The sequence below is a fragment of the Parasteatoda tepidariorum genome, chromosome 9 (genome assembly GCF_982258835.1).
Source record: "Parasteatoda tepidariorum strain Cologne lab strain chromosome 9, Ptep-v5.0, whole genome shotgun sequence".
Classification (NCBI taxonomy): Eukaryota; Metazoa; Arthropoda; class Arachnida; order Araneae; family Theridiidae; genus Parasteatoda; species Parasteatoda tepidariorum.
In genome coordinates, this window is record NC_141763.1 from 97,165,596 (window position 1) to 97,307,488 (window position 141,893).

At 30.8% G+C, this 141,893-nt stretch overlaps 2 protein-coding genes and 1 long non-coding RNA gene across 8 annotated transcripts in view; 1 reads left to right on the top strand and 2 right to left on the bottom strand.

Annotated features, from left to right (window-relative positions):
- Nucleotides 1-4,302, top strand: part of LOC107456085 (uncharacterized) — a 61,581-nt gene extending 57,279 nt beyond the window's left edge. For all 5 annotated transcript variants that reach the window (XM_087152467.1, XM_087152465.1, XM_087152464.1 and 2 more), the window contains one exon: nt 1-4,302. This exon is cut by the window's left edge and continues 193 nt beyond it. In XM_087152467.1, the coding sequence (XP_087008593.1) occupies nt 1-4,247 (4,247 nt within the window). In that variant the 3' untranslated portion in view covers nt 4,248-4,302.
- Nucleotides 4,303-55,869: 51,567 nt separating this feature from the next.
- LOC107456087 (uncharacterized) lies at nt 55,870-76,917 on the bottom strand. Of its 2 annotated transcripts, none has more exons than XM_071187174.2 (3): nt 75,758-76,917; nt 62,064-62,177; nt 55,870-56,101 (listed from the first exon to the last, which is right to left on the bottom strand). In XM_071187174.2, the coding sequence occupies exons 1-3, from the start codon at nt 76,245-76,247 to the stop codon at nt 56,082-56,084; spliced, it is 624 nt and encodes a 207-aa protein (XP_071043275.2). In that variant the 5' UTR covers nt 76,248-76,917; the 3' UTR covers nt 55,870-56,081. The 2 variants fall into 2 exon arrangements, 1 of the variants encoding a protein (XP_071043275.2); XR_015429453.1 differs by having other exon boundaries at nt 56,043-60,437; nt 61,809-62,177; nt 75,758-76,635.
- LOC147804547 (uncharacterized) lies at nt 76,788-121,436 on the bottom strand. Its single transcript, XR_015429454.1, has 2 exons — nt 121,049-121,436; nt 76,788-76,922 (listed from the first exon to the last, which is right to left on the bottom strand). It is a non-coding gene; the product is annotated as an uncharacterized LOC147804547 (long non-coding RNA).
- Nucleotides 121,437-141,893: the final 20,457 nt, after the last annotated feature.

Sequence of the window (141,893 nt, forward strand, 5' to 3'; positions counted from 1 at the left end):
AAGTACACATTCCACGTTCTTCTGTGCCATTTAAAAGACAATCCAATGCTTTAATAGCTTCTTTTGGACTGTTGGATCCTCAAAAACCATCAGATGACCCACCTGTAAAAATAAAAGTTGAACCTCTTAATGATGTGTCAAACGAAACTTCTTCAGAGGTTGTGGAAGATGATGACATTGAAACTATAGGTGCCTTTGTACCTGTAAAGAAATTCAAGACGTTAAATTTTGAACCAGTAGACACAGCTGAAGATATTATTATTGTTGGTGAATGCATCGTTGAAAAGGAGGAGGAGGATTTATTGCATGTTTTCAACAATATTACTGAGAGTGTGGAAGATGTTATCGTAGATAACCCCGGTGATGGTGTTCAAAAAGAAGAATTGTGCGATACTGCTCCATCATCACCTGTGTCAGCAGATGTAGAAGCTCCTTATCAAATAAGTCCTGAAGAGCTAGAACTTATGAAGCTTTCACTGGCCGAACCTAGTATGTCACCTCATAATGATGAAATAATTTCCGAGGACACTTTTAATTCATTTGAGGGAAATTTTGTTGGTTTTAATAATTTAAAGACTCTTGATTTTGATAAGATTCAGTTAGTTGACATTTACAACTGTTCTCAAATTTTAACCACTGTACAGAACGTGCTGGAAAATTTTAAAAATAAAGTTTCAGAAGATGGTAGTTTTGAAGACTCCATCACAACATCTATACGACAGTATAACTCTCCGTGCAAAAGTATACTGAACTTAAATCCTGTGGTACACAGTCAGGAGTTGAATAATTCAGTTATTCCACCTCCTTCTTTTGCCCCAATAAAGGACATATCACCTCCACTTAAAATAATGCCTTGTGTTTCAAGTGCACCATCTGTTTTTAATAATCGTCAATACGCTCGAGATGTCTTCCTAAAAGACTTAAATGATAGTCCTCGTTCCTCACCTCCTTCAATTGAATCAAACATTGTACCAGAGTGTCCAACGCAACCTCATACTATAATTGAAAATGACATTGATAAGCTCCTAAATAGCCTGAAACCTACAATGGAATTTCTACAGTCAAAAAACTTTGACAATGGTTCGATAAAATCAAAAATTCAATCTTTACCAAGCAAAAATGACTTAGATGCAAGAAATAAAACTATTCAGCTTGAAGGAACATCAAATACTTTCAATCAAAAAAATAACCTTTCAGTTACAGAACAACTTCAAACATTTCCTTTCACTCTTACAACCGCAGCTATTTTTCCCCCATTACTAGGCACAACCATTCACCCCCCTTTACCAGACCCAGTCAATCTTCCTCCTTTACCAGACCCAGTCAATCTTCCTCCTTTACCAACCACAACTCCACCAATACCAGATGCAATCAGTCCCTTAACTGCTAACATCAACAAGAATCAAATTAATATGGATATAGAGCCTCAAACCTCAGTTAGTTGTGGCGAAAAGAATTATTCTTTACTACGACAACCTCAAACTTCTGTATTTGCCAATGAGAATCCAAATTTGCCCAAGAGAGTATCAACAACAAATTATGAAGCACAGTCTCTAAATGAAAATACGTTGAGGAAACGAAGTTATCCTGATTTTGATAATTGTGAATCTTCATTGTCTCCCTCAAGTCAGATTGATGCCACTAATAATTCGTTTCCGTCTGATCCCAGAAAAAATCGTAAAAATAGTGCCGAAATACCCGACAAAAGCTGCGTTGAAATACCCCATAAAGTGCCAAGGCATGGTGCTTCTTCTTCTGGAAAGCCTTCGCAATTAACAACTGAGAGAATAAGAAATCCAGGATACTTATTTAAAGATGCAATAGCAGGAATTAAAACCAATCAAATTCAGATAAACAGGCAGCATGCCACACATAATAGAACAGATGTTGGGAGACATTCCGAGGAGATAAGAAAGAAAAAAATAGATTTCAAAGATTACTTAAATAGAAAGTCATCTAATAGTGATAAAGAGTCGAGATTGAAAGCGCAACTAGCTGTTCCAAATAATAGTTCACTGGGAGAGTTAAATAAGCGTTCTGTGATGGACCCAATACCTCATACAATGAATGATACAATTATTGGTAGACCTATAGAAGTTGTTACTAGAAGGTTTAGTTCGGAAAATGATCCTAGAAGCTCTAGTTCTGTTCAAAACAACCTCATGTTAAGAAACTCAAATACTAGTCTTTCAAACATACCATCTAATGTGAAAATTTCTGCGAATCCAAATTCTTTTTATGGTAATCCTATACCAGTACTTAGTGAGAAGCGTAGCTCAGAATATTTATCTGATTCAAGAAGCAACTTAATTGGTAGTTCCAGTCCTTACGAATGTATGCCTTCACCGTCATATAATGACATAGGCTCAAACAATCCCTCTACATCAAGCCGTCCTCATCAAAAAACTCCATTAAATCGTTTCCCTCTTAATGACCCAAATCAACCCATTCCAATGCAAAGTGATATATGTAGGTTCGATCCCAATTATAATGCTTTTAATAATATTTCTATACAAACTATACCGTCTCTTGGAAAAAATGTGCGAGAAAATGCAAGGATTCCCTTTCTTCCGACACCCCTTCTTCCGACACCTCTTCTTCCGGCACCCCTTCTTCCGACACCTCTTCTTCCGGCGCCCCTTCTTCCGACACCCTTTTTACTGAGTCGGGCTATAATATCACCTCAAATTGCAGCAGCTGCGTCGCCTATTTACTCCAGTAACAGTCCAACACTCGTGCATTACCCATCCCGATCTTCCCCAGCCGTGCAATCGCCTGCACCAGTCGACTTGGTGTCGAATCCCGCTTCTCGTGACGCTAATACAACTGGCAGTTATCGATTAAATCAAAGGAATTTTGCTTGTTTGGTACCAGAATCTGTGAAGGAAGATATTGGCAAGACCTACGTTCAAAGTCAATTTGTTTATTTGATTATGATCTCGTGGTCTTATGATTGGTTATCAGAATTTGAAAGGCAACTTAAGCCAGAACTTAATCTACCACCCATACTGCCCAAATCAGTTGAACTCTCTCAAGTACGCAATACGTACAGTGATGAGCGCGAGTATTATAACACTTATTTTAAACTTCTGTTGTTCGAATCTTGGTTTAAACTTTATGAAGCGTGGAAAAATAATCAAAGATGTGTATTCCAGGGAAAGATTAGCGATTATGAACAAAAAAACGAATTTAACAAGTATCTCATTGAATGTTTTGTGCCATCTACACACATTGAAACCTTGCCGAAGGAAAGCTGCATAGTTCTCGTGACTTTCAAGTCCCTGGGAAACTCTGCTATAAAGATGTTGGGCTACGTCACGAAATCGATGAACCGTCAATTCGCAGCAACCCATGACGGCGAACATGAAGCTTATAAAGCACTAGGCGTTACAGAAAATACAGGTATCTACAAATTCAAAATAACCATCTACACCGCGTTCAAAGTAGACGATATAAACGACAGAGAACTGATTTCGTTCCAGCATTTGTTAAATGTCAGGAAGATCCTTCAGCAGAATGATGCTTTAATGAATTTGTCCAAGTCAACTTTGAGTGACGCTGTACTCTCTCCTATTACTTCACCAAACAAGTTTAGCGCTTCCATTCCTAAAGAAGGCATGGATTATGTTAGTGTCATGGACCAGGTGTGTAAACGCGTCACTGATCAAGTTCCGTTGCTAGCAATGGTCCATGCGGAGTTTTCACTGACCTGGGAGAGGATGACAGCCGTGTCTTATCTGATTAAAAAACTCCAGGAGAAGCAGCCGGATGCCAAAGTAATTATTTGCTCCAAGTCTGAAAACTCATTGTCAGACATCGCTATGTGTCTTAAACAGCATAACCCAGTGTATATTAACACGGACAGAATCTCTGATTTAAGAAAGTATTCCTTGGCGAAATTAACGGATAAAAACAAGTCAATATTTAGGAATACAGAGACTGATGAGGCGAAAGTTGAAAGAATGGCTAGGAATCACGTACTCGCCACAAGTGATGTGATTTTAGTACTGTTGTTGGGACTTGAAAATGATGACTGTTCCGTTATGAAGTTGGTTAAAGAGTTTAATATTGCTTGCTGCATCCTAGATGAAGCCCATATGTGTAATGAACCCGAATCCATCATTCCACTTACTTACGGAATCAAAAAATATGTCTTGTTGGGGAACAAAAATTTACTCTGCAATGTTTCACCCTATACTATTACCTATGATTACAACCGGTCACTGTTAAACAGAGCTTCATTATAAATTTTCTTTCATTTGTTCATTGTATTTGTTTGTGAATTAAAGAATCATTCGCTTAGCTGTGAGTTTTTATTGTATCTCGTAGGTATATTTGGCAGATAAAGTGTGTGTCGCATTTAAGAATTTATATTGAAGAGTTTTTTAGTTGAAAGAAAAGCGATTTAATTTTTTTTTTTTTTTTAGTTCAACATATCAAACGATATTAATAACATTATGTAAAATTATGAATATTTTTCCAGGTATTTGGATTTTTTCAAAGTATTTGCAAGAAAAGATTTAGAGCATTATAAGAAGTCAAAGAATAACATAAAAATTGAGAAAAAAATTCTGCTTCACTTAAAAAATAATAATAATAAAAATGCTTCTCTATTTTAAACTTTGTGAATTTATTTCAACTTTACACCTATGATAAGGTTTTAATACTTCTGATAGTATTATCGCATTTAAAGAAGACCGGACTATTTCAATTAAAAGAGACCACATGGTCTTATTATAGAAATAATTATTTATCGAAACGTTTAAAATTAATCTTTTCAAGCCACTATTTTGCCTGAGTAAATGTATGTTATGAACAAAACTGACCTAAAACAAGCTACTGAAATTATGGAAATATATATAATTTTTTTCTCTTTAAAACTTAAGACTTAGCTAGAAATATGCAACATAAATAAAGGCGGAAAGAAACTAGAATGTCGCCAATATATCGCCTACTACAATTTAGCTCTAAAATGAAGAGAGAAAAAATTATTCTATTATATCTATAAATTCTAAATAATCATTACTTTAATTAAATTGTGTTCTTATTCGTTTATATTTACCTCAAGATAGATTAAATTTGAATTTTAAAATGGATTAATATCATGTTTTAGGGAAAAGAGGAAAATTGGAAAGTTTATTTATACAATAAATAAAACAGTTGCACTTACAAAAAGTGATAAATTAACTTACCTGGGAAATATATAAGGTCGTCATTTTGCAAAGTTTTCTGTGCCACCAAATGCGACACAATTAATTACCGTATTTTAAAATATTTGTCTTCGAAATTCCAACATCGATTTTCTTCCGTTGAAATAACAAGGAGTAACGGAATTTGAAAATACTCTCTCATTATTCACACTACAGTCACGTGGTTTCATTATGAAGGCAAAAATTATCTTCATGTGCGTGCTCTATTACAATTAAACTCTATGGTTAATACCTAACTTCACCCGTAATGAGGGGAAAAAATTTTTATTTTGTTATTTATCTATTCCACTTTATTATAAGTGATGATATTTCTTAGAGTAAATAGGGACTGTTAATTTTTAAAAGAAATTGAGGAGGGGAAGCATAATGGACCCCACTTTGTTATGTGAAAGGTCATTTAGTATATGTTTACATAATATTAATGCAAATTTATATTAAATTTTTCTAGTTACCTTATTTTTTAAAATGCACAGGTAATTCAGTATATTCATTTTTACATGACAAAATTTGAAATAAGTCGGTTGAATAGTTTTTGAAAAATCACAATTTATTTAATTTAAATTTACATGTTATAATTATTTTTGTTATGGAATTAATTAAACAATTCCTTATTTCTAATTTTGTTAAGTAAAAATACATAGTTTATGCGTGGTGTAAAATATTAAATAAATGAAACCAAGAAACTGAAACGGTAAGATATAAGATTATTCGCTTCAAAAATTTATAAAAAGGAAAAAAACAGTTGACAAGTTTCACGTGCTGAAAAACAGGCTCTCCTTTTCAAAACTTGCTAGATGTAAAGGAGAAGAAACCAAAGTCATTTGAAATATAAAATTAAAGTTGCCAACAAAAAATTGAAAAATAATGTTAAGAAATAAAATTAGAAATCCACAGAAGCCGAGAGAGGAAAGAGAGAAAGTATTTTTCTCTTACGGCTTCTATAGGTATCTATTATTGTACTGTTATTGCTATCGTAACTGTTTATATCTACTGTTATTAATCTAAATAACTGCAAAGTTTTATGAATAAAATTATTTTTAGGTAAAGGAAATTAACAGCGAAAGGAATCTTTTGATACCTGCAATTTGCAGCAATGGTAAACCTATGTAATGTGTGCCAACTAGTGAAGGGTAAGTAATTAAGAAGTTATTTAAGTTTGAATAAAAAAAAGTTAAGTTCTGAATCACACATATATTTATGCGTCTGACATTGCTATCTAGACAAGTGAGGTATATACTCAATATATTTTTTGAGCTATTCGATAAGAACATTTCAGTTCACTTAACAGTATAAAGTAGATAACTTTTAAACTGTTAAGTGACTGAAATGTTTCTATCGATTGCTTAAAAAATTCATTGGAAACAGCTCGCTTGTCTCGATAGTAATTTCGGACTTATAAATATGTATGAATTTGAACTCTTTTTTATTTAAAATTTAACAAACTTATTAACAATTAAATATATCAATTTGGGTGTCATTTATTCGATTCAGAGTAAAAAAGTACATCAGAAACATTACATCACATGCCTAGATAGAAAAAACCTAGATGTCATAATTTTATCCCTTCTCCTCAATAAATTCAAGATACGGACTAAAGTAAAGTGAGCCAATGCCTTCCTCTGAAGATTTCTCCATGACGACTTCCGATTTATCCTTGATCTTCAATTCTTTTCATTAATTGCGAGAAAATCAGATTCCACTGAGTCAGCCCATCTCAACCGTGGCCTTCCCCGCTTTCTTTTTCCAGTGGGTCTGAAAAGCAGTATCTTTTTTATTGTGTTGTCAGCACTCATTCGAATCACGTGGGTGATCCAATTCATTCTATTCATTTTTATGTATTTAATAATATCAGGTTGTTTATAAATCTTGTACAGTTCAAAGTTAAATCTCCTTCTCCAGTTATTGCTTTCATTTACATCACCAAGTATACTCCGCAATTTCTTTCTCTCAAATATTGCGATATAATTTTCCTCCAGTTTTGTCATTGTCCAAACTTCAGAAGGAATCAATAACCATAAACCTGTAAATTATTGTTACACTTCAGGCTTTTTTTTCCAGCAAATTTCATACTTGTCTAGTTTTGGCGATGGCAATTAAGGTCACTGAAAGTTTCTGGCCTCTTTAAGGTCAAGCCCGATGTACACCAATCAAACTGATGTACAAATTTTTCTAACAAGACTTAAAAAAAAAAAAAAAAAAAAAAAAAATCAATACCTCTGGGGGTACTGATCCAAGAGTTTCTTGTCTTCTGGATTGGTTCAAAATTACAAGTCTACGGAGTTGAACGTTAGTAGGCGTAAACCCATGAAATTGGGTCGGCTGTTCAACGACGGTTATAAAATAAAATAAAATAACAAGACTTAAAGGCCGGGATAGCCTGGTCGGTAGGGCGCTGGGCCCATATCCAAGAGGCCGAAGACTCCCCGTGTAGTAAATGGTGACTGTCACATTTACACTTAATGTAATGTGACAATTTAATTATCTAATTTATCTAGCCTTTAATTTTTCTTTAAACGTTTTCCTTTTTCCAATTTAGCAATTTTTTATTTTTAACTTTCTTGTTGACCTTTCTCACGGTCGTTGCGGTCATCGCACTTCCTGTGGGGAAAGTCAACCAACCCCTCTACTCACGCCATTCTTTTTCTTCCTTTAATTTCAGGGGGGCTAACTAGCCAATCTCTTTCTTTTAAATTTCAAACTCTCCGCCTCTTTAATTTTAATTGGTCGTAATTTTTCTGGTTCTATACCAGTTAAGGAATTTTTAAGTCACTTTATGGGATTCACTTTTTCTCGAGCCTTCGGGCCGGTTAGTTTTTCTCCGCGATGCGGACTTCGGTCCGTATCGAGGGATTTCTTTTTACATTTTTTTTTCTTAACCTTTATTTTAACTTAAATCCATAACTGTAATCAATTTCTGTAAAAATTAAAATCAACATGTTATACCTTTAATTTTCTTTAACATTAAAAGCCCTCTCAAATTTAAGTTTTCTTTTCATATTTATTTTAACGATTTAAATTACTCGTTCTTTCATATTTTACTTTTATGTATGACGCCTTCATTGTTTTAATTCTCTTATCACCCATTTCTAATAACCGCCATTCATGTGTAGTTAATGTAACGATCGATATTTGTTACTAAATAAAAATAATTTGTTAATAATTGAATGTGGTGCTGAAGTGCTTATTTCCCCGTCTTCCTTTGATGTCTGTTTGTTCAATATGTCCTCATGTATGGTGAGTACCCTTTTATTATTGTTTTGGGCATTGTATTCTTGATAATATTGGAAACATCAATTTACTCCATTTATCTTAAATACTTATATCTGGATATAGCATGACCTTGTTTCTTTATCTTTTTATCTTTAATTATTTTTAGTTTCACCCTTATTCTAAATTCGGTGATACCAATTTATCCAATTTGTTCAAACCTCACACTTTGTGACCTTTTGAACCTATTGGGTTATTGTTATCCCACATTAGCATTGTACTACCACTTTCCTTAACGATCACATTCCCCCCTTAATTTATTTTAATTACTACTTTTCGGCCTATAACTTTTTTTTTTATCATGACTATATCCAATTACTAGTACATATACCAAATATTTCAATCTATTAATAACAATTACACAAACAACGTTACTTTATTACGCACCAATAATAATAATAAATTAAACTCTTACAAATGGTGCCGTATATTTTTTGTTGTGAGGTCCTAGGTTTTATTATGGTATAATGAATTAAATGAAACAATACATTTGTTCTTATTTGAATTTTTCTCTATGTGTTTTGCTATTTGATTTGGTAGTGATAAAATTGATATATATATTTATAAGAATGTCATAAAATATTCTCAAATTGTTTATTGAACTATATCTAACTGTGTATCTAACTATTTAAATAGGCATATTAATATAATTTTACAATGGTGAATTATTTTGTATTTATGTTTAACCTTAAAAAAAAAATAAATAAATAAATAAATATTTGGGATAGTGAATTTCCTGAATCGTGTCTGGTAATACAGATGCTTCAAAAATTTATTTGGGATTACTTTATTAATATAGTTGGGATAAAATATGTCCTGATTGCTCTGGGTAATACCTGAGCTCAACGATTTTTCGGGAATAATTTTTTTTAAGATGTTCTTCCTGATATTTAACGTTGGTTAATACGATAGTATAAATGAAGTACATTGCGTCACTGCAAAAGCCCAGGTTCAAACCCTGGTCCACTGTTAATTAAGGTTTTATTCATTAAGGAATTTTCTTCTTACTTTTTACTTTTCTTTTGCTGGTAAATTAAGCCAGAATTTTTTTTTGATTTCTCCCTGGTCAAAATAGAACCAGAAGTTAATTTTTATTTTTATTTTCCTGATCAAAAATGAATCAGAAGGTTATTCCTGGTCAAAGAAACCAGATGATAAATTATGATTTCCTGGTTTAAAAAAAAAAAAAAACAGATGATATATATATATATAAAAGAAAAATAATGATTCAAGTGAATTATTAAATAAATTAAATTGTGTTGATACTCTTTGGGAAAAATCATCCGCGTAACCTGTTGAATAATTTAAATATATTTACTAAAGTAAATGACTTTTATAATTTACCTTTATTATATTAAAATAATAATAATTAAGTACCTTTTGAGATAAAACTATTTTTTTTGCTTTGTTTTAGAACATTATTTCATTTGTTAAGTGTTTTTTTTAAAAAAAAAAATTTTTTTTTAATTATATGAATATTTTCTTTCGTAAAACAATTTTGTTTGTTACCATCATTTTTTTTAAAATTGTTGTTATAATAGTACGTTATTTATAAAATCTTTTATAATTAACGATGCTTTAATTATTTAATGACTATTTGTATAAACGAATAAATATACTAAAGGTCACATGTTGAACTATAAAAAAAAAAAATGTTATACAAGATTCTTTGTATACATTTTCCTACTCAATTAATATACAAATTGTGTAAACTAAATATTTAAATGCATCATCATATAAAAATAAGAATAATCTCAAAATTAATAAATTAATGTCACTACCAATCATTTTTTTTTAACTGTGTCTATCATGAATTTTGGCGAATTCTTTGTAAATGTGATTGATATGAATAATATTTAATGTACTTGGCCATACACTCTGTCTTTACATGTAATTTTTAATATACTTTCAAATCAATTTATCTTTAATTTTATGTTGTACAGAATTTAAAGTACTTGACATTTTATATTTTTTTGTTTGTTTGATCATAATCAATATTTTTATATTTTGCATAAATTGCAATAATTTAATGAATGTTTTTTTATGATTTATCATTTTGTTGCAATTCCTGATCATGAAACAAAGGTTTTCTTATTAAGCATATTTGTGTGAAAATGGACAATTTCCTATTTTATTCCTCATCATTCCATGCTCTGAGAATTTCAAGAAGAAGAATCTCCCCTCTAATGAATAACTTTTGAACCCTCATTTTCAACTACCGTTTTTGTCTCATGGATGTATGTTCTAGGACGTGGTCTCTTATCTAAGGTCATGGGGTGAAGGAGAAAGCGCTGTCCAGTTGAAATCGCACACAGCATGAATTTTACTACTTACTTTCTCTGGAGTGCTTAGACAGATTTTTATGGTCTCTTCCACGACAGGATGTTGTAAAACCCCTGGTCGATTCCTGTTTCATCAATTTCGTTAATTGGGGAAAACACCTGCAGAAATGTCCAAGGTTGAAGGGAGAGTCCTGTGGAGAAAAGGATCAAATGACCAGATAAGATTGTCCTTCTGTGGGGCAACCTCAAGGACTACCATCAGAACCCTGCTTGTTGACTTCAATAAAACTGTGTCAAGAAAATCCCCCCCCCCACTTCCTCAAAAAAGTGAAAGATATTTCTCTCATCTTCCATTTTCAAGCTGAGTCATTTTTTTTGGAAAAAATAGACTTATCAATCACACAATAAACTTTGACTCTTTAATGTACAATACTTGTTACTCTCAACTTGCAATTTAACTAATTGCGATAAATTTTTTATCAGTAAATGAGATGGTTCTTAGATAAGATGTTCTTTATATTATTATTTGTTAAACCTTACATTCATGAATATGAGAATAATTCTTAACTTATTTTACTCATTTTAAGCACTTAGTTTTGTGTCAGCAATTTGAAAGTCACATTGCTTATTTATGAACAATTTTTTTTTTCTTCAATCCTTTTATCACAATGTCTAATTAATTTTTATTTTTATTAGAGTGTATGGTTAACTTAATTCTGTTTAGCCTATTTTTGGTTCACATATTTTATGATCAATGAATTCAATGTATGATCATCTCAAACATAGTGCGTTCTAAACGACGTTTCCAATCAAAATTTCATAATTATGTTGATATTACATAATTGTTCATTTATTGCAAAATGCAATCGAATTTTACTTTTGATTCCAATTTAATGTTATTATTCCTTTTATGTCATATTAATTGACAATGATTAATATTTGTATTTACATACTTTTTGTTTTATTTGGCCTTATTCGTTTTTTTCTTCCTCGCTTTAGTTGCGTCACAATATGTTTGAGATCCATGTATTAAAAATTTTTTTTAAACTTTTACTGATGTTTCCAATTTGTTGCCCTTAACAATATTTGCTCACCATATAATCATTTGTTATTAGTGTTGATTTAAATTGTTTATTTTTTTGTGCTTATACGAACTATTACTGCTGTTTCTGTGTTTTTCTTTCCAGTGTTCATGAAAGAGTTATGTGAACATGAGATTATCTGCCTGTAACAATTGTTGTTAGCTATGTACAGAAATTCAGAGCTGTGTACAGAAATGGGTGACTCCTTTTCCAATTTTATATCTTTTTCTACTTTTACCATTTAATGCCAAGTTTTGAATTTTATTTTATGGTCTTATATTTAAGACAAGTTTAAAAAAAAAAAAAATTTTTTTTCTTTTTCGTTACTTTGTTTTTTAAGCAATTTTTGTCTTCACACTCTTCGGAAAACTTTTTTTGTTAGAGGAAAATTCTTATATTTTTATTTTTACTTGATTTTCGTTTGAATTAAAATTTTCTTACGACTTCGAAAATTTTATAAAAATTTCCGGTCTGTCCGGGTATTGTCACATTTACACTTAATGTAATGTGACAATTTAATTATCTAATTTATCTAGCCTTTAATTTTTCTTTAAACGTTTTCCTTTTTCCAATTTAGCAATTTTTTATTTTTAACTTTCTTGTTGACCTTTCTCACGGTCGTTGCGGTCATCGCACTTCCTGTGGGGAAAGTCAACCAACCCCTCTACTCACGCCTTTCTTTTTCTTCCTTTAATTTTAGGGGGGCTAACTAGCCAATCTCTTTCTTTTAAATTTCAAACTCTCCGCCTCTTTAATTTTAATTGGTCGTAATTTTTCTGGTTCTATACCAGTTAAGGAATTTTTAAGTCACTTTATGGGATTCGCTTTTTCTCGAGCCTTCGGGCCGGTTAGTTTTTCTCCGCGATGCGGACTTCGGTCCGTATCGAGGGATTTCTTTTTACATTTTTTTTTTCTTAACCTTTATTTTAACTTAAATCCATAACTGTAATCAATTTCTGTAAAAATTAAAATCAACATGTTATACCTTTAATTTTCTTTAACATTAAAAGCCCTCTCAAATTTAAGTTTTCTTTTCATATTTATTTTAACGATTTAAATTACTCGTTCTTTTATATTTTACTTTTATGTATGACGCCTTCATTGTTTTAATTCTCTTATCACCCATTTCTAATAATCGCCATTCATGTGTAGTTAATGTAACGATCGATATTTGTTACTAAATAAAAATAATTTGTTAATAATTGAATGTGGTGCTGAAGTGCTTATTTCCCCGTCTTCCTTTGATGTCTGTTTGTTCAATATGTCCTCATGTATGGTGAGTACCCTTTTATTATTGTTTTGGGCATTGTATTCTTGATAATATTGGAAACATCAATTTACTCCATTTATCTTAAATACTTATATCTGGATATAGCATGACCTTGTTTCTTTATCTTTTTATCTTTCTTTAATTATTTTTAGTTTCACCCTTATTCTAAATTCGGTGATACCAATTTATCCAATTTGTTCAAACCTCACACTTTGTGACCTTTTGAACCTATTGGGTTATTGTTATCCCACATTAGCATTGTACTACCACTTTCCTTAACGATCACATTCCCCCCTTAATTTATTTTAATTACCTTTTATACTTTTCGGCCTATAACTTTTTTTTATCATGACTATATCCAATTACTAGTACATATACCAAATATTTCAATCTATTAATTACAATTACACAAACAACGTTACTTTATTACGCACCAATAATAATAATAAATTAAACTCTTACAGTGACTGATGCACGTTAAATCTGTCGAGTCTCAAAGTCCTCCATGTTCCCACAACAAATCAATACCTCTGGGGGTATTGATCCAGGAGTTTCCTTGTCTTCTGGATTGGTTCAAAATTTCAAGGCTACGGAGTTGAACGTAAGTAGTCGTAAACCCATGAAATTGGGTCGGCTGTTCAACGACGGTTATAAAATAAAATAACAAGACTTAAAAATGCGTTTCAAATTTTTATTTATTGAAGTGAAACTTCTAATGCGACTTCCAACAAGGTTGCGTTAAACCATGGGTTGCCAAACTCTTTTGATCATCGACCCCTATATAGTTTTTCAAAATCTCCATCGACCCCCATCTGTTAATAAACTGTTCTGTCATAAAACTCTATTAGATACTGTGTTTGTACATTTATTTAATGATTTTAAACATTTATTAAAGTAATAGTACATTGTGTAACAGTAGTTTTATGAAAAATATATTAATGTTGAAATTTAAATACCTTAATATTCATTAAATAATAAGTAATTATAAATAAGTAGAAATAATAAGTAAAATAACTACAGATTTATTGCTTCTTAATCAATGAGATGGGTGTGCTTGGTGTTTTTTGCAAGGTTCGCTATATTGGGTTCAAAATTGGTCAATTTTATGGCATATATGCATATGACTTATAAACCAGAAGTACAGAGTTTGTGCCACTGCGCGCTAGTACGTAATTACTTGTTTCACCCGAATAAATATACGTTTATTAATTTATGTTCTATAAAGAAACTGATATTAAGTCAGTTATAAAAAAATTCACAAATTTTACATACTTAATTAGGTATGTGTGATTTGCGTAATTATAACTGTTTTTTCATAGACCCCAATTAACCCTTCCGATTCGGATAGACCCCCATTCGACCCCCTGGCTCAGATCGACCCCCGCCTTTGTTAAATAGACCACTGGGGGTCTATATAGACCACTTTGGCGACCTCTGCGTTAAACGTTTAACGCTACCATGGCAACGAGCGGATTGTGATCCTTGCAGGAGATTTTAATGTGAATTTCTCGTTACCTGAAGCTGAAACATTATTAACCTTCCTTAAAGACAAATTTGGATTGGAAATGATAAATGGTAGGAATGATCCAACAACCAAAGGGGGAACTACCATTGATGCAGTTCTTGTAAGAAATATTGAAAAAATAGAACTCAAACATTTCGTATCTTACTTTAGTTATCATAATCCCAATGTGAATGTTATAGATTTGGATATTTCTCCACTCGAAAATGATAATTAAAATATGCGATCAATTGTGAATTGCAAGCAATGTTAATAAAGTTTGTCTTAAAGAAACAATATGATTTCACTAAAAATCAATTTCTACCCCTTCCTATTTTCATTTCCACATTACGAAGTTTCACTTCTTCCGCGCGGAGGGACTCCACGCACTATTTTTTTTATTGTGACTTTTGATAGTTATTTTGTACCACTTGATTGTACATAAAACACTTGACGATACAGTAAAATACATAAAATTCATATGCTTGACAGTAGTTATTTTCATAGGCGTTGTCATGATGCAAAAGATTAAAGTCTTAATGCCATCAATTGTACGTGTTCAAGAAATGCAAACTAAAATAAAATCAGAAATAAAAAATGGTAATATTATACATTTCGGTTTTTTTTTTTTTTTTCAGCATATGTCGTACTGTTACATACTGGTAACCGGTTTGATAGGTGCGTTTATAGTCAACAAGAAAGAAGACAACGTAATATTCAAAATATTTTTCTCAACTTTAAATTTCAAGGAAATATTTCCTTGACGAAATACTTCGCAGAAACAGCCTTAATAATTTTCATTATAATGAACTTCGTGTTTCTTACGTTTGTTCCATTTTTGTTTCTCGCCATTTGTCATCAGGCTGTGTTCGAGAACTACAATTCGATTCGTTCTTTTTCTTGTTCAATAAGTATTCCAAATCAGGGCTCGAAAAACCGCCCGTCCGCCCGTCCTCGGCGGTAAAAAATTCTCCGCTGACGACAAATTTCTCGAATCAAGCGTCCGCGCGGACGGCCATTTTCCCGTTAATGTTCGTGATACATTTTCAATTTTTGTTATCTTACAAGAGTCTAGCGCCTCACTTCTAAAATGACCCTCTAATCTCGAAATACAGCAACATTGGCTTGATTGTGGAACTGGCAAACGTCGTATTTGATTCATTTAAAAAACGCAGTATAATCGAATAAATTGACATGATAATTGACAGATAACTTAACCTTTGTTATTTAAATTATTTCATCAAAGAAATAAATTATTTCATAATAGAAATACTAGGTTTTACTATTAGTAACTTAGTATTTCTTTTATTACTGTATAATGTAATCCTAGTATTTGTAATCCTAGTAACTACTAATTCATTGTGCAATTTATATAAATGTTTGTAATAAATAAGGGAAAATTATATTTTTATTTATTTAGAAGCGACGGGTTAGTTTCAAAGGAGGACGGGTACATTGTTGGATAAGCCGTCCTCGGGGACGGGTAAAATTTCTGAGTTTTTTCGGGCCCTGTTCCAAATGGAATAAGCATGCTGTGCAAGAAATTGCTTGAAATCATAACGTCTCTGTCAAACGTATCGGATGTCATAAAAAGAAATTAGATTCCGTTGTGCCTTCGTGTCTAATGTTGACGCACTTCGAGATCACAAGAAAAGTTTCCACTATCCTATACTCGCAAATTTGTGACCCAGGACTATCAGAATGCGTTCATTCATGTATAGGAGAATCGATGCTCTCATTCATGTACAGATAGCAGCACCATAAAACTGCTGCACTATTTCCAATGTCCAGTTAAATTGCTTTTCATGGTTTTGAAACAATGCTAGGTGTAAATAATTTTTAAGAAACCTGATAGTTTTGTATTCATTATTTTTTAACCCTGTATGAGCTGTAAACGGTTTCAAAGCAATAAAGATAAAAATGCTTTTTACCATAAACTTTACGGTTAATCAGAGGAGAAGATTTCTGTCCGTTATTTTACCAATATTTTAGAATGAAAATTCGAACAGTGTATTAAATGGATATGTAATTCACGCGATATTATTAGAGTTATGAGGTAAATCCTGGGAATTAATAGCCATCCATTGTATATATTATAACTTAAAAAACAGTTAAATGTTAATATTGAAAAAACTAATGATAAAGCATCAAATTGTAACATATAAAGTTTTTAAAAATAACATACATAAAAGAAAATTCAAATATTAATCAAGAGGGAAAAAAAGTTTTAAAAAATCACTTTAACATCGCATATAGTTTTTTTACACATTGTTGTCATACTGGTTAGAATTAAATTTTGATGGGAGATTAATTTTTGATCCAAAACTATAAAAACACTTTTGTTGTATTATGAAAAAAAAAATATTTAAAAAAAGTGGTGATCGCCTTGCTACGATCGCTGTTTACCCATTGGTCAAATGATTTTTCTCTCTGGATTGACTCCGTTAAACATTTCAAACCATGGGTTGCAAAAACTGTCTCAATTAATGTTTGTCATCGGATTAGTTTTCATATCCTGCCTATATACGTGTTTCAAGACGTCACAAAATATTTTTCCTTCATGCAGCATTCATATTTATATTTAAATAGCCATCAAGCCAGTAATTATACGTTAATAATAAAAAGAATATAAAAATACTTTAAACTATCTATCTATCTATATTATATAAAACGCTAATACGTACGTATGTATGTATCAATAAAACCGATGATATTTCTTTTCTCGCGCTGGCAACAGTTTTCATTTTTAATTGATAGACTTCGGCGCACAAGAGCACGTAGTGAGCATCATATGTCTATCTATCTCCGATTGTCACCGAGAAAAAAACGGTTGGTTGGTTATGAGTACTGAAATATTTCCTTTTCATTGGCAGAAATGAGAAGTGTTATGCTATTGCTATTTTATTTTGAATTGAGCGCTTTATTATTCCACGTTTTGTTATATTATCTTTACATCCGGCGTTCAGTGACAGACTACTATTTCATATTGTTTTACAACACATGGCTTTAGCCCTCTGGTGGGAAAGACTTTAAAACAAAACTTACAACAGTTACTTTTCTCAACAACTGAAATTTAGAATAGTGTGATTAAGAAAAATAGGTGAACTGTTTGCAATTTCAAATTAATATTGAAATGCACAGGTTTAGAATTTTCTATAGTGAAAAGTTTTCGGAACTTCAGTGTTCAAAAAAGTAAAAGCTAGACGTTAAGAACGTACCCAATGAGCGAGCAAAGCGAGCATCGGATTGCGAAGCATTCCGAAATGAACTGCAGTTCCGGGGGTTGGCGAGCACCAGCGAGCAGGGGGCGAAGCCTCCTAGTTATTATATAAATGCATTAAAAATGCCTACCAGTAAAAGAAAAACAGCAGCGGTCGCCACAGCAACGCATGCAATGACGAAACACCATTTACTCTCGAACACAGTTGAAAAGTGTGTGGACGCCATCACATCCAAACCAGCACCCATTTTGCTAATAAATAATCTATTTTGTGTTTGCAGTGAAACAGAAATCGATTTTAAATATACAAAATCCATAATCTCGATTGTTATCTTACAATTTTGAAATTGCTTACCTGGGGATTTAAATTTATGTGAAAAGTCTCAACTTTTTTGAAACTATCGAGATGCACATGCAACGATTGCTAGTTCTCTAAATCTTACATCTTTTTAAAGTATATTTAAAAAGGAAAAAATTATAAAATTCAATTTTTCAAAATGAATTAATTCTGAAAAATACCTATCATTTGTTCCCTGGCGAAAGATAACTCGGGCCGTCATTGGGCCAATATTCACGAATTTTGGCTTAATCAGGATTCAAAGAGCAGTTATTTTTCCGATATTAGCCCTATATAGAATTGTCTGATTCATCCGATATTTTGTATCTATTACTCAGCCAACATAGGTCATTCTAGGAACAATATTTAAAAAATCTAAACCTTCTAGTAGCTTGTAAATTTGAACCCAATCCAAAAGACAAGGGAACTCCTTGATCAGTACCCCCAGAAGTATTAATTTGTTTTGGGAACTTGGAGGACTTTCTGACCTGACATATTCAATGTGCACCAGTCACCATTTAAAACACTGGTATGTTGCAATAGATAGTTTTGCTAGTGTAAAAAGTTCTAGGAAAAAATTGGGTAGTTAATTTTATCGTCAAATAACTGAAATTAAGAAAGAAACGAACAATGAACTTGTTTTTTTTTAAACATGGTCGGGTAAAATAAAAACTTTAAAATTTAACTGCAAAGATGTAGCACGGGTTTCAATTATAGCAGTTGCTGCCAACTCCAAATTTAAATAACCGAAGAGTAACTTTTAACAGTAATATTTCCTTTTAACTTTTTGTCAAATGTGTTGTTGTTGTTGTTAATTTACGTCGAACTAGAGCTGTACAATGGGCTATTGGCGACGGTCTGGGAAACATCCCGGAGGATGATCCGAAGACATGCCATCACATTTTTGATCCTCTGCGGAGGGGATGGCTACCCCACTTCGGTAGCCCGACGACCTGCGCGCGAAGTCGAGCACTTTACGGTAGCACAGTTTAACGAGGACCAATACCGCACACCCTCGGTCCCTACGCAGACTGATCCAAGTGGTCACCCACCCGCACACTGACCGTAGCCAGTGATGCTTGACTTCGGTGAACTGCTGGGAACCGTGTCTTAACGATCAGTCCACTGCGGGACTTGTCAAATTTGTAAGATGTCCCCTCTGTTTCATTCCATGTCCTCTGTGTTACGATGCATTTCTTGGACTTAAAATAATGTATTTGCAATTTTAAAAGTCTTACAATAATTTATTTTACCTTGAAATGTGATAATTTTTAAAAAAAATTACAGAAAATAACAGAATTTAGCATAAATCACAGTGCATGTCAAAAATGTGGAATTTTATTTATCCCCTCTGTTACAAGTACTTTTAATTAACTTGCAATTTAATTATGGGGTTCATGCCAATTAATTGAACGTTGCACCCTAAAGTAGCATACTCTAGTAGAACTTTTATTTAAAAAAATATTTAATATATTTTATGGAATAAAATACTTGTCTGATTTCCCCTCTGTTAAGCTTGGAATTCAACAGTACTATTTGGAGTCTCCACTTAAGAAAAAAAGAGCTTCTTTGTATCTAAAAAAGTTTAAAATAATTGTCAATATTTCTAACGTTTTAATACCTTTTGCTGTTTCTGTTCCTATATTGCAAAATATTTTTGATGTTCTGTCATCGAAATGTCGTAGAGATTCATCTTGTTTATTATCTTTCCATAAAATTCTAAATTACATGATCTTAAGCAACGAATTATTTAAATAACTACTTTTTTAAAATTCGATTTCTCAAGAACTATTCGAACGATTTCACACAAATGTTCTATTTTGCCATGTAAAATTACATTCTTTAAAATGATGTAAAAAATTGTGTTAAAGTGTTTTAAGGGAATTAAAGGATTTTTCCGACTATTATTAAATAAGATAATAACAAATAATAAATTTTTATAAAAGTTATTTTTCGCACGGACTTACATAAGGATAAACAAATTTTATAATTGTGTGTAAACATTTTTTAATTAGCTTAAATGTTTCCGACATATGGAGAAATACGCAAAAAATAAAATTAATATTAAAGGATCTGAACTTTGGACCACCCTCCTACCAAATTATGGGAACCATAGCTCGTAGATTGCCCCCCTATTCTTCGGGGATCAGAAATTCGAATTCATCAAAACAAATATATGTTTATTCAGAAAAGTAAATTTTTGTGTCCGATTTAGTAACTTAAAATATTGCCTGCACTAATTAGTTAGCGTATTTGAGTTCCCCCTCTTAAACCATTGAGTCCTAGAACGAGAAGAACCGATCATGAAATCAAAAGTTATTCAGGGAGGTATGCTTTTTTTATTTTGCGCACTGGACTACTTTAATGGGATTTTTTATCTGCCGTGTGTTTTTCGTTGTTAAAATAAGAATTAGAATAATAATTACATATTTCTGCAGTATCTGTAACAATATTAGTATCACTTAAAATTACAATCACTTAAGTTTAATGCTTGTACTACTACTTATAACTAATATCAAAATCTTTTTTTAATGAAAATTTCACTCTATATACATTTATCATAGTTTTCGTAATGATACTGCATGTGCTTAAATTTAGAAAATTTATATTTCTGTACTGATATGTACTTATTTGTACTGTGCTGTAAGTAACTAATTTTGTAATTATATGGCTAAAAAAGTTATAACTTTATAAAAAAATAATCGTGTTCAAAAAATAGATAGCTTTTTTAATGAATTATACTTGTTGTCTCTTGTTTTGGCAAAGTTCTTTCATTTTTGCATTTTTATCAAAATGCAATTTTCGTTTTTTTTAGATACGTAAAACGAAAAAAAATGTAATTCTTTTTCTCACATTGACTGACTCCTAATTTTAATTATAGTTTTTCATTACTATAAAGCAGGCTTTAAACAAGACTCATTAAAAAATAATAGAAATTTAACAATTTACAACCAGTTATTTTTCTATGTTTTTATATTCTTAACGTTTCTTGAGTGTTGACATGCATTTTTAACTATAGAGATATTTTAAGCAGGTACATCTTAATTCTTTCAGTCCAAGACTTATATTAGTATTTAATAAAAAAATTTAAATCTATCAATAATTATTTTTAATATCATATTTTCCTAAAAAAGTTTTTTTTTATCATTCAAAATTTCAAACAAATTTTTTTTTTATTATTTGACTATTTTTTATTCTTAATCAATAATAGAATGTTGAGAAATGATAGTTTAATGGAAGTCTCAAAAATTTTCTATCGAAGGTATATAGTCCCCTAAAGTACTAATTCCCCCTTTACTTGAATCAATGATGGTTTGTCGAATTTTTACGATCCTCGAAAGGAATAAGTACCGTCATGTGGGGCTACTTTGTGCAGCGATATGAATTCAGTTTAATAATCATGTTTTTAGTGAAATATTGATATAAAATTGTTAAAAAAGTTCATTGTTGACATTTTTAATAACGAAAAGATCAAGATATGTAAAGATATTCGTTTGAAAATAACTTTCAGCGTTAAAAAACCATTTTTTATAAAGAATTTTTTCTTAAAAAGAATGTTTATTTCAAAACATTTGAGTTTAAACAAAAGAAAACCATATACATTATTGAACATTGAAATGGATGAAATTTCAAATTATTACATATTCATTAACATTTATAATATTGATAAATTTGAACATAACATGCTTGAATGAACATGACAGAACTTGCTCTTCAGTTTCTGTCAAAATCACCTGATGTCCTATAAAATATATTTTTATGTGTTAAATCGTTTGATTAATTAATTAGAAAAATCTTTGTAGAAGAAAAATAATAGTTTGCCAGCACGTTTCACGTGTTTCTTGTGAATTTCATTAGCGATAGTATTTCTGTGGATTTTGTACTTCCCAGAAGCTTCTGCAGTGGACATATCACCAGCAACTGCTTGCAAACAGTGTTGCAGCTTTTCTAAAGTGTAATCACGGTAGTTTCTAGTTCCAGGTATTTTTTTTATAACGTCTGACCATTTTTCTGTCGAAAAAAAAAACGAATGAAACTTTGCACAAAGTAGCCCCACAGTGCATTTTTTTTTTCATTTTCTGTTTATTTGTTATTAATTTTCAAATTTTTTTAACGCTAACATGATATAATTGTTTATTAATATACAAATAAAATATTTTGCACTTACGATAATTGTTTTATCAACGTCTTTGCATTTCACAGCTAAAGTTTCCACGCACACTTTTCGACGTTCTCGGAAAGTTGTTGACATTGGATAAACAAAACACACTCTGAGATTGTTTTAAAATTCGAAAAAATTTTTGAAGCAATAGAGGAGACTTCTATTTTCAAATTCCACACATTTTTAACGTGAACAAAACATAATACTGAATAGCAGCACTTGAAAAGTGCCAAATTCGAATTTGCTCAAAGTAGCCCCCGCTGCACAAAGTAGCCTCACATGATGGTATGTACAATTTGGTACCATTTTACATAATTGCTGTAATCAAGTACAACATAACTTTTTATACTAGATGTACCTGGCATTTCAAGTATGTAAAATACTTACTCGAAATAGATAAGTATGTATTTTACAAATTGTTGCAACTAAATCCTTTTTTCACTCATTTTTCATATATAGGACTGAAACTGTACCAAAAACAACTTCCAACAAAAACTTCAATTGTAATTTAACTGATGTCTTCATTTATTTCTGACAAATTATGAAAATTGTGATAAATGAATGCGAAATTTTATGTTATCGCCCGCCTTTATTAAGGCCTTAAAAAATTATTTGAGGTAACATTCTCCTCGTTTGTAGATTACTTCTCTATATAAATAAATGTTATGTAAATTTCCAAATAAAATATAAGGTTAAATAACTTCTGATACTTCTGTTAACTTACTAGCAGGTTAAAAGAAATTGAACTTGGTTGAACTATGTAGTCAAAAAAATTAAAAACGTGTATTAAGTTCAAATTATGTACAGATATAGACAAACTAGAGTTTCAGTTTTCTAAATTAAAATATCCCTCAGTGTCTAATCATAACTTTCCTCAGTGTTCCTGTTTCGAAAACTTAAACTATAGTATGTCCAATTCTTTGCTCTGTTTGCACTTAATACGCATTTTAGCTTTAGTTTACGTAATGCAAAGTATACAGACACACTATCCTCGTTTTGGATGGGGGAAAACTCATTATACAACCTATATAAGTATATTTAATTTAATCATGAATAAATATTAGAAAAGACTTTATTAATACAATTTTAAAGGCTTACATATTTAAAATACAAATTGAATGCAGATTTTAAAATACAATTGTATTATTAAATCGATACTTCCGTTGTAAATTACCCAAAAAGAAGCGAACACCAAAAATGTTTTTTTTAAAGGAACAAGAACACATATATTAAAAAAAATTTCAAAGCTTAACATTTAAAAGGTTTTCAAAGTTTTAGTTTTAAAAATATTAAAAATTTAGAGCAATTAATTTAAGTCGTGAAACTTCTTCTGCAGTTTATATTGACTTATATGTCCGGTAACTCTCGTTCGAATTTAAGCTTCATTATCGTTTTGAGCTTTCACCTATTTTCCTGTCTTTTTTAGGGCACGGTCATTTGTTTTAGACATAAATCCGAAAACGTCTTAATTCCAAAGACGGTGGGTCACAAGTAATCCATGACCAAGTTATAAGTCTTGGTGTAAATCACCGATACTTTTTAGGTTAGTCACCGATCAGGTTAATTTTCACACTAAAAGATGTATCGGTAATTAGATTAATTTAGAGATTTTACACGCGTGGAAGTTTCTCAAACTGGTTTGCTTTTAAATGTGATTTATTTGTGTTCCTTTCCTCAATTTGATCATTCCTTATTTTAGAATTTTTGTTTTGATAATATGTTGATAGAATCCTTTAGGATACTATTTGTGCTCCCACGTCCGCTGCCCTCGTTAGCCGGATTAACCGTTGCCCGGGCGATACCACGTGGAGGTGAGGGTCAGCAAAGATGTTGTTTTGTGGGAGCTTTACGAGTGTCTTCCAGCGAAATAGTTTCCAAAAATCTATTCCGCTGGGAATTGAATATCGCATAAATTAATATTATTACACTCGATGGACATCGCCCTGTTTTTTTTTTTTTTTTTTTTTTTTTTTTTAAATGGCAAAATTTGTTTTTGATTACAAAGTCATTTTCAATGTCAAAATCATTTTTAATATCAGTTATTTTTTAAAGGCACTTTTAATATCAAAAACATTTTTAATGTCAGTCATTTTTCAAAGTCACTTTGATGTCAGCCATTTTTTTTTTACAAAATCACACCATTGAAATATACATCTTTGAAGGAGCTATGCGAGCAATTCGATTGGAAAGCTTCGGCTCTTCCTCATCACCAAGATCACTGGCTTTGGCGACATCAATCTTTTTCTCTCCATCCATACTCACACAATACATTTTGGAATGTGATATGCGAGCACTTCCAATTCTATAGAAAAGCCTTGGCTCCTCCTCGTCACCAAAATCACTGCCAAGGTTTTTTTCTTCATCCATATTCACACAGTACATTTTCGAATGAGCTATGCGTGCACTTCCAATTCTAAAACATAACTTATCAGATTCTTCCTCTCCGCCAAAATCACTATTTTTGGCACCATCAAATATTTTTTGTTCATCCACATCAAAAGAACACAACTCCGAAGGAGCTATAGGTGCACTTCCGATTCTACAACAAATCTCTGGCTCCTCCTCTCCGCCAATACTATTTTTCATTACTCCTTTTTTAGGAACACCAAATTTCCTGTTATTAAACGAAAATTCAGTTATTATTATTTTAAAATAAATTATTCTTACAATAACAATTTATTGCTGCAGAAACAATAACAGCAATAGATATTTCAATGGTTTAAGATATCTATATTGGTTTTTAATATTTAGGACATGTTTTTAATAAAAAATAATCTTATTTCAATTAGTTATAACACAGAACTGACATATATATTTAAAAAATCAAATTAATATATCAACATGTAAATGAAAAATACATCAAAATAATTTTCTTACAAAAATAAAGAAGTTTAAACTGGTTTCAATAATTTTTTGCAGAGCTATGATGATAATTAATGGCGATGGGAAATCCTTAATTTAATGCTCTAAATTTCATCTAGTGTTATGCAGATTTATACTTAAAATAATATATATCATTTTTTGTTTTATTTTGTAGTTGATTGTATTGAATGAAGAAAATATATGTTACTTACAGTTTTTTACGAATGTATCTGAAAAATCTCGAGAAAAATCTCGCCATAATCAATATAAATTGAATCGCAAAAGAGCAGTTGAATAAAAATCGCCCAACTCACTCAATAGCTTTTTACAAAGTGAATTATTTTCATTGTTACGCATCTTATATTTCTTTCCTGCATTGTTTAGTTTCTTTAAAATTTTTATTCATTGTTAAGTGTATGACACAACAAACAAAATTTTAATTGTTTAGAGCAAACTACTCTGTTACTCTTTTTTTTTTTACAAAAAAATACAATATGTTCATTATATTCCTTAAATAAAATAAGTTTAAGAAAATGCATAGCGATTTTTTTTTTAAATTATATTACTATTCATTATTAGTATTATATTACAGTAGTACCCTTAGAACAATTGTCATAGATAAAAGTAAAACAAATTATTTTTTGGTTGCAGATTTCGTTCAAAATCAGTATTAAATTTTCAAAAACCTGCATTTGGCACAAACTTTTTAAAAAGTCTTCTTTTTTTTAAATATTTTTTAAAAATAATCTTGCATAATGATTGTGTTGATCGCCTGCTGGAAACTTGTGCATTCAAAAGCATATTATAAAACGGGAAAACAGTTTTTGTGGTAACTTGCGTGCAATACCGAGGAAAAAATTTAAAAAATAACGAAGAAGCAGGTATAACATTCTGCTGCAATTCTTACAACATTTTGAACGTTTATACAGTGCAACAAGTATATTATGCTGATTTTTAAAAATGTTCACGACAAAGCTTTAACAATCATATAGTAGAATTTGATGAATGTCCGAAATATTGTTATATCCGATTTGATATTAATTTATTCGTTGATATTATTGGATTTAATCGATATTTTAATATATGCTGAGGATAGATTAGGAGAAACATCAGCTTTCGGAGAACTGGTTCTATGCAAATTGAGCAGTGGCACTAGACCTAAAAAAAAAACATTTATGTAGGGCAGTGGCACTTAACCAGACCTAGTATATATTTCGGGCATTTACCAAAGCGACTAGGTGATTGTCGACATTCACCGGTGGAAGTCAACAACCACCTATTTCAATCATTCGCAGTAACTTTTCATTCACTATTACTTTTTTTTTCCCTTGAACATCAAATATTTTCCGCAGAAACTTAGAGGACTTTGTTTTTAAAATAAACAACGATTGTAACTTATGTGAGAACATTTTTTAATATGCTAATTGTAAAAAAAATAATGATGACCTGAATTTGAAAAAATAGTCATTTGTAATTAAAGAAACAAATTAACCTAAAGAATACAAATTGTATGACTTAATAATATGATATAAATGTGAAGTAATTTGAATCGTTGAAGAGGCTTAATAATTAAAACACAATAAACACTTCACAAAATTGCAAGCATTTCATAACTTCCACATTTTTAAAAAAAAATTAAATATTCGTTATCGAGAAGGGAGTAAAAATTGATTTAAATGAGCAAATTTGGTAAAAAAAAAAAAATGTTTTAGAATAACAAACTGACTCATGTAAATATGAATAAATATTTCTAAATAATTCTTCATGTTTAATATAAGACCATTTTTTTATTCAAAACCATTTTGAGCATAATGTGTAAATTAATTTCTACCGCAAAGTTCAGTTCCTGAAAGTAGTGAGGTAGTCACTACATTTCGAAAGTAGTTGGTAGTCACTACATTTTAAAAAAAAAGTAGTTGTATTTGCAGTTAACTACATTTGAAACAAAGTACTTGAAGTTATAGTAAACTACAAAAATAATGTAGTTTCCCGACCACTGCGCAGAAATATCCTAAACTTTGCAAAATGCGGCATTTCCCTTTTTAATCCCATTCCCAAGCTCATGCATGGCTTAATTTAATTTTAATAATTAATTAATGAATAATAATGAATTAAGTTATTAATAATGAATTAATATGACTTCAATAAGTTAATTCCATTTTAACAAAATAGAGAAATACAGGGGTTGAATAAAATGATGGAAACGCTTCGTTGCTAACACATTTTTTGATATTTCTCAAAAAAATGCGTAGAGAATCAGTGCATAAATTCAGAAATGTTTGTATCGAGCGATTTCTTATACATATAAATGAAGTTTAAACTTTTTGACCGTTAATAAATTACAAACGAAAGAAAATGTTTTTTAACATCCCATGCCAAAAAATGTAGTAATTAATTTGTAACTTAAACTATTATTTTGGTAATTATATGCAATAATTGCACAAAATTTCGTAAACCTAGCTTAAATATTTATGGAAATATGGACAATTTTTATACAAAAAGATTTTTTTTTTTTTTAGTCTCAAGTTTTTTTTTTTTTTTTTTTTTTTTTTTTTTTTTTTTTTTTTGCTATAACTTTGAAAATGTTCAATGAAATTTAACAAAACTTTTGGAGAAATTTATTGCTTCAAAATTTAAAAAAAAAAAAAAAAAAAAAAAAATTTTGAAAACTGCGCAAGAAAGGAGTAATTATAGGAGGAGGAGTGGAAAGAACTTAAAAACTTTTTTTTTATTAATTTTGTAGTGAATCGTATTTGGCAACTGATAAAAAATATCCGATTTGAATATCTCAAAAATTTAAAAAGTTTCAAGCGATTTTCTAAAAGTAGTTTTCTCTCCTTTAAAATGATGCTCAAAATTTAAAGGGTTTTTTTTCACAAATCGCCACAATTAGTTTTAAAATGCATATTTATTACTACATTTTTTGCCATAGGGTGTTCAAAAACATTTTTTTTTTTTCGTTTGTAATTTATTGAAGGTTCCTCAACCTCAAAACCCTTTAAACTTCAATGAGAAATCTCACGATCTAAACACTTCTAAATTTACAAACGGATTCCTTAAGAAATTTTTAGAAATATCAAGAAATGTGTAAGTAGGGAAGTGTTTCCATCATTTTGTCCAACCCCTGTAAATTGAAAATGGCGCTCATAAACGCGTGAAGAGTGGAATTGGGTACTTGCATTGGGTACTCCCATACGCACACATGTGATCTATGACGTCAGCGCAAGCTAATCTTTATCAGCAAAATGGCGCATTAAAGTTAAGCTAATTTTATCTACTTAAGTTAGAGTGTTAATTAACGATAAGTTAATTAAATACGGAACCGTATCGCACATCGAATGAGTTGAAATATAATTCTTTCTCGTCTGCTTCTTTTACTTAACTTAGAATTATGATTTGTTTATGTATTTTATTGCAACTGTGATATATTTTTGTTTTGTTCACCTGGCAACTTCGATGTATAATTAGTTTGTTTATGTTCCGCATGGCTTCGCCCCTAGTTAAGCCTCTGTGTAAATAAATAGTGAAAGAATGGAAATCTTTGAAAAAGAATCTTTGCGAAAGAATTTAGAATGCTCTACTTATGAAAATTGATGTTTGAAGGGCTTGGTTTACTCGAAATAGAATGGAAATAGATGATAACATAAACAAATGCCACGTTTCAACAACCCACACGTTTCAACAGTCACGTTTTAACAGGATCGAGATAACGCAACATCACTTGCAAGTGTCCCATTAACAATTTTTGAATTGCACATTGCTAATTTGGTCATGCTTTATCAAACACATCTTTCTCATTGATTTATGCAAAAATTGGATTTTGTCAAATTAAAATTAATCATTTAAGAAACTGGTAATTTTTTTTAATCATTTTTTGTAGAGGAGAGAGATAATAAAATTCTAAAATTTTTGGTAGTTGATGATCAAAAAAAAAAGTAAATAAATAAATAAATAAATTGGAGGCCCCTGGTTAAACCCTGATTTTAGACTCATCTTTGGATAACAGGCTATACCATCCATATTTTAATAACTTACTTTTTTCTGGTAAATGTTTAAAATCTCCTAGGCAACTTGGGGAGAACTTCTTTTATTTCCCCCTTATATTTTTTCGACAGACTTAGTTTACAACATCTTTTTATTTCGCTTCATTAAAAAGTAATAAAGTTTTTGTTGCCATGTGACTTTTGTACAAAAACAAAACTCTACAACCCACCAGCAACATTTTAATTTCCAATTTATGATAATTTCTTTAAATAATAAACATTTATTTAAAGAAATATACAAGTTTCTTGCTTGTACATTTTTTACAGCTAAAAAATTTATCGCTCATAAAAAGAAAAATTTCATTTCGTCAAAAGTAACAAAAGTTTCAGAGAGGGGACTTTTTTTAAAATTTAAGCATACTTTTAACTTTTTTACGAATTTTTAAATATCATTCCATTTTGAAGACTGAAAACTATCCTAGTGCAAAAAAAAAGAAAAGAAAAAAAAAAAAAACAATGAAAGAAGTTAATACTAACATTTTCATCGTATTCTGTGTTTGGTCTTAAATATTTTTTTTTAAATATTTATTTTCTGGCAAAATAGAATTGCTTAAAAAATAAATAATTAGAAGTGCCGAAATTTGATACTCTGAATTACACTGAAATTTAATGCGTTGTAAATTTTAGTTCCAAAGCGTGTATTTTTTTTATTAATTTCGAGTTTTCATTAAAAGCTGCCAAGAAAAATAAGATATTGTTGTCATATGTTGATGTTAAAACATGTGTCCGAGGGTAAAGAAATTATTTTAAGTGATATTTTCTTTCGTTCATTTTGTTAGAGTCTCAGTTGTATCATTTTGAAAATAACATTTTTCGAAAACCGCTTTCTTGAATAAGCTAAAAATAAGTAGGTAAAAAAACACAAAGCTGGAGACAAATTATAACTCAAGAGATAAAGAATAGTTTTTTATAGTTTGAAAATGTTCTATGCTAAATTAAAAAATTCATATGAAAATTAACATTCCTCAATTTCTAATTCATTGTATAACTGACCGCTAGATGGCAGCATCAAAACTCCTTGTCGTAGAAGTCATCATTTAATCAAATCCAGAAAGGTGTGGAATGAAGGAATATGAAGATGGAATATGTTCTTTGAATATGTTATTAATCATCGCGATTAAGAGAAAAAAAAAACTAATGATTCATATTTACTCAACTAGGCAACAGGGCTGTAGCCTAGGGAGCATGGGTTTGGGTCTCTTATTAATATTTTTTTAAACAGTATTTTCAATATATAATGTACATACTTCTGCATTTTTTTTTCGTCAAATATTTTTGTTTGAAGTATAATTAATTACTTTAATGAACAAAAATCTTTCAATTTCTATGCTTGTACTATATTTACATAAATAATATAATTATAACTGATGTTTTTTTTTTTTAATTTTTTTATTTATTTATTTATTTATTTATTTTTTTATAATATTATTGATACTGGGAACAAGATTCATAATTTAGATTTTTTTTTCAAATAGAGATTTTTTAAGTCTCTGAAATTTATTCAATTTAAAAGCAGAATACACAGACACATCTTATTACCTATCTGCTTAAATATCGTTAAAAAAGAAAACGCTCTCCTGAGGCTGGTCAATCTGAAAATGTGGCTTATCATTTTTTGCGCAATCCCTCCGAAGATTAAAATGATTAACTCAACGAATTGTTTTGTCATTCAGCTTCTATTATACCATTTTACAATCACAGGAAGTAGCTTATTGCAAACGATACATTTTGACAACTTCTCCATTTAACGTAACTATTATGCATCATTAAGAAGTGCTCAAATTGCAGGGTGCAGCGTTTTAGAATTGTGCTTCTGAACTGGTAACTCTATTTATTTATATATATGTATTGAAAAAAAAAAGTTTTAAATGTTTGTATTTCCAGCTGACCACCATACGAATTGCGATAGGAAATTACGTAACAAATAGACAAGAAATAAATTTTTATCGTCTGCATTTCGTTATTGTTTTCCATATTGTGATTAAAAGTGAAGATTTCTTGCATTGTGCGTCGTTAGAGGGGGGGGGGCGGCCATTGTTATATGTCCTCCTCAATAATTAGAAATTTCTAAAAGTCCCCCTCGATATTTCAGACAAATAAAGAAAATTTTTATGAATCATCATCGATTTAAATTCACCAAAGTTAAAAACACGAAAAAGATTAAAAATTATCATTTTTCTTTCGTATGAAATTTTGAAAATGGTTATGGCTGAGTGCTCCAATTTCATTTCCCTCAAAAACTGAACCCCAGGTTCTGATTCTAAACCATAAATAGATGAGTTCTGATGGAAAATTAAAACGCGTGCAAATATACATTAGAAGTTAGTGATCACAATAAAGGAGGAGGGGGGGGATTTTAATATTTTTCACGAAGGTAAACTCGCATTCACATTTGTATGCGTACGAGAAAAAAAATTTTATATTTCTCAGTTTTTTAAAAAGTTTTGTTTTCAAAATTTGCTTTCTCAGGAACTATTCGACCGATTTCTCTCGGATTTTGTATTTTGCCTTGTAAAATCACATTCTTTAAAAATAACATTCTTTTAATTGTAGACCTTACTATCCAAAAAATTTTCCACTTTTTTAAATGAAAATAAATAAATAAATATTTATTATAAGTTATTTTTTGCATGGAATTATTTTTGGATAAACGCACGAGTTTTAAAATTCTGAACAAGACTTTCTAATAGTTACTACACAATATTTTTCGATAAATTATCAACACAGACTTTCTTTTCTAAATTCGAATTCCGCCGGCCGAAGATTGCTTGTGTTGTCAATGGTAACTGGTGCGCGTTAAATCTATCGTGTCACAAAATCCTATAAAAAATCAATACCTCTGGGGGTACTGCATGGGAGATTGATCGTTCTCTGGTTCAGGTCAAAATTAAGATCTGTTGATGAGTAAATGGATGCATGCATGGGACCGTCCTTTAAAACGGGCCATGACGTGTGTGTGTGCCTCAAATCGCGTTCTTGGCCATATATAGCGCCACTGGAAAACAGGAAACTCACCCTCTGCCTTAAATTTGCTTGGTCTCACCAAGCAGGCTTGCTGGTGTTCATCAAGTGACATTAGAAACAGCAACAACAGAATTTATCATAGAACAAAATTAAATGGAAGAGAAAAAAAACATAGATAAAATAAAAATATAACATACACATAAAATTGTTGAGTGCTTGCTTGGCTTGAAATTTTATTAATCCAAAATGGCTTTAATGTATTAAGTAATGTAAACTCTGCAATGTACAAGGTGCAAAATAAAAAACGGACCACAGTGAATAAATTTTGATCTTATCTTCACGTATTAGGACTCAATCCTTATGGCTCGAGGGGGTGACATCAAATATGCTAATTAGTGCAGACGACATTTTAAGTTACGAAATCATACACAAAAGCGTACTTTCTCGGAATAAACATACTTTTTTTTTTTGCGGATTCAGATTTCTGGCACCCAACATATAGGGAGTAACTGCAATCTGGGAAACAGGGTCCTTATAGTTTAGTCAGAAGAATGATCTAAAGTTTGCACCCCTTAATGTTAATTTTATTTTTTGCGTATTTCCTCATATATCCATAGCTTTATAAACGAATTGAAAAAATTTTGCACACAATTATGAAACCCGTTAATCCAAAGATAATTCCTAACAAAATGTAACTTTTCGTAAATATTTATTATTTTTTATTATTTTATTTAATAACAGACGAATAATTTGAACTATGAGGTATGCAATTTTTACATCGTTTTAAAACAAATGATTTTAAATGGCAAAATACAAAATTTGAGTGAAAATCAGTTGAATAGTTCTTGAAAAAGTGAATTTTAAGTATTTGACTAATTTGAATTTTAATTTCTCCGGAACTATTCGACCGATTTTACTCAAATTTTGCATTTCGCCGCGTAAAATTAATTTTTTTTTAAATGGTGTAAAAAGTTTTATACCTTAGAATTCAAAATTTTTTTACTATTATTAAATGAAATAATCAAAAATAATAAATATTTACTAAAAGTTATTTTTTGCGTGGAATTGTGTTTGGATAAATGAATTTTATAATTGTGTGTAAAAATATTTTAATTCGATTTAAAAGTCTTAGAGATATAGCGAAATATTCAAAAAGTAAAATTAGTCGAAAAATTTTGGAGCTCCTTTGGGGTCTAATTTTTGGAGCTCTCTCGATTGGGACAATCTTTTCCAAATTGCGGCTACCACCTATACTTTGAGGGTCAGAAATCAATCCGAATCTCACAACGAAAAAAAAAAAACAAAAACAAAAAAAAACAAGTATGTTTATTTAGAGAAAGTACGTTTTTGTGTTAAATTTGGTAGCTTGAAATATCATCTGCACTTATTAATTTGCATATTTGAGGTCGCCCTCCTTCAAATCATTGAGATTAGATTCAAAAGTTATTCTGGTTAGTCCGGTTTTTTTTTTTTTTTTTCGCGCACTGTACAACTGTGCATATAATGATTTGTACTAACCGTGCTGCACAAAAATGTGTTTAGAGAGAAAAAAAAAAGAAAATAACCGAGAATATCTTTTATTCTTAGGGTTGGATTTTTACTTACTAAGTGCCAATCTAAATGGCTTAAAAAGTTGACGTCAAATATGCTAATTAATCAGTGCTAACTTCTAATTAAATTATGGAATCAGGCACAAAAACGGCCAATCTCTGAATAAATATATCATTTTCTCCCCGTGAAATCTGGTTCTTTGACCTACAAAATATGAGAGATCGTTACCATCTGGAAATATTGTTAAGTTCAACCTCGTAGTTGAAAGCCTTTATTGATGTTCGGTATTAACAAGCCTACGGGGTGCTGCGTAAAAGTGCTGAATTTATTAAATACTTGTAATGGTACTAAAATGATAGTCTGTCTATGCTAACTACATTAATTTGTGCTCTTTCATTGTTCTACTTTATTCAACTATTTTTTAATGATCATTTCGCGAGAAAACACTGACATCTCTCACTAGACCTGCTATTTAAATTTTCAGTTAGTGGCCTGAAGACTTTAACAACTTAGTAACCACTTTTTCCTCAAACCTAATGAGTCGGTGACCGATGCTCTTTTCATTTAATAGACACTTTTCGCAAACTTTTTTTGCTTGGGTTAAATTATGTAGTTTTTATTTTTAAAAAAAAGTGCATATTAGAAAAATTACACAGCTATAAAAATTTAATTCAACAATAAAAATAATGTATGACAATATTTAGTTGAGCATGCTGACTTTAAAGAGCTTTATTTAAAAATATTTGGGCAGGCAAAATACATTATGTATATGTTAATGTTACTGTGAATGGCCGAAATGAGTGGTGAATGTGGACAATCACATAGTCGCTTTGGTAAACGTCCGAAATATGTTCTAGGTCTAGTTAAGTGCCACTGCCCGGCATGCATTTGCCCGGTATGTCCTACATCAGTGCCACTGCCCAGTATGCATTTAACCGGTACTCCGAACACTGATGTTTCTCCTAATCTATCCTCAGCAGATATCGAATAATTATAATAATATCAATGAATAAATTAATATCAAATCGGATGCAACAAATATTTCGGACATTCACCAAAGCGACTATGTGATTGTTGACATTCACCGGTGAAAGTCGACATTCTCGAGATGTATGACATTTTAATAAAAATTCTGTTTTCCAGAATCTTTCTGGATTGTGGAACTTTCATGATTAAAAAAATTTTCAAAAAAAAAGAAGGAAAAAGTAATGGGTCGTTTTTTTAAGTTGCCCCCTTTTTTTGTTTAATCGCCAAGTGGCGAGTTGATATTTTCAGGTCTATCTCTAATGCATTTCTGAGTTTTTATGAGAAGGAAAAAAATGATTTCCCGTTTCAAAACGGTCCAGACAAATTAACCAAAACTTTACTGATGAGTGGGGGTAGATGAGTTTCGTCTCGGTGTTATCTTCATTGATTGCTCTGGTTTCAGTTGAGTTAGCGAAGCGTGTCTGGATGTTCAGAAGAGAGTTGTTAAAGAACGGATATGAAGCGGTGGGGGCGGTTATTCTCTGGTAATTCCCAGGTGCGAACAAAATAAATGTTCGATTTCCTTCCCTTTGGATTGCAACATGGAACAAATCGAAACATTTTCGCGTCATTGCCTATGCATGGGAACTAAAGCGATTGCAACACCCGCATCCCAGGATGTTGGTTTCCATTTTGATTGACGCATCTCAATTTCGAGTGTCTCGCTGTATCGATTAATCGCTCACATGAATTATGATACATTATGACAGCGGTTCTCAATTTTTTTCGGCAATGGCATCCTAAATGATGAACCTTCTTACGGCGGAACCCCAACTTCATAGATAAAATAAATACAGACAATTGCGAACTGATTCAGCAATAAAAGGCTTCACTTTATAAAAACACTTAATGAGAGGAAAAATGAACAATTTTAACTCAGTTTTTGCTCCTGACTATTAATTTTAGTCACGGAGCTGTATCTAGTCTGGTTATAAATTTGTTTTTGGTGTAATGTATGTTTGTAGCCAAAAATGAATAAAATAAGCAGAAATAAGTTTATATGTTTTTGATGAAAACTAAAACGAATTGCTATAATTGTTCGAAATTGTTAGTAGGGATGCATGTTTTTTTATTAATAAATTTGGTAATTTTATTTTAATTTAAAAAGCTCGTTGGGAAGTAAAAATAAAAGTTTTATAAATGCACGATATTTTCATAATTTGTGTATCAAAAATTAGAATGAATTACGGTTCAATTTAAAAAAAAATATTTTAAAAAGAACTTGTTTGGAAGTGCAAATTTCATTGATCTAAAATAGCTTTAATGTATTATGTAAGTACTGTAATCTACACCGTGTACTTGTTAGCCTTATAATTTTTTGTACTAACTGTTCTTTACAAAACATGAGTACAGATAGCAAAAATAAAAATGTAAAGATCACAGTGAGTATCTTTTATTTTAATGATCTGATTTTTACGTTCTAAGTGCCAATCTTACTGGCTTAAAAAGTTGACCACAAATATGCTTATTAATTAGTGCTAACTTCTAATTAAATTACGGAATCGGTCTCAAAAATGGACTATCTCTGAATAAATATATCCTCCCCCCCCCCTGGAAATATCTGGTTCTTGACCAACAAAATATGAGGGATAGTTACCATTTGGAAAGTATTGTAATGTACAACATAGTACTTGGGAGTCTTATAGGTGTTCTGTACTAACTATCAAGCCGACGGGGTGCTACGTAAAAGTGCTTTAATGTATTATGCAAATTATAAAATAGCTTTAACATAATATGTAAACACTGCAATGTAAAACCATGTACTTGTAAGCCTTATAATATGTTGCACTAACCGTTCTGCACAAAACATGTCTACAATAAGCAAAATAAAAATAAAAACCACCCTGAATATTTTTTCTATTAATTGCGCTACTGATGTAGATAAATGAAGTGCTCTAACCCATGATCCTTCATTTATGTTCAAAAATTTACCAATGATTGATTTTGTAAATCAAAAAAATGTCTACAGTTCTAATTTTTTAATTCACGTAATTAATTCCATAGACATGATTGAACTTTTCATTGCTACCTTTGACTAAGCTATATTGGGCAACACTAAGAAGTTTTGCTACTAAGTCAGTGGCCAATAGTAGCATTTTTAACAGTAGCTATTTTTAAAAACAAGAGGTCACTTTCTAAGCAATTGAAAATTTTAAACGATTAAAAGAGCTATTGATATAATATTATGTGATATTGCTTTTGAAACATTTCACAAAATTTAATAAACACTGCAAGGTTTAATCCTCTTTTTTTAAAAAAAAAAAAAAGAACTAGATGAAATAAAAAAATACTTGAGTTAAGGAGATTTTTAGAACAATATAAAATATCCACAATAAATAAATATTTATTAACCCTTTGACGTTGAATTTTTATTATACATGTTTTTCATACTTTTTCTCATTATTTTGGTTAAATAATTATATAAAATTTGGTCAAGATAAGTGAAAAATATTATATTTTAATAATTTATGGTAATAAAATACAGGATGAAAAGCCGGACACACAAACACGGCTTACTTCCTAACAATAACTCATCAAATTTGCACCTATTTAGATGTAAGAGAAACAATTATTCATCATTGAAATTTCTTTAATTTACAATGTAAATTATAGATAGATTTTTAAATACGAATGCAAAAAAAATTTCAAACTACTTTTTTTATTTTTTATATTATAGGGTGGCGACTGGACGATAGTTTTTTAATCGCCATTTGTTATATTGTATTTGTTAATTTGTCTCCCACTCCCCTCTTCATTAGTATAAAATGTTCAATTTTGTATTGTTTATTGTTCAATTATATGTTTGTTATATGTTTAATTATTGTTATGTTTAATTATTGTATGTATTGTTGCATGTTTCATTTTTTATTTATAACTTTTTATTGAAATAGAATTTAATGAAGATTTTTAAGTGATATGAGAGCATGCTATGGGTTAACAGTAACATATACTTTCGCCATTTTTAATCAAAACGTGAGAGGATGCCATAACGCCGAAGAAAATCTTCCTCCAAAATTCTCTTTCTTCTTCAAATTCTCTTCTATGCAAATGAAAATAAATGATAAGATGATATCTTAGGATTAAGCAAAGTAGATGTTCTAATCTAATAATTTGTTTGCATTTTGATATTTTACTTACTATATACTTACTTACTTATTATTATACTTACTTATTATTATACTTACTTATATTTTACTTACTTATACTTTACTTACTTATTATAATACTGAAACTTCATGATTTACTCTAGGTTTGCCAGAACTTACTTTTTCTTTCTTTTAAATTTTAAATTAGTAATGAAGGTGTTACACATTGTAACAATAATTTTTGAGGCACTAAATAGACTTTGAATGCTTCACACTCTTTATTGATAAGAACTATTCACACTCCAAGGTTTATTCTACTTTGAATTCTTCACACTCTTCATTGATGAGAACTTTTCACACTCCACGGAACTTTTCACACTCGACGGTTTATTCTAATAATATTTTTTTTGACAAGTCTCCAAATTTCCTATGACTATGGTTCAGGATTCTAGGAGCAGATAGAGCCAAATTCCAACTCGAGGGCAGAGACACCTACATCCAGATTTTGGGAAGGAAGTATTGGAATGGTGGCAACAATAATGAAGCGTCCCTTTGGAAGTAATTTGATACCTCAGTCTATGTTATGAGTTGGTGAGGAGCGGAGGCTTCGGCCTGCCGTTGTTCTCTCCAAGAACGGAGAGCAGCGTCTGATTCTCAATAATGAAATTGTGATAATTTTTCAGGATCCATGTTGATCTGTAAAGTTTGTAGTGGAATACAATGATCAAAATTAATTTTTGATTTCTACATGAGTGTTAGAAAAATTTGAAATATGCATTTTTTTATTTTAAGTGTGATCTCATTGATGTGATGGAATAAATCTGTGTAAGTAATTTTTCGTCGTTTTCTTAGGTTTATGTTTCTTTTTTTATTTCAGCTTAATCTACTTATATCTAAATTTTTTTATTTATTTTCCAGAGACTCCTTTTAGCTTTATACTACCACTAAATTGTTAAGTTATCCACCACGTGTGGCAGTAAATTTAATCAGTTAATGGCTAGGTTAATTAGGATGATTGTATCCAATATTTTATCTAATTCTATTATACGGCTAATTTGATTAAGTTTTATTGAATGATTTTCTTTTCGTTCATTAATGATTTTCTATCTCATCACCATAAACTTTAATTCTTTTTTTACACACACAGCAGCACTAATATCTTATATACCACCATTTAATATATGGTGCCGTCGCGTGGTTTCGAATCTGGTGTTAAGAATAAATAATTTTTTTAGGAGAATCTCTGGAAACTTTGGCTTTTAAATTAATTTATGGCTGAAATATTATTAAATTTTAAATACTTAGTGCCTTGTGCACAAAAAATATGATCAAATAATTGATTTATTTTAAACATTTATCTCGCTCTCTCTCACAAATAAAGATTTTTGTTGTTGACATTTAAACAATAAGTAATAATGTATCAAATTGGATTTTAATATTGATATATATGTTGTCACAAGAAATATACTTTTGATTTATATGTGAATCGCTATTTCATAATATACTTTTGAATATGAAGTATTGGAATATAAATATTACTTTTGAACATTAAAATTTTATATGTAATTCAATATATAATTTGGTGATATATTTAGAACAATATAATTGAAAATAGGTTTTTTTTTTTAAATTTTAAATGATATGGTTGATATTTTAATTGAGTTGGAATGATTGTTAATTAGCATTTTAATTCAGATCATGATATATTTTTTGAATATATTAATTATTTCTATGTGTATGATATTAAATTTAAATAAGTACATAGAGAATTTATTTGGTAATTGTGGTAAATACATTGATTGATTTCAGTGTTTATGATGTTTTAATAGGGCAAGATTTCAGTGATGATACTAATTTCTATAGTATTTCAATAAGATTATTGATTTTATTAATATAAAAATATATTTGACAACATTTTTTGATAATATTTTTTAAACTACATTTTATATATTATTTTGATATGGAGTATTGTATGTATTGTATGAATATTGTTTTTGGGGTTTGAATGCTATTTATTGATTGTTAATATACATTTTAGTGATAATTTAAGGTAGATATTAATTAGGTAAATTTTTCTATGAATTAATATTACACTATGGCTAAATCTGCATATTCCTTAGCGAATTCGCTGCAAACTTTTAAGGGTAGCAAAGAGGAAAATTTAAATTTTTTTCTGAATAATTTAGAGCAAATCGCTCAGTTAGAAAAATGGGACAACAAAAAAAAAAAGTCTGATATTAAAGTTAAATCTTGCAGGAGAAGCATTGAGAGTAGTTAGTGAGGCCAAAACAAATGTTGACATGGAATACGAATGCATAGTTAAATTATTAAAAGATAAATTTTCCAGGAAATTAAGTTACGCAGAATTACAGAGTAAGTTTAACTCATTGATTCAAAAACCAAATCAAAGCATAAGAAATTTAATTGAAGAGGTAGAAAAGGCTACTGATGAGTATCTAGAAATCAATGGAGATAGTAATGAGCAAACTTTAAGTCTAGCTAGGAAAATGAAATCACAAAAGCTGCTTGACAGCATGCGTCCGGATATTAGAATCGAGGTTATGAAAAGGGGAGCATCAAATTTCAACGAAATAGGCAAAATTGCTATAGATATTGAAAATGCGATTTCAATGAATGAAGCCCATCTGAATAATGTAACAAAATCATCAGAAATTGAAATCTTATTAAGAAGCCAGATAGAAAGCAACAAAAAAATTGAGGAATTGACTCAAAAAATTAATGATTTAACTAAAACTAAATCGGTCAACAACATCTCACAATCGAACAAATTGAATCAACCAAAGATAACTTGTCATATATGTAGTAGAAATCATATCACAACAGAATGTTGGTATTATCCTAAAAACTACAATGTAAACAACAAATTTAAGCCTTATGAAAGAAGCCGCAGCTCTTTCAGAAGAGGATTCAATAGAAATTTTAGAAAGAGGGGTAACAACAGTACGGACAGAAGACAAAATAATTTAAATTAGTTAATGGTTCTTGTGACAAGTGGAAAAATACAAAGCTTACAAGAACCAGTAGAAATTCAAATGATCAAAAATTAACTGGTAACTTAAGGTTAAAAAAGAGAAATATTGGCAAAAAAGATAGATTTCCGAATGATAAGAACAAAATATATAAAACTAAAATTTATGTCAATAGTAATTTTAAAGATAAAAATTTTAATTCAGATTATGATAAGGTTAAGGAATATAATTCAAAAATTTCTAATAACAATAAGAATAGTAATTGGGTAACTGAAGAGGATATAACAAAAAAAAATAGTAAAATAAAAGATACAAATGAAGGAGTAGAAAAAGTAAATAAACATGTAATGACCTGTAATAACAGTAACGATTCAGAATCTCTACCTATTATTTTGTTAAGATTTGGTAACTTAACCATTCCGGCTTTACTAGATACTGGTGCAAATCTTAGTTTAATTGATCCTATCACTCTTAATGAAATTAAAGAAAACACTAAAATAAGTTATTTATCTAGATCTGTAAGAATTCATACTATAGACAACAATACTGTTCCTTATATGTCTGCAATTTCTTCTAAATTCAAAATTGACACTAAATGGTTTCAAGGGATATTTTTTGTAACTAAGAATTCTTGGGCTTATAAATATAAAATAATTTTAGGGTATGATTTCATTCAACAGAATAAAATTGTTTTAGATATACCCAACAAAAAACTTATAGTGAACCATGATTCTTTTGATTTTCTCGAGGATACTCCTCGTATTGTAAATAATGTTTTAAGTGATGTAAAGATTGTAAATAATTTTGCTTTTGCAAAAAAAAAGATTGTGTTAGAACCCCATTCTCAAATATTAATTCAATTAGGTATATCTGAGGATATAAAAGATAGTAAACAAATGCTTTTTTCTCCAAACAAAAACAAACTAAATTATAATATCTATGAATCTGTTAATAAATTTAAGGATAAAAAATTCTGTACTTTAATCGAAAATAACACAGATAATAAGATTGTGATTAATAAGGGTACAAAATTAGGAAATGTTATTAGTATTAAAGATGATGATATAATTAAACCTAAAGAAAATACTAATTACCAAATTAACAATTTAAATCTAAATGAAATTCATCAACTGAGAAAAAAAGAGCTTAATGCCTCTGATTTTGATTTGAGTCATTTAAATAAGGTAGATGCGAATAAGATACTTCAAGTTTTGTTAAACAATTATCAAGTTTTCTCTCAATCTTATACAACTTTAGGATCTACGGATGCAGTAGTACCTGAATTTAATTTATTGCATAACTTTTCTATCCAAACCAAACCATATCCGATTCCTAATATTGCAAAAAATTTTGCCAAAAAAGAGATTAAAGATCTATTAAATGCAGGTATAATTGAACCATCTTCTTCCAATTATTGTTTTCCTGTAATTTTTGTCAAAAAAAAGCCTTATGTTGATGATCCTGAATTGCAAAAATTCAGAATGGTTATAGATTATAGGTTACTTAACTCAGTTACTGAGACTTTCAAAATTTGTCTTCCAAAAATTAATGATATCTTGCATAACATTTCTGGAAAGTCATATTATAGTGTTTTAGATCTCAAAAGTGCATTTTTCCAAATAAAATTAAAAGAAAAGGACAAATCCAAATTAGCATTTTGTTGTGAGATAGGAAATTTCCAACCTACTCGTCTTCCTTTTGGTTCTCGCAACAGTACTTCTTTTTTCCATAACTTAATTTCTAAATGTTTAGATGACATTAAAGGTCCTAACGTGCAGTATTTTCTTGATGACATTGTTGTTGCTGCAGATTCCATTGAGGAAATGTCACAATTACTTGTTAAGGTTTTTGATAGATTAAAGAAATTTAATTTAACTCTAGATCCAGCTAAGATACAAATCTGTAAATCTAACATTAAATACTTAGGTTTTGATGTAAATTCTAATGGTTTCTCACCCGCTTCTGATAATATAGACAAAATTTTAAAATTTCCTGTTCCAAAAGATGTTAAACAAATTCAAACTTTTTTAGGTATGATTGGTTATTTTAGACATTTAATCTACAACTTTGCAGAGATCATCAAACCCATTGTAAACTTAACAAAAAAAAATTTTATTTTTAATTGGAATAAAGATTGTCAGGATGCTTTTGAAAATATATCTGAACAACTACTACTTAAACCAACTTTAAAGAATATAAATGAGGAACAAAAATTTTATTTGGTAACTGATGCTTCTAGCAGTGCTCTTTGTGGAATATTAATGCAAAAGAATAAGGACAATTTTGACCCTATAGAATTTTATTCTAGGCAGTTAACCCATTCTGAATCTAAATACCCATCTATCCGTAGGGAACTTTTAGCAATTGTAGATTCAATTAAACATTTCCATCAACATCTTTATGGAAAAAATTTTGTTATTTTTACGGATGCTAAGGCTTTAACTTTTCACATCAACTTACAAAAACAACCTGAGATAGTAGGCAGATGGTTAATGTATATGCAGGAATTTAATTATACAATTCAACATATTCCTGGTTTTAAGAATCCAGCCGATTACCTATCTAGAGTAACTAATGATAATGCTGTTGTAAATAATGCAAATATTTTTGAAGTTAATGATAAGCTTAAAATAGAGAATATAAAAAATTCTCAACAAAATTGTACACAAACTAAGGAAATCTTTAAAAAACTAAATGATAATGATAAACTAATTTCTAAAAAATTTTTTGTCAATAATGATGGTATTTTGATGATGAAGGTGAGACCACCTAAACATCCATATAAGACTTTAAATAGAATTTTTATACCCATCTCATTAAGAGGTGAAATTTTAAAGGCAGCACATGCTGCACATTTTGGCATTTTTAAGACCTATAATTTGTTAAAAAGAAATTATGCATGGTATGGGATGTTGGCAGACACCCAAAATTTTGTTGAATCTTGTGATGCATGTTCGGCAAATAAGCCAAAATCTAAAGTAACTGAGACTAAATTCATTGAAAAAGGTGATTTAAGTGTAGGACAAATTTTATCTATAGATATTGTTGGGAAACTACCCAGATCAATTGATAATAAATTTTTTATTTTAACTATTATTGACAATTATTCAAGGTATTTAGAGGCGATACCTTTAACTAACATTAAATCTTCAACAATTATAAATAATTTAAATGAACATTTTTCAAAATTTGGTTTGCCTCAATCCATTATTTCTGACAATGGTACCAACTTTACCTCTGAGGAGTTTCAAGATTTTATTAAGGCTTTAAACATTGAACATCGTAAAACTTCATTTTACTATCCTTTATCTAATGGTTTAATTGAGAGATCTCACAGAATTCTAAAAGAATCTATAGCTTCAATGTGTAACAATAGTTGGGAATGGACTAAAAAGCTTTTATTTTTCAAATTACACTATAATTCTTCTATCAACGTGGTAACAGGTTATACTCCTGCTGAACTATTTTTTGGTCGTAATTTAAATCTCCCTTTAAATACAAGTGTTAATACCAACAGTGAAGAAAACCCATCTGACTATATCAAAAAATTAAGACAACAAATTGCAGAGACTAGAGAAATAGTAAGTCGAAATGAAAACAAATATTTTGAAATGCATAGAAAATATATAAAAGGTAGACCAACTCCTAATTATGATTGTAAAGATCTTGTTTACTTAAAGATAAATACTGATGTAAATTCTCTAAATCCCAAATATGAAGGTCCATTTGAAATAACAAAAAAATTTAGGAATAATAATTACCTAATACACATTAAAGATAAGCAAAGAGACCTATACAAAAAATTTCATGTTAGTAAACTTTTTAAGAAAAGAATTTTAAGAAAGGAATTAGAGAATGAGATGGTCAAGGAACATGATTTGAGTATAGAATACTAATGAGTAAGATTATACTAAATCTAATTAAAGATTTGAATTGTTGTGTTTGAAAATAATGATAATGAGTTTAATTTTCTGGTGAAAATACAAATGGTTTAAGTTGATGAATATTATTTTGTTTTTACATTTCTATTTTTTGAATTGCATTTTTCCAAATTTAGGCCAAAATTTGATTCAATGTGTTATGGCTGGTCCAGATTTCATTGAATAGGAAAAATCCTGTTCAAAATTAGCAAATTATTTGTATTACCATATATATATTTTTTTGACCATTTATTTAAAATTTTTACTTTTGATGTTGAACTCATCATGTTGTCAGACAAATACATGAATTCGATTTAGAAATCACATAATGTGAGAAGAGGAGAATATATATAAATTAAGCTAAATCACATTGGTAAATAAAAGTTATAAGAAAAAATAAAGTAACATAAGAATAAAATGATTTGAAAGAGAATTGAGAAAATAAAATTTGTTTTTTTTTGTAAAATTTAGTACCAGAGTAGGATTATAAAAAAGATGTAGCTACATAGATGTTAAAAAAAAATATGCAAACTCTGGTTATAAACATATGTAGTATATATTTATGTATTCAAACTTATCATTTATACTAAAGACAGTAGTGTTAAGGTATGTAAGTTTGAATTGTATATAGTATGATAATTTCTTACTCTACGCTTGTAGAGAATCTGTTTGTGTTTTGAGAGAGAGAGTGAGATACATTAATTTCCCAAAGGAAACGACAATAATGGTTGTGATTTATGTATTATATATTCAGGAATTTTTGATATGTGTTTATTTGTGATATTTTTTTTTTCTTTTACTTGTTCCTCAGAGGTCACATCACAAAAAAAAAATTTTGGTACATATAAAATTTTTTTTTATTCATTTTTTTTTCCTTTTAAGGAAGGATAATGTTACACATTGTAACAATAATTTTTGAGGCACTAAATAGACTTTGAATGCTTCACACTCTTTATTGATAAGAACTATTCACACTCCAAGGTTTATTCTACTTTGAATTCTTCACACTCTTCATTGATGAGAACTTTTCACACTCCACGGAACTTTTCACACTCGACGGTTTATTCTAATAATATTTTTTTTGACAAGTCTCCAAATTTCCTATGACTATGGTTCAGGATTCTAGGAGCAGATAGAGCCAAATTCCAACTCGAGGGCAGAGACACCTACATCCAGATTTTGGGAAGGAAGTATTGGAATGGTGGCAACAATAATGAAGCGTCCCTTTGGAAGTAATTTGATACCTCAGTCTATGTTATGAGTTGGTGAGGAGCGGAGGCTTCGGCCTGCCGTTGTTCTCTCCAAGAACGGAGAGCAGCGTCTGATTCTCAATAATGAAATTGTGATAATTTTTCAGGATCCATGTTGATCTGTAAAGTTTGTAGTGGAATACAATGATCAAAATTAATTTTTGATTTCTACATGAGTGTTAGAAAAATTTGAAATATGCATTTTTTTATTTTAAGTGTGATCTCATTGATGTGATGGAATAAATCTGTGTAAGTAATTTTTCGTCGTTTTCTTAGGTTTATGTTTCTTTTTTTATTTCAGCTTAATCTACTTATATCTAAATTTTTTTATTTATTTTCCAGAGACTCCTTTTAGCTTTATACTACCACTAAATTGTTAAGTTATCCACCACGTGTGGCAGTAAATTTAATCAGTTAATGGCTAGGTTAATTAGGATGATTGTATCCAATATTTTATCTAATTCTATTATACGGCTAATTTGATTAAGTTTTATTGAATGATTTTCTTTTCGTTCATTAATGATTTTCTATCTCATCACCATAAACTTTAATTCTTTTTTTACACACACAGCAGCACTAATATCTTATATACCACCATTTAATAGAAGGATAAACAGAATTTGAGACGAAAACTTTCTTCCGCGGTATGGCGTCCTATATATTATATATATTATATAATATATAGGCGCGGTATATATTAGAAGCATGTTTTCCATTCCTTAAAATTTTTTATATAAACTAAAAACAAGTGTTTCAATCATTGAAACAGACCTCTACAAATCAACAAGCTACACATCTCCACTAACAAGGCTACACTCACTAAATACAATATTAAAATTTAGAGCAGGGGTAGTCAAGATTTTGAAAACCCCCATACGCCGCTCCATATAATTATCTTATATTGCGCATTTTTCTATAAACAACATTTTTTACCAGTGCCCTCTGTCGGTAAAAATAGGGTCCACTAATGATCTAGAGAATGAACCGAAATAAAATTTATAAAAATTAAAAGACAAAGTGGCTTCCAGTAATAGTAACTGAAGTGAGGTCAACGTGTCATTATCCAAGTTGCTACAATTTGGTAACCCACCATTTCAACCCAAATTAGGTACTTTGAGTCGCGGTGACTCAGAGGATGTAGCTCTCGCCTCCCAACGAGAGGATCCAAGTTCGAATCCCAGCAGGAGCAGACGGATCATTGGTTAGAATTCCCTTGCCACGAGCTAGGTTTTCCTCTCCATGTAACGCAAATGCGGATTAGTTGCATCAGAAACTCCTTTACGTAAGCTAGTTTGTCCCAATGCTTGATCCATGAGTTCTCAAGTCTTCTGGGTTGGATTCAAAATCATAAGGCTACGGAGTTGAACATTGATAGTCATAAATTCAATAAATAGGTCACTTGTTACTGTATATACATATTGTGGTATTGTATATACATATATCAAAATTACTGTTTAGTCGCCATAAGAGATGTTATGCGAGCGTTATCATGTTAGCCTACCTAAAGCCAGCGCTGTCTATGCTTATTTTGAAAATGGCGTTGAATATGGAGAAAAGCCATAATTTTATGAAAATCAAAATCGTTTGTTTTCCTCCAAGAATTAGTTTGTACCGTGATTCACCGTTTGAAACTTATAACTTAAACTTGGTCTCACATCAACTTATGACTTAAACTTGGTCACTCAATCTGATCTCACATTTTTATACTTAAATTTTTAAATGCGAAACAAAATTTACCATGAAGGGTTTATCTAGCTTTCTCTAAAGATGCAAATTATTTAAATCACGTTATTCTCAGAATGAAATAAAAAATAGTCCGAATGTTTCACTTGGAACAAAGGTGATATTTAAAGCTTTCAAGCTGCAATCATTCACTTTTTTTTTTTTATTAAAAAACAAAACATCAATCACCGTTCTTTAGTGGAAACGGTCACACCGTTCTGATCCATTAACCATTGAAATGCAGACTACAGGATACAACGGGGCTCTCTTCAACAAAAGCCTTACAAAAACCGACAAATTAAAAATACATCCTCTTATCTTTAAAAGTCTGCATGAAGGTCACCTGTACCGACAAACCACGGTCCATGGTTGATGCCTCGAAATCGTGAATCCGTGGTATGCATTACAACGCGCTCTGGTGTGGCCATCTTTAAAGCAGTCATGCGATCACCTGCCGCATCATTTAGAACCGTTTCACTTTTTGCACCTTTGATTCCTTTGTGGAATGGAAAGTTTCAAGGTGATCATTCGATCTTTATGGTTTCGGCATTAAAAAAAATAGTCTATCGATATAGTCAATAGTCTAAAAATATCGGTGGACACGGCTATGTCTTGTGACAACGTTACTCATGCATGCGTCATAATGTTGTAAGTCATAAATACATTTTGATATCGTGAAATATTTTATTTACGTCAAAAAAATATTGTCATATATTCTATTACAAAAAATAATAATATAATAAAATGAAGTGTTTTTGAGGTTGGCTGGTGTAAAAGAATATACCCGTGATAGAAAATGAGATTATGTTTTGCACCAAAAATAACCTCCTCAATAATCATCAGTTTCAACCTCATTTACACCTCGTTTATAGCTCAACAATACTTTTTGTTGAAATTAGGTGAAATTATTCACACCTCAAAAATATTTAGTTGCTTGAAGTGAGGAAAAAATAGCGCACGGGCCAGGAAACTCCGGTTGGTAGGACGTGCGATCATGTGTTCGAATCCCGCCGGCAGAAAAATCCCCGTGTATTAAATGATGACTGATGCGCGTTAAATCTGTCGGGGTAACTAAGTCCTCCAAGTTCCCGCAATAAATCAAACTTCTGGACATAGTGATTTGGAGATCGATCGCACTCTGGTGCAGGTCAAAATTACGATCTGTGGATAAATCAGTGGAGTATGAATGGGTTCTCCCTATAAAACGGGCTATGACGTGTGTGTGACTAAAGACGTATTCTCGGTCATAGAGGCTCCACTCTAAAACAAGAAACGCACCCTCTGCCTTAAAACTTCGCTTGGGTTCCCATATTAGATTTGTTAATTGGCATGAGTAATAACAAAAACAAACTCTCTAAACTGGTTGCTTTAGGGTAGACTTCTATCAACCTCACGTGTGAATAAAATATCTCCGTACACATTGATTATAGATCTTGGAAGGTTGTTTTCGAGGACAATTTCATATAAACCTCAAATGTACCTCATCATTTCATAACAATTTTTCTTAACATTTTGTAAGGGTAGTTTACCAGTTAAAGTCGTTAGTTTGTACACACGCTTCCCTTTTATTATTATAATTATCATTATTATTATTATTATTATTTTTTTTTTTTTGTTCTTGTTGCTCCACTAAGTTGTCCAAAACCGAACCACATGCCTGACGGCCATACGATGACAAAGGAGTTAATTATAATGTATCAATATAAGAGGTGAGTTTACGAATTCGAAAAACATTAATTTACTTTTTTTGCTTACTTTTCCTCCCCCCTCCCCCATTGTAATGAAAATGAGGACCAATTTCACTCAAAAAATACTCAACGAAAGTTAATTCGCCCCAATACTTAATCCAGGAATTTCCTAGATCACCCGAGTTATCATCTTAATTGCAAAATGTTATTTACAGCAAAAGCCCGCTCATCCACTGTGTGGATTAACTGTTAATATCTGATCAAAAAACAAAACAATTGTTTTCCTTCTAGTAAAAATTGATAACTGAAATTGAATTCGAAAAATTTCATCCAATAATTCTTCATTCGCAGTGGCGGCCAATAGTAGCGCTACAAACACCTCGAAATGGGGAATAATGAGATTAAATTCAAAAGGGAAAAAAATTAAAAATAAGCACAATTATTGCGTGTATTATGTATACACAATGTATGTTATTACGCTAAAAGTTTAGGCATAAAATTATTGTACCTCGGCTTTCAAAAGTTACACTTTTCAAAGTCTTTTAAAAATCCCTATATCCTATATATACCTCCATTAATCCTATTAGGAATATATCCCTTAAATAATATCACGGCTAAATATAAAAAAACGAAAAATAAAGTTTCGATTTTATCAGTCATTTATTAACTCATTAATTGCAGTGATGACTAAATTTTGAAATTAAAATATTATATATTTTTTTCATTATTTATTTTTTTAGTATTAATAAATTTAAATGCAGAAATTTGGAATTTCTTTTTTCATTTTTAAATTTAATACTGTATATATATTCCTGGTCATATAATCACAACTAAATATTAAAAAAGTTTCAATTTTATCAGTCATTTATTTATTAAATAATAGCAGTGACTAAATTTTTTTTTTAAACTAAAATATTATATATCACTTTTATCATTTATTTTTTTAGCATTGATAAATTTAAACACAGAAATTTCGAGTTTCGTTTTTAAATTTAATACCATATACATATCCCTAGAAAGATAATCACGGCTAAATATTAAACAAAGAAAAGTGAAGTTTTGATTTTATCAGTCATCTATTAACTAAATAATAGAAATGACTAAATTTTGAAATTAAAATATTATAAATTATTTTCATTATTTATTTTTTTACTATAGATAGTTTTAATGACAAAAATTTGAAATTTTGTTTTTAAATTTAATACATTATTATGCAGCTATTTGTTTCTTCAATTAAAATAATTAAAACGGGCTATCAATTTCACTTTGTTCTAGAATCGTCTATTACGTTGTAATGTAATGTTAATATCTTTATATGAAAAACAGAGTAACTAAATTTTTTACCATCATATATTATTTAGTTAAAAAGTTACTTATATTCAATGCATGCTGAATTATTTAATCAAAACAGTAGCAGAAGATCGCTATTTATTCAAATAAATTGGCTCTCTTGTTTTCGTAAAAAATAGCACTATTTATATAAATAAGCTATGCTTCAGTGCTGCCATCTAATGATGTACTTTAAAACTCAAAAGATATTTTAAGACATTAAAAGTGTATCCCATTTTCTAAGTTGTTATTTCAAATTATAAAAACCGTTTTAGCAAAGATCATTTTTTCACAAGAAAAATTTAGATGCAAAAATATTACTGTTTAATAACTTTCAAATAAATAAATAAGAAGTTCTATTTTCAAATTTTGCTATTTAAAATTACAATACCATTACATTACAGTTTTTTCGACCATACTTAAAATTTTCATTGCGAGAAATTGTTTGCGGATTAATGTCAATGGCGCATAAAGCAGAAGTGATAGCTTTTTTTTTTTCTGCTGTGAAATATGCTTGCAAACTTACTTTAAATTTAATGTGCTAAAATATTTAAAATTTCCAGCTACCGTCTATTTTTACACACACACACACACACACACATATATATATATATATATATATATATATATACATATATGGGTCATTCTCACAAAAACAGTCATTTTCATGTCCCCAGTATATTTTATGTTTGTTTTACAACTTACGAAAAAAAAATTTTCAGGGAAAGTGTCCTTCAGAATGCAAGCTAACAAAAGAATAAAAATAAAATTATCAATTTTTATTTTTTATTAATTTTAGGTAATAAAAATATACCAATATGTCATTCCCTCACTTGTCCCCACTGCTGATTTAAAAAAAGAAAAAAATTGTTTCTGAAATAAAAATTTTTTTTTTACAAATTTGTGTTTTTTATTTGAGAATATTGAAATATAGAATTCAGAAAATAAATTTTAAATTTAATTTCTGATAAAAATATTAACACAGCACTATTTTAAACTTTGTCCCCAGTGTTTCGCGTCATTCCCTCACAACAATGTTCTTATCACCTGCAATCATCTTAGAATAAAAATATTTTAATAAAAACTTCAGAAGTTAACAACTGGCATCATAGAACAAAATTGCAGTATGTTTCCATCTTCAACTTAAAGAAGCTTTGCTGTGGAATAAATTTGAATGAATCAAACCAGGTAAAATTTTTTACATTTGTCATTCCCTCATGTCGTTTTTTAGAGTAAAATAAAATACAACTTCATCGAGAAAGTGGATAATTATATGTTGCTTTCTTGTATGAATATAATTGTATGTGATTGACTTCAGAAATTAATAAAACCTAACTGTTATTTTTAAATTTTATTGAATTCGTCATTCCCTCACTAGTGTATAAAGTGAGGGAATGATTCAAGATAAGTATATTATTAAATTTTTTTTTGTTCAATCGTGCCAGCCAATTTTATTTCCCAAACCTGTAAAAACTATTAAATATATAAGATTAAATTATAATAAATATTAGATATACTTAGTATGTTATCATTTTCAAACTTTAGGTAGATGTAACTTAGATAAAAACATGTATTAAAATAAAATATCATTCCCTCACTATTAGTGTCAGTCCCTCACTTTTTAAATAGTGAAAATAATTAATTTACTTATTAATTACTTTGAAAAATAAATTAATAAATTGATTTATTAAACTAATTAATTTATTTATTAAATTAATTAATTAATTATTAATAATTATAAATTAATTATTTAAAAAATTAATTAATTTAAATATTAAGTATAATTTATAGGATATATACTTTCTTTATAATGCCATTACATATTTCTATTAATATAGAAAGTTTCAGAGCTTTTTATTCACTTTACTTTTTTGGGATTTTATGAACTGAAAAATGACAGTTTTCGTGAGAATGACCCATATATATATATATACCTTTGAAAGTTACACAATATTAAGCTTTAAATACCAACTAGTAGTTTTAAAATCTCAAAAAAAAAAAAAAAAAAAAAAAGAGCTTGATCTAAATTTTTTACATTTTTTAATAATATTCAAGAACACATCATTAAGTCACAACTATCAATCCAATAAACACAGTTATACTCATATATAACAAATTAAGTAATATTTATAATCGTCATTGAACAGCCGCCCCAATTTTCAGCTCTGTAGCCTTATAATTTTGAACCCAATTCAGAAGACAAGGGAGCTTCAGGATTAAGTATTGAGAGAAATTTGCTTTCGTGGACTAACCCGCATTTGCATTACATGAACAGGAAAACCACGAAAAACCCCTACGGTTAGCCCAACAGCAAAAGGACTCTAACCAATGATCCGTCTACCATTGAGCATATGCTAATATTAATTTTATAACCGTCGTTGAACAGCCAATCCAATTTTTGGTTTACGACTACTAATGTTCAACTCCGTAGCCTTGTAATTTTGAACCCAATTCAGAAGACAAGGAAACTCCTACATCAGTACCCTCAGAGGTATGATTTGTTATGGGAACATTGAGACTCGACAGATTTAACGTGCATCAGTCACCATTTCAAGACTCCGTACCCTTGTAATTTTAAAGCCAATACAGAAGACAAGGGAACACCTGGATCAAGCATTGGGAAAAATTCGATGTTGAGTAGGACTTTTTAATGGAACTAACCAGCATTTGCATTACATGGATAGGAAAACCAAACTAATATTCATTGCAGTAGATTGCTTTTCGATAATCAGAACAAAAGTAGGCTATTTGAAATAATAGTGCAGCAATCCAAACTCAACAATTCCCAAACCCTAGGATTCCGAGTGTTAGAACTCTTAACCAGATATTATTCTTGAAAACTGTAATTTTTAATTAAGTCAATCTTATTTTTATTTAATTATTCAAAAACGAGCCATCAAAATAAAGCAATTTTAAAAAAATTCCAATTTCAATGTATACATTGAATAATTAAGAAAAGATAAATGCATCTATGAAAATTTTTAATCAAAATAAAATAACCTAATTCAAAAACAAAGGAATATATTTTTCTGATAACCATTCTGAACGTTTTTAATAGTTTAATTTTAACGGAAACTTCAGTTTATTTTATTTATTTTTAGTTTATGAAGAAAGAAAAAAACAGTTGCCGAAGAGGAAAAAAATTCATTCCTCAATTTAAGTAATTTATAAATAATTAGTCATCTTTTTTGATTTATATATTCATAATTTTTAAAGAAACATTATTTGATTTTTCTAACGCGTATTGAAGTTGAGCTTTTGGTACGAATATTCAAAGAAAAGATTCGAGTTATGTGTAAAAAAATACTATACTTTGTTGAAGGTTAAGAAAAGAAAAAAAAAGTCCCGCAGTGGACTGATCGTTAAGACACGGTTCCCAGCAGATCACCGAAGTCAAGCATCACTGGCTGCGGTCAGTGTGCGGGTGGGTGACCACTTGGATCAGTCTGCGTAGGGACCGAGGGTGTGCGGTATTGGTCCTCGTTAAACTGTGCTACCGTAAAGTGCTCGACTTCGCGCGCAGGTCGTCGGACTACCGAAGCGGGGGTGCCATCCCTTCCGCAGAGGATCAAAATTGTGATGGCATGTCTTCGGATCATCCTCCGGGATGTCTCCCAGACCGTCGCCAACAGCCCATTGTGCAGCTCTAGTGCGACGTAAAGTAACAACAACGAAAGTTAAGAAAAGAAAAAAAAAAGTCCCGCAGCGGACTGATCGTTAAGACACGGTTCCCAGCAGATCACCGAAGTCAAGCATCACTGGCTGCGGTCAGTGTGCGGGTGGGTGACCACTTGGATCAGTCTGCGTAGGGACCGAGGGTGTGCGGTATTGGTCCTCGTTAAACTGTGCTACCGTAAAGTGTTCGACTTCGCGTGCAGGTCGTCGGGCTACCGAAGCGGGGGTGCCATCCCCTCTGCAGAGGATCAAAACTGTGATGGCATGTCTTCGGATCATCCTCAGGGATGTTTCCCAGACCGTCGCCAATAGCCCATTGTGCAGCTCTAGTGCGACGTAAATGAACTACAACAATAAGAAAAAAAATCATTATCTCTATGGAGAGAGCCTGTTAACATCTTAGTGCATGCGAAATGGATCAGCGCAAACGTATATCAACATTATAAACTCTTAAAATGATTTTGCACAGGCTCCTTTCTTATTAACAATAATCAAATAACAAGTAATAAAAAATAACAAAAATTATGTCTAAAATTCCTAACAAATATGCGTTTTACTATTTGTATTGAAATAAATTGATGAGAGAATGATAAATATTATTTCTTGCAGTCGAATTTTTTCTACAGGAAAGCAAAAGTGAAATTTTTTTTTCTGTCATTTGATTTGTTAAGAGCATGTCAGTATAAGAAACGCTATCTTTAGGGGTCCAATCAAATCCATCTCCGGCAACGTCATATAGTTGTTTCTTTAAAAAGAATGTATGTTCTCCATTATTTAAATTTGTCGCCAAGTCTAGGATTCAAGTAAGACTACGAAAGTATCACCTTTTCTTATAGTAATTTTATGATATTGTATATCGTAAAAGATAGCATGAATTAAATTTCTGTGAGGTGTTCAACTTTTAAAGGCTTTATATTGTTTTGAAAGCATATTTGTGTATTTTGATAATGAAATAAAACGGAACTATATGCAGTCGCCGATTAATACTTAATTCCTATACCGCAATGGTATTTTCTTAACTTGATATTTGGTTGGCCTGCCTTTTCTTTCAAACAAAAGTTTGAAGTACAATAGTATAATTTTCTTCCCTTTCCTATCAGTTTCATAACGTCTGATGCTAACTTTAGTACAAAAGTTGGTTTAATCATTTATCACTGGACACAACTGAACGAGATGTGTTTCTGTGGATATAATTCCTAAAATTTTACCTCGACATACCAATAACAGGCGGCTTTATCGGCTTTAGTGCCTTTCCCATACACAGCACAAATGTCACGAGCAGCTCTTGTGGGCTTAGAAACTTCATTAAAAGCAAAAAGTGTCGAAGATGCTCATATTGATTCCAACAGAACATCTTTCGAATGAAAAAGTCAAAATTATGCATTTTTCAAAACACAAAGAATAAACTAAAAAATTAAGAATAATACATTAATTCAAAGATAGAATTCTATTTATTCTCAAATTTACAAATCATAAGACTTTGTATCTATATACAATATAAAAGGAACTGAACACAATCTATACATTCTATGAAACAGTCGAAACTTTCAGAAAATTTCTTCAGTCCAAACGAATTGTAACGCCTTGCTTCTTTTTTGGAGAAGAGACTAGAAGTTACAGAGACGATATTCTGTTCCTCTATCCTTACGATACTGTAGATTCATCTGCAATAAAAAGAATTGGATATTTAATTCAGGAAAAATGGTTCATTGTCAAAGTCAATTTTCCTGCCCAAATTTTATCTACAACCCAGATTTAAAGTTTAATAATTTTTTAACATCTACATTATATTAAATAAATAATCTCAAGAAAACGAAGCGATAACAAATTACTACTTGATTAAAAACTTCATTCGTTTCAAAAATATACAAACCGGAAATAACAGCCGACACGTTTTAAGCGCTTCAAAAACAGGCGCACATTTTCAGGACTTGCCAGACGTGAATTAATAGAAACAGTGATTTGGGATATAAAACATTAAACGAAAAATGGAAAAATAAAGGTGAGAGAAGGGAAAAAAAGAAAACTAGAAAAACCACAGTAGCCGAGAGAGAGGGAAAAAAGATAAGAACAAGAAAAATCAGTGGCCAAGAGGGGCAAATCATGGTGAAATGCATTTCCACGCGCTATAGAGAGGTGGTAAGGAATCTGGGTACATATTCAATTTCGACAATGCCTAAATTATGTCCACCCCAACTCATCTTGATGCCCAGGAATCTTGTTTTATTCATGTGAATGCTGATTCTCTTGTAAAAGACAGTAATTTCTCACCAGCTAGCTCTCCGTTGAACTGTAAATTAAATTCATTAATATTTTTTGTGTAAGCTGAAGTTATTGTTATTATTATTATTTTTTTTTGGTTTCATTTTACAATAAAAATTTAATATTAAAATCTAAAATACAAAAGCGCGCTTAAACATACTTTTAAATTTCTGGATCCAAAATTTAGCTTATTATCCGTAAGCATGGCTGAACAATTTAAAAATTTTTGCAGAATACTGCGTTACATAAACGCGGTACTAACGCAACTAATTTTACGAATTTGATGGATGCTAATCTTCGCAGGTCTGTCCATAGATGTATTGAAAATGTCCCTGTGGCTGAGCGTTAACAGAAGTAACGAGTTCAAAATAACGTATAAATCATATTTAAACTAGCCTTTATGAAAAATAGATAATTAATCATTTTGGTCATACTTCTACATGCGAATGCATAACCGTGAAACATGGGTGTTATTTTAAAGAAAGGAACTATTTTCGATGCACTTTATTTCTAAGAAGAAACAAAAGAGCAATTAACAGTTAAAAAATAACTGTAGAGGAAGGCATAAATGAACAAATACGAAAAGAAAAAAAAATATCTTTTGGAATAACAAACTGGCTCGTGTAAACATGAATAAATATTTTTTAATTATTCCCTTCCATTTAATGTGAGCCAATTTCTTAGTCGAAACCATTTTGAACATTGGTGAAAATTAATTCCTCCAGTAAAATTCGTCTCCTTAAAGTAGTGAAGTAGTTACTCAGGGGTCTGTCCAGACATTTTGTGAAAGGTCCGTTTTTCGCGAAATTGTGAAAAAATTACTCACATTCTTTCAACCAGGGTCCGCTTTTATGAATTTGTGCAAATAGGGTCCGTTATTGCAAAAAAAACATTTTTTTTTCAACCATTGCGCAATCCCCAGAAAGCTTAAATTATCCGCAAATGTTTTAGTGAAGATAAAATTATAAATTTTCTTATCTTCACGATATGTCGCAATAGTTTATATATATATACAGGGGTGCATTTCGTGAAGGGTCCGGTTCTCGTGAAATTGTGAAAAAATTACTCACATTCTTTCAACCAAGGTCCGCTTTTATGAATTTGTGCAAATAGGGTCGTCCGGTTATGGCAAAAAACTTTTTCAAGGAGTTTTTAAATTGTAAATAGATACAAGATTATGCTCAACACTGTAAAATTATAATTAGAAAAATTACATTTTAAAAAATAAACAACAATTGCTGCTTCTAAATTAGAGATGCAACATACAAATATTTGGTATTTAGCCTATACTGCTGAACGCAGAATATTCATTTCGGACGAATAATGGAAGAATCGTCTGCCGAAGACAAAACTTAATTCGTTTACATCCATCTTTCTTGTTTTCTGCCCTGGAAAGGGTTCATTCGATTAACAAAATAATAATGTAGATAAACAAATTTGTGAAGGGTCCGATTAAAAGAAAAATCATTTTGTGAAGGGTCCGTTTTTAAGTTAAAATATTTTGTGAAGGGTCCGCTTTCAAGAAAAGATATTTTGTGAAGGGTCCGTTAACGGACCCAAATTTCTTCTAAACAGACCCCTGTTACTAAATTACTAAGTAGTTTTGGTCACTACATTTAAAAAAAAAAATAGTTGTAGAAGTAGTGATCTACATTTGTAACAAAGTAGTTGTAGTAAATTGCAAAAATAATGTAGTTTCTTCGTAGTATAATAATGTAGTTTTACTATACAACGTACTGCAGTTTTATAATAATAATGTAGTTAGCAAAAATAATGTAGTTTTTTTTTTTTCCAAAACTCATTGAAAAACATGATTTTAGTTTTTATAATTCTCGAAAACATTTTTTTTTTTCTTCTAAAAAAACTGATCACAGGTTTTAGTGATTCTCACAACACAAAAGCAAGAACTCTATTTCACTAATTCACAAAATTATGACATCTTCACAATTTAACAAAACATTTCACAAAATGCTTTGAATAAATAGTGTTTTAAAATTTTTGTGCGCTTTTAAATTGTAATTCTTATAAAGTTATAAAAGAAGAAAAAAATGTGATTTACTTCTTTTGTCATTCTTTTTTTAAGGGTTTTTATCTTAAGCATCAAGTTCTTGAAAATGCAGGTGACGACATATATGGCATCTGGTAAACACGCGACTATCTGTCCGGATTTATTTACTACAGTGTGGGTCAGGGGTGGGAGAAATGCTGGTACCGGCATGAAAATGGAAGAGAAAAACGCACCGGAAACAGGAAAATGCTTGATAAACAAGATTTTGCTATCATCTATCCCGTTAAAAAGAGAGAGAAAAAAATCTAAGACACTGATGAAGATCTTTGGTATGGGTAAGCAATGCATTTCAATGTTTTTGGATTTTTTTTTTCTTTTAAAGGAGCTAGATTAAGATTTCAACCAAACATTCTTTAAATAGTTTGTTAAACGTTTGTGAAGAAAAAAAAACAAGGAATGGGATCTGTGAATTGTTAAAAGAAACTTGGGCATTTTAAATTGTTTTGCGTTACATGTGAATGGGAAATGACGTTAAAACAATGCAATCATTGATTGATAATTTTAATGAAACTTATTCCACGGATAAATATTAAAAAAGAATTTATTTATTTTTTCAAATAAACAACATAAGAACGTTTTAAATAATCCAATTATTGATTGAAAACTTTAATCAAACTTACTCCACGGATAAATATTTAAAGGATTATTTCTTTTTAAATAAACTAAGAATTTAAATATTCCAATCGTTTATATAATATTCGCATCATTGATTGATTAATTTTAAAACAAATCAAGAGTACAAAACTTATGGTTTAGTATAGTTTCAATACTTCAAATTTTATCTTTCAGAACACAAATTTGCAAGCTTTAGAATTTAGCAAATATGTGTAAAAACTATTTCTAATAATGTATAGTATATACGATTTTAGATTATTCTTCCTTAATTTATTCAAATTAAAAATAATAAAAATAAAAAAAAATTCGAAAAATACTTTTTTTCCCCAAAATTCTTTGCCGAATATTCAGCGTAAGGGCTGAATATTCATTATATCCCTATACATAAGTAAGTAGTTTAAAATATAGAAAAAGTGAGTTTAGTTACACCTTCAGTAAATCAAAAAAAGTTTGAAACCTTTTTTTTTGGTTTTGTTTCAAAATGTCAAAATGCACCCAAATTGAACACACGTTTCTTCTCGCTGCATTTAAATAATAAAAAGCGGTATTCTTTATATAGACAATCAAACCGCAGTACCCAATACAGTTACATTATCATCGCTTGTCATTCCGAACTCTAGAATATCTACTCCTTGGGTGGTCCTTGGAACGTGTTGCGGGGGTGATTTTTTTCTTTCTTTCTTCCTTCTAGTGGGTGTGTTTCTTGTCTTCATTTATCGCCACTTCCTACAGCCTGACTGAAGGCAGGGGCATACGGGGCAGTTGCCCCGGGCCCCCACATCAGAGGGGGCCCTAAATCGAATAGAAAGTTAATTTTATGTTTCCTTCTTTAATGAACTTTTTATAAAGAAAATATCAGTACCGAGTAAAATACGTCAGCTTCTTCATTAATCTATCGTATGAACACTATCTATATTTCGTAAATCCATGTTTTTCTAAGGCAGAATTAAGCTAAATGTTCGCAGTTACGATGGATAAATTTGGCTCATGAAAAGCCTGTATTTTAACATATCACAAAGTACGATATGTATACAAAAATACAGGCTTCTGATTGGCTTCATTGAGCCATCGTCATTGGGTAAATTTAGCTGAATTCCGCCTTAATATCAGCAAGGATATGAATTTTTCGCAACTAGATGAAAAAAATAAACAACCAGGCTAATCTAATTAGGCTACGTCGGACCAAATCCCCAAGATTCATATGGTTAATTTGGAATAAAAGTTAACGAATGATCTCAAAATTTCTTTTTTTTTCCTCCCGAAGAAGTAACTTGACTGCATGTATTTTAATATAAAATACTGAACAGAAGTGTGTAAAGACAATATGTGCGCAAACAAATGTTTAGGTTTTTTTTTTCTTCAAAAAAAAATTTATAAAAGGATATTATAAATAATGAAAAAAAAATGGGGGGGGGGGGGAGATTCAAATAAAGAATTAACAACTTGAAACAATAGTAAACTTAGCCATCTAAAAATTAAACAGAACATTCATAAAATAGAGAGACTTGGAATGGCTGGGTCATGCAGAAAGAATAAATAAAAATATGAAGTTCAGAAAAATCATAAAATCTAAATTAATGAACTCAAGACTCAGCAGTAGGTTCAAAAAGTAATGGTTAGATGATTCAATCAAAGCATGAAATTGATTTAAACAAATTTTAAGATAAAAACTTAAAAATAGTAAGTCAAAATGGAAAAGGGCTATAACCAAATTTGTCACAGGTAAACAATTCAAAAAGTTAGAAATCAAAAAATCAATCAAAACAAAATTTTAAAGATATGTCTGTTAGCAAAAACAGCTCTTATCAGTTTTTGGTTTAACTACTCACTACAGAAAGGCAACAGTACGTTAGCAGACTGTGATGAAGTGCTGTTTTTGCTGACATACATATCTTTTCCATTCCGTTTAGAGCTGGTCTCTAACATTTTTATTTAAATGGTTAAGATGATGTAACATGGTGGTCTAACCATAACACAAACTACTAACTCAGGGGTCTGTTTAGAAGAAATTTGGGTCCGCTAACGGCTGAATACCAAATATTTGTATGTTGCATCTCTAATTTAGTAGCAGCAATTGTTGTTTATTTTTTAAAATTTAATTTTTCTTAATTATAATCTTACAGTGTTGAGCATAATCTTGTATGTCTTTACAATTTAAAAACTCCTTGAAAAAGTTTTTTGCAATAACAGGACCCTATTTGCATAAATTCACAAAAGCAGGACCCTGGTTGAAAGAATGTGACTTAACGTTTATTTTATATTCACAAATTACGAGTAATTTTTTCACTATTTTACAAAAACGGACCTTTCACAAGAAGTCTGGACAGACCCCTGACTAACTGAAAACACAAGGGTAAGAATAGACAGGTTTGAAACAGAATTTTCCAGCAAGCCAAGGCCGACAGTGTGCTAAATATGTAATTAACTAAATTCATAAATGGCAATATATAAATGAAAGAATAAAGAAAAATGAATAAAGAAACAATGAAAAATCTGAGAATAAATGGAAAATTGTTCTTTGAATAGCTTAACATTTAGCACAGCCAAATTTAAAAAATATTTTTCTTATTTTATTTTAAAAGGCATTTAATTTATTACTGATTTTTTTTTCTGTTTTTCTTAATAATTTGAATTGCGATTTTAGAAATTAGTGAAATGATAAATTATAAATCATTTATTACCTTGATTTCTTAATATGTAGTTGGCAACACGATGAGGTCCTCTGAGAAAATGAATACTGTTGGTTTTGGAACACGGTCGTTTGAGTGTTCTTTTCTTCTGAATCTTGGCATAGCCTAGAAAAAATACGCCACTTTTAAAAATATTAACAATGCAAGTATTGAGATACAGTGTTTTTAACTTTTATAGTTTAGTGTTAAAAAACAAAAATGAAAATATTTTTTTTCCAGAAGAACGAGTTAATGCTATATGATCTTTAACAAACTCCATTATGACTATTTTCAATTAAAAAATAATTGCAGGATTTCGTTTCGAACTACTTAGACCGAAAATTAATCTTAAGTTTTAATTAAAAATTGCAGAATTTAGTCGCAAATATCTCCGATACCTTGAATTTTAGCTGAAAAGAAAAATAGGAGCAGCTTCATTAATATGTGCGAATTCCACAGATAACAGCTGAAGTTAAATTACCGATTGAAAAATAAATCAAACATCGTTTGAAAACGATTTATTCAATTAAAGCAGCAGACAGTTTTACAACTCAACTCTACGATTGGAACATAACTTTTGGTTATCGTCTAATTAAATTGATTTGGTTACCATAAAACACATCTAGTTTTGTAATCATCGAGAGCCATCAACTGAAATTTTTATGACCCTCAAGAAGCGTCCCCTCCCGAATAGTCCAGAAAATGCAATTAAGCAAAATGTAATCGCGAAAGGTTAATGGTTGGTTTGACCCCGTCTTGTAACCGAGGAGGCGGTTCTACAAATTTATTCCAAGTAATGTGTATGTCGTTTCTAATGATAGGAGGTAAGAAATAAATCATAAGGACAGGAATAATGACATTAAAAAAATAGATGAAAGATTGGTACCAAGGATTTGCAGATTGCAAACCTATGAAGATTTTGACATATTTGCTTACAGGGAAGATCTTAATTATGATAACAGAAATCGGAACTAATCGCGACATTGTAGTGACAGAGTATTAGCCGGTTGAATGCATTTTTAAAATCCAATCTGGTTTTAAATCGTTTTAACCGAGACTTAATTAGAACAGTTCATTCCAAACTGTAGCCAAAAGACATAAAAAACGACTAAGTTTCGGAAGACAATTTCCTTCGAATAAAATATGAAATAATAATTGTAATAAATAATATAAATATTTATGTGATTACATTTAAAAAAAATTTTAAACTAATAGTTTATTTTCAAGACTTCATCAGTTTCTCAATAGTATCATTCTTAAAACTTTTGAAAGGATTCATCTTTAAAATAAAATATATTTCTAACGGCAAAAATTTCTTTTTTAATAAAATTGTAATGAAATTTCAATTTCTCCTATTAAGATTCCAGCATATGCTTTATTATACTAAAATTATAGAACAAATTTCAAATGAAAAAAGGATGCCATTTTTTGGAATATAATTTTACAAGTTTGAATTTTAAATGCTTGTTTTCGAATTAACTAAATAAAAAATACATTTAAACTATTGTATATTGCTAGTAAATGTAACATAATCTGAAAGTTGAATATTAATTGATTGAATAAGTACTGAATATTTCAGTTGGTTAAAACTTTTTCACTTTAAAAATATTATTTTAAGTTTTTTCCCCCCTCTTTGTATGGCTTTACAAAACACAATTGTCTATGTAAATATATATTTCTGTTCACCCTCGTTGTCCGTATATTTTAATTATAATGAGAAAAATAAGAAATTTAATTCAAGTAACCATTGATAGTTTCATAAATAATATATCTTGTATAACTATTGAGTTTAGTAGATTTTGTACCGTAAATAAATATGCAAAAAATCATTTTTTATATAACCTGATAAAAAACTTCGTTCGTTTCAAAAATATAAAAATAAGAAATAACAGTTGGCATGTTTCAAGCGCTTCAAAAATAGGCGCCCATTGTCAAGACCTAGCAGACGCGAATGAGAAGAAACAAGTGATTTCAAAGATTAAAAGTTTAATTAACAACGAAATATGGAAAAATGAAGGTGGTAGGTAGGTACTTTATTTACGTCGCACTAGAGCTGCACAATGGGCTATTGGCGACGGTCTACGAAACATGCTTTAGGATGTCCGAAGATATGCCGTTGTAATTTGTACTTGACGGGATAAGTTAACTCGAAATAGAATGGAAAGGACAGTTGATGATGGAATTGAAAAGTTTTAACAACCAATCAGGCACAAGATACCCCCACAACGACACTAGCAAATAACCCATTGGTACATTGATTAAATATTTTCAAAATTAGTTATAATTCAATCATTAATTATTTAAAAAATAATTAGTAAAATTTTATTCATTCAATATTTTTAAAATAATTAATAGTCCTTTCTAGATTAATAAATTCACAATTGGGTATAATATAAAAAAAACACAACTACTTCCACTTAGTAGGAATAACATTTACCATGACGCAATGCTAAATTCTATGCCACTATCCACATACATCAATTATTAATCAAAAATCGAATATCAATTACTTTTCTTTATAATGCAATAAAATCTGGCGAGCAGCTATTTAAACGATCAAACACTTCGTTTGTTTATTTGTGGCTTGAAGTTAGGCTCGCAGAAAATGCAGTTCATGGGTTAAATTTAGTAGGAATAACACAACCTGTGACGTAGGCTATAGTATACCCAATTATCTAGTGGATTTTATTAATTAAGTCTCGGGGTTCCGCCAAAGGATAATAGATCATTTAGTGTTCCGTAGCCGGAAAAAATAAGGAACCGCTGGCCTCAAGCTAAAAAAATAATAAGACTATTTCGACAACTCTAAATAAAAACCTCTTGTAGGACAATCAGAAACGTTTTATTGCACTTCATAAAAATAAAAAAAACTCTTGAAATCACACCCAGGCATCCTTGAGAACTTACCATCTACCAATCAGATCAGGCACCACGGATAGGGTAATAATTTCTTCATAAATTAATGGTGGAAAAAAAAGAAGAAATAAATTCTATTTATTTTGCCGTCGCCTCCTTACCCTTTCCGATTAGTTACTGTCTGCTCCTAATTTACATAAAAGGAGCAAGGCATTGCCTCGCAATCTGTCAAGTCGTAAAAATTTACCAGTGATTCCCTCCGAACGAAAAACATCTCATTGGCTGACTCAACTTCCATACATCATTAAGATGCAAAAAGACAAAAAAAAAAGTTTTAAATGTCTGCTTCACCTTATTATTCGTCATGCGAGACCATCTGTTGTTTTCTTTGTGGTCACGTGTTTTTCTTTTTGTAGGGATGCATAAAAGGAGTTCGGTTACAGTGCGTTATGCAAATTTCCAAACAAAGCTAGACGAAAATCCTATGGAATTTAGAAATATCAGTTTACAAAGTTTATATCCGACTCCACTGGCGGTCATTTTAGTAGAAATTTAGGACGTTAAAAAGCCCTTCCTCTCTGAAAGCATCTTGTGAGTTGGGGGGGGGCTGTATATATCTATTTATTATCATTATCCGGGTTCGAATTATCTGAAACTTACATAATGGCAATCAAGAATTCGAATAGGCAATTTTACCTTCATAATTCGAATTGTTTTAAAGTTAAAATAAAAATTTTTACCGCTAGATAATTCCTCTCTCAATTCACGATATTTCTTTTTTTTTTTTTTTTTGTTGTTGTTTTTTTTGTTTTTTGTTCGCTGTGACATTTGGTCAGAAATTGGGACATACATTTTTTCTACGGGGTGGGGGGTGGGGAGAGTAAGGGAAGATTTGGTGGCAATTTGCACCAAGGTAATGTTAAAGTTTGTTCGAAATAGAGACGTTTATTTATTTATTTTTCAAATTTAGAAACAATAAAATTATCTATTTTTTTAAAAATTTTAAATTTCATCACTCAAATAATGAGCAAAAAAGTGTAATCTTAGAAAGGGCTGTGTCTCATAATCTATAAAATGTGGGGGGGGGGGGCTTCCGGTCCCTGATTCCTCTTTCGTCAGAACTAAACTATCGAAGGGGTGAAAACAGGGAGGGGAAATTTCTAAATATGTTTTTAATCCTTTTTCATTTTCACAAATAAACTGATGATGGACACTGACTCCATTTGGCACTATCTTTCGTGCTGACGCAAAATATCCTCAGTGGCAGACGGATCATGGGTTTCAGTCCACTGTTAATTGATCCAGGAGATCCTTTTAGAGAGGGTTCAAAATTGGAAATTTGGTAGTTTTTGGTTGAAAATTGGTAGTCGTAAACCTAAAATTGGGTCGGCTATTAAACGACGGTTATAAAATATTTTATCTTGAAAGTAAAATTGGTATAAATTTTTTTTTCTTTTCTTTTGTTCGCAGAAAATGAGAGCTAGAAAATACTGGATTCTTTAATAATCGTTGATACAAAAATTGGTGAATTCTTCTTAATATCGAATCAAAAGTCATTAATTTCTTACACAGAATTTAAAAACTGATCAATTCTTTTTTTCTTTTATTATGTATTCAATCGATTATTTATAACAAAAATGGATAGAGTAATTTCTCAAAATAAATTCAATATTCTCTTATTAGGAAGCATCGGAATATTATTGAATTTTTTTTTAAAAAAAAAGAGAATTATGATAGTTGAAACCTACAATGCCAAATACCTCTCCCAATCAAAAATATAACTTTCCCGCTAAAAAATATTTTCTAAACTAACGACGACATAAGATAAAGAGATTTGATATTGCATGCAATTACACGATCATGCTCGTGCATAATCCTCTGCACAAGTTAACAATCTGAATAAATATGAAGGCGATAGATCCAGAAATACAGCTGCAGTTAGGCACGACCTTATTCAAGGACGACCTAGAAACGGTTGAAATAGAATAAGAATTTTAAGCATCCCGATTTTCAGATGAAAATAAATTACATTATATTAAAAGAACATTTTTATTACATTTACTATACTCCATTGCAAGGTACAGAATTTAAGTACTCATCCGCGACGGTACCGTTTTATTTCGTTATCAAATTATACAAATATGCTTTCAAAACAATGTAAAAGCTTCAAAATTTTAAACACGTTTATCAGAAATTTAATTCGCACTATCGATTACGATTAACATCACAGAATTATTAGAAAAAGGACTTTCATAGTCTCACTTGAATTTTATGCTTGGCGTCATATTTCGATAAATAGGAAGAACATTCCTTCTTTTAACAATAAAAACAAAGAAGAAAAAACTATGTGACGTTGAAAGAGAATTTGGATTTAATTGGACCACTAAAATTGCCTCGTCTTATGCTGACATGCCCTTAACAAATCAAATGCGAGATCAGGAGTTTTTACCTTTCTCCAATCGCAGAAGAAAATAGTGTTTACAAGAAACAATATTTGACATTCTTTCATCTTTTTTAATGCGAATAGAAAAACCTATCTTCGTTACGATTTTTAGATATCATTTTTATTAATTCTTGCTAATTTAATAAGTTTTGTTTTCCTGATATACGGTTCCGAGATAAAAATTTCGTCTAAGTGACAAAATTGTATCTTCACTTCTTCAAGGAGTTTTTCCTTCCTTTTTCTCCCCCTCCCTGCCCAGAAAAAAAATTGTGGTGCCTCAGGTACTTAATTCTTTTAATAATCACTTTATCGTGGGCACCATATAGGCGAATTCTTTTCCCCAAGACACAAGAACAGATAGAACAGAGATAAATTACACCCTTGTCTGAAGCGGGATTCAAACCCAGGATGTTTCGGGTACGAGGACAATTCCTTGTCCACTATAAAGACTGTTCATTACTAGCATCATTACTTTATTTACGTTTGTCTAGTCTTCATTTTAATAAATCTCCCACAATGCACTACGATAAGGTTTCGAGTGGAGGCAACATTTTCGTTTTGGGGTAAGTCCTGCATCATTTCATTTAAAAATATTCCTAAATGATAAAAAAGGGGCAATTTTATAAAAAAGGATTCGATATAAAGCAATATTTGTTAGTTCCAAATTTATACTTTAGCAGTTAAATAAAAAAGATGTCATGTCATTTCCTAGATAACAAACGATTCAATAATTGTTATTCCAAACTTTTCGTAAAATTTCCGTTTTTGTGAAATAGTGAAAAATCTACTCATTTAGGGACTTAAAAAAATTGCAAGACCAGTGGTCTCTTAAGACTTTTTGCGAAAATGTGAAAAATATACTTATGTTCTTGTGAATATTCATATATATTTAAGTAAGATTCTATTTTCGTGGGGGGGGGGGGTTTACAAAAAGCATGTTTTTAAAGTGCTTTAGTTTTAAAATTCGGAATTAAAAATATGATTGACCCCTTTTTCAAAAGAAATTTTGTGAATGGTGTGTTTACACGATAAATTATTTTGTGAAAAAGTCTCTTTTAACGATATATTTTGTAAAAAGGGTTAGTTATCGGATATGAATACAGAGACTTTCTGGACAAAGAAAGATTTTTTAAAGCACTTTTTCACATGCGGTCATTATACTAAGCCAAATCAAAAACAATTCATTAAGGTATTCATGACAAATTGCATCCTCAAAATACGGAAGGAAAAAAAAAAAACAATATACATTCATTTTAGAAAAAGTAATAGAGGGCGTTAAAGTGATTTAGTTTACAACATGGCTTACAAAAACTCAAGTCACAATCGCAATTAAAGCCAAATGGCCTAAAAATGTGTGATCAACATACTTAGCCAAATCAAGAACAATTCAATGCGATATTGTTGATAAATTGCATCCTCAAAATACGAAGAAGAAAAAAAAAAACAATATCCATACGTTTTAGAAAAAGTAATAGCGGGCGTTGAAGCGATTTAAATTACAACATCGCTTACAAAAACACTCCCAATTAAAGACAAATGGCTTAAAAAAATCAGAAGATGAGTCAGTACTAACGCCAACGCATCATCTGTACAGCACGCGATATCTGATGATGATGCCACTATGCCAGGTGGACATTAATTGCCAGAGGTTTTACCACTTTTGACTCAACAACCATAATGATCCAAAAAAAATAATAATGCATGCAAAGTGAAATACCATCTGCCACATTTATAGATCTTTCCTTAATTTATTCTTCATGGTGTAATAAAACTGTGTACGATTTCAATTTGGACGTGGTGACATTACGTAAGCGAGCATCGTCCCCCTCCAAAATTGGGCAAGATTTATAAGAAGCGATTTTCCGTTTGATAAAAACGCAGCTGCGTAAGGTAATTAAAAATTGAGCACGTGGGTGTTAATGCCATTTCTGCTTTTATTAGCGAATTATGTGTTCCACTTTTACTTATATAAGTATATGAGGAAAGGAATAACAAAAAAAAAATATATAGATTTAGTCTCATTGTCATTGGGCTAACCTTGTGTTGGAAAGATCTAGATTACCACTTCATTCAAAAAAATTTTGTTTGAATTAACCCTAATTCGAATACAAGCAAAAGTATACCACCTTCGCGCAAAAGTAAAACACCCTAAGCCACTTTTTTCTTTTTAAAAAGTGGCATTTTTACTTATGTTTTAGACTATTCCGTTTTGCACGTCGAATCAGAATTAAAGATGTCAGTTCTCTTGATTATTCCATAAAACCACTTACACAGGAAATGATTTATTTTACAGTTCCATTTACAAAAATATAAAATAGTAACTTCATCAGTAAAACTCGAATAAACTCAAAGCCATTTTGTTTCTCCTCCACAAAAAAGAACGATTACAAAAAAAAAAAAAAAAAAAAAAAAAAACGTTATTATAGCAACTTAATTTTATAAACTAGATCAAAGTTAAAATTAAGCGAACGATAATTCTCAGCATAGAGTTTAGACAGGTCTTCGGTAGGTAGAAATTTATTTCTTCCAGGACAGTGGAAGAAATAAATAGAAGGAAAGTATAATAGAAGGAAACTAAAAGAGATCAATACAATTGTTGTTAAATGATTACTTAAAGAATAGCTTAATTTTAAAAAAGTTAAATTTTGGATGGAACCATGAAGTTGAAAGTTTTTCAGACCTGCTTTTTACTGAAAATTAAAAAAAAAAAACTATTTTAGTAATATTTATTTTAGTTTTCAGAATTTTAAAATCTACATTCAATCGTAACAGTATTTGATTTTAAAATTAGTAGGCTATTTTTAATTGTGTATTCAATCTGCATTTTAATATTCAATATATTTTAGTACGTTTTTTTTTAATATGTGACTTGTTAATTAAATAGTATTAATGAAATTTTACTATGTTATTTTAACAATTCTTTATAAAACTAGATTTAAATTAATCCGTTATATAAAATATTGAAGAGCTAGGACAGTTTTTATTACTAAAAATTTAATTACATTTTTTTTTTCTTCCTTCCAATCCTTGGTTTTTAATTTTCACTTATTTAAAAATGATATATGAAATAGTTTGGAAATTATTATAATTATTTAATCTAGATAGCGGTTATAAACTGATAAATAAATTGTTTCAAGTATTAAGGTTATTCTTTTTTTTAAAAAAAAAAAACGGTTGGTCCCACTAGTGTTGGAAAAAACATGATTTTCTTACCCAGGGGAAAGAATTAGCCTTCTCAGGTCCTAGTATTGTTTCCATTAGGGTTGGCAAGTTTCTTTAACAGTGGAAAAATCAATTCAGGAGAAAAAAGGTAGGTTGATTAATAGGAACATTAAAGTATCATAATCAAATTCATTATAACAAGTAGCAAACTAATTTTTATTATCTAATACAGTTAAGCGACCCGACCAAATTAACGAGCACCAGTCATCATTCACTACACGGGTAGTGTAGTAAATGGTGACTGGTACACGTTAATTTTGAAGGGTCACGAAATCCTCCATGTTCCCATAACAAATTAAACTTCTGGGGGTACTGAATTGAAGATTGATCGTTTTTTGGTTCAGGTCAAAATTATGATTGGTGGATAAATGGATGGATGTGTAAATGGGTCCACCCTATAAAAAACGGGTGTGACAGAAGCCGAATTCTTGACCATAGATCGCACCTTTTCTACCTTAATGGCCGACGACAAAAATACAGTTAAGTATGAATACTCAAACCGACTATTAAATAATATAAAGTTTTTAAAATTCTGTTCAAAACTGAAATAAAATAGTTAATTATTTTTTTAAATAAAAGCACATTTTAAACATCACATCATGCTGATAAAAAAAAAATTTCAGCAGCATTTTACTTATTTAAAGAAGTAACGAACTGAACATGAAATATCAATTTAAAAATAGTGGAAAAAAGTTGTATAGATTTATATTTTTTAAGGAACAAAAAATATTTTTAAAAATTTAAAATATTTTGTGAAGGGTTTGTTAACCTTTTGAGTTCAGACTTTTTCCCTAACATCAGATGTAGGCTTTTCCGGTATATATATAAAAAAAAAAAATAAAAAAAAAAAAACTGGTTTTACTCCATGCTATTGTATAGAAAAATGGTGTGCAGCAGGATAAATTCTGCACAATTATAAAAGCAAGTGCTCAATAGCTTGGAGGGTTAACTTGCTTCAATTGCAGCAATGCGTGCTATCAGAGGTCTGTCCAGACATTTTGTGAAAGGTCCTGTTTTTGTAAAATTGTGAAAAAAGTACTCATAATTTGTGAAAAAAAAATTAATCGTTCAGTCACATTCTTTTAACCAGGGTCCTGCTTTTGTGAATTTGTGCAAATAGGATCCTGTTATTGCAAAAATTGCTAAAACCCTTTTCCAGAAGTTTTTAAATTGTAAATAGATACAAGATTCTGCACAACAATTGCTGCTACTAAATTAGAGATGCGACATACAAATATTTGGTATTTAGCCTATACTGCTCCACACAGAAAATTCATTTCGGACAAATAATGAAAAGAAAATCACTCACATTATTAATAATTTCGATTGACCAATTTTAAATAACACAACTTAGTTATGTATCACTTTTACTGTGTTACGCATTAAGCAAACTTAAGCAATCTTTAAATTTATAATATTTTATTTAAAAAATTGCCAGAAATTAATTTTGATTACATAATTATCTATTAAATAATTTATGAATAATTAAATGATGATAAATCTTGTCTGTTTAGAAGAAAGTTGCGTTAACGAACCCAACTTTCTTCTCAACAAATCCCTGGCTACGTTGTTGTGGTATAAGTAAAAGTTTCAGAACCCTATCAGGAAACAATACCAAGGAAAAGTTAGATGTAAAATTGCATTTTTATAAAAGGCGTGACTTATCACACTCCTACTGCTCTTCATATTTACAAGTAAAAGGTTTGATGCCGACAGGGAAAGACAGTTTTTTTCCCCCTGACATTTTGAATTTCGTTTACCATCTTAAAGTATTATAGTAAAAGATTTTACAAGTTTTGTTTCTACATATACAGGGTTGATGCGGACGAATGAATTAATTTTAAATATTTAAATTTTATGAATTACTACACATTACAATATAAATCAAATAAAATTAAAGAAGGATAAAGACTCATAAAAAATGGCCAGCTTAAGATGAAGAAATATATTTTTGTTGATCAAGGATTGCTAGTCACACGCTTTTTATGAGCAGGGATAATATTTCATCCAACTCGAAAAAACCAGGGTGGGTTTTGTCCAAATTATATTTCATTATTAACAAATCAACTCCAGATGCTAAGTTCATAATAAAATAAAACACATACATTGAATTGAAATATTTATATTTCAATTACTTCTATAGTCTACAGTGCTTTAAAATTTTTAATTTAACCTCTTATAAACACATTGAAATAGAAATTGCCAACAATGCACGTAAGTATTCTCTCAAGTATTTGAAATATTAATGTAATTGAAATTGTTGTTATAGCAAGATACAATATGTAACTTTTTTTTTTAAATCACAATTCAATGAAATGGGAAAATTATTTTTAAAAATATATTTTAAATATTATTTTCCCACACATGTGAGCCTTGTTATATACAGTTTCAAAAGTTTTTTTTTTCTAAATATAGCTAAATAAACAAAAATTAAAATAGAAATAATGGTATTGGTCAATGGAGTATGACTTACTATAAAACTGTAAAGTATAATAAAAATTGATTTAAAAAAATGTCAATTAACTCTGGAAAAAAAAATAATAAATTTTGGAAGAAAAAAATAAATAAATCCCTTAAAAAAAATACAATCCTAAAACAGAAAAAAATCATAAAACTCTACAAAAAAATATTAAAAAAAAACAGTGTTTTGGGGTTTTTAAAAAAAAAATTTCAATTCTGACTAATAATGCTGAAAGCATTGAAAACAATGCAAAAACTTATGAAAATGCTTTCTTCGTGCATTAGTATGTAAAATATAAATAAAATTATGGAACAAGCTTGATTACTAATTAGCTGTCTTGTAACAAAGGAGTCATACATAAAAAATTAGGAAAAAACTTAATACACTTTTTTTTAACTTTTAACATTGTAATATGCTTAGCAGTTACAGAAATCTAGAATACCAATTATTTATTTGTGATTAACCCTGTATGTTGCTTTAAGCAACAAAAGTTAAAATTTAAAAATATTACTTCCTGAAAGCAATACTGGAATGTTATTCAAAATCACAATCTCAGAGTTAATAAATAAAAACCTTATTTTCAGGTAACTTTAAGTTTCCAAAACCATTATAAAATAATAAAAAAATCTAAAGCAGATAATATAAAGATAATACAGATACTAACGATTAATTTAAAAAATTAAAAGAGCATCCTTTTATGTGTAATTTGAAAAATAAGCAGAAATAACTCAATGCTCATGCAATTGAAATTTAAAAATAATCAGTATTTTGCCTTTAAATTAATCTTAAATACAATGAATTAATGATTTATTTTGCACCAGTTTAATCGCACCAATCTAAAAACTATAATCTTAATTTTTTTTTAACATTGCATACAAGAATACTGCAACATATATGAAACTGCAACATATATGAAAAATATTTTTAAAAAAATTTATAATCATTATTTGTATTAAAATAATGTACATATTAAAAATTAGACTAAGTCAACACTAGACTTAGTCAATACTGTAATAAAAAAACATTAGATTAAGTCAATACTATAAACATAAACATTAGACTAAATGAATACTATAATCATAAACATGCATATAATTAAAATTTCACTACATGACTTCAGGGGCAGAAATGAAGAAATTTAATCACTAATCTGTTTACTTTGCTTAATTTGAATTTTTTATAAAGCTAATTAGGAGGGTTTAGATGAAAAATTACAATACAAAGAATGTGTAATATCATAATTATGAGGAAATATGTTATTTTGTGACAAAAACAGAAACCTAACTATCAAACAGAAAATGAAAGAAAAAAAAAACAACATCCTTTTAAATTGATTACTCCTCCTGGAGATCACTGATAAATATTTTATGGTGGTCCCAGAAAAACTTAAGTGGTCCAAAATGCCACCTTTAGTTTCGAACCTTGGTGATTTAATAATTAAATGCTAAACAAATCAAATAAAAATACTATAGGAATAAGTTGGGAATAAATAGATTATTGAAGTTATAACAGTATTTTTTACAATTCTAAGAACTATGCATGATTTTATACTCAGAATCACTCTTTTAACACAAATTTCCTTAATTAGCTAACATTACAAAAATTAATTTAAAATAAAACATAAAATGTAGAGTCAAATTAATAGTCAAATGATATAATCAAATTGAAAGTTTTATTACTTTAAAGAAAATAAATATATATTTTTCATTTAATATAAAATATTTAGAAACTTTGAAATATATTATTTTAAAAGTTCATGAATCAATTACCTTTAACCACATATTTAATGTGATATTACACATATGCCATTATGCCACTCAATATGATATTCAAAGCACAATTCAAATATTTTTAACAGTGCAGTTTCAAATAACTAGAGAATAAATTTTAAGAAACTATAAGTTATTCTGGGTATACATATAATATAAGTTATTTTTTCTTTAAATCGTAAGAAGCTATAATTAATTCTGAGTAGGTATATAGATTATGTAAGCTATTTTTTTTTTTAAATTATAAGAAGCTATAATTTATTCTCTGTATACATACATATTATATAAGCTATTTTTTTTTAAAATGACAGTATTTTTTTATGTTTTTGTCATTAATAATTTTAACCGCTCTGATTTTAGTAATTCCAAATGTCATAGGTAAAAAAAGAAAATTATTAGACAATTTATATTGCGAATAAATTATCGATCATAAAAAATAAATATTTAAAAAAATTAAGGGGGTTTATCTTTAAAAAAAATTCATCATGAATAAATTAATAATGGAATTGATAATAATTAATAACAAAATAATTAAATTATTCAATGTAAAATGAATCTATAAAAATAATGATACTTTGTTATTTACAGTTAACACAATTCTCTCCACTTACATTTCAGTAGGATGTTGAATTTCATAAAAAAAAACTAATTTAATTGTTATTAATAATAAATAATTGAAATTTTTATAGACTTATTTAATAAATAAATTATCAAATATAAAATAAATCTATATAAATAATGAAAATTTGTTAGGGGTTATTTACCATTAACACAATTCCATAACACTTATATTTTAATAGTATACCGAATTTCATTTAAAAATAAACTATTTAATAGTTATTAATTAAGAATATATAACTAAAATTTTTAAAACCTGCTATTTAAAATAAATATACATAAAAAAATACTGAATAATTAATGTTTTCATAATACATCAAAATAAAAAATATATTACCTTTTATATGAGTTTGCACCAAATTTTGTCTTCTACGACTGGTATTAGAATGATTTTCTTGATTGGATGTGGTTGTTAATTTATATTCAACGGTGTCCATTTCTTGAAATGATTGATCAACACGCTCCTTACTGTCCAATTGCGGTACAACACACAAACGCTCATTATGGATAACACTGTTTAAAGATGTGTACCAAACTGGTACATCACAATTTCTTACTTTTTCCCACGCGTACCTTCCTGCCGGTAATGGGGATTCCCTACGAAAATCAAAATTCCAAATTTCAGATGAGCGTTGCACATCTTCATTTTCAATTTCGGAGAGGGAGTCCGTGAGAAATGTTTTGTTCGATTCGTCGTCACAACAACCAAAAAGCTTCCTCCGGACCTTGAGAGTGACATTTGTCGTATCACAGCCGAGCACGTTCAACATCTTCAGAGAAATAATATCGATTTCAGGTTGAATCACAATATTCGGTTCCGTGTGCATTATTATAGAACCGGTAAGATCTTAAAAATAATGTTCAAATACTATTCAAAACAATAACAAAACAGAAGTCATTCAGATAAATTGAAAACGATAATTAAACAACATAATATAGCGAAAACGATAATTGAATTACTAGCCCAGCTTTAAAAAACTCAAACGATAGGTCATAAGTTTTTTCACTTATCCAAGGGGGGGATAATGTGATAAAAGCAAACGATGCTGTCTATAGATGACCTTTATCAAAGAAAAATAACTTGTTAAAGTCCACGTTTTATTGGAGAATGTCAAATGAATAAATAAGCTCCGAATATAAAAAGAATATTTCTTTTTGCCGCCACAATCTTGCAATGATAAAAGCACACACCGCGGGTATGACGAATTGTGACGCAACACACACTATCTTCCAAAAAGCATCGTCACCCCTGAGCGCGCCATTTCTGATGATCCAATCAAAAATTCAATAACTAGTAAACATGCGCTTCATTGGTAGAAACGGTTTGGCGGGAAAATGTGTTTGCCCGCGTAACACGTGGAATTTCGCGCGCATCTGCCTCAAGGACGAAAAAGGAGAAAAAGCAAGTGGAAAACACCATTTCACTTCCTAGTATATGATGAGGTTGCTAGGTTACATTTACTATGAATTTTGGCGAGAAATTCTTTCTTCTTCGCTGAACTCTAAAAAATAAAAAAATGATATTACCATCATTATGTAATAATCAAAATAATGACTTTGAAAAATTGCTTTTTAAAATAAATGCGTAAAGGGATACTTAAGGCAATAGGAAAATTATGCATGTAGAATTTAATGCCAAATGATTCATTATTTTAGATTTATTGATGCGTGATTGGAAAGAATTAAATTGTAGAAATATTTTTAAAAGTTTTTGTTTTATCATATAATACGTTATTTTGAATTGAAGCAATTTCATTTAATTAGCAGATGTAATAAAATAAATTTGTAACAATATCTATGCTATTTAATACATTTAGAAATTTTTTGAAAATTTGTTTTATTCGATGCAACATTATGTAACTGTTAATTAAAGTCATTAAAAATCAATACTAATTTAGTTATAAGCATGCATGCGTTATTGACTTTATAACATGTTGTTGTCGTAATAATGAGCCCATTTCTCGATATCATATGTCTAGGTCAACGGTTACAAACAATAGTATTCCACGGAACCCTAGAGTTCCATGGAAGGCTAACAGAGGTTCCGGGAAGTTCGATTTTTTTTTTCTTTCTTTATTTGTTTATTTTTTATCGGCCAACTTTCGCTCTCAACGAAAATGATTTTCCCGAATAAAATTACAATTTTAGGCAGAAATATTTTTGCATATAGTCAGAAACTAAGCAGAGCATCGCTGGATTATCATGGTATCTATCGCAAATTTACTAAGAGAACATTTATCAGGGTCTTTTACTCAAATCGTTCATTCGAATAAACTTTTGAAAGAATAAATTAGCTTAATCGTAAAAAAAAATAATAATTTGTGTTATGATTTAGATTTTTATCTGTAATTATTTATATTTTTATCAGTTGCAGATAGTGGCGTGGGGGCACCTAGAGCGAACAACTCTTCGATCAGATTTATCTGAGAATAAAGAATCAATTATTTTATGTCTGAAGTGGGGTAAAAAACGTAATTAAATTAAATTTTAAAAAAAAAACAGCACCACAATGATGTATGCATTTTCACAAAATTTTTAATCCATGCATGTTTTAAATTCATTTAAATGTATTTCATTCTTTTGAAAAAAATTACTATTTTTATATTCCTAAGTTTTCGTAAATGTAAAACAAACTTCATTTGTGTCAAAATCACATTTCATTTTTCATACAATATTTCGCTTAACGGTGACTAACTAATGAAAAATACTTTTTTTCCTAATAAAAAAATACTAGTGATCACATTTAAAATTTCTGCGAAAGTGTAGATGACCCCTTTGACTTGATACTTGGGACCAATGCCCTTCAACCCCTCCCACCCCTCTCTTCACGCCACTGGTTGCAATGTTGCAGAATTTTATAACACGGCCAAAATTTATTTTCAATTTTAACCGATTCATATCCCATTCATGACAAAAGTTTGAGCATATCGTATCTGCAGTACATACGCAAGCAAGTTAAAGGGGGATATTAAATTTCACTAAACAAAATCGAGGTCAAAATACAGATGCAGCGTGTAAAGCTGCTACATAAAACATCTGGCACGTATTTTAATGTCATTTGCTCTAATTATAATTATTAAGTGACATGTGAACTAACGATTCATTATAAATTTAAAAAGAACGGTAATGCTAATTTTAAAATATATCATTCCTAGTAGATGAAAAACAAAGAACGAAAATGTAAATGATGAAAGGTAGGCAGATGGAGTTATGCAAAAAAATATTATCCCCTCTCGATAATTGAGATTTAATGACAGATAATATTATTAAAAAAATGATAAATTAGACTGAAAAAGATAACTGGTGTATGAATATGATACCATGCTGAACACAATCGTTTCCTGGTTAGATAAGATTAAATGGTTAGTTATTTAATAAGTAGCCGCACCGTTTCATACTTTAAAATAACTTTTCGGTATTTAAATTTTCCTTTCTTTGTTGTCTGGCCATATGTGCCTGTAATTAATCATTTTTCACTTGCCCATTATAAAAATATTCAACAGTGTTCCTTTCCATTAAAAATGATTTTTAAAGTAATATTTTGTATATCGCATGGTACATTTTATCTCTTATTTATTTATTTTTAGTTAGAGTTAAATTTCTGTTTTTGAAAAGGCTGGTTACCATTATTTACCTCCGATGAACATAAACTTCTCTCATTTTTTTTATTGTAGCACTGTACATTATTTTTTGCATATACCATCATATCCTATAATTAAAATCGTAAGAGAGTTTTAAGGAAAATTATTTATTTGTTTTGGAAACTGTCACTTTTTTTGAAAGGGGTCGTTTTCCCGTCCGTCGATCCAGTTCTTTAGTAAGAACTATTTTTTCCCGGAACTAAACCATAATAATAATACATTAGAAAGCGAAAACAAACTTATTAAAAATGGAATGACGTAAAATTTAAAACGTAGCCAGATTAGTTACATTTTCATAACAACATTAAGAAAAAATTGGGTGCGTTGGATTTAACAAAATGAAATAAAAAAAAATAAAGCTTATTCTATTTGTTTACTATATTGCCATTCAAGGTCAATTAATCTTAGGATACAAAATGAAAATGGAGTTTTTAACCGATCCAGGAACGCAACGTAGGTGTCGTTTTTCATCACACTGCAAGCAAAACAGGGGTAAAAAACAATTGTAATTAAATTGATTTGAAAGTAGCCAATGTCCAGTCAGTTTTTGGTTAATTTAACTACAGTTCAAACAAGAACCTACATAGAAACATTTCGGTTAGGTACTCTTTTAGCTCATTTTCCGTTTTTTATCTCAAAATCGGGGCTTGTTTCTATAAATGTGTCACTGATATGTTATGTTTCTGCAAGATTATAATTTTCACTCAACTTAACTCCACGCTAACCTATATCAGCTATGGGTGTTTACATTTGGGCATCTATGCTTTGCGGTAAGATTAGGCCACGTGGCCTAAGATGGAAGTGATGACGGATTCGTTAAAAGGGGATCTTTTTTTTTTTCCTTTCTGAAAGTTTCTAGTGCGAAATAAGCGGTATATCGGTTCTGAAAAGCGAAGTGTGTTAAAACTTATTTATGTTCTCGATACAATTCCAGAACTGTTTGTTTAATTCTGATATTACTAATCGTGCTCGGTATATGGCAGATTTTGCACTCTTCACAGAGCCAGGAACTGTAGTGTTTAAAGATTGATTTAAAATACGAAATCCACGAGGACCGTATCAAATTATTATCGAGTACAAATAGTCAGCCATTAGTTTTAAATATCGTTAAATTCACTTAAAAAAAAAAACTTCATTAACATTGATCGACGAGACTAAAGGGGGGTAATTTAGGCGGAAGGTCTACATAAGATGTAGGCTACGGCCCGGTGGCCAGTTTAAAATGGCCTTCTGGATAACTGTATAATCAGAATTATGTTCTAAAGAATACATTTTCATTGACGTTTTTTAAAAAAAATTAAACTAAGGTTTGGTGTTTGGAGCTTTCAGAAAAGGAATTCAGAATTTGTGGTATTTCAAAGTATCCTCAGTAGTCGACGGATAATGGGTTGGAGCCCCCCTTGCTGTCAGGCTGACCGTGGGAGGTTTTCAACTCCATGTAACGCAAATGCGGGTTAGTTCCATCAAAAAGTCGGTTCAAAATAAAATATCTATGACAGTAATAAATACAAAATATCTAAACTAAAATATGTTCAAAGACGGTTACAAAATAAAATATCTTCTTGAGAGTCGTGGTGGCTCGGGGGATAGAGCGTTCGCCTTCCAGTGACGTGAACCGGATTCGAATCCCAGCGATGACTGATCGATACTAATTCCGCGCCCGGCTCGCGACGACCACAGTGCTGACGTAAAATATCCTCAGTGGTAGACGGATCATGGGTTAGAGTCCCCTTGTCATCAGGCTAACCGTGGAAGGTTTTCCTCTCCACGTAACGCAAATGCGAGTTAGACCATCAAAAAGTCCTCCACGAAGGCAGAATTTCTCCCAATACTTGATCCAGGAGTTCCCTTGTCTTCTGGATTGGCCTCAAAATTACAAGTCTACAGAGTTAAACATTAGTAGTCGTAAACGCAAAAAATTGAGTCGGTTGTTCAACGACGGTTAAAAAAATATATTTTTGAAGTGCTGCGGTTGCGCATAAGATGGAGTGCTTTCCTCCCAATGAGCTGACCCAGGTTCATATCCCAGCGATATCTGTTTTATACGAATTCTGCACCCAATTCGCACCAACTTCAGTAACGACGTAGAACATGTTCTCAATGGTGTGGTTTAAAGTCTTCTTGCCATCGGGCTAGCCGGGCGAGATTTTCCTCTACGTGTAACTCAAAATGAAAATAAGTTTCTTAAAAAAGTCTTCCACTGAGTCTAGTTTGACACAATGATTGGTCCAATAGTTCCCTTGTCTTCTGGCTTGGCATCAAAATTAAAAGGCAAAGGAGTTGAACATTGGTAGTTGTAAACTTAAATTTGGGTCGGTTGTTTAACTTCAATTATAAATTAAAATTTCTTCTCGAAAAGAGCCATTCTTTAATTTGATAGCAAACAGATTGGAAATCAACTTCATCTCAGTTTAAAACTTTCAGCCGTAATCTTACGTTGTAGATTTATATATAAAAAAAAGAGCAGAGATAGATGAATAGCATTAATAATTGTTTTTAATGTTTCAGTGATTTGAACTTTATTAAAATAAATTATTTTAATTATTACAATTAATATAAATAATGGCTAATGGTTTTTAATCAAGTATCATACAATTTTTAAACTAAAACCATTTTGAAGTAATGCTTTTGCAAAAAGAACTTAGTCTAAAATATTTATTTTTTGCTTGTTATTTGTTAAAAAGATCACCTTTAAGCAAAGGGGGTGCTTCCATGTAATTTTTTAAACAAGCAACCACAAAATTCCAATTACGGCATTTACTTTTGTAGTTTTATGTAATTTTTTTATTTGAATAACACGGCAGCATTCTAAACAAGAGATTTTGGGTGTGGCTCATTGATATCATAACGTATCTTCTAGCAATCATATCTAAGATATAAACATGAGTCAAGAAGCGGGGGCTTTATTTAGAAACTGTTTTTTCCGAAAGGCATTTCAAACAGAAGAAAAAAGGGCGATAAGTACGCGATGTTTCGCGAGCACGATTTTTCGACACGTGATGAAGTGGTTATCTAAGATAGGAGTATTCTTGAAAAATCCTGTCGAATCGCAATTTCCTTTTTTTTTTTTTTTTTACTATTCGTTTTATTTTTGCTTTTCATGAAGTACGAAAACAGTGACTCTTTTTCAATATTCAGAAACTTGAAGAAAAAAATGAAAAATTACACTTATGCTTTTTTTTTTTTTTTGATACTTAATTATTCTTATTTAAACTTCATAGCGGCAAGATTTGTTAGAACACACTTTTAAAAAAATAATTTAAAAATTTCAGTTTTATAATAATAAAAAAACACCAATATAAGATAATAATATCTAAGTACAATAACAATAATAAAAATTTAATTGCTTAAATGGAGTGCATCCATACAGATAAACACGGGTACCACGACCCCGATAAACCCTGATGTTTTTTCTCCTTTTTATCGCAAAAGCAATAACAGAAAATAAAATAATAATGAAAAATATAATAATGAAGGTTTACTTGGATAAATGGAGTTTATCCTTTCCGGTAATAATGGGTTACCCGACCCCCGCAAAATCTTACTCATTTTTTCTTCTTTTTTATCATTTTGTTTCTGCATTAGATATAGATTTTGAAACCGAATCATTTCTACACTGGGCAATTTCACGGAAGTGCCAACTTTTAAGTGAATTTTTTTTTTTTTATGAATTGCATATTTTAATTTCAAAAATAGCCAAAGTCTACATATTGCCGTTTCATTTTTGATAATTTTAAATTTTTTGAATCTGGCGGCATTCTAAAGTAATAACATGGCTGACAAGTGAATTGTTCACATTTGTGCTCAAATTGTTTTCTTGAAAAATACTTATAAAATAAAAAAAAGTATCTTTCTTTTGCAATATTTTGATAAAAATATGCATATAGAACAAAATTTAAACATTTAAAACATTATCATTTTAAGTTTAATATATAAAATAAAAGTAACTTCTTTTACGTCATTCCGTCACATGTCTTAATAATGCATAAATTTCCTGAGAACGAAGATAAGATGTGACATTGGCAAGTTAGATATAAAACCTCTTCAGAGACAACCTAATTTTCAAACTGTTGAAATTTTTACTAATTCTTACATAAATATTAATCCTGTTTATCTGTTACATTCTGTTTATCATTTACATATTAATAAAACATTTTTTAAATGAAGGCTTTCTTCTACTAAACTTCTTGTCATTCCGTCACAGCAAATAGATGTTAATAACTGCTAGCCAACCTGAGGTTAATTTTCCAAATTCACATTTTACATTGCTTAGACATTATACTAAAAGTATAAAATAGTTCAGAAAAATAATAGCTGCAAAATTCGCAGAAACTACCAGTTCTAAGCGGCATGACAAAAGCTTAGTTGCCAAAATGTCATTCCGTCACGCAAATAAAAAGTTCGTAAAATTAAAAGTAAAAAAGATAGAAAATCCTGTTTTTTTAGTTTATGAAGCGCATTATGCCAATAATAATGATATGCATGAGGAAAAATAAATTTTTACTTGAAATTAGATACATAGAAACTTCAATTAATTGTTATTTTGCAAGTCAAAATGTCATTCCGTCACATATGGAATTGCCCAACTTTGAGTAAATAATTTTGTTCAAATTTTGAGCTTATGTTTGGGCAAATATTAATCAGATGCTGCCTTAGTCAGATATTTCTACTGAAACATATGTACAGATCTTAAGGCTTATAGAAACAAGCCTATTTGGATACGCATTTTTCTAAAAAAAGAGTATCATATTTTAAAAATATTTGAATCATTTTTTTGCAATATTTTTTATAAGATATGTAAGAAATAAATAGTTGTAATTTGAGATCCCTTTAATGATTAGGATACCAGACCCGAGCCTCGAATTTCAGTAAAGGATACAAAATCAATCACTATACTTTTCGTATAGAATAAGGCAGAAAATATTAATTTTTAGAATAAAGGCGCTTTAAAAAGAGTCAATTTTTTTTCTATGATTTAAATGTGACATTTGAATAGTTAAATGAAATTGAATTCTCCGAATTTTTAAAAGAGCATCATGATCATCGATATCACACAAAAATTTGATAAAAGATACATATATTTAAAATAATAAGTCGTCCTGCAGTATCAACAAAAGAACAAAACAAAAAAAAAGTTATTAATTTCAAATTTTTGTTAAAAAATTTAAAAGAAATGGAACATTTTTTTTTCAAAGCTTTTTAACACTGACACAACGTTTCTATGTAAATAGAAGGAATGGAATAAAATTAAATTGAAATACACTAGAAATTAACGTTATCAAATTAAAAGCAGCCAAGGTCAAATTCAAAATTTATTTTATATAAATCGGAATTAAATTTCGACTGTTTTCATTACTAATACTTAATTAGAAGGTAATTGATTTCAAATTATTGATAAAAGATTTCAAAGAAATTAAACCTCTTTTTCTAAAGCTTTTTAACACTGACATAACCTTTCTATGTAAATAAAATGAGCGGAATAAAATTAAATTGAAATACACTAGAAACTAACGTTATCAAATTAAAATGATCAAATAAAATCAAAATTAAAACTTATTTTATATAAATCGGAATTAAATTTCAGCTATTTGTATGACTAATATTTAATTAGAAGAGCGGAGCGGAAAGAATATATTAAGAGCACGTGGCTTATTTTGAAAAATAAAACATTCTAATATTGTACTCAAAACATTGTCAAAGACTTTTAAAAGAAAAAAGTTAGTTTAATATCCTTTCTTTAGTGAGGTTATGTTTTTCCACTACTGATCGAATAAAATTAAATACTTAAAAAACTTAAACTATTTTAACATTTAAACAAAAGTTTCATCACGTGGAACTAGAAATCAAAGGAAAACGGAGCCAAATGATTCAAACAATTTTCGCGCCTTTCCATCTTGGCGAGTAAAGTTGTTTTCTTCCTCCATTCGCCATGGCAACCCTTATCGTCCGTTACTCGCAAGGACACACCACCACATCTTTTACTCTGTGGCCTCAATAATTTATTCTTGACATAGTCTTCGGGAATTATTATTATTTTTTTTTTATTTCTCTACATGTGTACATTTCATTCCTTTTTTTCCCGCCAAAACCAATAAGTTTTCTGAAAATTCGAAGAGTCTGGAAAACATTTATCGTCGTTTTATTTTCTGTGACTATTTGATCAACTTGAATTCATCCCATTGTTGAAATCACATTTAATTCTTTGTGACTTTTATAATATGAAACACGACGATTTCTTAGAATTAATTTATTTTTGTGAGATTATGAAAGGAACATGCACAAAAAACACGCGCTTAGGATGGAAAAAAAAAAGATAGAAAAAAATTATATCGAATGTTTTCTGAGCTTTCTTGTCTTTTAAATACATTGCGCTTACTTTATTTGATTTAATACACCTGTTTCTAGAAAAAAAATAGATAGTTTCCGTTGAACTTGAAATATCTCATATATTCTAAGTTTTTAAAAAATTCACTTTATTTAGTTAATGAATTGTTTCCTAGTATTTTGAATTGAAGTATTTTGCATTCTCCTCTTAACATTATTATAAAATTGGACATTATAAAATAATTTTGGCTGCCAATAAAAAAATGTAAGTTTCTAATATTTTAATAGATATTAAGAGAATTTTGTTTGCTATCAAACATATACGTAAGAAAGGAAGAAAAAAAAAACATCAACAAAAGTTATGAATTAAACGAGATATGAATTTTTTTTTTCCTTCTGTTTTTTTGTTTTATCGGTGTCCCTTAGCTGTTCGGTGAAAGGATCATCAAGTTTTAATTTAAGTTTTGACCATTGAAAAACTAACTTGCTTTAATGAATAGGTTACTTTAAAAAATAACTCTTAAAAATTAGTTTACTGTTATTTTTTGTTATGCATTAATCTTAAAAATATTACATATTTTTCTTATATTCCTTACAGCAAAAAGAGAGTTAACAACTTTTCAATGTATAATATACTATTTTTAAAACAGTTGTTAGTTTATAACAGTTATACATGACTGTTAGATTTATTTGCCTATCTTTAGCCAGCGCCCTTTATGCTAATTATTTAAATCGGCAAAAATGTCATGTTTTATAAAAGTGAAATGCGCTTTTCGTTTACTTTTTATTTATTATTTTTATTTATTCATTTATTTTTTAACATTTGTTAAATTACTAAAACGCTGCATTAGCTATGCTCTTAAAATTTTACAAAAATTGAGAATTATTCATTAATTTGTATAATTACATCTGGATGAAATAATCTGGTATAATTTTCGATTTTTTTTTAAGAATGAGGTGTATAATTTTTTTATTCAAATATTTAAGCTATTTGTCCATTCTAAAGCTTAGTTAATTCTAATTAGTTCTAGTTAATTCTTAGTAGTCTAAATTACAGCTTTATATCAAGTTTGACACTTAATCTGTGATTTTTAATCTTTTATTTATTTATTTCGTGGCAAACGAACTTTGAGTAACACTTTACAATATTAAAAAAAAGAAGAGTAATTTATGCCTAGCCTAGATGTGACACCTATATTAGTGTAGATAAATTTATGGCAGAATATGATTCTATAATATTTTATTTCATAACCGCCGTTGAACAGACGACCCAGCTTGGGATTTACGACTACTAATGCTGAACTCGGTAACTTTGTAATTTTGAACCCAATCCAGAAGACAAGGGAACTTCTGGATCAAATATTGAGAGAAACTTGCCTTCACATTGGACTTTTTGATGGAACTATTCCATATTTGAGTTATATGAGGCGGAAAAAGACGAAAACCTCCCACGGTTAACCCGGTGCCAAGGGGAATCTAACCCGAGTGCTCCATTCCCTTAGCAACCACTGCTCTGGATCAACCACCTGGACAAACTAGTATTCATGGATTACTTTTTGATAAAAGTAACCTGCATTTACGTTACACGGAGTGAAAAACCTCGAAAGGTTAATATGTCGGCGAGCTCATGATCCGTCTACCTCGACGATATTTTACGTTAGCACTGTGATCGGTGCGAGCCGGGTGTGGAATTCGTATTGAACACCCATCGCTGGGATTCGAACCCGTTTCACCTCATTGCAAGACAAGCGCTCAATCCCCAGAGTCACCATTTATCACTTTAGATTTATTATCAGGGCAGGCGCTAAGGACTTCAAGTTATTAGCTAACATATTAGCCAAATATCAAAAGTATTAGCCAATTTTCGAAATTTTCAGCCAAAGGCAAATTTTTAAAAAATTTTATGATTGATTTTTCCCCGTAAAAAACTTAAAATCAAAATACAAATTTACTATAAATTGAATTATCTTATAAAATTCAAATCAAGAGTCATTTTTTAGTTGAGGTAGAATAAATGTGCAATGGAATGGGAAAGAAATAGAAATGAGAATACGAGAGAAGTAATACAATGATAAACCTGAAGCAACATTATGGTTGTTGTCACGAGAAAACATATTTTCTGCAGAAATAGTTGGATGATAATATGCATTTCGTTACCACTTAATCTGTTTTACTGACGTAAACTCTAGGAAAGAATTTGGTTACGCGATCAAGCTACGTATTAATCTATATTTTGCGGTAGTTTCTCTTATGCTTACGCAATCTCTCCTGTCGCTTATGCTTACATTATCTGAACATATAATTCTAATTGGTTATGCGACGTATCTAACGGAAACTACTGTAATCGAATAAAAAATACAGGATGTGTTAAAAATAATTCCTTTTGACCTTTTTCATTTATTTATTTTTTTAGGATCGACGGGATTACATATTTTTCTTTTCGGTAGAAAAAATCATTCACCAGTACTTGCTCCAAAACGCAATTTTCTTTGCCGAATTTACGATTTTATCTCATTTGGCGAGAGGAGCGAATGCTTAGAGCGGGACCAGATAATAAATTAGATTTTTTAAAATGTTTGAAAGCTGTTTTACGCAATGGAGATTGGTAAAATATAAAAAAGAGTTCGACTTAGTCGCTTTGGACAGCCTATTTTTTTAAAACTTGTTTTTTGTTAAAAATTTATAGAAATAAAAATTTAACAAATTTTTATAATATGTAAAATTACTTTTAATATGCATTTTTGGAAATCACTACGATCTAAGCTGACAGGCAAATAAATTCTGTAATAAAAAATATTATTCTGTTGGACATCAAAAATGCTTCAAATTAGAACGTAACGTAATCTAGATAAAAGTACACTTTTCATGCACTCTTCACCCACAAAATGAGGGAGATGATTCAATTAGTTTAGACAAAAGAAAGGTCAAAAGTTTAAGCCTATAATTCTTTTTCACATTTTAATTACGATATAAGCACGTTCTTCCACAATGCTCATTCATTATCGAAGTTTAGTTGGAAATATTTTATAACCGTCGTTGAAGGTCAACCCAATTGTGATTTCACGACTACCACCAATGTTCAGTTCTGTAGCCTTGTAATTTGGAACCCAATCCAGAAGACAAGAGAACTTCTGGATCAAGCATTGGGAGAAATTTTGCCTTCGTGAAGGTCTTTTCGATGGAGCTAACTTGCATTTACGTTACTTGGAGAGAAAAACCACGAAGACCTTCCACGACAAGGGGACTCTAACCCATGATTCGTCTACTACTGAGAATATTTAACTTCAGCACTTTGGTCGGTACAGACGAATGTGGAATTCGTATCGACCAGCCGTCACTGAGATTCGAACCCGGTTCACTTTATTTGGGGACTAGCGCTCTATATCCCGAGCCATCACTGCTGAGTTGGAAAACATTATCGCACCCTGAAGACAGATAAAATGACTGGTGTTCTTAAGAGTTGAATTCCTGAAAGTGTCATTTAAATTGTTTAAAAAATTCGGCTGTCTTGCAAATTTCAGTACCATACATAAAGTATTCTTAAAAAGCCACACTAAACCACAAAATAAGAATAAACTGGAGGTTCTACGATTTTGTCCTTTACATGAAACATTAAACTTATTAACACATAAGTCGAAGTAGTAGTAGTAGTAGTTCATTTACGTCGCACTAGAGCTGCACAATGGGCTACTGGCGACGGTCTGGAAAACATCCCTGAGGATGATCCGAAGACATGCCATCACAATTTCGATCCTCTGCAGAGGGGATGGCACCCCCGCTTCGGTAGCCCTACGACCTGCACGCGAAGTCGAGCACTTTACGGTAGCACAGTTTAACGAGGATCCATACCGCACACCCTCGGTGCCTACGCAGACTGATCCAAGTGGTCACCCACCCGCACACTGACCGCAGCCAGTGATGCTTGACTTCGGTGATCTGCTGGGAACCGTGTCTTAACGATCAGTCCACTGCGGGACACACATAAGTCGAAAGAATACTTGGTAAATAGGTATCTATATAATATGCATCTGAAATTAAATAAATAATCCCCAGAAACTGAAGCGATGAGGTATGAGTAGAATAAAAAAGTATACAAATTGGAAATAACAATCGACATGTTCCAAGAGCTCAAAAATACTCTCCCGTTTCCATAACTTATCAGACGTGAATGGGGAGTAACAAAAGTGATTTTAAATGTAAAACGTAAAGTTACCAACAGGAAATGGAAAAATAATGGTGAAAAAGAGAACTAGAAAAACCACAGTAGCCGAGAGAGTGAAAAACAGATAAAAATCAGAACAAGAAAAAAAAAAAAAAAAACCACAGCTGCCGAAAGGGGCAAATCAGGAGATTCTCGTCATTATTTGAAATATCTAAGTATCAAATGTCAATAGATAAAATTAATTTCATTCGTATTCATAAAAAAAAAATCTGTATAAAATTAAAAGTTCCAATTAAGTCTCAGCCTGAAATCGCATATTTCACTGAAATAAATGTCTTTATGTTTATAGAAATGGCGAAGTCAAGCATCACTGGCTGCGGTCAGTGTGCGGGTGGGTGACCACTTGGATCAGTCTGCGTAGGGACCGAGGTTTAGCGGTATTGGTCCTCGTTAAACTGTGCTACCTTAAAGTGCTCGACTTCGCGCGCAGGTCGTCGGGCTACCGAAGCGGGGGTGCCATCCCCTCAGCAGAGAATCAAAATTGTGATGGCATGCCTTCGGATCATCCTCCGGGATGTTTCCCAGACCGTCGCCAGTAGCCCATTGTGCAGCTCTAGTGCGACGTAAATTAACAACAACAACAACTACAGTTTATAGAAATGGAAATCACTATGTTACCGTAAATGATCGAACTTGGTGGTTATATAACCGTCCGTGGAACAGCCGAACCAATCTTTTGGGTTTACCACTACTAATGTTCAACTCCGTAGCCTTGTAATTTTAAACTCGATCCAGAAGACAAGGGAACTCCTGGATCAAGCAGTGGGAGAAATTTGCCTTCGTGAAAGACTTTTTGATGGATCTGCATTTACCTTACATGGAGAGGGAAACCACGAAACCCTCAAACGGTTAGTCTGACGGCTAGGGGACTCTAACCCACGATTCTTTTACCACTGAGGATAGTTTTATGTCAGCACTGAGGTCGATACAAGCCGGATGCGGAATTCGTATATTCGGAATTCGTATCCATGGGATTCGAACCCGGTTCACCTCTTGAACCATCACGGCTCTGAAATGGGTGGTTGTCGACTTCCACCGGTGAATGTTGACAATCACATAGTCGCTTACGTAAAATGTCCGATATATGTACTAGGTTTCGTTAAGTGCCACTGCCAGGTATACATTTGCCCGGTATGCCCTACATCAATGTTTTTTAAAGTCAATTGCCCCTGCCTAGAATGGATTTAACCGGTACTCCGAACTCTGATGTTTCTCCTAATCAATCCTCAGCAGATATTTAAATATCGAATGAATATAATAATATCAACGAATAAATTAATATAAAATCGGATATGACAAATATTTCGATCATTCTCCAAAGCGACTATGTGATTGTAGACATTCATCGGTGAAAGTCGACATTCTCTTGATTTCGGTTTTTCACGATAACAACTATATCAATAAATAAATTACGTCATTATTTAGAAGTGCAATATTGATTCAATTAAAGCGGTGGTGTAAATTTTGCTTCTTTACTTTTAAAGCCGAATATTTGTTGGAAGATTTTTAAATTATAAAACATAAACCTCACTAACTTGGAACTCCGATTTTATTATTTAGTTAAGAGAGATCTCTTTCATCAATTTCTGTCGCAACGTTTAGTAGTCACCCTAGTCTTAATTATGAACATAGTGTGCGAAACTTTCTTTAAAAAGGTGACCATGAAAATAATAATTGGTTACACTTCCGCATTTCTATACATAGATTATGCTCTTGCAAAGTGAAAACTCGCCTTTGTGAAGAACCAGACGCCCTCTTCTCATTGAATGAAAATGAATGGCTATCAGCTGGAACTGAAAACAAAACCAAAAACCCGGAAGATTTCCTTTTTCATCATTATCATCTTGCTCCTAACAGTTCTCTCTTTCTCTGTTCTATGAAGAAAAATAAAACATTTTCGCAAAAAAAGGAAGAAAATCGTTTGTTGAAAACGATTTTAAAAAGAACCAGAAATGTAATAGAAATTATACTAGTAGTTGTCTGTCCTTGGTTAACTTAATAGTTTTTCGTCTCTTTTTTTTCTTTCTTTTATATATTTGATACAAGGACAAAGTAGTTAAGAGTTGTTAGTTGTGAAAAGAGCTTACAGTTTACTTCCTGTTTGCTTCAGTTCGAAAAAATCCGTTTGGAACAAATTATTTGTTGATTTTTGGCAATTTTAATTTTGCTGCCAAACGATTCGCATAGCTGTCAATTTTTCTTTATAAATTATCATTAACGCTAATCAATATAAATTAAATTCTCCTTAGTTACTGACCTTCCATCTCCCCAAAATTTCATTGAATTGAATTCATTTATTTTGAATCTAAATATATTGCATTTTATAGTTTGTTTTGATTTTCAAGCAATTGGGTATAATATAGCCTACGTCACAGGTTGTGTTGTTCCTACTAAATTTAACCCATGAACGGCATTTTCTGCGAGCCTAACTTCAAGCCACAAATAAACAAACGAAGTGTTCGATCGTTTAAATAGCTGCTCGCCAGATTTTATTGCATTATAAAGAAAAGTTATTGAAACTAAATACAACTAAATAAACAACAACAACTAAAACAAATAACAACAACTACTAATAACAATAACTAAATAAACAACAACTAAATTCCATTCGTTTAGCATTGCGTCATATGTTGTTCCTACTAAATCGAAGTAGTTGTGTTTTTTTCACATTATACCCAATTACTCTATATAAAGAGCTTTGTGATTAAATTTTTAAAAAAAATTGAATTTCCATATGATTTTTTAAGAAATTACTAATTATACTCAACATAAGAATAAATACGGTAAACGTCCAGAAATATTACCAATAGAGAATTGTTTAAATATAATTTGATACATTTTATAAAAAAATATCGTTTGGGCATAATCGTTTGACTTAATCGACTTCTGAATCGTTTGACAAAACGATTTTATTAAAAGAACATATTTAAGTCAGAAAAACTATTTTGCTTCAGCGCTAGTTTCAGTACTTTTATTTTCATTAGAAAAATAATACATTTTTATCTTTATTTAATTTTTAGTTCGAGTTGCCGCTCGCTACTTTTAGAAGATTTTAAAGCAAAGTAAGTTTCCATTAAAACTAGATTTTTTTTAATGGTTTTTGAAACATTCTTTTTCTTTTACCATAAAATTCCTGGCTCTTTTATGATTAGAATGGTTTTTAATTGTAGTGTAAGAGTTTTTGCTGTTTTTTAATATTTGCATGGTCAAGATGCTCACTTATTTATGTATAGTTTTCTATAATGTTAAACATCTATAAATAGGCAAAGATATGAATTATTGGAAACAAACATTTAACGCGCTTGACCAGGTTTTAGTAAATATATGTACACATTTCGATAATTTTTTTTTTAAGTTCAACAATGAAGTTCTATTTTTGGAAATTTTGAAACAAAATGGGTATGCATTACGTGTAACTATGTCTACTTATTATAAATTTTCCCAATACCAATTTTAGAATGTAAACACATTGTCATCAATGTATAAAATGCCACCATTCTATAGAATGCCAAGGCATTCACATAAAATGCATTTTTAGGCAAAGTATGAGAATTACTGTATATTTCGCCTAGTTATTATACAGAATGCCTTATCGACATTCCATAGAATACCTAGACATGGTATAGAATGCATAGTTATTTCAGGTAAAGTAGAAAATATGAGAGTTATTCTGTACTTTGCATAGCAATCGAGTGCCTTTGTATTTTTCATTAGACATTTTGTTGAATGATTAGACGATGTGAAATATTATTCATTTCGTGCTTTGCTGGTCTGTTTTAGTCATTCTATACAGTGATTCCGAAAAATATACTGTATATGCCGTATTTTACACTTTGACGGTAACATTGTTGTATTAAAAAAGGGGTCAAGTTTCCGAAAATGCATAATGCTCCATAACTTTTACAGTCTTAGCATAAAATTGTTGAAGCTACCCTTCCTAAGCAAGCGACTATATGGCAAAATTAGGAAAATTTTGTTACCGGTCAGTAGCCTTTAGTAGCATTATTTAATCTGAAGCGATGTGACTTCAAACGCATATTCTGCAATTTTAAATTATTTTTATTATTATTTATGAACTCAAAGTTTTTACTTCAACCCTAGTTTGTACATTTTTGAATTGTTTTTCTTGTTGTTCTTTTATTTTATTTTGCGCTATTGTGTCTCAAATATTTGATGCCGCATTTAATCTAAACGAATCATGTATAAATTGTAAATAAATGCTAATAGTAATTATTTAATGTGTTTATTCTTCAAGCCAACGATTAAAATTAAAACGATTTTTAAAAAATTATTGATACTATTAATGTAAGCATTTCTCAAAAAATGATTATTAACTCTGAGTAATACGTTTATTCTTATTAACGTGCGTTTATTCTAATTAAAGAATGAAAATAGATCAATGATCTCGTCTAAGAATAACAGTATGCATGGAATTAACTTTCGAGGGATGATGATTGCTTTTGCGTGACTCATATTTTGAAACACATATAGGCGCATTTTCGGCAAAAAAATGGCGATTCACAAACAATTTTTTAATCGACATTTTTTATTATTAGTCATCTTGTGACCGGTGACGACTATCAATTTATCTTTAAACCAAAGACAGGTGCGCCGTAAACTTGTATTTTTGGGTGAGGACAAATTCTCTATTTGCCGAATGAAATTTCAAATTTGACCGAATCTTTAATCAATATGTAATTCATTAGTTTCAACAAAAAAATTATTTTGTTGCCACTATTTTCACAATATGTTAATTTTTTCCACAAATATAATACTAAATTAACGACGTTATACTTAATTATTCTAGTCAATGACATGCGATTGGTCAATGGGTAAGTGTTGTGAAGAACTGGGATCCGAGTCCCATTGGCGGCTTGAGGCCCATCCAGATTCAGATCGATGGTTACCAGTTTGTCTGGGAAGTAAAGGCTGCCTGTGCGCAAAGCTGAGACCACATTGCCTCAAACAACCATCGCCACATTGTTGAGCTTTTACTTTCTTGAACCCCCTGGTATACAAAGGTGGTGAGTTTTGATGACTGGTTAAATAATGCTTTAATTTTATTCTAGTCAATAAATGAAATGTATAGCGAACCATTTGATAAATAAGTATAAAAAAGAAGGAAATTAATTTGCAGCTAAGATAAAAACATAATTTTTTATGACACCCCCCTGAATCGAATAACAAATAATTTAGTAATCGGCCCATCTCGTCGAATACCGAAAAGAAATTAAACAGGTGTTCTGAGAATCATGCTTTTAAATAAAAAATATAGTCAGTAGTTAAAAATTTAAAAAAAAAATAAAAAACGAATAAAAAATGAATTATAAATAAAAAATTTGCGGAACTTATTTAATTTACATTGAATTTAAAAAGTTAACAATAATAAAGTAGATATGGATATAGTGAACGTAACTTTATGCAACGATATACATAATAATTAATAAAAATTAGATAGGTTAAATAAACTCAGTTTCTATACAAATGAAATCATTTTTTTTTTAAAATTACTATTTATAATTCGCACTTCGAATTAATTTCTACCTGTTACTATTTTTCTGGTCGTACCAAGTAGACTATGTAAGAGCCTCCTCCCAATTTATTGGACATACAATTTCTATCGGCTCAAAGTTCTTCGTGTTTTCTTTTATAATTACAAGAGGGTTCCGCTTCCTACTCGCTAACCCCCCGAAAATTCTGTCTGACACAGTTCCTTCCTAGCGGCGAGCTTCTCATTCTTTTCTCCAAAGTTTTATTATTTCAGTTTTTATGACTTGATATTTTATTTTAAATATATTAATAGCTCTTGCCTCCAACTATTTATGAGTCCTCAACCCTTAAAACTTTACAATTTAATTACTCCAAATAAATTAGAAATTTAAATAAAGTAGGTACTTTATTTATGTCGCATTAGAGCTGCATAATGGGCTATTGGCGACGGTTATAGGGAAAAATCCTTGAGGATGATCCAAAGGCATGCCATCACAATTTCAATTGTTTGCTGAGGGGATGACTCCTCGGCTTTTGAAGCCTGACGACATGCGCGAGAAGTCGATCACTTTGCAATAGTACAATTTAATTCGAGGACAGATATCGCGCAACCTCGATCACTACGCAGGCTGATCAAAGTGGTCACTCACCTGCTTACTGACCTCAGCCAGTGATACTTGATTTCGGCGTTCTATTGGAGACCGTGTCCTTACGATCATTTAACTGCGGTACTTAAACAAAGTAAGACGCATTGTTCATAATTTCATTTGTGACATTAAATATCAAGTAAAATAAGAGAAAATTAAATTTTGTAAATATGCTGCTTAATGAAATTTGCCGAATAGTGAAAATATTTGGGAGGTCACAGCAACCTGCCATCCCTCACCCCTCAGCAGATATCATCTTAGAAAAAGATAACGATGAAAAACAATTATTATTATTTTTTTGATAATTACCTCCAGTAAGAAAAATATTTAAATATTATAAGGGTAGCAATTGACTGTGACGTTAAATTAGCATATTCTATGCAAACTCGACATTTGGTCTCCACAGAAAAGATATCCAGCAGACGTCAAAGAGAATTCTACCGGATGCTTCCTCCAAGTAACGGAACTTCAACGAATTAATGTGTAGGGGAGAAGAGGTAATTAAATATCGCCAAGGATCAGATGGCAAACGGTGGAAGAAAGGGTGTAAGAACGGAAGAAAATTTATTTACAAATAGGTCAAGGCGCTGTCGTATAATTTTGTGTAGCCTACTTCAGAGTGCAGTTAAATAAGCACTGATGAGGCTTAATTGTCAGGCGCAAAAAGATGTACAGTGAGCCAAAGAAAAAAAGAAGAAAAGAAAAAAAATGGAACATGGAGCACTCTGAATAACTTTTGATAATGATCGGATCTTCTTCACGTTCTAGGACTCAATCTTAATATATATATATATATATATATATATATATATATATATATATATATATATATATATATATATATATATATATATATATATATATATATATATATATATATATATATATATATATATATATATATATATATACACAGTCAATTCGCTATAACTCGAATATTACTATAACTCGATTTTTTTTATGAGGTCCCGACCCTTTCATCTTCAATTTCATGTTAATTATTCTCGATTACTCGAATTTAACTCCCTTTAACTCGATTTTTTTTTGGATCTTTTAAAGCAAGAAAAAAAAAACCTAGGAGCTGATATCTTGCCCCCTCCTTTGCAACACACACAGAATGTCTTTCGCACTCTTCATGGAGAAGCTAAAGCTGTCCCTCTTGAAGTATGTGAACAGTGGTTAAATGAAACGTTACCAAATTTACTTCAAGGATGCAGTTAAAATGATGCTTTCAATATTGATAAAATGGGTTTATTTTTTAAATGTCTTCCAAATAAGATTATGATGTTTAAGGATGAGAACTGCTCAGGGGGTAAAATGAGCAAGGAACGTTTGACTGTCCTAGTTCAAAGAAATGCGTCTGGGACAGAGAAATTGCCCATACTTGTTATCAGACAATACCAAAATCTTCGATGTTTCAAGAATGTAAAAACGTATCCTTTGGATTACAAGTCTAACAAAAAGTTTTGGATGACATCAGTTTTATTTGAAGACTATGTAAGAAAATTGGATCGGAAATTCTTCGCTAAAAAAAGAAAAGTGATACTCTTTATGGATAAATGCACAGCGCATAGTGATCTACCTAATTTGAAAGCAGTAAACTTGCAGTTTCTCCCGCCAGACACAACAGCAAAGTTGCAGGCTATGGACCAGGGTATCATAAAGTGCTTCAAACAGTCTTATCGTAAATGGCTTGTCAGAAAAATGATCTTAAATATTGTAAGCATTTAGAGGATTTGTAATTAGTAAGCATTAATTAAATAATCCGACAATATTTTGAAAGTCCAAAATCGAAACTAACGGTAAGTCGAACTTCCGATGTGAGGAAGTTTTTCGTCAGTCCTATCAGATTCGAGTTATCGTGAATTCATTACATATATTTAAAAAAAAAATTGTGGCTATAAAATGAGCCTCAACAGCTGAACAACTGCAGCTGTTTTTCATTTTACTTATTTTTAATAATATTTCAACTAACTACAAACCATTCAGCTCTATTTTCAAATAGCTTTATAGGTATATAATTGTATTCTATTAGTTCTGTCAACACACCATATGTAAGGTCCAGCAATCGCAGCAGGTAGTCCTGCATCCCTGATGTCCAAGATGGTGCCAAAAGGCAGTTGGCCATCAGCTATGCCATATTGCCCATTCCGCTTTTACATTTGACTGACGAGTGACGATCGTGGATGATAATTTAATTGAGGGTTCTGATAAGTACCCCGACTCGTCGAACATTATTCCCCTTCAAGCACCCCTCTTCCATATGCCACGCGCACGAGATTGGTGTACCGTTTCCAACACCGGGCTCTTCCAATCCAGACATCTGTTGATATGTTCACAAAAAGAGAGAAGCCATGAAAATTGATGAGTGATAGTTAAAGTATTTATCGTCATTATCGATTTTTTTTTTTTTTTTGGATCAGGAATAAAATAATTCAAGAGGCTTCGAACCACATTTGAATCTGTTCTTAAAAGTGCATGCACTGTTTGAAATTTTTTATGCTGATTTAGTGTAAAAAAAAGTGCCCAAAAATATTCACAAACCTTCTGTAAGTCGTTTCGAAAGAATTTACACAAGTCGTTATTTCTAATTTCTTCACGTAACTGAAAATATTAGGCTTAAAAATCAAAATCGTTTGCTTAGTTTTAAAATCGTTTGTTTAGTTTGCTTTGTTCTAACTTAAACTTATTTTGCTAACTTATTTCGCTAGAGTTAAAAAAAATTCTAAAATTAAAATATTCATAGTCCTTTTTTTTCTTCTTAATTCTTTAAAAACTTACCAAATGAAATCTATAAATTGTTTAAGAATTTCCAGTAACTAAAATGATATAAAGTAACTGAAATACATATATTTAAAATTTCACGTTGTTATCTAAAATAAGGGTTTGATATATATCGCCTTGCCGTTGAAAAAAATATTAAAAAAAAATTGTTGCTGGAGAGAAAGTTATGAACTTGGGGGGGAGGGGACTTAAAATTTTTTCATCGTTATTGAAGTTTAATATGAAGAAGAGACAAAGTCACAAATTTTCATCTTGCTTTCTTTCTCGCATTATGCATCAAATTAAAAAAAAAAATCATTATTTTTGAAAAATAATTAATAGCATTATATTTTTAGATAATGAAAGATTTTTTTTTATGTCACAAAGCCTTTAACTTACAGTGCACTATTATGCATTACCTTTTAACTTAATTAAGCGTTTAGAAGCTGAATTTGTCCTTTTTTAAATGCTAGCATACTATGCAATAATGACAAAGATTTTATGACTTGACGATAAGTTATGTTTCCTACAAAAAAACGTTCTAGCAAACTAAAAATGAATCGACATATTTTTTTTTTCATGAATGCTACGTAATAAATATGTAAGTTCATCGCATATTTTTTTCAGAATCATTAAATTATAGTTAATTAATTAAATCTAATATTTCAAAATTTTGATATTGTTCATTCTAGCATAAACTCAGAAATATAAAAATTCTCTCTCTCGCTTTTTCTTTTATCATATTTCATGAGTATTTGATTTAAGAAGAAAAGAAAAGGGGGTGAGAAAGATATTTTTTCGCAAGGTTATAAAATAACAGATTTCGGAGAAACATAATAAGCTTCCATGTAACACAACTGCTCTTGTTTTACCATATCCTTCCCACTTAGGTTGTTTTTTTACTTAAATTCTCCGCCTCTTCCTTCCTATTTGCAAATTTCTCGATTTCTTCGAAACAATAGAAAATCCCTCCCTTATTTTCCAATTGACATTTCCGTTCTGCGAGATATCCGTTGCATAAGTGTAAATCACACCTATCGGTTGAACAGGAAAAGTGGATCAATCGCTGTCGGCAGATGCTACAGGAAGCCGATCCGATAGCCGATCGCGATGGTCAGGTGCTCAACCCCAAAGGCGCTTTTTCGTGGGCAATTCATTTTTTAAGTTCGAGTGATTGATTTTTACCAACCGTATCCCTAGAGGTGCTTCGAGTAGAAAAATATACCTCGTTTATCGTCTGTTGTTTCTGGTTTCGGTTCGACGGTTTCTAAACGCTTGGTGAAACGCACGTGCGTGCAATGATTGCCCTGAAGCGCGCTTAAAACATTTGTAAGGATTGACCGGATGGTGTCACGAATCAAGCGCCTTTTTTTTTTTTTTTTTTGACGGGTGGCATAGTGTCAATTTGTGCCGGATTGATGGTATTTTAATCTCGCTAAAGGACCAAATTGTTATAAATCAGTATGAAAAGATATTAACTTAAATGGTTTTTATATTTCAACGAAAATTGATAATTTTTACGTAACTTATATCAAAAGTGTTATAATTTATTAATTTTTATTTAAGTTTTGCTTATTAATCAGGGCTCGAAGAAAGTCAGAAATTTTACCCGTCCCCGAGGACGGCTTGTCCAACAATGTACCCGTCCTCCTTTAAAACTAACCCGTAGCTTCTAAATAAATAAAAATATAATTTTCCCTTATTTATTACAAACATTTATATACATTGCACATTGAATTAGTAGTTACTAGGATTACAAATACTAGGTTACTAATAGTAAAACCTAGTATTTCTTTTATGAAATAATTTATTTCTTTTATGAAATAATTTAAATGACTAAGGTCAAGTTATCTGGAATGTCAATTTATCCGAGGGTACTTCGTTTTTTAAATGAAACAAATATGACGTTTGCCAGTTCCACAATCAAGCCAATGATTTACGGAGGTTTCTGCACAGAAATCTGAAAGGGGTTTCGCATTTAGGTGGATGTTCATAATTGCGTTTAACGCTTCTTGTTTAAGACCAGTACGTAATGTGTTTTTTTGTAAGCTCATTGCTGAAAAGCCTTTTTCTACCACTGCAGTACTCACAGACAGAGAAAACATCAATTCCACCAAGCGCAGTATGTTGCTGTGTTTCTAGATTAAAGGGTCATTTTAGAAGTGAGGCGCTAGACTCTTGTAAGATAAAAAAAATTGAAAATGTATCACGAATATTAACGGGAAAATGGCCGTCCGCGCGGACGTCGGATTCGAGAAATTTGTTTCCGCAGGGAACTTTTGACCGCCGAGGACGGGCGTATGGGTGGTTTTTCGAGCCCTGTTATTAATTACTTTCGTTTACCTATTTAAATACCTAGTATTATTTTATAAAATAACAACAAATAACAGTTTAAAAAAAAGAGTTGTAAATTGCTAAACTGACACAATCGAAGTGATCTAGGCGACTACCAGTGTTCAACTCCGTAGTTTTGTAATTTTGAACCCAATTCAGAAGACAAGGGAACTCCTAAAGTATTGGGAGAAATTTGCCTTCCTGGAGGACTTAACCCGCATTTGCGTTACATGGAGGGGGAAACCACAAAAACCTCACGGAAAGGAGACGAAAACCTCACGGTTAACCTGAGGGCAAGGAGACTATAACTCATGATTCGTCTATCACTGAGGATATTTCACGTCAGCACTGTGGCTGGGTGCGGAATTCGTAACATCCATTCGAAACCGTGTCACCTTGTTAGGAGGCGAGCGCTCTATACCCTATGCCACTACGGCTTTATATAGAAGTGACATTAAAATGTAACATTTCTTCTTATTATAAGAAAGAGGGGAAGGAATATGCATTGAAAATCAAAGGAAAATGATGACCAGTTCGCGAATTCTTATTAAATAAATAAATCACGTGTTATGATCCGAATTCCTGGAAGATCGAAGTTACTTTTGGTTATGTCCAGTCTAAATTAAAGGTATTTTTTACCTGTAAAATATTTCTTTATCCCTAATTTACAGGCATTTACCCATAACATTTATTTTTCACCCTTTCTTATCACGCTTTTAATTGTAATTATTTATTGATTTTAATAATTGATTTAACGGGTTATTTCTTTAAAAAAAAATTTTTTTCTAACCGCACACCCTGCAGAAACTATTGTGCAACATGAATATTGTGGAAATAAACGCATAAATCAAGGTTTATATTAACATTGTATGAATTTTTAAAATGAAAGAGTTATCAGAGAGAAAAACTTATCCGCAACATGCAATCCTAAATTTGCCACCAATTTTTCATTATTTGAAATTTTCTAGTTGCCGTTTATCACTATTTCACGTCTTCATAAAATATCCTTCATTTTTAAAAGATGTTGTGACGAGCGGCGTACTCTTATAGAAATATGAATAAAGTTTTGTTTTCATCCAAGAATGTCATGTTTTCCATTTAAGAGCAAAGTGCTCATTTGATTAAACCTTTGGACTATCTAATGCGGATAATCAACTGATTATTCCATAATGTTATCTTCATCAATGGTATTCTGATAATTTTTTAAGAATTTAATAAAATTATGAAAAATGGAATTAAACGAAAATGAAAACTAAAATTTGATGAAAATATCGTGATCTGTGGCAGAATAATCGCCGAGACCTGGCAACTTCTGGGCAGCGGCCAGCGAGAAACTTAAAAAAAAAGGAGAGAAAAAACGTCACAGAAAGGGATCAACTCGAAAGGTATAACTCATAGCCACCCCCGGACAAACATATGCACGTTTTTTTTTACACATTTTTTCTAAAATTTTAAGTTTAAAATCTATTTGTCACCTTGGCGATTGTAGTCGGCTTGACAGATTCGGAAATATGCTCCCAAAATTTAAATAAAATAAGTCAAAATGGGAAAAGCACAAAAAGCAGCATACAACCAAAATTGCTTTTAGTACACAATTTAAATAAATATGGTGGAACTTATAAGCCAAAGGAAATTTTAAAAAATAAGCATATCATCAAAAACAGTACTTCTTCAGGGAACACACTGCCCTGCTAGCATGCAGGAGCTTTTCTGTAGTCGAGCAAAAACTAACTGTGCCCCGAGCCCGATAATGAAAGACAAAATAAGAATAAAAACATAATACTTCGAAAATTCAAAGCTTAAAATAAAAAGGAAAATCCAGAGACACGCAATTATATCTAAAAACACGCCAAGTCGCAGCAACCAAAAATTCTCTGAGAAAAACACGTCAAAATAAGCTAAAAAGAAAAAAACCACAAGAAAAATAAGCCGAAGGTTCTCAGAGAAAAAACGCGTCAACAAATAAGATCTACAAATAGAAAGTTACAGTTAAAATAATCTAAAGAAATAAATTAAATATTTAAAACATCAAAGTGAACTTAAATCAATCCAGTGCATGTTTAACAGGGCAGTGTGTCCCTAGAAAAAGGAATAATTCTGATGACATGCTTACTTTTGGAATTTCGTTGGTTTTTATTTAAGTTCTACCATATTTATTTAGTATTAATTTAATAAAATAAGCCAAGTATTTCAATGTTCTTTAAAAATTCTTGAAATAAAATAATAAATAAATGAAAAGGGTGTTGTGTAAGAACTCAAAAATGAATCATTTCGGGTAACCTTCAAAATCACAGAAAAGAATCGTAACAATCCGGAACATTAGCAATATGTTGTGTTTCTTGTGATTTAGTTTAATACATGAATCATTGTTTGATTACAAACTTATCCGTTGAGTCGTCAATTTATTGAATGAAAAAGAAAAAAAATGTTTGAAATCTTCCTCCCCCCCCCCCCCAAGAAAAAATAGCTTCTCAGAGGTCCATACTTTATATAAGAATTAATAGGAAAAAATTTGAAACAGTCACATAGATTGAGAATTAAATATCGGATCAAAACCCTAAAAGTGCACATTCAAAATAATTTTCTAACGATGTATAGACTGATACCAAGCTCGGTTCTTTAACCTCTCTTCCTGTGGGTTAAGGCTTCAACTTCTTAAAAAGTTATTCAAATTCTTAAAAGTTAAATGCCTTTTTTTTTTTTTTTTTTTTTTTTTTTTTTTTTTTTTTTAAATAATTGCAGATTTGGATTTTCCTGAAAAAAATATCTCAATTAGACGTACAGTTTATTGCATTTTGGTTCGTAGGTGGAGCTGTAATAGCAAATTCATATTGCGCATTTTTTTTAAGCTTAGATAATTCGAGAAGAATATGTCAAATAAAAAAAACAAAAATAGAATAGTTAAATATTTTGAAAAACTTACCTATTGACATCAAACTTGACCTCTTGAGGTGGAGGACATTAATAAAATTCCTATAATATTTTTAAGCAAACTGCCCTATTTTCTAGTTTGTATGTGAGTTGCCTTTGTTTGTAAATGAGTTACAATATTATTTAAGTTGAAGATCTAGTTTGTTTCTTGGTCCTGCGGTTCTGCCTTTCTTTGAGGTCTCATGTTCATACGCTGCGTTTACAGCTTTATTCTGTCAAGACAAGCAGTTTTAACCACTGTACTCACTGTAATTTTTTTGTAATAATCTATAATATTAATCAATACTTCACACCATTTCCTTCTCTCCCCCAAAACTTTATTAGTTTTACATTTTCGAGTCTTATTCATAAAATTCTCAACATTAGACAAAGTAAAAAAAAATTCTACTCATTAAGGTTTCAATAAGTCTAATAAGTCTGAGAAGACTAAGCCTAAATTTGTCCTTGGTTTCAAAATAAAACTTATTTAATAGAGACATTGGACAGTAGACTTAAAAACAAAATGTTTTTACAATTATTCGTTTTCTTTTTATTATTAACTTCACATTTTCGAATCTTATTCATAAAATTCTTAACATTAGACAAGGTAAAAAAAATTTCAACTTTTTAAAGTTTTAATGAAAATGCAAAATTTTTATTTGTTATAAGAGATGTCTAAACTTTTAATAAGTCTAATAACTCCGAGAAGACTAAGCCTAAATCCACCCTTGGTTTCAAAATAAAACTTATTTAATAGAGACATTGGACAGTAGACTAAAAAACAAAATGTTTTTACAATTATTCGTTTTCTTTTTATTATTAACTTCACATTTTCGAATCTTATTCATAAAATTCTTAACATTAGACAAGGTAAAAAAAATTTCAACTTTTTAAAGTTTTAATGAAAATGCAAAATTTTTATTTGTTATAAGAGATGTCTAAACTTTTAATAAGTCTAATAACTCCGAGAAGACTAAGCCTAAATCCACCCTTGGTTTCAAAATAAAACTTATTTAATAGAGACATTGGACAGTAGACTTAAAAACAAAATGTTTTTACAATTATTCGTTTTCTTTTTATTATCAACTTCACATTTTCGAATCTTATTCATAAAATTCTTAACATTAGACGAGGTAAAAAAAATTTCAACTTTTTAAAGTTTTAATGAAAATGCAAAATTTTTATTTGTTATAAGAAGGATGTCTAAACTTTTAATAAGTCTAATAACTCCGAGAAGACTAAGCCTAAATCCACCCTTGGTTTCAAAATAAAACTTATTAAACAGAGATACTGGGCAGTAGACTTAAAAACAAAATGTTTTTTTAATTATTTTTTTTCTCCCCTGGCATGTCTAGTTCTTTTCCTCAAAACAATGCTTCCATATCCGTTGTCATAATCGATATAAGACCGTTAAAGAGATGTTAAAAGGTCAGCGAATTCCTCTTGACCTTATTCAGTATCCTCTTGAGATTTCGTTATAATTGAGCAATTTCAACTTGAAAATATTTCCGTTTTATTAAAAATAGATGTCTGGGTTTCTTGCATATCGGATGAGCGGAAGCAGTGGATTGCGGTAAATTCGATGAATGTTTCGAATCAAATGGCCGCTCCTCTCCAGAGCATATTTTATGGCTGTTTTATAGCACCCATTACAATATTCCAGAACTTTAGAAGAAGTTATATAAATTTTCGTGAAACTTATGGTGACAAGGGTGTGTAGTATAGAAGGACACAGGAAATATTTTAACAATTTCAATGGCTAAGATAAGACGTCAATGCGTGTTGATTTATTTATGGAAAAAGCATTCTTATTAAAACTTTACTTATTTTAGCGTAATTGTTTTCAAAATTTTAATCACCGTCGTTGAACAGCTGATACAACTTTGAGTTGACGACTACCCATGTTCAGTTCCGTAGCCTTGTAATTTTGAACCCGGTGCAGAAGACAAGGGAACTCCTGGATCAAGTATTGGGAGAAATTTGTCTTCTTGGAGGACTTTTAGATGAAACTAACCCGCATCTTCTTTACATGGAGAGGAAAAGAACGAAAACCTTCTACTGTTAGCCTGAGGACAACGGGACTCTAACCCATGATCCGTTTACCACTAAGTATATTTTACATGGTCAGTGTAAGTTGGGTGCAGAATTTGTATCGACTAGCTTTCGCTGGGATTCTAAGACGGCTCACCTCATTAGGAGGCGAGCGCTCTATCTCCTAGGCCACCGCAGCTCCTGTTTTCAAAATTTTATTTTATTTTATTACCATTGTTGAACAGCCGACCCAATTTTTGGGTTTACGACTGCCTATGTTCAACTCCGTAGCCTCGTAATTTTGAACCCTATGCAGAAGACAAGGGAACTCCTGGATTGGGAGAAATTCGCTTTCGTGTCGAACTTTTTGATGGAACTAATCCGCATTTGTGTTACATGGAGAGGAAAACCTCTCACGGTTAGCCTTGCGGCAAATTGCCTCTAACCCATGATCCGTCTACCACTGGGGATATTTTACTATAGCATCATGGTCGGTGCGAACCGGATGCGGAATTCGTATTTATCAGCCATCGCTGGGATTCGAACCCGGTTCACCTCATTGGGAGGCGAATGCTCTATCTCCTGAGCCACCGCGACTTTGCTTTCGAAATTGAAGAAAATACTATTGAAATTAAATGAACAAAAAGAAGTTTCGATTTAAGCTTAAGTTTTTTTATTTGATTTATTTCCTCGGGTTTTTAGTTGAAATATCATCTTGAAATAACCTACATATTCTTGAGATATCTAAAAAGTATGAATATCTCAAAAAACTAAATTTAAATTATAAATTACATCATGATATTTTATCTTTTGTTAAATTATAAACTTTGTGAATAGGCTTTTAATCATATAAATACTGGAATTAAGTAATAACTTGCCTTCTTAAATTAAAGATACAAAAAAAAAAGAAGTTATAATAATTAGCAATGTCGCGAGTATAAATTTTTTTCTTCATGAATGGAATTTTCTCAAAATAATTTAGTCCCGCAGTGGACTGATCGTTAAGACACGGTTCCCAGCAGATCACAGAAGTCAAGCATCACAGGCTGCGGTCAGTGTGCGGGTGAGTGACCACTTGGATCAGTCTGCGTAGGGACCGAGGGTGTGCGGTATTGGTCCTCGTTAAACTGTGCTACCGTAAAGTGCTCGACTTCGCGCGCAGGTCGTCGGGCTACCGAAGCGGGGGTGCCATCCCCTCCGCAGAGGATCAAAATTGGGATGGTATGTCTTCGGATCATTCTCCGGGATGTTTCCCAGACCGTCGCCAATAGCCCATTGTGCAGCTCTAGTGTAACGTAAATTAACAACAACAACAACATCAAAATAATTTTTTTATGAGCACTGACACAGCTTCATAAATTTTCATTTGACTGAAACTTAGCAGCAAACACAATTTCTGTTGCACATCAGATTTTTTTTTTTTTTTTTTTTGAGTCTTTAATTTCGAAATGGGAAACTCTTAGAATTAAAAGTTTAAGTTTCTCATTTAAATACAGCGGTGTTTCCTCCTATTATACATAAGAAAGCTCATTTCGTGCATTGAGAGTTTTTTTTTTTCATTGACGAATTCAAACAATAAAAGAATTAAAAATTTTTATTCAATATTTAAATTCAAATTTTTCTCCAAGATAATAATAAATCAAATAGTGAAGGCTTTCAATTTTTACATTCAATACTGGTACATATTTTTCACAATAATAATAATTTCTGAAAAATTAATTTTGTTAGTCAGTTTCCTAATTTTTGTCACCAAAATAGAAACAAGATGAAATAATGAAAAATAAAAGACTTTTTAGTCATTTCATTCCAGTTAAAAATTAATTTTTCTAACACTTTATTAATATTTTAAGCTTCGGCAGTAGAACTATCATCTTCAATTAAACCAGGAATTATTCCCAAACGCCTCCTCCTGCCTTCCCTCCCCTTTCTAGGATTGTTTTTAATACTATTTTTTAGTTCTTCCTTATTGTCTTTCATCTGTTGATTTTCAACAAACTTTTCTTTACTTGAATGAATCACTTTGTTTGTACTATGGGACGATGACGACGACTTATTTCCTGCAGTTTTTGTACCCAAACACTTTAAGGGAAATCTATCCTTGTCAAAGGTTTTGTCATACATCACCGAAGCCATGTTTTTTCCAGAAAGGGACTTTTCTCTGTTATCTTTAGATATTTCTCTTGGCTGGTTCGATGGATTAACTTGAGTTAAGTGGATGCTCTTTTCAGGCGAAAGGATTGCATTGTTTAAATCTGTACTGTTAGCTTTTATGCTGGGCTGTTTCGTTGGATTGAATTTGGCGTTCATTTTTGGCGAGACTTTTACGCTATCTGCCAAAGGAATCTCCATTGCTGTTTCTGGAGATGAGTTTTTCGTTAAAATGTCTATATGATTATCTTCTACACCGAGTTTGTCTACCGTTTGATTATCTGTTTTTGAAATTTTAGTCAAACCGCGTGTTTTGTTTCTTAATGGCGAGGACTGGGAAGCTCTTGCAGTTAATTTTCCTTTTCTTAGTGTCTCTTCCGGGCAGTTTTTTAGTTTTTCCGAAGATGTTTCATTTGACCCTTCCAAACTAGCATCTTTGATATTTTCACCAATTGATGTTTGCGTTGAAGCTTCAGCAGATGCGCAAAGCACTGGATGAGTCTGTTGATCCGACGTATCAACCAATGGTTGAGAAGGATACACTGGAGGGGTCTGTAATAGATGTTCTGGTGTTACACCCTCACATTGGGTTTTATAATGCAATGGTTGGACGAGGAAGCCCGGAGGTGCATTACCAGCAGGTTTAACAAAATTAAAATACACCGGCTGATTTAGATTTTTGAATAAGGCCATGTTAACATCGAGCATGTTCCTTAGGTTTTCTTCAAAATTTATACTTGTAGTTTCATTTCCACAACAATGGCAAGTAGTTGAAGGTTTTGCGTGGCATTGTTTGTTCCAATCGTTGCTGTCCCCCCTATTCGATGGAGTAAAAGAATCTTTACTAGAGTGCCAAGAGTTGTGTGCAGCTGTTGTGCTACTCTGTTTTTCCCACTTTTTGCGACAGGTTTTGACTTCTGATGTAGTATCGAAAGTTTCATTAATGGGGGTATCTGCCTCAGGGTTGTTCTTCGGAGAACCGTAGAGTACAGATGCCATGGTGGAACCGAGATTGAACATTTTAAGTATATCTTTTGAGTCAGATCTACTTCCAGATCTTCTTTCATCAGATTCCGAATCTTCGTTGTTACTCTTACTTTCAGCCGATATTTTTTCGTCGCTTATTACATCGGGATGAGATTGAGAAGGTGATTTGTCGTCTTTTTCTAAGCTAGAAAAGTTGTTTTCATTCTTAAATTCAAGCTTCATAAACTCTTGAGTTTGGTTTGATCTTTCAGAATCGCATTTCGTTCCTTCAGAACAATTCGGCAATTCAAAAAAATTCGAATTCATATCAGATCCTTCCTTATTCCCGTTATGAGTTGGAAAGTGCTGGTTTGAAAATTCTTTGTCGTCTAAGTTTTTAGATTTGGGGTTTTCTGAGTTAATTTTAGATGAATTTATCAGACACTGCTTCGATTGGAGAGAAAGTTTTTTACTATTTTGAATGAAATCCATTGATTTTGCGTTTTCTTGTTGGATGTCTATTGAAATGGTAGAATTATAGAGGTAATCGTTTTCAATTTTTTCACCATTGGATACATTTCTGGCATGTACTACATCGTTTTGCCACAAACATTTATCATCATTAGATTCTAAAGACATGTTATCACTTGAAGAAGAGCCTTCTTCCACCTGTTCTTCAAACTTTAATGTTTGACTGAGCAAATCAGAATCCTTAAAATAATGTTCTGTTGTTTCATCAATTTTCTTACTTTTTGTATAAGTTCTGTTACTTGCAGGTGTTGAACTATTACTATATCTGTCGCTGCAATCTGAAATAGTTATTGCTTTGTCATCATACTCATTTGAGTGAATGAAATTTTTTGCCCCCTTATAATTTTCTGACTCTTCAACTTGGTTTAAATTAAGGTTGTCACAATTTCTTTTTGATGTTTTCGCACTTTCTTTACGTTCTGATCTTTCTGCCGTGGCTTTACAAAAAACAGTTTGGAATTCATCAAAATCACGTTTTTTAATTTTAGCTTTCAGTTCAGTTTTTTCGTGATTTTTATGTACAACATTATTTTCACCGCCGTCACTCATTTCATTGTCGGAAAAAGAATATCGGCAGCTATTTAAATTTTCTTTCTTAAAATCGAATGAAGGAATTATATTTTTAAATTCTTTTTCCTCCATTTTATTTTTTCGCGACAGAAAATGTGTGCCTTCATTGTCCCAGTCGTCAAAACTATTAGTCGAGTTACTTAGATTTTGTCGGATTCTTGTTTGTCGCTTTCTAGCAATTTCTACAATAGAACAATCATCAAATATTCCATCTTCTTCATTCGATTTTGAAAATGGCGAAATCGAAAAATGATTTTCTTTCTTCTTAGTTGATTGAAATTCTATAATTGGAGATTTTATGGACGTTTTTAGATGATGTGAGGGTCTTTGTGTTTTTGATTGATATTCGATGACCTCATCATTTAGTGCATTCGAATATTTTCGAAGCGTCGAACTAGAATAATTCAATCCATAATTACGTCCTTTCAATCCAAAACTTTGATCTTTATTTAATTTCCCCTTAAAGTGCCCCTCACTCAAAGTATTATTCAGGACAAATTCTCTCGCAAATTTCATCAATTCAACTTTTATGTTGGCGTCTGAATCTGGTATGTCTCGATGTGTGATATGTTTTTCCGTATTTATATCATGATATCTATTGCTCGAAGATTTAGATATGGTAATACCGTCCTCCCGGCATTTTTGAAGAGTATCAGTTTCTTTTACTTGAATAAAGTGTTCCAATCTGTTCAGTTCTTTTCGAACATCCTCCTCCTTTGTTATTTGTTTCAAAGGATACGATGTGGTCACGAAATTCGAAGCATCGTTGGTAAATGCTTTGTCCAAAGATTGTAAGTCAAATTCAGTATTTAAATTGACTTCGTTTTCCTGCCTCTCGCTGAAAATGTCTCTACTTCCTTTGTTTGTCTGCTGAGCAGCTCTTCTTTTTTGCCATTTTGTTTTGGAATGTTTTTCGCGTGGTTCCATTGCACTCTTATTTCTTACGGCGGAAGAATTATTGGAATGCTTGGCTTGGATTGAGTCCAATGGCGGTTTTTTTCCGTTTACTGGGATAGAAGTTCTAGAAATATTACCCTCGAATATTTCGAATATATTTTCATTATAAAGATTAGCTTTCTTATCATGTTTTTTGCCCTTGGATGGAAATTGATTTTCATTTAAATGTTTTAAATCATTTGAATTTTTGAAAAAGTTTCTGTCTTCTGTAAAAAATGTATCCTTCAATTTATTTTGCAAAGACATGAATGGCGAGAGAATTGTTTGAATACAACCAGTCATTAATTACTTTCCGAAAACTTTGCGAACTCATATAGTTTATTACTTAATTTGGCGTGAGGCCGTTACAAAAAATAATGTGAATTACGAATCGGGGGAATTGGAATTTCAATGCACTTTCGTAAATAAGATTATATTTAAGCAGTAATTTATATATATTTAAATTTATTTGAGCTTAACATTATATGCAAATATAATAATGTTTATTAAAAATGCATCAACTATAAGATCGATTCTACATTTTTACTTGGATGATGGAATTTTCAATTTGTTTTTAAATTATTATTAGTCGAGTGCTTCTCAATTGGAAATAATCATGCAATGTATTCAGTTTCACTCTAAGCAATTTGAATCATTTGTTAAATCTTCACATACTTGAATGTAAATAATTATTTAACTTTGAAATTTCTGCCAAAGTTTTTGTTTATGTTTGTTGCTTTTACTGTACAAATTGAACAAGTACGCTTTGTGTAATTTATTGCTTAAGAACTGTTTTTATATTATTTATTGAAAAAACTATTAAAGCTGTAAGCTGATTAATGTTAACGATGGTTACATGCAATGATGTTTAGTGATTTTTAGGCATAGTATCTATTTCTAATGTTCATAGTTGTTTCTATTCTAATGGTTCTTCTAATGGTAATTTCTTTTTTTACATTTATTCTAATGGTTGAGAGTTAACTATAAGACTTATATCGGGATTACTTTTAAAACATCTTAAATATTGCAGTGATAGAAAAGCATGGGCGTTGTCAAGTACTGTGCTTTATACATCAGCTGAAGAATCTTTCTAGAAAACTTACTTAGTCCTCGTAGATAATTAAGATATTAAATATCTATTTTTTATTCTTTTATTTTTACAATATTCATCTGTATTAAATTAGTTAATGTAAACAAACGATTAAATACATAAAATTTTAATCCAGATATTTTTTTTTTTTTTTTTTTTTTTTTTTTGGCAATCTGGAGAATTTTTTGATTTTATTACTGCACCAAAGATTAGTATTCAGTCATTTGCCGGCTAAATAAAATGGAGCTTAATTTTATCATACTTTGGTATTTTCACTAGGTCCAAACATCAGTAAAAGGTTGCACTAAAAGTAAGTGCTTTTTTTTTCCTAAATTTTTTTAATTTTTTTTTTTTTTTTTTTTTTAATAACTGTCGTTAAACAGCCGACCCAATTTTTTGGGTTCCGACTACTAATGTTCAACTCCGTAGCCTTGTAATCTTAAACCCAATCCAGAAGACAAGGGAACGTCAGGATCAAGTATCGGGAGAAAATTTGCCTTCGTGGAGGACTTTTTGGTGGAACTAACCCGCATTTGCGTTGCATGGAGAGGAAGACCACGAGAAACTTCCACGGTTAGCCTGACTGCGAAGGGACTCTGACCCATCATCCGTCTACCACTGAGGATATTTCACGTCAGCACTGTGTTCGATGCAAGCCGGATGCTGAATTCGTATCGACAAGCCATCCCTGGGATTCGAACTCGGTTCTCGTCATTGGAAGGCGAACGCTCTATCCCCTGAGCCATCGCTGCTCAAGTAAGTGTTTTGAAGAAACAGAACACCTATTTTCCTTCATTCTTTTTTTTTTTATTTTTATAAAAGCAAAGGGAAGGTTGCACCGTTATTAGGTATTTTTAAAGCGCTCAAATGCAGGCCAAGTTTGCTATTTACCGTAACAAAGCTATTTACCGCAAGTAGGTTCTTTTACCTCAAACCATTTTTTACCGCCAACCAGATTTAAAAAGGCAACATAAAAGAAATGAACTTTAATGAATGCAAGTAAGTCATTTACCTACCTAGTAATTTGATACTTAAAACAACATGCATTACTCGTCCCGAGACAACGAGACCTATAGTTGTGAAGAAAACATGGCGTCGTAAACAAAGATCAATCAGTTTAGAGTCACCGTCTTTTACCAAATTTTGGTGCAGTCAATTGCACCATGGAAGTATTTCTCTATCATACTTCACAACTTATGGTGTAACTAAATTAAAATGATCTTTCATTTCATTTAACTTTGGGATAATTAGAAACTTTGCACCAAATACTGGTTAAACATTTATCGAGTTTTTTTTTTTTTACAGTGAAATCTGGGCTCTTTGATTGAAGATATTGGATGAAAAATTGTGGTAAAGGGACCTATTTCTTTGATTTTTTTGAAATTGTGGGGGGGGGGGTATTTATTAGAGGGAAATTGCAATACATACCATCTGAAATTAGTTACCTTCTGCAGTAGGTTTTTTACAAACTTTTTTCCTTGAAATTTTTTAAAGCAATAGTAATACAGTCAAGCTTCTTTGTAACGAAATCTATTACAGTATACTCTCGATATCTCGAAAACCGTGATATGTAAAAAAAAAAAATACTTTTTCTTTTAGCATTCTGTATTTAGACTTACTGTCAACTCTTATTCAAATATCTTTATTAGTACGTATTCTGATGCTCCATAACTCTACGTTTTAGAATACTAGTTAAGAATTTATTATTTCTTTTTTTACTTTATAGAACATATTCTGTTTTGAACTTGTTATCTCAAAAACTCGCTATCTCGAAATTTTCTTTTAGCGTTCCTTCAACTTTGAGATATCAAGAGTATTCTGTAATTCCAATTCTCTAATGCGAATTTTTGTTAAAAGAAGGTTAGGGATTTTTGTAGTTGTTTAGAAAATATATTTTTTAGTCAGTGCAACCAGGGCCGGATTAACCTATAGGCACACTAGGCACGTGCCTAGGGCCTACGATATTCAGGGGCCTACGAAAAACTTGGGAGAAAAAAATTTTTTGACAAAAATAATTTAGCTTTAAAAACAACAAGTGTATTTTGCACAAAATTATGAAGATACAAATAAAAATATAATATTTTTCGGTAATAAATTATTTTGCAGAATCTTCTGATCTAATATATTACTTTTTTGCGATTTTTGGATTCAACGAAATCTTGTATTATGCTGTCGAATTCCAAACTACGCAAAAAGTTCGATAAACAAATTTGTAAATTAAAATCCATATTAATAAAAATGTAAAAAAAAAATATGCAAGAAAATTTTAGCATGTATTTTGAAAAGAGGGGAGGAGTGGGGGAAGGAGGGGAGGGCCCAAAAAACGGCTGTGCCTAGGGCCTACGAAAGGTATAATCCGGCTCTGTCTAGATCCAATCAAAAAAGTTAAATTTTCTAAGATTAAGGGTACAAGTGGAAGAGGCAGACCAGCTACGAAGAGGCTGGACAGCGTTTAGAAGAATTTGAAAGTTTTAGCACAGATTGAGAAACCTTGCAATAAATTTATACTGCCTGGGGGGAATCAGACTGAGAAAGTCTTTGGCTGCACTAAGCTGTAGTGCTGATGAAGTAGCAAGAAATTTAGATGTCAAGCGTGGCCAGACAAAATCTGCACTATAATTATTTTGTAATAGGCCAAAAAGAACTTCTGAAGGGTGGATCCTATAATAGCGCACTCCTTGGTGACTTTTTGAAATCTCGGCAAACTAGGTTTCTGGTCGTTCTAGGTTCTTGTATTATGCTGTCGAATTCCAAACTACGCTACTAAAAATGTAAAAAAAAAATATGCAAGAAAATTTTAGCATATATTTTGAAAAGAGGGGAGGAGTGGGGGGGAAGGAGGGGAGGGCCCCAAAACGGCTATGCCTAGGGCCTACGAAAAGTATAATCCGGCTCCGAGTGCAACCCATTTCATTTAATTATGGCTTTTAATTAATAATTTAAAAGAAGAATGAAGTTAATGCATATCATAAATGTATTAAAATCATACATTTTCATTAAATAAATAAAATGATCAAATCGCTTCTTTAATTTAAGAAATAATATATACTAGTATGAGCTAATATTTATTTTACTTGAAAAAAATCCGTGATTTTACATTGCTTTTGCATTTCGTGTTTTTCCAATTTTTATAAAAATCTTCACGTTTTACGTGCAAGTTTAAAATAGAGTCATGTGCATTTTCTTCCATTTAGAAACCCTTTTTAATGGCTTCGAATGATTATGCCAGCGTGAATGACCGAAATCAAGAGAATGTCGACCTTCACCGGTGAATGTCAACAATCACACCGTTCGCTTTGCTGAATGTCCGAAATATTTGTCATATCCGATTTGATATTAATTTATTCGTCGATATTTTAATATCTTCTGAGGATAGGTCGGGGGAAACGTCTGTGTTCGGAGTTCCGGTTAAATGTATACTGGGCAGTCGCTCTGAATCTTAAAAAACATTTGATTTTATAATTTCAAATACCGAATTCATTCAGATACCGAAATGCTGATTTCAGATACCGAAATATTACTTAGGGGAAAATGTTTCAAATTTAAACTTAACGAATACATTAACAGTAAAATTCGTTACTAAATTAAGATTTTGTTTTTACTAGATTTACATTTTATTTAAAAATGAGCAGCAATTTTAAAATGACAGAAGGGTTTAAAGCAGTGTTTCCCAACGTGGGGCCCACGCCCCACCGGGGGGCAATTTGATTGAAATGGGGGGCAATTCAAAAATGGACTCGACATGAGTTTAAACCTTTTGCTCTGGGCCATTTAAATACAATGCGAGATTTCGGTGACAAAATCGAAAGAAAAAAGCAAATTCTTAAATAATTGCTGTCAATAAATAGTATGTGACTTAGGGATTTTTTAAGCGACAAACCTGAAATGAAGTATCTGTTTACAGTCGATGGTAAAGCATTTGTGAGTTATTTAACCAATATCTTTGAAAAACTGAATATATTAAATAAGAAACTTCAAGGAACAAATAAAACTCTTGTTGATGCAAAAGCGAAGATATTTGGCATCATTACCCTTATTGAGTTACGTCAGAAATATATTAACAACAAAAACTTTGAACAGTTTCATTGGCTGTAAAAATGTGAAGTAAATGATAGCGCTTTACTTGTTATTGTCTATCATCTGAAAATTCTATCGGCTGATTTAAAAGAAAGATATTCTGATTTAAAACAAATTTATTTTCCAACATGGATGTTGCAGTCCATGTTAGTGGATTTGTCTGATGTATCAAATATATCAAGAAGAACTTGCAGAAATGCAAAATGATGAGTCAGTTAAAACTTTATTTAATATGAAAGGAGTGATGGCATGGCTTCGTGAGGAAACAGAAAACAAATACCCAAATTCAATCAAATGTGCAAGAAAACTATTGTTACCGATTCCATCTTCATATTTAGCTGAATGTGGATTTTGTGCTGTAAATGATTTTATTGGTAAAAAAAAAAGAAATCGTCTAGATATAACACAACGGGGAGACTTGAGACTAACCAAATTGGAACCTAAGATAAAATCTACGTGCAGCAAGCATCAAGGGCAAGAATCTCACTAAATTAAAATATTGAATTATTATAGAAAAATCTTTATTAAAATTATTTCGAATTCGAATTTTAGTTTTTCGTTATATGTTCTGAAAATTTACTTACTTTGTTTCGCTAACAATTTCCTAAGTTTCTTAAGTGAACAATTCGATTTTTTAATATTAAAAATTATGTATATGTTACATAGGGGGGCATAAGAATTTTAGAAAGGCTTAGGTGGGGCATGGTACAAAAAAGGTTGGGAAACACTGGTTTAAAGTGTTTGCATGATTAGCAAAATTTAAAGTGACAGATTCAACAAGGCTTAAAAGTTTATTAAAGTTTTCGTTACTTTTAATATTCTTTTTCCCTGTTGTAAAGTTTATTTTAAAAAAACCATCACTTTTCAAACTATTGAAGATACCTTACCGAACGTGAACTGATCATTGCCATTGAATGACGATATTCTCCATTCATGAATAGAATCACCCCCTTTCGTGATTTTTTTATCTCTCACTTTTCAATTTCCTTACGAAGTGATATCTACATTTATTTTGCTCTTTTTGTTTGTAGGGGGCACAACGAAATTTTTTATTTACATACTCTACACAGCTTTCATAACAGACTATAGTAAATTCTAATTATTAATCAAAAAAAAAAAAAAAAAATCAGAATATTTTCAAGACACATGATAAACAAAAATGTGATTTTACAAAACGGTGATAATGAAAGGATGGTGTTAGCATGTTTCGTTCCTGAAATGATTCCATTCCTTCAGATATGAATATAAAAAATCACCTAAATTTTACAATCAAGTGATTTTATCAGTGGCTGTGTCTGCATTTTATTTGTAGATTATTCTAAAGCAGTCAAATAGTAAGTTTTCAAAATATGAAACTGAAAACAAATTGTAAGTAATATTTTATATGCCTTATTTATAACTCAGAGTTTTTATTTACATTTTAGGACACCTTAACGTATTTGAGTGTGCATCTTAAACTTTTGGCGCAGATGGGACGCCGTTGCCCGTTTTATATATATATCTATATTTCTGACGATCTAATTGCAAGCAAAAATATATTTTGGCATTTTTTGACTATACGAAACAGTCTTATAAAAAATATGTTAGATTATCGGAATTACATTTATACTAAAGTATAAAATCCAAAAAAAGTAGTTTGATAAAAAAAAAAAATTTTTTTTCCATTCATATTCAAAAATTTATTAATAATTGATTGTGTCAATTAAAGAAATTTCAATGATGAATAACTGTTTCGCTTAGATCTAAGTTACTGCAAATCAGTGCAAATTTGAAAAATTATTGTTTGGTGCATTTTACAATTTAACGCAGAAAAAAGACGCCCGTGTTTCATGTTGCATTTCATAATCATGAATTATTAAAATGCTAAATATAATATTTTTCACTTGTTTTAACTTAAATCGATACAAAATAATGAGAAAAAAATATGTTTAATAAAAATGGATCAGATACTTCTCATTGTCTAATTAAAACTATTGTTTTATAAGTAATGTTTTGCAGACTATAAAATTTTATTTTTATTATGTTGTGAAAAAAGTTATACAGTTCTTTAAAAATAAAATAAATCAATGAATAAATACCGCTATATGCATTGAAAAAGTATCTTTAGTTTTATTTTGGCACACGAGAAGCTTTTCCCCACTCTATCCATCACTATACATGTGCATAAAAACTTTTTATGCGCCTCCTGCAAAAGATTCGAATGAAGAAGTAAAGGAAATCTTAAGAAGTTATCCTAGTTGTCAATAGATGGCACTGCATTGATGGGAAACTTTCTTTAATTTCTTTTATTGCCAGTGTTATTTTTTTAAAAAGGTTATTAATCTAAAGGCGGAGTTAGCTGACAGGATTTAGACTGCTGCATCTTGTTGGATCTTGTCTTGGAGAGAATGATCTAATAAACTTGGTTGAGATTTAAAATGAAAAGAACTTTTTCATTGGAAATGTTTAGGGTAGTTTAATAAATGTCTTTAATTATTAAATGTTAAATCAAATCATCAAAATTAGATTTTTCTTTATGATACGGTATGCCGAAAGAAAAATCTTTTAATATTATTGAAAATCCGCAGGGAGGCGTAATTAGTAGAAATTTTTTAAATTGTTATAGAAACGCTAAGTATATCAAAAAACACATTAAATTTTTTTCTACACAGCTGTATTTGTGCTTTCTTTTTCTCTTGAGAGTATGATTGTGTTTAATAGTTAAAATCATGTGGAATTGTTAATATTAATTAAAAAGAATTAACTTAGAAAAAGTGTTGATTTTCAGATTAACGAAATTCATATATATATATATATATATATATATATATATATATATATATATATATATATATATAATTTCATGAAGCATTGAGGCGATGGACAAGGTACAGCAGACTCGTAAGACATACACGACAGCCAGAACGCTGTTTACGGAAAAATTTTCCTCTTCGCGGAAATTTTTTTATTATTAACTGAACAAGAGAAAAAAAAAAGAATCCGCCTCTTTAAAAAAAAAAAAGTTTGCATTTTTCGAAATCCCGGGAAAAAAATCATTTTTTCGCTTTTTCCTGCCTATGCAAGTGCACTTAAAAATTACATTCACATGATTTAAAATTACGCATCACGATTTCCTTTTACGCGATTTAAGATCGAACATCGTGTTTCGTAATCCGCGATTTTATATCAAATATCGCGATTCGCTTTCACTTTATTTGAAAGCCGATATTCTGATTCGTGTTCAAGTGACTTGAAAATTTTACATACCAATTCATATTCATGCGATTTTAAAATGAAACATCGAGATTCGTATTCACGCTATTTTAAAGTCAAAGATAGAGATTCGTAGTAATGCGATTTTAAAGTCTAAGATAGAAATTCGTATTAATGCGATTTAAAAATCAAACATTAAGATTCGTATTCATGCGATTTAAAAATTAAATGTCGAGATTTGTATTCAAGTTATTCAGAAATCACACATTGAGATTCATATTCATATAATATAAGTAAACAAATAACGTACTCGCATTGATATTTTTATTAAAACGTTGATGACATTCTGTGTATAATTGCTTCCTACATTCTCTTTTTTCCCTGCTCAAATTTCAGGTATTTTTTCAATAATTTAAAAAGTGTTTTTGCCCACAATGCTACTGGATTTCTATTTTCAGCTTTTTTACTAAACTCATCCCCGTGGTTTGAATCAACATAGAATTCGATAAAAATTAAATAGTTTTAAAAAATTCCGTTATTTTCAAACGAGTTTCGCCAAAATGCGGTGTCGACGAAGGAATTGAAACTAATTACAAGAGTTAATCAATGCGAGCTGAAAGTTTTTTCAATTGAGATTTTGTGTTCGCAGAAAGTTTTTCATTTTATCTAAGTCTGAGGTAAAGTCCGCAAAATGAAATAGAAAAAAGAGGGAATACCTAAATAACTTATGATCAAGTTATTGGATTTTTACTTACTGAGATGCCATGTTAATGGTTCGAGGAGTTAACATAAAATGTACTAATTAATTTGTGCAGACGACATTTTAAGAAACATTTAAGAATATTTTACGAGCATTTTGTGCAGACGACATTTTAAGAACATTTTACGAAATCAGACGCAAAACTCACCTTCAGAGTTTTCAGAGAGTGACTGGTCGAAAATATCCAAATGTTAATAAACTGATTATCCCAGGGAACAATTTTCATTTATACAAATGCAGTTCGTTCACCAGGAGTTTGCACTTGGCTCCGCCTTCATCACGTCGTATCCCATGATACTATTTCGCTATTTTTGGGAGAAGAGTGTGAACAAAACTGAACAAGGGTGATATTTGGCGATCGTCTGACAAAAATATTTGTTTCGCAATCTTTATGTGCATTTTTTTAACATTAAATATTTCATAAATTTGATGATATTTCTTCTAGTTTGAGTGAATAGTTCATACATTTTGATGAGAAAACAACAGTTTTTAAATTTAAAATATATTTAATTAGCCGGACTGCCGAAAATAAGCATTAGCCATCTGGTTATCTTTCCCTGAAACCAGGACCTGATCAAGAAAGGCGGGGGTGCCCTACCTAGTTCACCGAACTGCCAGGGGCACGATGGTCGTTACTTAAAACAAATTTACCTGTTGTTTAATAATGAAGTGTTTTTAAATTATTTATGACTTCAATCTTTGTTAACTAATAGTTCTAATAGACAATTCTTACTGATAAACACAAAAAGAAATTATGTGTAACATTTAGGTTACCCCTGAAAAGAGAGTGCCCTAGGCCTAGACCTTGCAGGTCTTATAATGATACATCAGGCACTGCCTGAAACTGAGTAACGTTTTGGTTGAAATCAGCAACAGCATCTCACAGTGTAGTTTTTCAAGTGCAAACCCAACTCAATAATGAATAACTGAAATTTCGAAATAAAATTTTATCTCACATTACACTAACTTTTTTTTGTCATAAAAAAAAAGCCTTACCGATTCCTCCTGAGGTTGATTATCACTCGACGACCCGTCCAGACGGCTATCCGCTTGCCCTTGCTCTTCACCCCCAGTAGTACAATGGTTAATGACTCTGGGGCGACATAACGATCTTTTATCTGAAGCCATTCTTAAGAAATGATAAGCTCTAATGTTTTTCATCCACTTTTATATAGCTTGGCCATTACCTGCAGATCTTTTGTTATGCCACACAACATTCCTTTTCCGGGGTGCCATTTGGGAACCATTAGGATTTCTATCTAATGGTAAAGGATTGCTAAACGCCAAGGTGATAAGGGGGAGAACCGTTTAGGTGCTTTTAGTGATTTTCGTTCTCAACTATGTGGGAGGTTTTCGCTGATAGCTCCAAGAACCTGCCTTGTTCTTTTTCTACGTTCGAATATATTTTGTGGATCTGAAGTTTAAAGTCAAACCTTGGAAGTCGACTTAAACAGCGTTTTATATAGTATTTTGATAAAATTAGCAAATTTAACTACTTGTAAGGCACGCGCATAGTAACATTTTTCATCAAGCAACTTCAACGTTCCAAAAGTATGTTTTGCCATTTACAAGAGAGTTTTATTTTACGAGCAGAAATGCACGACGACGTAACAAAATACTATTTTCTGGATCTTGGCAAAAACTTAGTTTAGGTAATTAATGGGATTATTATGAGATTCCTACAGGTGGCGTCGTGTGGGTATCTCGATGCGGATTGGTTTGTTAAAACGTGGCATTTGTTTACGTTAGCAACTCTTCTTCCCATTCTATTTTCAGTAAGCCAAGCCCATCAAGCATCAATTCTCTTAAGTGGCATATTCTATATTCTTTCATTATGTATTTCTTACTTAACACAAAGACGAGCATGAAACCATGCAGAGCATAAACAAACTAATTATGCATCGAAGTTGCCAGGTACGCGAAACAAAAATATGTTACAGTTACAATGAAATGCATGAACACACAAGTACAAGTTAAGTAAAAGTCGTAAGGGAGAAAGAATTATATTTCAAAATATTCGATGTGCGATACGGCGCTGTATTTAATGAACTTCACGTTAATTAGCATTTTAATATGTGTGGAGAAACTTAGCTCAACTTTGACGCACCATTTTGTTTATAAAGGATCAGCTGACTCCGACGTTCATAGGTCACATGTGTGGATATACGTGACCTTATTCTTGAAGTACAATTACTCAACTGAATGCTTGATTGATTTTGGTAGGAGGTACTGATTGGAATTTCAAGAAAAGCTACGTACTAGAGAGAAAAATTATTGGAGAAATGATTCCAATTTATTGAGGATAAGCGAAGCAAATCGCCATACTATCATTGAAGCCAATGATGCTTCATTAATTTTGGCAATAGCTTCTAATTGAAATTAAAAAAATAAGCAAAATTAATAAAGAAATGGTAGCAATTCGTACTGGAGAAACATAAAAATTCGTCATACTGTTAATTGACGTCAATGGCACCTAATTAATTTTAGTAATAGATACTTTTGGTGTTATGGTAATTGGTGCAGTTTTAATCAATACCATATATGTTACCGGCAAAGTATGAAATCCGGCATTGTATAGAATGACTAGGCATTGTACAGAATGCCTAAAATTAGCCGGCAAAGTATGAACGGATTTATATTTCACACATTGCCTAGGCATTCTATAGAATGCCAAATGAGAAACCGGCAAAGCATAAAATACATCTCCGATTCGTCAAAATGTCATTCAAAAATGACAAATTCAAAACGTCATCCGATTTGATATTAATTTATTCGTGGATATAATTACATTTATTCATTATTTTAATACTTACTGACGATAGATTACATTTATTCGATATTTTAATACTTACTGACGATAGATTAGAAGAAACATCAGTGTTTGGAGTATCGAGCAAATATATACCGGGCAATGGCACTTGATCTTAAAAAAATATCAGTGTAGGGTATACCGGGTAAATGTATACCGGGCAATGGCACTTGACCTTAAAAAACATCAGTGCAGGGTATACCGGGCAAATGTATACCGGGCAGTGGCACTGAACCTTTAAAGAAATTTCAGTGTAGGGTAAGCCGGGCAATGGCACTGAACCTTAAAAAAACATCACTGTAGGGTATACAGGGCAGTCGCACTTAACTAGACCTAGTATATATTTCGGACATTTACCAAAGGTCTAGTCATACTAGCTCTCGTTAAGTGCCATTGCCCGGTATATATTTGCCCGACACTCCAAACACTGATGTTTCTTCTAATCTATCGTCAGTAAGCATTAAAATATCGAATAAATGTAATTATATCCACGAATAAATTAATATGAAATCGGATGTAATAAGTATTTCGGACATTCACCAAAGCGACCATGTGATTGTCAACATTCACCGGTGAAAGTCAACAATCACCGATTCCGCTCATTCACAGTAACATGCACATTATTTACATAATAACCTCATCAGGACGTTTATTTTATACTTTGCCTAAATAGCATCCAGCATTGTACAGAATGCCTAGGCATTCTATACAATGCCTAGGCAAAATATGTAATACTTCACACATTTCATACTTTGCCTAAAAACGTCAGGCATTCTATACAATGCCTAGTCATTCTATACAATGCCGCCGTTTCATACTTTGCCGGTAACATATATATTAATATAAGCGAAATTAATACAGGGTTATTGATAATTCCCTCCGGGCAGGAACTGGACTATCGCATTGATGTATGCCGTGTGACCAAGGGTTCACGCATAGAACACCTGTAATGTATGTAAGTAAAACTTGAATAGTTTCGGAATAATTTCATATGTTTCTTTTTTTCATATTCGTCTTCTTTTTTTTTACTATAACGCTTCGAAACCCCGAAGGGAATTATGCATAACCCTGTATATTTGGTGCCTATTAAAACTGCATTCATACATTACGGTTTTAATGTAGATAATGTGGAATTATGTGCTTACAAGCCATTGAAAGGGCTGAGTACCGAAGAAAATCGTTTGTGGTAAATTTTGACTATCACGAGTTGCCCTTGGGCATTATTCTAAAAGATACTGAATACAGATAATCGTTATATTGATAGGATGAACTACTAAAAACGTGTTTTGCTTAGCATAATAACTTAAAGCTACTGGCAAAGGCAAAAAATAATGAGAAATAACAAACATTCAAATTATTTTAGCTTTATTAATTGCGTTGATCTTTCGGTTTTGGGAATGATTTCGTTGTTCATTACTGATTTAGTTATGGTTTAATTTTGTTCACTCTGTACGGCGAACGGAAAATTAGGGAGATTTAAGCTAGCTTCCGTACGCTCTCGTATGCAGTATTTTAAGTAATTGCGAATGCGTAATTCTAGTCCAGGGGCTGCCAATTTTTTTTGATCATCGACCCCTACATAATTTTTTCGAAATCTCCATCGACCCCCATAAAAGAAATTTTCTGTTTATTAAAATAAAACTCTATTAGATACTGTGTTCGTACATTTATTTTACGATTTTGAACATTTATTAAAGTAATAGTACACAGTGTAACAATAGTTTTATGAAAAATATATTAATATTGAAATATAAATACCTTCATATTTATGGAATAATAAGTAATTATAAGTAAGTAGAAATAATAAGTAAAGTAACTACGGGTTTATTGCTTCGTAATCAATGACATGGGTGTGCCTGGTGTTTTTTTTCCTGCAAGGTTCGTTACATTGGGTTCAAAATTGGTCAATTTTAATCTTAAATCCCCTCGAAACTCCACATTTAATTTATTTCTGTTCTTAGTTAAGATTGAATTTACGTGACTGAAACCGGCTTCAACCATATAGGAACTTGGAAATTCTATCATAAATGGCTGAGCTATTTCGTAAAGTCTTACATATGTTTGCATTATATTTATATTTGTCCAAAATTTGCTTATTGTTAAATTTTTAAAAAGCGTCTTTGCTTCAAATCCCCATAATAATTCAGCAAGCTCATCGTGCAGGTTGATGTCCACGTTTTCAATTTGAGCAGAAAATGGCACAATAATCCAATCAGGGATGTCAATGTTTTCCAAATCAACAAAACGCAGTTTAAAATCGTCGCTCAATTTTTGAAGATTACCTGCATATATTTCCAAGTCTTCTTCTTTTATTTCTAATTGTCACATATCTGAAAAATACTGATAATCCTTCGACCAATCGACCCTTCCGGGTCGGATCGACCCCCTGGCTCAGACCGACCCCCGCTAAATAGACGCCTGTGGGTCTATATGGACCGGACCACTTTGGCGACCTCTGTTCTAGTCGTATGTGTCAGTTCTGGTGAGATGCGCACGCGCCCGTGAATAAATATCAAACTTGCCTAAGTGAAAATAATATTTTTTAGCAAAAATCAGTAAGTTATAAACGGTCACGCAGTAGAATATCATTTTAACTTTCACCACAAAATCAAAACAATTATTGAAGACTATTTCTTCAAAACTGTGGCATGCGATTCAAGATGCTTTTTGCTCCACGTAAAACTGCGGTTCTGTGAGCAGAAAAATTTGGTAGATCCCGATACAGGATGCAGCTTATGATGAATTTACCGATACAGGATGCAGCTTATTATTCGATTTTTCAGGAACTATTCTACCGATTTCGCTCAAATTTTATATTTTGCAATGCAAAATTACATACTTTAAAATGATGTAAAAAATTTGTATACCTTACAATTCAAAATTTTTTCAACTATTACTAAATAAAATAATAAAAAATAATAAATCTAAACAAAATTGTATTTTTTGTACAGAATTATCTTTGGATTAACGCATTTCATAAGTGTGAGTAATTTTTTTTTAATTCGCTTAAAAAGTTCTCGAGACATGACGAAATAAACAAAAAATAAAACTAACATTAAGGGGTCCAAACTTTAAACCGCTCTCCTGACTAAGCTAAGAAGACCATATTTCCCGGATTGCGGACACCCCCTATATTTTGGAGATCAGAAATTCGAATCCGTTGAAAAAAAAGGTGCGGTTATTCAAAGTATGTTTTTCAGTTTGATTTCGTAACTTAAGATATCGTCTGCACTAATTAATTAGCATATTTGAAGTCACCCCCTGGAACCATTAAGAATGAGTCTTAGAACGTGAAGGATCTTTGATCATTAGATCAATAACTTTTGATCATTAGATCAAAAGTTATTTAGAGTAGTCCGTTTTCTTTTCTTTTCTTTTTTTTTGCCCACTTTACATACCCAATTTCAATAAATTCATGTTGACAAAAAATTTATTAAAGGGAAGAAAAATACAATGAGCCAAAAATCAATTTAGGGAGGAACAAAAGAAATTAATTACAGTTTAATATACAAATTTAACTTCTATAATAGTTTATATTGCAAACTTCTAGCAGTTTGTTTTTAGAAAAATTAAAAAACTCCTTACGCAAAAACATAAACAATGCACACACAATTTATCAAAGATTGCTTTTACAGTTTTACGAACTCCCGAATTGAAATCATCAGATAAAAATATAACTGAGATCAACGGAGTCTAACTGCTAATTATTGTTTACATGCTTCGAATCTTAATTCGATCGAACAACAACTTGATATCGTCTGCCTTAACACGATGAGGTTCGCTCAGAACAGAAATGCTGTGACTTAAAATGGAATGCCGCAATTTCATATATAAAAACAAAAAGCCTACGCCTTTTTTTTCTTTCTATTTGTACGCACTCAGGCATAAGCCACTAGAGTAAAGCTGGCTGCATGATGGAAATCGTTTGGCGTGGGCTGCATCTATCATTAAAGAAAGAAAAAAAGAAATGCGATTTCAGTTTCGAACATTCAAGCCTACACCTGTCTTCTACCCCCAAACCTTTGAAGGTTACTTAGTATCGTGACGTTGACGGCATGCAGGCTCCTGTTGTAAATATTTCGGCCTCTTATAAGATTCATTATTATCCGTTATTACAGGAAGCCTAGGGCATTTTAGATTCACATTCAGAGGGTATTTTGTTTCGTGTTGTTTACGCCTACACAACTTTTTATGAAACAATTAGGGTAAGAATGGTTTTTAAAGAATTGAAGTTCTTTTTTCTTTTTTTTTGCTTCCGAACGAATGGAATTACATACCAAATGTAACGAGTAAAAGATTGGTTAATTTAGTAAATAAAAGAATTGTAAATACTATCGAAAGGGACGCAAAATATAATGCCATTTAACCCTTTTGTACTCACAGTATTTTAAGTTTCTAGTTGAACAATATAAATCATTTGTTGTTGTTGTCTTGTGTCATCAGACAATACTAACAATCCTATTTTAAGGCAGAGTGGTGAGCTTCTTCTTTTCCAATGATGCCATCTGCGGCCAGGAATTCAACTTCCGCCACTGACGTACGTCACAGCCAGTTTTAAAGGGAGGACACATTCAAACACCATCCATTCGTTGATTGTAATTTTGACCCTAACTGAAGCACGATGAGTCTCCGATCCAGTATCCCCAGCCCAGAGGTATTGATTTGTTATTGGATCTTGGAGGACTTTGTGAGTCCGATAGATTTAGCATGCACCAGTCACCATTTTCGCCTTCGGCCTACAGGGATAGAACTCACGACCTCACAGACATGAACCCAACGCCCTATCAAGCAGGCGATCCAATGCCTACTAAATCATTTAAAATACCAAATAAAGTATTTTTATATAAGTTTTAAAACTCTAAAAATAATATGGCTATTAATAATTAAAGTATAAATTTTTTTTAATTTTAGAGTGGTGATTGTTGATGGCGACATCGGAGTGTAAAAGTTTAATTTTTGGCATGAATTATAGCTTCAGATATCTCAAAGAGTTCTTTTCATTTGGATAACGGAGAAACGTAAAACTTAATATAATTCTAATTGTTAATTGTTTATAAATATTAGCATTGATTCATTTTAAATAAAAGCAAATAAAAAAAATTTTTAAATCTTTTTCTTCTTCAATTCTGTCATGGCAATTAGTTCAACATCAGTGAAAGCTTCTAAAATATGACTTACAAATTTACATAGCATCTTGACCAGTTGCAAACTGTGAACAGGAGCTTCATTCAATAAATCCATTAAGAGCAAGAATCTGAGAGAGTGACACACTTAAAATACACGCCGACTCAGATTTTCTTCAAAAAATTACCAGTTGTTGTAAACCTTGTCAAAAGACAAAATCTAAAATTTTTGCCCCAAAGTTGAGTCATTCATTTTTTATGGCCCCCCAAATATCAGAGCGTCGCAGGAAAATTTCAGCGTTTTTGTTCTACATGTGTGGAAATTGCAATGACCCACAGCTCTTAGCGCAAACAAAGTGCCTCCAAGTAATTTAGATATCTGAAAAGTACGGATGTTGAACTTTGTAAAATGGGTGAAAATTTTGTGGCAAGTTGTTGCCACAAGGTCTCTGAAGGTCGTGAAAAGAAGCGTTTTTGCTGTTTTTTTGCAATTTTCAACGATAAAACTATAGCTTGCACCTTCTAGTTGCCACAGTAAATAATGTGTCATTTGAAAGATATACAATACCACTTTCAAAAATTATTTATATAATTGAGGCATGCCCTCTTAATTACATGAAATTAAAACTTGAAAATTTTCAAATCTTACCAATATTTTAACTGTCATAACTTTTTGTGGCATAAATATAATGAAATAATGTTTTTATCTTTATTTTACTCCATTCTTAATCTATCCAAAAAAGTAAAATTTATTAAGGCACGTAGCTTTAAAAAAGTAGAATTTTTTTTTTAACATACCATGTTTTGGTATTTTCTTTCTCGAAGTATCTTACTCGAACACTTTACTTTCTATATACATTTTATCATAAAAACCGATATTTTTAGCATTTTATTGTATATAATCTTGTTGGTTACCCATTTTAAATAATATTTTATTATCATTAACATTTACAATTTGTATAAATGGAAAAAAAAGAAACTTTCAAGTCATCGTGCCCATTTCAGTGGTCAGAGAAACTACATATTTTTTGTAGCTTACTACAGCTACAACTACTTTGTTGCAAATATAGTTAACTACTTAGTTACAAATGTAGTTAACTACAAACTACTTTAAGAAAACGAACTTTGCTGGAGAACTTAATTTACACCTATGTTCAAAAAGATTTGGAATAAAAAAAAAATTGGCTTTTTATTCATGCTTTCATGAGCAGTTTGTTATTTTAAAACTTTTTTTTCACTCCATTTAGCTTTTCATGCCTTTCTCAGCAGCTAATATTTAGTACAAGAAATGCTAGGAAATGATCGAATACTTGTAATTTTAAGTGTTTAATGCTCTTTTATTTCCTTTAAGAAATGAAGTACATCGAAAATATGTTTCCTTTCATTGAAATGCTTCACGAGTGTATATTCGCCTATGTGATTAATCATTTAATATTCGTAATGGTTCAAAAATATAACTTACATGTGATTATAAATAAGTAATTCTTGTTAAAGTTCAGCCGCAACCACAAGCACATTTTAATGGCGTCCATTGACGGCCGCACGAAGATTTGTACCTATCAAATTCAAAAAATTAGTAGCGTTAGTACTTTGTTTCTTTACTAAAGTAGTTTGCTAGGAATCACTGCGAACTACTATTTCTTTTTATATCGCATTATTCATTACGCTACTTTTCTGGAAAAAAAGTATGTCACACTGCACTACAAACTACGAAAAATAGTAGTGACTATTGTAGTTTCACTACTTGTAGTGCGCTACTTCCGACTACTGGTTCATCTAAAAGGTTATTTTTTTTTCCTAAATTGCATCTGCATCTTTATTTATGATTATTAAATCGTATTTTCTTCTTTTCAAATTATTAACCAATAAATCTACACTACAAACACCACACTACTCTACAAACTACGAAAAAAAAGAGAGTAGCGACTACAGTAGTTTCACTACTTGTAGTGCGCTACTTCCGACTACTGGTTCTTCCAGAAGGTTATTTTTTTTCTAAATCGCATCTGTATCTTTATTTATGCTTATTAAATCGAATTTTCTTCTTTTTAAATTATTAGCCAATAAATCTACACTACAAACACCACACTACTCTACAAACTACGAAAAAAAAAGAGAGTAGCGACTACAGTAGTTTCACTACTTGTAGTGCGCTACTTCCGACTACTGGTTCTTCTAGAAGGTTATTTTTTTTTCTAAATCGCATCTGTATCTTTATTTATGATTATTAAATCGAATTTTCTTCTTTTTAAATTATTAACCAATAAATCTACACTACAAACACCACACTACTCTACAAACTACGAAAAAAAAGAGCGTAGCGACTACAGTAGTTTCACTACTTGTAGTGCGCTACTTCCGACTACTGGTTCTTCTAGAAGGTTATTTTTTTTCTAAATCGCATCTGTATCTTTATTTATGATTATTAAATCGAATTTTCTTCTTTTTAAATTATCAACCAATAAATCTACACTACAAACACCACACTACTCTACAAGCTACGAAAAAAAAGAGAGTAGCGACTACAGTAGTTTCACTACTTGTAGTGCGCTACTTCCGACTACTGGTTCCACCTGAAAGGTTATTGTTTTTCTAAATCTCATCTGTATCTTTATTTATGATTATCAAATCGTATTTTCTTCTTTTCAAATTATCAACCATTCAATCTCGAATAGTTTATCAATAATTTACTGAATATATATATTGTAAAAACGTTTAACTCGTTGTTTTAGCATACGATTAAAGTTTCAATAACTCATCCTGATTTTTTTGTTTATAATTTATATTTTTAATTCAATCCCTATATTTTGTGAATTATATCTAAAAAGCAATTTTAACCTGTCAAGCTAAATTTTTTGTTGACAACTGAAACATAAATGTTGACTGTTTGGGGTATTATCATTTTATGTTAGGTGCCTAATTTTATAAACAATCAACTTTTTTTTTAAGCCGCATGAATCTCTTAGACTTTTTATTTTTATTTTGTGTGAGTCTGGAAAAATAATTAATTCTCTAATTTTCCTTTTTATAACTTTTTCCACTTCTCTTTCTTAAATCAACTAATTTTTTTTTTCTTCTTCGAATAATCTTAACAGCAGAGCACGGGCTAAAGAGTTCAAATTATTATCGAGTAAATTAGCCTAATATCATAAGTATTCGCCAATTTTCAAAATTCTTAGCCGAATGCAAATCTTACTAATTATTTATGATTATTTTTTTTCCCATAGAAAACTATTTTACGGTATATTGTCTTAAGCTTACATTAATTATTTATACTCAGTTCCAATTGGTTCTGAGGCACATCTACCGAAAATTTCTGTAATCGAATTAAAAATACTGATTTGTTTAGAAAAATTCATTTTGACGTAATTTTAATTTCTTTCCACTGGAAAAAATCATTCTCGAACTCATTTTTATTAAGTTCGGCGAATTAAAACTAGCCAGAATGGCTTAAAAAATAATAAATGAATAAAAATTATATAAAAACAGAAATGTTTTTGACAATGGAATGAAGATAGTTTTGCTCCACAAATCTCAACAAAAGCTCTCAAAAAAGTATACAAATTTCACGTGTCTGCGGACGAGGTTTTCCTTTTTTCTCGTCTCTTCAGTTTGATTTCAAAAAATAAACTGAGTTAATCTAACATGAGCGTTAATTTTTTTTTTCAACTCTCAACCGTCTGAGCCTGAAAATTTCAGACGAAATTTTCTAAGTAATAACAAGCAATAAGAAAAAATAAATGATGATAATAGGAATTACGTCAGAATAAAGAATAATATTTGCTATTGGAAGTAATACATTACCACAACTAAACTGAAATCACTTTTCAATTCAAACTAATTACATCTTTTCTACTGAATCAATGATCCTTATTTCAAGTTTGTTGAGTTACGGTTCGTGATTTCGGGGGTGAAACGTCTGCCGCCGCATATTAAAAACCACAGTGAGTCACCGTTGAAGTCCATTGACCACGTATGGTCGATGGACTTATTTAGGTGGCATATGTCACTTTTCGAACATCCGAAAATTGGTGATCGCTTGGGTAGAGAGAATCCCTGGTGATGCAGGTGGTGATCGACGATTTACGGTGGGGTGGTTGACGATCTTTTGCATCACTGGTCATCAATGAGTTTTGGTTGACTTTTGTCAGTCGGTAAAACTTGAAAGAGAGTTACCCATTCGTGGTTAGATTTTTAGATTTGATTAGAGTGTCTCAGTTTATTTTGTTCAATTTTTCCATGCTTGTTATTCAGATAAATTTTTCGATCGCGGGACTGTTCGTAATTTTTCATTTCGGGGTGTTTTTCGAAATTCTTTTGAAAAAAAAAAAAAAAGTAAATAAATAAAATAAATAAACCAAACTAAATAAATAAACTGAAATAAATAAATAAACTAAAATAAGTAAATAAATAAACTGAATAAATAAACTAAAATAAATAAGTAAATAAACTGAATAAAGAAACTACAATAAATAAATAAATAAAATAAAATTCAAAAAATTAACAGTTTTTGCCTTTTATTTAAACTATAGGTATGTGCCTTTTTTTTAAAAAAAAAGTTGAATAGTTCAGTTTTCCTACATAGAGATATTTAAAAGTTAGTATATGAATGAATTAAAGAATATTTTTCACGGTTAATCCATTTGGGTGATATTTTTAACTCTATAATTTAATTAAACTGAATTCATTAAAGTAAAAATCGCAAAAAAAAGAAAAGAAAAAAAAGAATTTTAGCACGAAATGCACTTATTCCACTTTCAAAAATAACCACTCATATACTATTTTGCCGTTAAGAATTAACCGAACTTTAGAACAAACAAACAACTTAAATAATTTTTCAAAAAAAATATTTTTTTAATATGATTTTCAATACAGTGGTAAGATTTTTTAACCCTATAAAAAATATTAAAATCAATGAAAAATGATCAAATTTTAAAATTTTTTATGAACCTAGACAAATCATCGTTGGATTACATTTTTAAATAGCAATAATAAAATATTTTTTCGCAAATGCACTTTCGCAAAACGGTGGCTTTTTTCCATATTGGCATTTTGCGCTATTTTCATAATTAGCATACAAGGTGGTGGCAAAAAATAAGCAAAAGTTAACCTAACAGTCATTCATGACTGTTACTCACAACAATCATAAAAACAGTACTAAAAATGTTCTTTTATGCAACGACAGAGCATTAAAGAAACACATAGGTCAAAAGAAAAAGTTCTTACAGAAATACCTGTTCAACGTTGAACGGTTTAAATTTGCTATAAAAACGATACAAACTGGGTTTTTTTTCTTCAAATTTTATTTTATTTATTTATTCTTATTTTATTGCACTCATTATTCACTGCACTAATTCTTTTTAAAAGTAGCTCACTGCACTACGAACTACGGAAAAAAAAGTAGCTACTACAGTAGTTTCGCTACTTCCGACCACTGTTAAAAATCATGTGATAATATATGAAAATACAGTCGAACCTCTATTTAACGAAGTCGCTGAATCCCGACAATAAGTTCGTTACATGGAAAATTCGTTACCTAGAAAATCACCTTTTGAAATACTTAAAGGATACAAAACAAGTTTTAAATTCATAAACAGTAGACATAATTAAAATAGCAATTGATACACCTTTATGTTGTAAAATAATATCTAATATTTATTTTATAAATATTAGTTTTAAAAGAAATTTGAATGGAAAGCAAGAATAGAGTAAAACATTATCCAGTGTTACACTATCATACTATGTACATTTTCTACGAAAAAAAGCTAAATTTATGTATAAAATTATATAGCTGCATTTATTATAAAAGTAATTTTAAACATTCATTACCACATGCGTTCTTAAATTTAATATCTACTGATGAAATCAGTTCGTTTTGTCTGAGTTTTTCGTTTGAAATGTAAACAAAAAAGCGAAAGGGAATACTTAGAAATTCAATTTTTCCCATAAAATGCGTTAAAAAATTTGAAATGTTCTGAAATATTTTGGGAAATAGGGAAAATTGATCTCAAAGAAAAGTTTGTTGAATAGAAAGTCCAGTTTACTATTTGGAAGTTATTTTACGAAGAAATTTCCAAAATGTTCTCAGTTCCTCGAAAGAAATCGCAAAATAGAGAAGTTCGTAAAATAGAAATTCGTTAAATAGAAGTTCGTTAAATGGAAGTTCGTTAAATAGAAGTTCGTTAAATAGAAGTCCGACTGTATATATTTAAACCATACTTAAATGAAAGGTTTTTTGAATCTATTAAAATGTGATTCAAACAGACTTTAAAAAGCAATTTCAAGAGGGGAAGTAAAAATCGTATTTTGGGTCGCAGAAGAGATTCGTAATCAGGACGTCCTTGCTGTAGTAGTCAGTGGGTGTCGAAGCATCGAAAGGTGCGGAGATTAAAGAGGCGGCCCACGCTGCTATCGTCTGTAGGGGTGTCTGTCGAGAGATTGGCATCACTTGTTATTGTCAGGTGAAAAATTTTATTCCTTCTTTTTTCTTTTAAAAGGTGTGATAACCTTTATCAGAAGAGCTGCTGTTACAGATTTTTCATTTTCACTTAACTGATTCGAATTAAGAAAATGACAATACGTATATGTGGATCCCGAATATCGGTTGTCCTAAAAATGACCTTATTAAGGGGTCTGAGTGGTTTCGATTTCATGGAGAAAGCATTAGTGTACTTTTGACTTTCTGTGATTTACCTATAACTAATACTTCGAATTCTGATTTTTTTTTTCTTAAACAAAGTACAGGCAGTATTTAAATACAAAATCTTAAGTGAAACAACGCAAAGAATTTTCGTAATTTAATTTTCTTTAGAGTTGAAACCTAAAAAAAAGAGAAAAAAAAGTAAGATGCTACGACGACTTGTGTGCTCGATAAATGTTAGATAATTTATGCTAATGACTTAGTCTTTTATAAGTATGTTTATTAAAAGTCATAATAGCTCAAAGAAATTTTAAAAAAAAATATTTTTTTAAATAAAAAAAATGACTTTATCAACCTATATACAATTAGGCTACCTATATACCATTAAATAGGCCGAGGGAAAAAGTCTGTCTCACTGTTCAATGAAAGGGAAAAAGCAAAAATTATAATTATTGCATAGTTTGAATCCAAAAATTGATTAAAAGACAGACTGAGAATATTAAAGTGTGAGAAAGAGCGCTTAATTTGGAAGTTTCATGTTTTTTAACTTTGTGTGCTTGTAGAATATATTAATTTTCACTTAAATACAAACGTTTATATATCGAATTGAAGGTAATTTAATGTAGAATTTAATAATAAATACAGAATTACAATATCTGTCCAATGTATATGGGCCAATAAGCATAGGAACTGGCGTGCTGATTGGCAGCGTGTCGTGTTTTCTGACGAATCCCGCTTTAATTTGTGGTACCATGATGGCCGCATTCGTGTCAGACGCTATGCCGGTGAACGTCACCTTCCGGAGTGCATTATCGAAAGCCACAGTGGACGAACACCCGGAGTTATGGTCTGGGGTGCCATAGCATATCATGGACGATCTCAATTGCTACGAATTGTGGGTAATCTGAACAACAACCGGTACATCAGTGAAGTTTTACAGCCCGAAGCTGTTCCCTTCCTTCAAGCCTTGCCAGGCGCTGTATTTCAACAAGACAATGCCCGTCCTCATATTGCTAGGACTGTTCAATCCTTCCTTGCATTGCGACAGGTACAGCTTCTTCTTTGGCCTGCGAATTCCCCAGATATGTCACCGATTGAACGTGTGTGTCATTTCGTTGGTCGGTGCCTCGCTCGAGATCCTCGTCCTGTTGCTTCTACTGACGAACTTTGGGTACGCATACAGACTATATGGAATGCTCTTCCTGAGACAGACATTCAAAATTTGCTTGACTCCATGCCACGTCGTGTAGCAGCGCTTATTGTGGTGCGTGGTGGCTACACAAAATACTGATTTCGATCTCTTGTTATTGCTTGTTTGCTTTGAAAGTTTAATCATTTATTTGTACCACTACCACTCAACTGTGTAGTAAATTTAATTCAATTATGACGGTTCCTTCATGGTGTTGCAATTTTCACAAACAGGAGTTTATGTACGGATGCAATCCAAAATACAGCAAAACTTTTGTGTGCGTCTTTTTTCTTGACTTATAAAAAGAAGATAGAAGATGTAAAGTTTGAGCTCAAGGGAAAAATAAACTCTTCCTTATCAGTTGGAATGTGAGAAATTGTACTTCACAACGTTAAAAAATTTTTACAACAGAATTTTTTTGATGTTTCAAATAATTTCGAATGGGTAAAAAGTTGAAAAAATTATGAGTTTGACAGTTTGAAAATTTTATTTTATTGTAATTAAAATTGATTCATTGATCAATTGGATAATTTTTTTGGATGTCAAAATAACTGATTTTATAAAGAAAAAGTGATTTTATATATACATATGTATATATTTTTGTTATAAGTAGTACTTTACATTTTTTCACAACTTTCATTATACTTTACATTAATGCTTTCTAACTTTACAACATATTAAATACATATTTTCAAATTCGATACATTTTTCGGTACGAAGCAAATTTTCAAATCATTTATTAGATACATATAACTAGTTATTAGATACCTATTTTCAAATTAGATACATTTTACAGTTGGAAACACATTTTCAAATCATCTATTAGATACATATTATTAATTATTAGATATATATTTTAAAATTAGATACATTTTTCAGTTAGAAACCTACTTTTAAAATATTTATTCGATACATATTACTAGTTATTAGATACATATTTCTAAACTACATGCATTTTTCAGTTCAAAACATATTTTCAAATTAGATACATTTTTCAGTTAGCGAAATATTTTCAATTAGACACATTTTTCAGTTAGCAACATATTTTCAAATTAGAAACATTTTTCAGTTAGAAACACATTTTCAAGTTCGATAAATTTTTCAATTCGTAACACAATTTCAAGTTTACATATTTTAAGTTAGATACATTATTCAGTTAGAAACATATTTTCAAATTAGACGCATTTTTCAATTAGCTACATATTTTCAAATTAGATACATTTTTCAGTTAGAAGCATATTTTCTAGTCATTTATTCTAGATGGCATCCTTTCTTTCTCCTCTTTGATTATATTTTTTTGCATATTTATAGTTTTGCTTTTACTCGGTTATATTATATTATCGGAAAATTCCTCCTAAGTGTCCTTTCAGTACTTTTTATATGTTGGCAACACTACATTGAATCATTAGTAAAAAATAAAAGCTTTTGAAATCATTTGGCATAAAAGCTTAAGTTAAATCTACATTTGGCTACTACCAATTAAAAACAAATAGTCTTTATTTTAAACCGCACCCATTTATAGGGTGGTCCAACCTCACCCTGCTTTGTTATAAAATAAAAGACAGGGAGTTTCTCTTGCTACTGAATAACAGTTGTTCGTAAAAGGTTGATAACAACGTAAGAATGAATGGATGCGAATGATCTCTGAGTTCAAATAATGCCTTTTATTTAACATTTTTAATGAAAGGCATTTAATTGTTGGGTGTTTGCCAAGAACTTATTTATTATAAATGGCCGTATAAAAACAGACTATTGTTTTTTTTCCTCTCTCGGGCATTTATTATCCTATTGACTCTTTTAACCAAGAACTATATTTTTCTTTGGTCATAGAATTGTCTTTAGTGTTCGTTTTAATTGTATTTTAGAAAAAATTGCAATTGCAGCTGTAAATAGTTTTAGTATCTAAATATTTATCATCAATTAAAGATTATAATTTAATAATTTTTAAGTTGAACCATATTATTTTTAGAGAAAGCAAAAAGAACAGAGGGATATTTTAAAAATTTATCGCGAAAGAACGTGTTGAAAAAACATGTAGAAACATGTTGTAATGTCATTTAAGGACATCATTAATATTGAAATAGGCAAAGTGAGCGATTTATAAATGTTTAAAAACATGCAAATTGATCCATTATAAATTTGTCGAAATAAGCAATTTTATCCCTTATGAATAAATTAAATTTGTAACGAATCAAGCTACATTTAAAAAACAGTTCTTTTTTATGAAAATTAATTTATTTGACAATCACATATAAACTAAGCAAAATTAAATTAAAATACTCGTAACGTGTAGTAATAACCTTGCAAAATAAATGGAAAAACCAGTAGCTGTTTAGTATGAACCTTAAATTAAAAACAAAACTATTCTCATGAAAATCAACAAATTTCTGATGTCTCGTTCTTTTATTTTTAATTTATCTCATTACATGTTTTTTTATTCATGCTTTTGCTAGCCAGATATAGTTTATGATATTTTTATGCTCTGTAACTTAGAGAACATTATAAATCAGTCGAAATTAGACAGTTTATTGAATCTGTTAAATTTATAATTAGATCCATTATGATCAATTGAAATAGGTAATTTGATACCTTATAAATAGGTAACAATATGCAGTCTTGGTAAATGTTTTGAGGCATACAAATTGATATAATATTTTTTTTCCCTAATGGCAGGCACTGAATTTGAATCTTTGCCTATACTATGCCAGAATTGTTGCTCATTTCGCGTTACCCAGTGGGCACCTGTGGACCAAAGGGTCGGAGGAGAGCAACATTGCCCACGCCACACTGCCACTAACCCGTTTATAGGGTGGGCCACATTCACACATCATACACGCAACAGAGGACAGCACAAAGAGAGAGAGAAACATCCATGCCCAGAGCGGGATTCGAACCCGCAGCCTATGGCTTCGCAGTCAGGCACGCTAACCGCTCGGCCACCTGGCCGGCAATTGATATAATATGAATGCGTTGAAATAGGTAATTTTATCCGCTATAAATGCGTCGATCTAGACAACTTAATCCATTGGAAAAATGTAGAAAAACAATTCAGATATACAGTAAAATCCCGCTATAGTGAACACGGTTTATACTAAACTCCCGGTTATAGTGAACGAAATGCTCGCTCCCTTGCCTTGCTACACACATATAATGTTATTTTTTGTGGAACCAGAAAAAAAGAGGAAGTTGGATATAATGAACTTTTTTCTGTCTTCGACTGATTTATTTTCTTTATTTTTTGTAATAATTTTGAAATTTCTACTTTAAAATAAAGATATATACCAATTTTTAAAACCATCTATAGCATGGAATGCAGCAATAAGCATTTTTTCTTGTTTGCTTCATTATTGAATTGGTTCAGCATTCAAAGAAGCCGCAATCTTTCAGTATCTGGAGAAATGCTTCATTTTGTATTTCATTTTATACGTCATTTATTTAAATAGTGTCATGCAATAAAAGGGGGGGGGGGATTTTGGAACCATTAGCAAAAATCGTTTGCGGAACGGATATAGTGAAGTACCGGTTATAGTGAACCGAAATTTCGATCCCTTGAAGTTTCGCTATAGCGGGGTTTAACTGTAGTATAAATATGTAAAAATATGCAGTTTTATTAGCGATAAATATTTAGAAATAATCGAAATGATGTAATATGAATGCTTGAAATAGGTTATTTTGTCCACTAATAAATGCATCGACATAGGCAACTAAATTATTTCTGAATATGTAGAAAAACAATTTAGATATAGTATAAATATGCAAAAATATACAGTTTGACATTTGGCAAATATTTCGAAGCATAAAAATTGATATAATATGAATTTTTTTGAAATAGGCTGTTTTGGAATAGGCTGTTTTGTCCACTATAAATGTGCTGTTAAATCAATTCTGAATGTGTAGAAAATCAAATTAGATCCATAATAAGTATTAAAAAAATGTATAATTTTATTCATTAAGAATACGAAGAGATATGCAGTTTTGTCTTCGATAAATGCGTAAAAATAGGTAATTTATTTATTATCTAGTATTATCTAATAAGTTCATAATAAATGTTTCGAAACATACAATTTTATTCATTTTGATGTGACAGAATAGGTACGTATATTCATTATAAATATGTAAATGTTCATTATATATATTAGAATTAGTGCAGTTTAATAAATTATAAATAATTCGAATCTAAGAATTTCGAATCAAAAGTATTAACATTGATTTAGAGTAAATATTTTTGTTTTTATCTTTTTTTTTATGTTAACCCTTAGGCCGTGGGAAGTATAATTCCCACCAAATTCATCAAACTTTAAAATTTCCATGTAAAGCTTTCTTCCCACCTATGATTTTCGCGGCTATTTGCTTATAACTTCAGAAAATAGAAAAAAATATTAATGAAAAGAGCTTTGTTTTTTTTTAAATGTTAGCAACAGTAAAGGTTTGCGTGGAGCCAAGAGGAGACTTTGACATCCTGCGGGTATTGTCTCTTGTATTTTATTTAGTCGTTCATTTAATCGTTTCTCATCGAGTTTATTTGTAGTTACAGACGCAGAATTTATAAATTCCGTTATTTATAAGCACAGAAGTTCAAGTTTATGGCTGATTTTTTACAGTAGGTAAAATTTATAAAAGTCAAAAATAAAAATGTTCCTTAAAAAATTTAATTTCTGACGACAAGCTAAATGAGCTTTATTTTTATGAATCAATCTCATTTACTAAAATAATTTAACACAGCGTTACTTGAAAAAATTAACCCTTTAAAGCTTTTTAAATGATTGTTTTTATCTAAATCTTATATCGTTTCTCAATAATATAAAATAATAGGATATTGCAGGTGGTGTCACAAATAAACCGTTATTGCATATTTAAAAAAAGCGTAAAAGAAACTAAACAATGATCAAAGAACCATTTTTTTTTTTTTTTTTTTTTTCAATTACTGAAATACCACGATGCTTCTTTTCTTTTTGCTAATTTTCAAATCGGCAACGTCACAAAAAAAAAGAAGAAAAAACAAAACAAAAACATTCGTTTTAGTAATTTGTTTACAAAAAATAATCAGTATCTCAAAGTGAAAAAAAAAATGAGTACAAAATGCTATAAGCCCGATTGTGGTGCATTGAATTTTAAATTACATATTAGTAGCTGGTTGTCAAAGAGAAAAATAGATAGGTAGCACAATCGTATTAAATATAATTCTATAAAATATAGTTCGCCAGCTCTCCGACTGTGAGTGGGATATCTACAAGTCACGTAGTGTAGGTATCTCAATCCTGATTGGTTGTTGAAACGTGGTGTTCGTTTACGTTAGCAACTGTTCTTTCCATTTTACTTCGAGTAAGCCAAGGCCGCCAAATTTCAATTCTCTTAAGTGACGCATTCTTAATTTTCTCACAAAGATTCTTTCTCAATTGGGTATAATATGAAAAAAACACAACTACTTCGATTTAGTAGGAACAACATATGACGCAATGCTAAACGAATGGAATTTAGTTGTTGTTTATTTAGTTATTGTTATTAGTAGTTGTTGTTATTTGTTTTAGTTGTTGTTGTTTATTTAGTTGTATTCAGTTTCAATAACTTTTCTTTATAATGCAATAAAATCTGGCGAGCAGCTATTTAAACGATCGAACACTTCGTTTGTTTATTTGTGGCTTGAAGTTAGGCTCGCAGAAAATGCCGTTCCTGGGTTAAATTTAGTAGGAACAACACAACCTGTGACGTAGGCTATATTATACCCAATTATTTCAATTCTTTCGCTATATATTTCCTGAGAGACTTAACACAAAGACAGACACGAAGCCACGTGGAATATAAACAAACTAATTAGGCATCGAAGTTGCCAGGTGAACAAAACAAAAATATATCACAGTTACAATAAAATACATAAACAAATAATAAATCTAGGTTAAGTAAAAGAAGCAGACGAGAAAGAATTGCATTTCAACTAATTCGATGTGCGATGTAGTTAATTAATTTCACGTTAATTGACGTTCTAATTTATGTAAGGAAACTTAACTCAACTTTAACACGCCATTTTGGTGAAAATTATTAGCTGGCACTGACGTCATAGCTCACATGTGTGGGTATGGAAG

Excerpts from the sequence above, each read along its gene's own strand:
- LOC107456087 (XM_071187174.2), bottom strand. The coding sequence starts at position 76,247 with ATGCACACGGAACCGAATATTGTGATTCAACCTGAAATCGATATTATT. Across the intron at positions 62,178-75,757 it reads GGTGCAAACTCATATAAAAG|GCTATGCCAAGATTCAGAAG; the intron begins GTAATATATTTT and ends TATTTTTTCTAG. Across the intron at positions 56,102-62,063 it reads CTACATATTAAGAAATCAAG|ATGAATCTACAGTATCGTAA; the intron begins GTAATAAATGAT and ends TTTTTATTGCAG.